Source organism: Nymphaea colorata, chromosome 2, assembly GCF_008831285.2.
Source record: "Nymphaea colorata isolate Beijing-Zhang1983 chromosome 2, ASM883128v2, whole genome shotgun sequence".
Lineage (NCBI taxonomy): Eukaryota > Viridiplantae > Streptophyta > Magnoliopsida > Nymphaeales > Nymphaeaceae > Nymphaea > Nymphaea colorata.
Genome location: NC_045139.1, coordinates 15,674,936 through 15,807,463, shown reverse-complemented (window position 1 = coordinate 15,807,463; position 132,528 = coordinate 15,674,936). Strand labels below are relative to the sequence as shown.

At 38.1% G+C, this 132,528-nt stretch overlaps 10 protein-coding genes and 1 long non-coding RNA gene across 49 annotated transcripts in view; 4 read left to right on the top strand and 7 right to left on the bottom strand.

Annotated features, from left to right (window-relative positions):
• Positions 1-18,541, bottom strand: part of LOC116248574 (uncharacterized) — a 67,402-nt gene extending 48,861 nt beyond the window's left edge. For 2 of the 28 annotated variants that reach the window (XR_007572568.1, XR_007572555.1), the window contains exons 1-14: positions 18,277-18,541; positions 17,875-18,130; positions 16,704-16,807; positions 16,391-16,497; positions 14,367-14,470; positions 14,054-14,160; positions 12,108-12,211; positions 11,795-11,901; positions 9,850-9,953; positions 9,537-9,643; positions 7,596-7,699; positions 5,021-5,127; positions 3,068-3,171; positions 2,755-2,861 (exon numbers count right to left, since the gene is read on the bottom strand). This is a non-coding gene — a long non-coding RNA (uncharacterized LOC116248574). Of the gene's footprint in view, positions 1-487; positions 595-811; positions 904-2,754; positions 2,862-3,067; positions 3,172-5,020; positions 5,128-7,595; positions 7,700-9,536; positions 9,698-9,849; positions 9,954-11,794; positions 11,956-12,107; positions 12,212-14,053; positions 14,215-14,366; positions 14,471-16,390; positions 16,498-16,703; positions 16,808-17,217; positions 17,260-17,874; positions 18,131-18,276 lie in introns of those variants that run through there. The other 26 variants (XR_007572564.1, XR_007572553.1, XR_007572556.1 and 23 more) reach the window with 25 other exon arrangements.
• A 12,977-nt stretch (positions 18,542-31,518) lies between these two features.
• Positions 31,519-34,012, top strand: LOC116248054 (CBL-interacting serine/threonine-protein kinase 12-like). Its single transcript, XM_031620630.2, has 2 exons — positions 31,519-31,926; positions 32,086-34,012. The coding sequence occupies exon 2, from the start codon at positions 32,127-32,129 to the stop codon at positions 33,537-33,539; it is 1,413 nt and encodes a 470-aa protein (XP_031476490.1). The 5' UTR covers positions 31,519-31,926; positions 32,086-32,126; the 3' UTR covers positions 33,540-34,012.
• An 8,959-nt stretch (positions 34,013-42,971) lies between these two features.
• Positions 42,972-46,648, bottom strand: LOC116247457 (phosphoglucan phosphatase LSF2, chloroplastic). Its single transcript, XM_031619638.1, has 4 exons — positions 46,264-46,648; positions 45,870-46,075; positions 44,509-44,679; positions 42,972-43,517 (listed from the first exon to the last, which is right to left on the bottom strand). Exons 1-4 carry the CDS (start codon positions 46,646-46,648, stop codon positions 43,314-43,316), a joined length of 966 nt encoding a protein of 321 aa, XP_031475498.1. The 3' UTR covers positions 42,972-43,313.
• A 7,496-nt stretch (positions 46,649-54,144) lies between these two features.
• LOC116248983 (adenine/guanine permease AZG1) lies at positions 54,145-57,119 on the bottom strand. The gene has a single exon (XM_031622056.2). The coding sequence runs from the start codon at positions 56,521-56,523 to the stop codon at positions 54,766-54,768; it is 1,758 nt and encodes a 585-aa protein (XP_031477916.1). The 5' UTR covers positions 56,524-57,119; the 3' UTR covers positions 54,145-54,765.
• A 2,480-nt stretch (positions 57,120-59,599) lies between these two features.
• On the top strand, positions 59,600-75,026 carry LOC116247761 (uncharacterized). 8 transcript variants are annotated; one of them, XR_004170905.2, is made up of 16 exons: positions 59,600-59,963; positions 61,271-61,435; positions 63,470-63,568; positions 63,653-63,787; positions 63,897-63,965; positions 65,057-65,153; positions 65,254-65,356; positions 65,901-66,111; positions 68,071-68,184; positions 70,421-70,552; positions 71,551-71,631; positions 72,291-72,407; positions 72,495-72,690; positions 72,991-73,042; positions 73,938-74,071; positions 74,236-75,017. XR_004170905.2 is itself a non-coding variant. In XM_031620065.2 (13 exons), the coding sequence occupies exons 1-13, from the start codon at positions 59,862-59,864 to the stop codon at positions 72,579-72,581; spliced, it is 1,512 nt and encodes a 503-aa protein (XP_031475925.1). In that variant the 5' UTR covers positions 59,600-59,861; the 3' UTR covers positions 72,582-75,026. The 8 variants fall into 8 exon arrangements, 1 of the variants encoding a protein (XP_031475925.1); XR_004170903.2 differs by having other exon boundaries at positions 72,495-72,635; positions 74,236-75,015; XR_004170904.2 differs by having other exon boundaries at positions 72,991-74,071; positions 74,236-75,023.
• Positions 75,027-75,956: 930 nt separating this feature from the next.
• Positions 75,957-84,275, bottom strand: LOC116247378 (uncharacterized). The gene is made up of 3 exons (XM_031619551.2): positions 81,703-84,275; positions 80,372-81,444; positions 75,957-76,189 (listed from the first exon to the last, which is right to left on the bottom strand). Exons 1-3 carry the CDS (start codon positions 83,440-83,442, stop codon positions 76,072-76,074), a joined length of 2,931 nt encoding a protein of 976 aa, XP_031475411.1. The 5' UTR covers positions 83,443-84,275; the 3' UTR covers positions 75,957-76,071.
• Positions 84,276-88,736: 4,461 nt separating this feature from the next.
• LOC116248732 (uncharacterized) lies at positions 88,737-95,308 on the top strand. Its single transcript, XM_031621691.2, has 6 exons — positions 88,737-89,169; positions 91,842-91,940; positions 92,683-92,870; positions 93,842-94,036; positions 94,724-94,783; positions 94,882-95,308. Exons 2-6 carry the CDS (start codon positions 91,847-91,849, stop codon positions 95,059-95,061), a joined length of 717 nt encoding a protein of 238 aa, XP_031477551.1. The 5' UTR covers positions 88,737-89,169; positions 91,842-91,846; the 3' UTR covers positions 95,062-95,308.
• Positions 95,309-96,346: 1,038 nt separating this feature from the next.
• On the bottom strand, positions 96,347-100,024 carry LOC116249035 (WEB family protein At2g38370-like). 2 transcript variants are annotated; one of them, XM_050076406.1, is made up of 2 exons: positions 99,444-100,024; positions 96,347-98,209 (listed from the first exon to the last, which is right to left on the bottom strand). In XM_050076406.1, the coding sequence occupies exons 1-2, from the start codon at positions 99,562-99,564 to the stop codon at positions 96,534-96,536; spliced, it is 1,797 nt and encodes a 598-aa protein (XP_049932363.1). In that variant the 5' UTR covers positions 99,565-100,024; the 3' UTR covers positions 96,347-96,533. The 2 variants fall into 2 exon arrangements, with proteins under 2 accessions (XP_049932363.1, XP_031477996.1); XM_031622136.2 differs by having other exon boundaries at positions 96,347-98,195; positions 99,444-100,018.
• A 6,401-nt stretch (positions 100,025-106,425) lies between these two features.
• On the top strand, positions 106,426-111,412 carry LOC116248947 (D-amino-acid transaminase, chloroplastic-like). 3 transcript variants are annotated; one of them, XR_007572608.1, is made up of 7 exons: positions 106,426-106,889; positions 107,052-107,134; positions 107,338-107,513; positions 109,189-109,862; positions 110,046-110,234; positions 110,930-111,105; positions 111,287-111,412. XR_007572608.1 is itself a non-coding variant. In XM_031621993.2 (5 exons), the coding sequence occupies exons 1-5, from the start codon at positions 106,574-106,576 to the stop codon at positions 110,141-110,143; spliced, it is 1,347 nt and encodes a 448-aa protein (XP_031477853.1). In that variant the 5' UTR covers positions 106,426-106,573; the 3' UTR covers positions 110,144-110,372. The 3 variants fall into 3 exon arrangements, 1 of the variants encoding a protein (XP_031477853.1); XR_007572609.1 differs by lacking the exon at positions 110,930-111,105 and having other exon boundaries at positions 111,287-111,410; XM_031621993.2 differs by lacking the exons at positions 110,930-111,105; positions 111,287-111,412 and having other exon boundaries at positions 110,046-110,372.
• On the bottom strand, positions 110,323-117,627 carry LOC116248946 (mini-chromosome maintenance complex-binding protein). Of its 2 annotated transcripts, XM_031621992.2 has the most exons (14): positions 117,350-117,626; positions 116,147-116,260; positions 115,957-116,064; positions 115,599-115,721; positions 115,384-115,428; positions 114,507-114,614; positions 114,247-114,405; positions 114,105-114,176; positions 113,784-113,894; positions 113,145-113,347; positions 112,409-112,544; positions 111,273-111,500; positions 110,708-110,775; positions 110,323-110,589 (listed from the first exon to the last, which is right to left on the bottom strand). In XM_031621992.2, exons 1-14 carry the CDS (start codon positions 117,611-117,613, stop codon positions 110,475-110,477), a joined length of 1,854 nt encoding a protein of 617 aa, XP_031477852.1. In that variant the 5' UTR covers positions 117,614-117,626; the 3' UTR covers positions 110,323-110,474. The 2 variants fall into 2 exon arrangements, with proteins under 2 accessions (XP_031477852.1, XP_049932248.1); XM_050076291.1 differs by lacking the exon at positions 116,147-116,260 and having other exon boundaries at positions 117,350-117,627.
• A 6,718-nt stretch (positions 117,628-124,345) lies between these two features.
• Positions 124,346-127,333, bottom strand: LOC116248154 (protein GRAVITROPIC IN THE LIGHT 1-like). Its single transcript, XM_031620781.2, has 2 exons — positions 126,346-127,333; positions 124,346-126,265 (listed from the first exon to the last, which is right to left on the bottom strand). The coding sequence occupies exon 2, from the start codon at positions 125,954-125,956 to the stop codon at positions 124,511-124,513; it is 1,446 nt and encodes a 481-aa protein (XP_031476641.1). The 5' UTR covers positions 125,957-126,265; positions 126,346-127,333; the 3' UTR covers positions 124,346-124,510.
• Between the last annotated feature and the right edge of the window lie 5,195 nt (positions 127,334-132,528).

Below are 132,528 nucleotides of genomic sequence, written 5' to 3'. Positions count from 1 at the left end.
AAATTACATTTAGTGATGCATAACATGCTTCAGTAAATGTCATCAGTGACGCTAACTCTCATGAATGGCACCACTAAAACAACGACGGAATTAAGGATGCACTCATTGCCATTAACTATCCAATTAGTCATGCATTAACAATGATAACCCAGCTGCTGTGGCACCAACTATCCATGAACGGCTCATGAAACAACAAAAAACGTAACATGCAAGAACAACCAACAATAACTACAAACGCTCAAGCAGCAAAAAATGAAAAAGTTAAGATGCAATCAATAACAGATATAACCACAAAAGCAGTTGAAAGATTTTCAGATTGAGAGCTAGAAGCATAACCTTTTAGTTACGAACCTTTTATTTGATATAGCCTTTAATTTGATCTAAAGACAAAAGAAAGTTGTAACTGCTACCATACCACTTTATGGTGTTCTGCAAACTGCTAATATCTATATAATTGTACTAAATAAAGCAAAATAAATCCTCTAACCTGAATATGGAGATCAACTAGCAGCCCTCAACAGGCAACTCTGGCTGTCATGGGCCAGTATAATCCACTAGCACACCATGATAAACAACTTGAGAGTTGGAAACCCACTGCATTACGAGAAAACTTTTTAGATGCAGTCACTCCTGTCCTCAATCTAATCACTGAAACAATGCAAATAACTCAGTCCCTCAAAGCAGGAAAATTCATTGATGACACAAAATTCAGAAAAAGATCTGGAGCACGAAAAAGAAACTATTTTAATATGACAAACAGCTGAGAACAGTAATGAAACAATAGGTTTGAAGCACCATACTCGCCATCAAATTTGAAGCAAGGTGCCTGCATTTGTCAGCATTTACTTAAGCAACGGCAATTGGTCTCTCCAAGCCTGCTAATAATGGTGCAGCAGCATCTAACTGCCAAAAGAACAATGGAAGCATCAGTTTTGAGGAAAGAAAAATCTACACATCGACGACAAAAAAAAATCAAGATCAGAGAGATTCCAACCCAACCAAGGCTTCCTTGTCAGCTATCAGAGATTTGAGACCAGATGGTAGCAGTGGACAACCTTTTTCTCATAGATGGAAATGATAATAAATAGGAATTGAGGCTACCCAATAACTCTCAACTCCCTTAATTGGGGTTAAGTCTCCAAGAGCATTAGCTTCTCATTAACTGTAGCCCTCCTGGGTATCACCTCACCCGACACATTTTATATGGTGAGTAATAGAGTTGGCATGCATAGGCATAAGACCTGACCCACCTATTAATTACTTCTACCCTAACTTCTAACTTTTCCCAAATTTCCTTGAGCAACCTACATCTATTAAGAAAGCCATGAAAATCTAATAAAAAACCATTGTTTACCACGAATCCATAAATGTCCAAAAGCTTCTATCAAGAATTATGTAATGAATTTGCTTCAACTTGTTTGAACATTCATCTTTTAAAAGTTTTCCCATGGAGTTCAATTAGAATCATGACGGCAATCAAAAATGTGTAAAATAAATAAATAAATATATATATATATATATATATATATATATAATTTTCAAAAATGTCATGCAAGTGTCCATCAAACCACACAATGATGCATAAAAATTTGTAAAAATTGACAACACTTTTTAAACTTCTATGAGAACTTGTGCAATCCATTTAAATAGCAATAAATTTGAAAAAGAAAAAAACCAAGTTTTGTCACATGAAAGTTCATAAAATGTTTATGTTAGAGAACATTTGAATCTTTGTAAAAAATTCCAACACGACTGTAATAAACCTTAGTAATCATGGTATTTTGGGCGTGAAGGGTCCGCAAATATGTTTGGGAAACTATGTACAAATTTTACAAGAAAATAGAGTACTTATTCAGAAAAAGAATGGAAATTGTCATTCCAGAAAATAATATATAATCATCGGTTTAAGTCATCATAGAAGTTTTCGAAAAAAAAAATCAAAGAGATTAAAAAAAGCTCACAAATATTGGTTTAGAAAAATCATGAAAATCTAAAAGAACATAAATTTTTCATGGGTATTTAAATGTGCACAAGACTTCGCCAAATCTATATAACAAACTTGTTACTTTTAAGTTTTCTAATAAATGTTAAAGATTAATTTTAGAAATGTCTATAAAATTGTATGAAGCATCAATAAAGTTACTAAAATTTTATAAAAAGTTTTAAAAAATGTTTACTTATGTTCAAAATACGTATCAAAATATTCAAAATTTTTGTAAATATTTATGACACTTGTCAAACAACTAAAAAACTTCACTACAAGAAAATTACATTTAGTGATGCATAACATGCTTCAGTAAATGTCATCAGTGACGCTAACTCTCATGAATGGCACCACTAAAACAACGACGGAATTAAGGATGCACTCATTGCCATTAACTATCACAATTAGTCATGCATTAACAATGATAACCCAGCTGCTGTGGCACCAACTATCCATGAACGGCTCATGAAACAACAAAAACGTAACATGCAAGAACAACCAACAATAACATACAAACGCTCAAGCAGCAAAAAATGAAAAAGTTAAGATGCAATCAATAACAGATATAACCACAAAAGCAGTTGAAAGCATTTTCAGATTGAGAGCTAGAAGCATAACCTTTTTAGTTACGAACCTTTTATTTGATATAGCCTTTAATTTGATCTAAAGACAAAAGAAAGTTGTAACTGCTACCATACCACTTTATGGTGTTCTGCAAACTGCTAATATCTATATAATTGTACTAAATAAAGCAAAATAAATCCTCTAACCTGAATATGGAGATCAACTAGCAGCCCTCAACAGGCAACTCTGGCTGTCATGGGCCAGTATAATCCACTAGCACACCATGATAAACAACTTGAGAGTTGGAAACCCACTGCATTACGAGAAAACTTTTTAGATGCAGTCACTCCTGTCCTCAATCTAATCACTGAAACAATGCAAATAACTCAGTCCCTCAAAGCAGGAAAATTCATTGATGACACAAAATTCAGAAAAAGATCTGGAGCACGAAAAAGAAACTATTTTAATATGACAAACAGCTGAGAACAGTAATGAAACAATAGGTTTGAAGCACCATACTCGCCATCAAATTTTGAAGCAAGGTGCCTGCATTTGTCAGCATTTACTTAAGCAACGGCAATTGGTCTCTCCAAGCCTGCTAATAATGGTGCAGCAGCATCTAACTGCCAAAAGAACAATGGAAGCATCAGTTTTGAGGAAAGAAAAATCTACACATCGACGACAAAAAAAAATCAAGATCAGAGAGATTCCAACCCAACCAAGGCTTCCTTGTCAGCTATCAGAGATTTGAGACCAGATGGTAGCAGTGGACAACCTTTTTCTCATAGATGGAAATGATAATAAATAGGAATTGAGGCTACCCAATAACTCTCAACTCCCTTAATTGGGGTTAAGTCTCCAAGAGCATTAGCTTCTCATTAACTGTAGCCCTCCTGGGTATCACCTCACCCGACACATTTTATATGGTGAGTAATAGAGTTGGCATGCATAGGCATAAGACCTGACCCACCTATTAATTACTTCTACCCTAACTTCTAACTTTTCCCAAATTTCCTTGAGCAACCTACATCTATTAAGAAAGCCATGAAAATCTAATAAAAAACCATTGTTTACCACGAATCCATAAATGTCCAAAAGCTTCTATCAAGAATTATGTAATGAATTTGCTTCAACTTGTTTGAACATTCATCTTTTAAAAGTTTTCCCATGGAGTTCAATTAGAATCATGACGGCAATCAAAAATGTGTAAAATAAATAAATAATATATATATATATATATATATATATATATAATTTTCAAAAATGTCATGCAAGTGTCCATCAAACCACACAATGATGCATGAAAATTTGTAAAAATTGACAACACTTTTTAAACTTCTATGAGAACTTGTGCAATCCATTTAAATAGCAATAAATTTGAAAAAGAAAAAAACCAAGTTTTGTCACATGAAAGTTCATAAAATGTTTATGTTAGAGAACATTTGAATCTTTGTAAAAAATTCCAACACGACTGTAATAAACCTTAGTAATCATGGTATTTTGGGCGTGAAGGGTCCGCAAATATGTTTGGGAAACTATGTACAAATTTTACAAGAAAATAGAGTACTTATTCAGAAAAAGAATGGAAATTGTCATTCCAGAAAATAATATATAATCATCGGTTTAAGTCATCATAGAAGTTTTCGAAAAAAAAAATCAAAGAGATTAAAAAAAGCTCACAAATATTGGTTTAGAAAAATCATGAAAATCTAAAAGAACATAAATTTTCATGGGTATTTAAATGTGCACAAGACTTCGCCAAATCTATATAACAAACTTGTTACTTTTAAGTTTTCTAATAAATGTTAAAGATTAATTTTAGAAATGTCTATAAAATTGTATGAAGCATCAATAAAGTTACTAAAATTTTATAAAAAGTTTTAAAAAATGTTTACTTATGTTCAAAATACGTATCAAAATATTCAAAATTTTTGTAAATATTTATGACACTTGTCAAACAACTAAAAAACTTCACTACAAGAAAATTACATTTAGTGATGCATAACATGCTTCAGTAAATGTCATCAGTGACGCTAACTCTCATGAATGGCACCACTAAAACAACGACGGAATTAAGGATGCACTCATTGCCATTAACTATCACAATTAGTCATGCATTAACAATGATAACCCAGCTGCTGTGGCACCAACTATCCATGAACGGCTCATGAAACAACAAAAACGTAACATGCAAGAACAACCAACAATAACATACAAACGCTCAAGCAGCAAAAAATGAAAAAGTTAAGATGCAATCAATAACAGATATAACCACAAAAGCAGTTGAAAGCATTTTCAGATTGAGAGCTAGAAGCATAACCTTTTTAGTTACGAACCTTTTATTTGATATAGCCTTTAATTTGATCTAAAGACAAAAGAAAGTTGTAACTGCTACCATACCACTTTATGGTGTTCTGCAAACTGCTAATATCTATATAATTGTACTAAATAAAGCAAAATAAATCCTCTAACCTGAATATGGAGATCAACTAGCAGCCCTCAACAGGCAACTCTGGCTGTCATGGGCCAGTATAATCCACTAGCACACCATGATAAACAACTTGAGAGTTGGAAACCCACTGCATTACGAGAAAACTTTTTAGATGCAGTCACTCCTGTCCTCAATCTAATCACTGAAACAATGCAAATAACTCAGTCCCTCAAAGCAGGAAAATTCATTGATGACACAAAATTCAGAAAAAGATCTGGAACACGAAAAAGAAACTATTTTAATATGACAAACAGCTGAGAACAGTAATGAAACAATAGGTTTGAAGCACCATACTCGCCATCAAATTTTGAAGCAAGGTGCCTGCATTTGTCAGCATTTACTTAAGCAACGGCAATTGGTCTCTCCAAGCCTGCTAATAATGGTGCAGCAGCATCTAACTGCCAAAAGAACAATGGAAGCATCAGTTTTGAGGAAAGAAAAATCTACACATCGACGACAAAAAAAAATCAAGATCAGAGAGATTCCAACCCAACCAAGGCTTCCTTGTCAGCTATCAGAGATTTGAGACCAGATGGTAGCAGTGGACAACCTTTTTCTCATAGATGGAAATGATAATAAATAGGAATTGAGGCTACCCAATAACTCTCAACTCCCTTAATTGGGGTTAAGTCTCCAAGAGCATTAGCTTCTCATTAACTGTAGCCCTCCTGGGTATCACCTCACCCGACACATTTTATATGGTGAGTAATAGAGTTGGCATGCATAGGCATAAGACCTGACCCACCTATTAATTACTTCTACCCTAACTTCTAACTTTTCCCAAATTTCCTTGAGCAACCTACATCTATTAAGAAAGCCATGAAAATCTAATAAAAAACCATTGTTTACCACGAATCCATAAATGTCCAAAAGCTTCTATCAAGAATTATGTAATGAATTTGCTTCAACTTGTTTGAACATTCATCTTTTAAAAGTTTTCCCATGGAGTTCAATTAGAATCATGACGGCAATCAAAAATGTGTAAAATAAATAAATATATATATATATATATATATATATATAATTTTCAAAAATGTCATGCAAGTGTCCATCAAACCACACAATGATGCATGAAAATTTGTAAAAATTGACAACACTTTTTAAACTTCTATGAGAACTTGTGCAATCCATTTAAATAGCAATAAATTTGAAAAAGAAAAAAACCAAGTTTTGTCACATGAAAGTTCATAAAATGTTTATGTTAGAGAACATTTGAATCTTTGTAAAAAATTCCAACACGACTGTAATAAACCTTAGTAATCATGGTATTTTGGGCGTGAAGGGTCCGCAAATATGTTTGGGAAACTATGTACAAATTTTACAAGAAAATAGAGTACTTATTCAGAAAAAGAATGGAAATTGTCATTCCAGAAAATAATATATAATCATCGGTTTAAGTCATCATAGAAGTTTTCGAAAAAAAAAATCAAAGAGATTAAAAAAAGCTCACAAATATTGGTTTAGAAAAATCATGAAAATCTAAAAGAACATAAATTTTTCATGGGTATTTAAATGTGCACAAGACTTCGCCAAATCTATATAACAAACTTGTTACTTTTAAGTTTTCTAATAAATGTTAAAGATTAATTTTAGAAATGTCTATAAAATTGTATGAAGCATCAATAAAGTTACTAAAATTTTATAAAAAGTTTTAAAAAATGTTTACTTATGTTCAAAATACGTATCAAAATATTCAAAATTTTTGTAAATATTTATGACACTTGTCAAACAACTAAAAAACTTCACTACAAGAAAATTACATTTAGTGATGCATAACATGCTTCAGTAAATGTCATCAGTGACGCTAACTCTCATGAATGGCACCACTAAAACAACGACGGAATTAAGGATGCACTCATTGCCATTAACTATCACAATTAGTCATGCATTAACAATGATAACCCAGCTGCTGTGGCACCAACTATCCATGAACGGCTCATGAAACAACAAAAACGTAACATGCAAGAACAACCAACAATAACATACAAACGCTCAAGCAGCAAAAAATGAAAAAGTTAAGATGCAATCAATAACAGATATAACCACAAAAGCAGTTGAAAGCATTTTCAGATTGAGAGCTAGAAGCATAACCTTTTTAGTTACGAACCTTTTATTTGATATAGCCTTTAATTTGATCTAAAGACAAAAGAAAGTTGTAACTGCTACCATACCACTTTATGGTGTTCTGCAAACTGCTAATATCTATATAATTGTACTAAATAAAGCAAAATAAATCCTCTAACCTGAATATGGAGATCAACTAGCAGCCCTCAACAGGCAACTCTGGCTGTCATGGACCAGTATAATCCACTAGCACACCATGATAAACAACTTGAGAGTTGGAAACCCACTGCATTACGAGAAAACTTTTTAGATGCAGTCACTCCTGTCCTCAATCTAATCACTGAAACAATGCAAATAACTCAGTCCCTCAAAGCAGGAAAATTCATTGATGACACAAAATTCAGAAAAAGATCTGGAACACGAAAAAGAAACTATTTTAATATGACAAACAGCTGAGAACAGTAATGAAACAATAGGTTTGAAGCACCATACTCGCCATCAAATTTTGAAGCAAGGTGCCTGCATTTGTCAGCATTTACTTAAGCAACGGCAATTGGTCTCTCCAAGCCTGCTAATAATGGTGCAGCAGCATCTAACTGCCAAAAGAACAATGGAAGCATCAGTTTTGAGGAAAGAAAAATCTACACATCGACGACAAAAAAAATCAAGATCAGAGAGATTCCAACCCAACCAAGGCTTCCTTGTCAGCTATCAGAGATTTGAGACCAGATGGTACCAGTGGACAACCTTTTTCTCATAGATGGAAATGATAATAAATAGGAATTGAGGCTACCCAATAACTCTCAACTCCCTTAATTGGGGTTAAGTCTCCAAGAGCATTAGCTTCTCATTAACTGTAGCCCTCCTGGGTATCACCTCACCCGACACATTTTATATGGTGAGTAATAGAGTTGGCATGCATAGGCATAAGACCTGACCCACCTATTAATTACTTCTACCCTAACTTCTAACTTTTCCCAAATTTCCTTGAGCAACCTACATCTATTAAGAAAGCCATGAAAATCTAATAAAAAACCATTGTTTACCACGAGTCCATAAATGTCCAAAAGCTTCTATCAAGAATTATGTAATGAATTTGCTTCAACTTGTTTGAACATTCATCTTTTAAAAGTTTTCCCATGGAGTTCAATTAGAATCATGACGGCAATCAAAAATGTGTAAAATAAATAAATATATATATATATATATATATAATTTTCAAAAATGTCATGCAAGTGTCCATCAAACCACACAATGATGCATGAAAATTTGTAAAAATTGACAACACTTTTTAAACTTCTATGAGAACTTGTGCAATCCATTTAAATAGCAATAAATTTGAAAAAGAAAAAAACCAAGTTTTGTCACATGAAAGTTCATAAAATGTTTATGTTAGAGAACATTTGAATCTTTGTAAAAAATTCCAACACGACTGTAATAAACCTTAGTAATCATGGTATTTTGGGCGTGAAGGGTCCGCAAATATGTTTGGGAAACTATGTACAAATTTTACAAGAAAATAGAGTACTTATTCAGAAAAAGAATGGAAATTGTCATTCCAGAAAATAATATATAATCATCGGTTTAAGTCATCATAGAAGTTTTCGAAAAAAAAAATCAAAGAGATTAAAAAAAGCTCACAAATATTGGTTTAGAAAAATCATGAAAATCTAAAAGAACATAAATTTTCATGGGTATTTAAATGTGCACAAGACTTCGCCAAATCTATATAACAAACTTGTTACTTTTAAGTTTTCTAATAAATGTTAAAGATTAATTTTAGAAATGTCTATAAAATTGTATGAAGCATCAATAAAGTTACTAAAATTTTATAAAAAGTTTTAAAAAATGTTTACTTATGTTCAAAATACGTATCAAAATATTCAAAATTTTTGTAAATATTTATGACACTTGTCAAACAACTAAAAAACTTCACTACAAGAAAATTACATTTAGTGATGCATAACATGCTTCAGTAAATGTCATCAGTGACGCTAACTCTCATGAATGGCACCACTAAAACAACGACGGAATTAAGGATGCACTCATTGCCATTAACTATCACAATTAGTCATGCATTAACAATGATAACCCAGCTGCTGTGGCACCAACTATCCATGAACGGCTCATGAAACAACAAAAACGTAACATGCAAGAACAACCAACAATAACATACAAACGCTCAAGCAGCAAAAAATGAAAAAGTTAAGATGCAATCAATAACAGATATAACCACAAAAGCAGTTGAAAGCATTTTCAGATTGAGAGCTAGAAGCATAACCTTTTTAGTTACGAACCTTTTATTTGATATAGCCTTTAATTTGATCTAAAGACAAAAGAAAGTTGTAACTGCTACCATACCACTTTATGGTGTTCTGCAAACTGCTAATATCTATATAATTGTACTAAATAAAGCAAAATAAATCCTCTAACCTGAATATGGAGATCAACTAGCAGCCCTCAACAGGCAACTCTGGCTGTCATGGACCAGTATAATCCACTAGCACACCATGATAAACAACTTGAGAGTTGGAAACCCACTGCATTACGAGAAAACTTTTTAGATGCAGTCACTCCTGTCCTCAATCTAATCACTGAAACAATGCAAATAACTCAGTCCCTCAAAGCAGGAAAATTCATTGATGACACAAAATTCAGAAAAAGATCTGGAACACGAAAAAGAAACTATTTTAATATGACAAACAGCTGAGAACAGTAATGAAACAATAGGTTTGAAGCACCATACTCGCCATCAAATTTTGAAGCAAGGTGCCTGCATTTGTCAGCATTTACTTAAGCAACGGCAATTGGTCTCTCCAAGCCTGCTAATAATGGTGCAGCAGCATCTAACTGCCAAAAGAACAATGGAAGCATCAGTTTTGAGGAAAGAAAAATCTACACATCGACGACAAAAAAAAATCAAGATCAGAGAGATTCCAACCCAACCAAGGCTTCCTTGTCAGCTATCAGAGATTTGAGACCAGATGGTACCAGTGGACAACCTTTTTCTCATAGATGGAAATGATAATAAATAGGAATTGAGGCTACCCAATAACTCTCAACTCCCTTAATTGGGGTTAAGTCTCCAAGAGCATTAGCTTCTCATTAACTGTAGCCCTCCTGGGTATCACCTCACCCGACACATTTTATATGGTGAGTAATAGAGTTGGCATGCATAGGCATAAGACCTGACCCACCTATTAATTACTTCTACCCTAACTTCTAACTTTTCCCAAATTTCCTTGAGCAACCTACATCTATTAAGAAAGCCATGAAAATCTAATAAAAAACCATTGTTTACCACGAGTCCATAAATGTCCAAAAGCTTCTATCAAGAATTATGTAATGAATTTGCTTCAACTTGTTTGAACATTCATCTTTTAAAAGTTTTCCCATGGAGTTCAATTAGAATCATGACGGCAATCAAAAATGTGTAAAATAAATAAATAAATATATATATATATATATATAATTTTCAAAAATGTCATGCAAGTGTCCATCAAACCACACAATGATGCATGAAAATTTGTAAAAATTGACAACACTTTTTAAACTTCTATGAGAACTTGTGCAAGCCATTTAAATAGCAATAAATTTGAAAAAAAAAAAACCAAGTTTTGTCACATGAAAGTTCATAAAATGTTTATGTTAGAGAACATTTGAATCTTTGTAAAAAATTCCAACACGACTGTAATAAACCTTAGTAATCATGGTATTTTGGGCGTGAAGGGTCCGCAAATATGTTTGGGAAACTATGTACAAATTTTACAAGAAAATAGAGTACTTATTCAGAAAAAGAATGGAAATTGTCATTCCAGAAAATAATATATAATCATCGGTTTAAGTCATCATAGAAGTTTTCGAAAAAAAAAATCAAAGAGATTAAAAAAAGCTCACAAATATTGGTTTAGAAAAATCATGAAAATCTAAAAGAACATAAATCTTTCATGGGTATTTAAATGTGCACAAGACTTCGCCAAATCTATATAACAAACTTGTTACTTTTAAGTTTTCTAATAAATGTTAAAGATTAATTTTAGAAATGTCTATAAAATTGTATGAAGCATCAATAAAGTTACTAAAATTTTATAAAAAGTTTTAAAAAATGTTTACTTATGTTCAAAATACCGTATCAAAATATTCAAAATTTTTGTAAATATTTATGACACTTGTCAAACAACTAAAAAACTTCACTACAAGAAAATTACATTTAGTGATGCATAACATGCTTCAGTAAATGTCATCAGTGACGCTAACTCTCATGAATGGCACCACTAAAACAACGACGGAATTAAGGATGCACTCATTGCCATTAACTATCACAATTAGTCATGCATTAACAATGATAACCCAGCTGCTGTGGCACCAACTATCCATGAACGGCTCATGAAACAACAAAAACGTAACATGCAAGAACAACCAACAATAACATACAAACGCTCAAGCAGCAAAAAATGAAAAAGTTAAGATGCAATCAATAACAGATATAACCACAAAAGCAGTTGAAAGCATTTTCAGATTGAGAGCTAGAAGCATAACCTTTTTAGTTACGAACCTTTTATTTGATATAGCCTTTAATTTGATCTAAAGACAAAAGAAAGTTGTAACTGCTACCATACCACTTTATGGTGTTCTGCAAACTGCTAATATCTATATAATTGTACTAAATAAAGCAAAATAAATCCTCTAACCTGAATATGGAGATCAACTAGCAGCCCTCAACAGGCAACTCTGGCTGTCATGGACCAGTATAATCCACTAGCACACCATGATAAACAACTTGAGAGTTGGAAACCCACTGCATTACGAGAAAACTTTTTAGATGCAGTCACTCCTGTCCTCAATCTAATCACTGAAACAATGCAAATAACTCAGTCCCTCAAAGCAGGAAAATTCATTGATGACACAAAATTCAGAAAAAGATCTGGAACACGAAAAAGAAACTATTTTAATATGACAAACAGCTGAGAACAGTAATGAAACAATAGGTTTGAAGCACCATACTCGCCATCAAATTTTGAAGCAAGGTGCCTGCATTTGTCAGCATTTACTTAAGCAACGGCAATTGGTCTCTCCAAGCCTGCTAATAATGGTGCAGCAGCATCTAACTGCCAAAAGAACAATGGAAGCATCAGTTTTGAGGAAAGAAAAATCTACACATCGACGACAAAAAAAAATCAAGATCAGAGAGATTCCAACCCAACCAAGGCTTCCTTGTCAGCTATCAGAGATTTGAGACCAGATGGTACCAGTGGACAACCTTTTTCTCATAGATGGAAATGATAATAAATAGGAATTGAGGCTACCCAATAACTCTCAACTCCCTTAATTGGGGTTAAGTCTCCAAGAGCATTAGCTTCTCATTAACTGTAGCCCTCCTGGGTATCACCTCACCCGACACATTTTATATGGTGAGTAATAGAGTTGGCATGCATAGGCATAAGACCTGACCCACCTATTAATTACTTCTACCCTAACTTCTAACTTTTCCCAAATTTCCTTGAGCAACCTACATCTATTAAGAAAGCCATGAAAATCTAATAAAAAACCATTGTTTACCACGATCCATAAATGTCCAAAAGCTTCTATCAAGAATTATGTAATGAATTTGCTTCAACTTGTTTGAACATTCATCTTTTAAAAGTTTTCCCATGGAGTTCAATTAGAATCATGACGGCAATCAAAAATGTGTAAAATAAATAAATAAATATATATATATATATATATATAATTTTCAAAAATGTCATGCAAGTGTCCATCAAACCACACAATGATGCATGAAAATTTGTAAAAATTGACAACACTTTTTAAACTTCTATGAGAACTTGTGCAAGCCATTTAAATAGCAATAAATTTGAAAAATAAAAAAACCAAGTTTTGTCACATGAAAGTTCATAAAATGTTTATGTTAGAGAACATTTGAATCTTTGTAAAAAATTCCAACACGACTGTAATAAACCTTAGTAATCATGGTATTTTGGGCGTGAAGGGTCCGCAAATATGTTTGGGAAACTATGTACAAATTTTACAAGAAAATAGAGTACTTATTCAGAAAAAGAATGGAAATTGTCATTCCAGAAAATAATATATAATCATCGTTTAAGTCATCATAGAAGTTTTCGAAAAAAAAAATCAAAGAGATTAAAAAAAGCTCACAAATATTGGTTTAGAAAAATCATGAAAATCTAAAAGAACATAAATCTTTCATGGGTATTTAAATGTGCACAAGACTTCGCCAAATCTATATAACAAACTTGTTACTTTTAAGTTTTCTAATAAATGTTAAAGATTAATTTTAGAAATGTCTATAAAATTGTATGAAGCATCAATAAAGTTACTAAAATTTTATAAAAAGTTTTAAAAAATGTTTACTTATGTTCAAAATACCGTATCAAAATATTCAAAATTTTTGTAAATATTTATGACACTTGTCAAACAACTAAAAAACTTCACTACAAGAAAATTACATTTAGTGATGCATAACATGCTTCAGTAAATGTCATCAGTGACGCTAACTCTCATGAATGGCACCACTAAAACAACGACGGAATTAAGGATGCACTCATTGCCATTAACTATCACAATTAGTCATGCATTAACAATGATAACCCAGCTGCTGTGGCACCAACTATCCATGAACGGCTCATGAAACAACAAAAACGTAACATGCAAGAACAACCAACAATAACATACAAACGCTCAAGCAGCAAAAAATGAAAAAGTTAAGATGCAATCAATAACAGATATAACCACAAAAGCAGTTGAAAGCATTTTCAGATTGAGAGCTAGAAGCATAACCTTTTTAGTTACGAACCTTTTATTTGATATAGCCTTTAATTTGATCTAAAGACAAAAGAAAGTTGTAACTGCTACCATACCACTTTATGGTGTTCTGCAAACTGCTAATATCTATATAATTGTACTAAATAAAGCAAAATAAATCCTCTAACCTGAATATGGAGATCAACTAGCAGCCCTCAACAGGCAACTCTGGCTGTCATGGACCAGTATAATCCACTAGCACACCATGATAAACAACTTGAGAGTTGGAAACCCACTGCATTACGAGAAAACTTTTTAGATGCAGTCACTCCTGTCCTCAATCTAATCACTGAAACAATGCAAATAACTCAGTCCCTCAAAGCAGGAAAATTCATTGATGACACAAAATTCAGAAAAAGATCTGGAACACGAAAAAGAAACTATTTTAATATGACAAACAGCTGAGAACAGTAATGAAACAATAGGTTTGAAGCACCATACTCGCCATCAAATTTTGAAGCAAGGTGCCTGCATTTGTCAGCATTTACTTAAGCAACGGCAATTGGTCTCTCCAAGCCTGCTAATAATGGTGCAGCAGCATCTAACTGCCAAAAGAACAATGGAAGCATCAGTTTTGAGGAAAGAAAAATCTACACATCGACGACAAAAAAAAATCAAGATCAGAGAGATTCCAACCCAACCAAGGCTTCCTTGTCAGCTATCAGAGATTTGAGACCAGATGGTACCAGTGGACAACCTTTTTCTCATAGATGGAAATGATAATAAATAGGAATTGAGGCTACCCAATAACTCTCAACTCCCTTAATTGGGGTTAAGTCTCCAAGAGCATTAGCTTCTCATTAACTGTAGCCCTCCTGGGTATCACCTCACCCCACACATTTTATATGGTGAGTAATAGAGTTGGCATGCATAGGCATAAGACCTGACCCACCTATTAATTACTTCTACCCTAACTTCTAACTTTTCCCAAATTTCCTTGAGCAACCTACATCTATTAAGAAAGCCATGAAAATCTAATAAAAAACCATTGTTTACCACGAATCCATAAATGTCCAAAAGCTTCTATCAAGAATTATGTAATGAATTTGCTTCAACTTGTTTGAACATTCATCTTTTAAAAGTTTTCCCATGGAGTTCAATTAGAATCATGACGGCAATCAAAAATGTGTAAAATAAATAAATATATATATATATATATATATATATATATATATATATATATTATATATATATATATATATATTATATATATATATTATATATATATATATATATATATATAATTTTCAAAAATGTCATGCAAGTGTCCATCAAACCACACAATGATGCATGAAAATTTGTAAAAATTGACAACACTTTTTAAACTTCTATGAGAACTTGTGCAAGCCATTTAAATAGCAATAAATTTGAAAAATAAAAAAACCAAGTTTTGTCACATGAAAGTTCATAAAATGTTTATGTTAGAGAACATTTGAATCTTTGTAAAAAATTCCAACACGACTGTAATAAACCTTAGTAATCATGGTATTTTGGGCGTGAAGGGTCCGCAAATATGTTTGGGAAACTATGTACAAATTTTACAAGAAAATAGAGTACTTATTCAGAAAAAGAATGGAAATTGTCATTCCAGAAAATAATATATAATCATCGGTTTAAGTCATCATAGAAGTTTTCGAAAAAAAAAATCAAAGAGATTAAAAAAAGCTCACAAATATTGGTTTAGAAAAATCATGAAAATCTAAAAGAACATAAATCTTTCATGGGTATTTAAATGTGCACAAGACTTCGCCAAATCTATATAACAAACTTGTTACTTTTAAGTTTTCTAATAAATGTTAAAGATTAATTTTAGAAATGTCTATAAAATTGTATGAAGCATCAATAAAGTTACTAAAATTTTATAAAAAGTTTTAAAAAATGTTTACTTATGTTCAAAATACCGTATCAAAATATTCAAAATTTTTGTAAATATTTTATGACACTTGTCAAACAACTAAAAAACTTCACTACAAGAAAATTACATTTAGTGATGCATAACATGCTTCAGTAAATGTCATCAGTGACGCTAACTCTCATGAATGGCACCACTAAAACAACGACGGAATTAAGGATGCACTCATTGCCATTAACTATCACAATTAGTCATGCATTAACAATGATAACCCAGCTGCTGTGGCACCAACTATCCATGAACGGCTCATGAAACAACAAAAACGTAACATGCAAGAACAACCCACAATAACATACAAACGCTCAAGCAGCAAAAAATGAAAAAGTTAAGATGCAATCAATAACAGATATAACCACAAAAGCAGTTGAAAGCATTTTCAGATTGAGAGCTAGAAGCATAACCTTTTTAGTTACGAACCTTTTATTTGATATAGCCTTTAATTTGATCTAAAGACAAAAGAAAGTTGTAACTGCTACCATACCACTTTATGGTGTTCTGCAAACTGCTAATATCTATATAATTGTACTAAATAAAGCAAAATAAATCCTCTAACCTGAATATGGAGATCAACTAGCAGCCCTCAACAGGCAACTCTGGCTGTCATGGACCAGTATAATCCACTAGCACACCATGATAAACAACTTGAGAGTTGGAAACCCACTGCATTACGAGAAAACTTTTTAGATGCAGTCACTCCTGTCCTCAATCTAATCACTGAAACAATGCAAATAACTCAGTCCCTCAAAGCAGGAAAATTCATTGATGACACAAAATTCAGAAAAAGATCTGGAACACGAAAAAGAAACTATTTTAATATGAAAAACAGCTGAGAACAGTAATGAAACAATAGGTTTGAAGCACCATACTCGCCATCAAATTTTGAAGCAAGGTGCCTGCATTGGTCAGCATTTACTTAAGCAACGGCAATTGGTCTCTCCAAGCCTGCTAATAATGGTGCAGCAGCATCTAACTGCCAAAAGAACAATGGAAGCATCAGTTTTGAGGAAAGAAAAATCTACACATCGACGACAAAAAAAAATCAAGATATACTTACAGTTATACACCAAACGGAAAGATACAGTAAGCAATAGAGAGAACAGGTACCAAAACAAACTGACAATGTAGTGTAGGACAACTTTCCTAGCATAGCAAAAACCATAAAATACTTTTGGAACCACAACAATCCAGGCAGTAAAAAAAATATGAACCAGATAGACAAAAACGAATTTCTCCAAGATGTGGTGGAATCAACAGAAAACCTTGACCATAAATTGTTAGGTAAAGAATTGATAGTCATTATGTGGAGAGCATGTAAAGTTCGTCTATTTATATTATGAAGATTCTATTAACTTACGAAAAGAGAAATAGTTAGGTTCTCACCATTCTATTTTCTAGCTCCATTAGCTCATCATGACAAAGAACCTGCCACTTCTGAAGTCAGTACTCATTGGATGGATTATATTAGCAAGCAGCTAGTTATAACAATTAAAGCAACTTGATGAGCTCATCTACATCCACCAAGTCCAGGTGTCTGTGGTTGCATCCATCCGTGCTATTTATAATTTGAACTAAAAAATAGTTGAGTAATTCTCTTAACTCCATTAGAGTGTAATTGTTGTTTGAGGCCAAAACTTGGTTTGGTGACATTCAAATATAAGGCCTATATAAATGCTCAAGTAAATATATGTGAGACATTTGTGTGTTTGCCTCGCGTCTAGGTTGATAAAGTAAGGCATCTGGTAACCTTGGGATTAGTAGTACATGATGTGGGCAAGTCCTGCTGCATTTTAATAACAAATTAATGGTTCATAGCTCCAAATATGTGTTATCCCCAAGCTCGATCATGCTCATTGACTATTAAAGCCCATGTTTCACTTGATAACAACTTAGCAAATCTACGATTGGAATTACAGTCGCCACAAAAACTTAGACTCACATAAGAGGCAACTTGACCATCATTGTGAAAATGGAATACCAAACCCTAGAAAATAGAAAGGCAAAAAAAAAAAAGAAGGAAATTTGAGAGCGATAAAGTACCAGAGAGTGGAGGTAAGAAACTGAAGATGTGCATAAGGCACCTGTCGTCCAGCAAGTTGATCGACGGCCGGGGTCTCAGCTTCGTCTTCCCGAAACCATCGAACCAAGGAGATAGGTCGATTGCAACAGAAGACGCGATCTCCTGAGGAAAAAGAGGCGTTGAGGGAGGCGACGTGTGCTCTGGGAAGGGCGATGATCATGTTCTTTCTCCTTCCTCTTTCTTCTCTGACAGCGGCCCTGGCTCTGGAGAAGTTCTCTGGGATGAAGAAAGACGTCAAGATCAGTATCGATTATAACTGATGGATTTGGCAAACACTGCTCAGGGTCACAGTTCCCCCCCGACCCATGGCCAATGCAAAGTGGGGAGAGAGAGATAGCAAGAGAGAAAGAAGAGGCATTTACCTTGGGGACACGACGGTGGTGGTGGAGGTCGCCGGCTGGAGAGAAAGCAGCGATGGTGTTGGAGAGCACCGGCCGGAGAGCGAGCGATCGCTGTGGTAGAGGGCTGGAAGCGCGCGAAAGCGGGAGAGGCGGTTGCTTTTTTTATGGACGACTTGCCTCAACGGTGACTAAAAGCAAAATACTCAAGAAGAGGAGATGGTTACTTTCCTCTTCCGTTCTCCAAGTTTCCTCCCCCGATTCCTCTACCGCTCGTTTGCAATTTGAATTTAATTTCATTTTGCAGACTTTGTCAAAACAGCATTGTCGTTAAATGTTAATGTCACCTTCACATCTCGAGCATTTCGGATTCTTGGATGACAGAACAAGAGCTCAACTTATTCATTCATAGTCATCCCTCAAATCAAATACATAATTATTTTTCTTCTAATTAATGATTTACCGATCCTTTTATCCTATACAACTAGAATTTAATAATATAGGTTTATTTATTTTTTCTTGTTATCTTATTAAATAATTAAAAAAATAAATTATATTAGTGGGTAAACCAAATGGAAAGCCACCAACAATATTTACAACGTTGATTTTGAAATTTGATGCTTTCCTTAGCGTGGCTGGCAGATAATGTAGCATAAATTGGATCCAATGATGGTGTTCAGTTTACCATCTGACTGCCAATGACAGCAACGATGGTGTTCAGTTTTTCTTTTTAAAAAAATGTTTTTTTATTTAACTGAAGGTGTAATATTTGCTGTTTTTATGATTATTTTAGTATGTTTTTGCTGATTGAAACGTTGAGTGCCTGGTCGTTGTAATTCAAAAAATACGTTTTAAGAACTAAAAATTTTCAATTTTTATAATGTAACTTTTTTTTCAATTAGCTGGAGTGTGGCCACGGCCTAGGTGGGTCGTTGTAATTCAAAAGTTAGGGGTGCGCTTGTTTGTTGTTCTTCTAAACTTTGAGTGGTCTTTTATATTTTTTTCAAAAATAAAGACAATTCCAATATTAGTATTCAAATAAACCAACTGTGCCACCAAGATGATTTTTTTTTTCAGGAGCGGGCCAAACGATCCAATGAACTTATCCAGGTAAGGTCAAACTAAACCCGAATCCAAAAAATACATTATCAACTAAAATTTTTCAATTTTTTAAATGTATTTTTTTTTTTTCAATTAACTGGGGTGAGGCCACAGCTTAGGCGGGCTCCTCCCCTCCCTTCACCCCTATCACCCTATGTGCCACTAGTTGGGAACAAGTTGTCAATCTATGGAGGTTCAAGATTATGTCCAATCATAATGTATTTTGCAATCAACCTAAGGTATCTTCTTGCAGTTCTATTGATCCATTGCAGCCATTGCTTAGAGAACAATCGGGTTATGCACTTGACTGACCACCTCTACACAAAAATTCAACAGCCAAGTTTTACTCATAGAGGTTGAGGGCATAAGGACCATTTGAGAGGCCATGCGCCACATCGGGAAGCCAAAACCTTCCACGCACACACCCACACCCTTCACCACGTAATGATTCAACTTTGGATGAAGCAATTAAATGGAGGAAGGTTACTCTAAAAGGTTTTGTTTTTTAAAAGGGGGCGTTTGATGGCCTTAAAATTTGATTATAGAATTAAGAATTCTATAAACAAAATTTCACCTCAAACTGGAATTGCACTGAAAATTTTAGTTCTAGTATCTCATAGTTTGGAATTCTGATTCTACAATTGGAAATGAAACATGTATTAAAATTTTAAAATTGATGAATTAAAGGCATCATGACACATGTCCTAAAGTAACAGAAAGAAAAATATAAAATTCTGGAATATTGAGCATATAATTACAAAATCAAAAAAAATTATTTGATAACACAATTTTCATTTCTTTGAAAATGAAAATTTTAATTTTAAAATTCTACATTTCCGTCCTCATCAAACACCCCCTAAAGAGGGCGTTTGTTAGGTTGTTTTTTTTTTTTTAAATAGACGGCATTTTTTTGCCGTTTGCTAGGTTGGTTTATTTCTCTCGTCTTTAATATATTTTTGAAAAAAAAAGTGTCTTTTTTTATACAATTTCTAAGTAGTTTTCTGAAATCTTTCGTGAACAGCAGCTTCTTCACCACATCCCCACATCTTTAGTTCGCAGCTTCTTCACCACATCCCCACATCTTTATTTGAACTATGGTAGCTTCCTTTTTTTTTTATGTTTGTGGAATCTTCTTTTACTGTGTTCACCATCCTCTTCAGATCTATCAAGCATTTTCCATAGCTTAATTGCCTCACTACCATAAGCAACCGCTTCTCATCCGTTTAGTCTTACAAAAAGAAAAAAGAAAAAAAATCAATGAGATTGTGCCTCGTTTATCATTCTAAAGACTATTAATAGTGAAAGAGATATCAACTTAGGCTTTCTAACGCTACATTTTGATCTTATATGATCTCAAAATTGTTGAACTTGGATTAATGGTCTTTTCTTAAAATTATTGAATATCGATTAGTTGTCTTATCTGATCTAAAAATTATTGAACTTCGATCAATGGTCTTATCTGATCTGAAAATTGTCGAACTTCGATCAATGGTCATATTTGATCTGAAAATTATTGAACTTTGATCAATGGTTTTATCTGAACTGAAATTTGCTAAATTTCGATCAGTGGTCATATCTGATCTAAAAATTTTTGAACTTTGATTATAGGTCTTATCTGATCCGAAAATTGTTGAACTTCGATCAATACTAATATCTCATTTGAAAAAATGTTTAACTTCTTTGATTTAAAAATTGTTCAACTTCGATTAGTGGTCTTATCTTATCTAAAAATTGTTGAACTTCGATGAGTGGTCTTATCTGATCTGAACATTGTTAAACTTCGATTAGTGATCTTACCTGATCTAAAAATTGCTGAACTTCGATCAATGGCCATACCCGATCAAAAAATTGTAGAACTTCTATTAGTAGTCTTACCTATTTGAAAATTGCTGAACTTTTATTAGTTGTCTTGTCTGATCTAAAAATTGCTGAACTTCAATAAGTGGTCTTATCTAATTGCTGAATATTTAAAATTGGGTCTACTTTGGTTATAGATCAATAGTCTTATTGTATCTATAAATTTTTGGATTTGGATTTGGTAGTGGGTTCCAATTAGTAGTTTTATGTGATCCAAAATTATTGGATTTAGATGTATTTGTAAATTTGGATCGATGGACTTATCTGATAAAAAAATGTGGATTTAGTACTACTTATGAGTCTTCATCAGTGATCTTATTGAATTCATAGATTGTTGGATTTAGACTTGCTTGTGGATCCAAACTAGGGCTCTTATCTAATCCAAAAACAATTGGATTTACATCAAGTTGAAGATCTCGATCAGTGATCTAATTTGATCCAAAAAATAACATCCTTTGCTTGCACCAAAGGTACAGTTCATATTCACGAACTATACTGATGTGGGTTGTGATCAATGTTCGAATCTGATCCAAAAATTGTTGGATTAGAACATATTTGTAAGTCTAGATCAGTGGTCTTATCTGATTTGAAAATTGTTGAACTTCGATGAGTGGTCTTATCCAGTCTGAAAATTATTAAACTTCGATCAGTGGTCATATTTGATCTCAAATTATTGAACTTCTTTTAATGGTTCTATTTGGTTTGAAAATTATTGAACTTCGATCAGTTGTTTTATCTGATTTGAAAATTGTTGAACTTAAAAATGTAGTCTTTTCTTATATGAAAATTGTTGAACTTCGATCAATGGCCTCGCCTGATCTGAAAATTGTTGAACTTTCATCAATGGTCATATCTCATTTGAAAATTTGTTGAATTTCAATTAGTGTCTAATCTGATTTCAAAATTGTTAACATGAATTAATGGTCTTATCTTTTCTTAAAATTATTGAACATCGATTACGTGTCTTATCTGATCTAAAAATTATTGAACTTCGATCAGTGGTCTTATCTGATATGAAAATTATTGAACTTCAATCAGTGATCTTATCTGATCTCAAAATAGTTGAACTTCGATTCGTGACCTTATCTGATCTGAAAATTATTGAACTTCAACCAATGGTCATATTGGGTTTGAAAATTGTTGAACTTCGATCAGTTGTATCTGCTGAACTTGGATTAATGGTCATATCTAATCATCACACAAATGCGCAGATGCCTTGGGTGACTCATTATTTCTGGTTGTATTTCTATATGTATATAGAATCGTCGAAAAGGAAAGAAATTTTGCTAGTTGCAACAGGAATTTTGATGTGTAGGTTATTGAGCTCATCACCGTGATCTACCCATGTGTCTTTCCAATTTTATTGTGTTCACGATTAGAAAGACTGCCGGTTGCCACTTTGCCGTGTAATTTGTAACTTGGCCAATGATTCTGGTGAAGTGGACAAGAGACTGTTTATAAACTCTTTTCAAGGAAAAAACAGTAAATTGTTTTTTTTTTCTTATTTTGAGAGTGAGATTTTTTTTTTTAATTGAATTAGTCTTAGTGAGAACTTGAGAATTGGAAGAAATCTATAAGGGCAACCACCTAATACCAGGTTTACCCTCAAAAATAGGTTTAGGGTGTGTTTGGATGATGTTAAAATAGGTTTTGGGCAGATCCTAGTTTTCACAAAGCCAAGTTTTTAAATGACGTATAAAAACCTGCCCTCGCCCCTCTCCACTCCAAAGGATTTTTCACTAAAAACCTGTTTTTGTTGTGTCATCCACACGCTCATTTAATTTTTCAAAATTACTAAACGATGGGCTTTCACACAACCAAGTTTCTATAAGACTCAGGCTTTGAAGGTATCATCTAAATGCTTCCATTAGTATCTTTGGTTCCTGGTTGAAGGATGGGTAGTGGATTTGGATATGTTAACACATAAGAAAATAAGTTCAGTAAAGCTTTACGTGAAAGATGAATAAAAAAGGGCAGCCGGTTAGGGTCGCCGTTTTTTTTTTTTTTTTACTTTTTGTTGTTATTATACAAATATTAGTTTAGTCATTTTTTTTCAACCAAAGTCTTATAGACCAATAAATTTGTAATCACTTATATAGTTGTTAATTTCTTGGAAGATTCAAATGATATAATTAAAAACAGCTAAGGGTAACTCCAATCAGTTTTTGTGAATCATGAAATTGGTCTGGTATATTATCTGGTAGTGGATTTTCTTAAAGTAACTAGTGAATTTGTTGAGGTGCAACCATCATTGTGCTCGCAATAAAAGACTAACACAAGCTTAGCTTGAGCTCAACTCAAGCTTGATTAAGATCAATCCATTTAAGATTGTCTAATCTAATTTATCTAATCAAAGCTCGATCTCTCAGATATAAAATTTAATTCAGAGTTGGGGTTGTGCTCAAGAAATGCTATCTATTAGGTTGTGTTTGATAGTCTCGGATCATAGTGGCAGAACTACATCAGAGCTACATGTGGACTTGTGTGGGCAGTTTCTCAAACTGTATCACAAATTTATTTCATTTACATACAGGTTATATATCTCAAATGTCCATGCAATCCCACAAAATTCTGTCATTTACATATGTGTTATCTCTAATTAATTATTTATTCCTATATTGGTGCTCCTCATCAATTTGCTTAGTACTAGTCAACTGCTTCATCATGTATAAAGAAGTGTCTATTAAATTATTGTTCCATAACAAAAAATTTCTAACTCTATCATCATTCCATACTAAGTGGACAGCTCATGCCAAACTTGGTGGTGAGCCAAGTTGACAACTGGAATTCAATTTGGTGCTGAGTTGAGCCAAGTTGGTGGTGTGTAGTTGGCTAGACCTAAGGGCGGAGCCCCAGGTTTGGGAGGTGGGGAGGGCGTTGGCAGGGGCCCTAGCCCACCCTCATTTTTTTTTTAATTTTACATGTAATTTTTAAAATTTTTATTTATTTTATTAAAATTTTGAAAAATTATATTTTGGTCACTATCAAATTTTTGAAACTATAATTTTTCTCTCATAAAAAATTTATGGCTCTACCATGGTTAGCGCTAAGGCAACACATCTTAAGTTCAATTCTAGTTTTATATATATATAGAGAGAGAGACCGCTCAAAACTTTTCTTTTCTTTCTCTCTCTTGCTTAAAGAATTAAGTAAGGGATTAGGATTAATTCGTAACTTAAGAAGGAAAGCTGCCATACTCATTCATCACATCTGGACAAAATGATGAAACATATTAGTGGCCACCGTTCCTACCCATCAAATTCAGATATGCTTCCGTACCAGCATCCACCAATCTTTAGCGCCCAATGATGATCACCGCAAGCACGTGGCTGACGGAGGCGGCCGCAGCTCACCCCACACGTTCCTTCCGAATTCCAGTTCTTCTCGCGTTCTTCGGATTCCGGAATATTCGGCGGAGCAACTTTATGCTCTTTCCTTGATATTTTTCGGGTCCATTAGTTTCCGTTCTGCCAAATTGCTTCTCGATACTAACAGCGAGACCAACTCGAAAACCATGAACCTGATCTCTTTTTGTAATTACCTGAAGGAAAAAGTTTCTCCAAACGAGATGAAATCCGATGTCGGGTCGATTTTGTCCGTCAGGCGGTGTCGTCTTCTCCGTCGAGGCCCACCGGATGGCCGTCGCGTTGCAGAAACCGGAACGCCCAACGGTTCCGGAAGTTTCAGCGGGCTCTTGCTCGCCGTTTCTGTGCAATAAAGAACAAAGCGCACACTGTCTTGCTCGCCATCTTTCGACACGAATTGAATGGCATCGATGGGATGTGGCGAATTCAATCATGTCCCCACCCCACCCAGATGCTTCATCTTCTCCTCTCTTTTTTCCCAAATAAGAAACCTGAAGTTTGGTAAATTTGTACTGGATTCATGAACGAGAACAGCTCAACATCTTGGACATCAATCTCACATGGTTTCTTTAATTTCCAGAGCATGAAAGATAAGGGAATCAATGCCTATTACGGTGGTAGTCATCTGTAGCTATCAGCCAACATTGGATACTTTTGAGGCTACGGCACTTTAGAGTCGGGTCACAAATGGCCACAACTTTAGAGATCGGATGCAATAGATAATGACAAGACCTTCAAGGCAGGTAAGACCAACCTTTCACCTGGTCTAAAACTTGCAAATTTTTTTACCTTTTCTGAGTTTGATACCAAGAACATAGGTTGCTACTTCTTTGCCAGCTGCTTTTGCCTTTACGGGCTATCAAGAGTGAGTGAGTCTGGATTTTGCCCATGGGAGATCAGAACTGTCTGTCATGTGTCAGTAAATATATTTTTTGAAAATTTCTCACAACCCATTTTTCAAAAGTTTTACAGTAACCAAACTCACATTTTTGAAAAGTTTAATGGGTAAGTCTTAATTTTTGAAAATATGAGAGAGGGGAAGGGGCCATATGTCAGTCCTTTCTTGGTTCTGTCCCTAGCTATCAACAACCTAGAGGAGGTAGGATAAGTAGGATGAATTGTTAGTTGGTCAAAATATGTTGGCTGATGTTTACACCCGACTCTTTAATATATATATATATATATATATATATATATAGTATTTTTAATCTAGTGCTTCTCCAACCCATTTTTCTATCTCAGTCACTAGTTCATGAAGTTTAATATGGATCATACATTGGATGATAGTTAGAGTCGGCATTTTGGTGCACCTCATGCATGGGAAAAGTGGATCAAATTTAAGATGGGCACCTTTTGCAATTTTGAGTGTTCAACTTTTAACAGCTCACAACTTATGGGGGAAATGAGAATGGTGGGTGGAGACAACGATCATTGTTTGATAACTTTGTCCATGAAATGAGGATAAATACTTACAAACACTAATTTTAAAAATCACAAAAATACTTGAAAAATAGTCAAAAAGTTGATCCACGGCACCCTAGTGAATTATTGGCAGATTTTTACAAGCAGTTTAACTTCTTCAACTTAGGATGTCCGTGAATAAGATGTCATATTTTTTAAGCAAGAGAAACTTGAGAACATTAAAAGAGTTCTAAAAGAGTTGAGGTTTGAAGAGACTTTCATATTACATTTAAAATAACACCCCAAAAAATAATGCTAAGACAACCTGTCTAGATTCATGGAATCCAAGTATTGTTTGTTTCACATGTCATGCTCTGTTTGGTAGCGATTCGACATGATTAATTGAGAATTGCACGGATCCAAGGTCTCCACAACTATGGGCTGACTCCTTTTCTCTCATTCTCCTTCTCTCCGTCGGACAAAAAATCCACAGTTTTTAGCTTTTACCTGTAAAACAATGGATGAGAGAAAGAGAGAAGAATTATTATTCCCATGTAATAATAACTCTTTTGTTATCCCCTTACTTTTTGCGTAAAATTTTCGCCAACAAACAAGAAGGGAGGTAAAAATACTCCCGCCGCTGTTCTTCTTACGCCATAAATGGTCCCTGCCACTAAAAAAATGGCTGCAACCAACTAAACATGAGTTTTCTATGCATGAATATATTATTAAATTGAAAAGATTACGGACGCGAGGGTGCTTTCATCTAGAATCATCAAACAGGGAACCTCCAAAAAATGCGAACCATTTGGGGTGGTTGGTCCATCCACGGAAAAGAAATCCCAAGATCGAAAGACCCAAGTCGGCTGCCGAGCTTAGTAGCCCAATCCAAATGTTTAAACCCAAAACCCGAATTCAAATGGTCGGCTTGATTTTTCTCAGCACAATTCCTTTCCAACATCTGGTTTTGAGAGTCGGGCCCGAGATCCACGATTCGATAAAAAAAGGTTTCGATCCCCGTTTTGTGGATTGTATGTCAAAATCAAGCAGAATCATACGACACAAACACGCAACAACTCTGTCTCCAAAGAAATTGTCTTCGACCTCGCTTTCTTTCAACATGTATAATCAATCCCCAAGAAGGCATAAAGCATCATCAAATAATGGATATCACGTCAATGTGTGTATCAAAAAGTCGAACCTCCTTACGACAAGAATATGACGGTGGAGAAGGTGGATGATATCACGTTTTTTCTTTTGTGGCCGCATTAAATAATTAAGCACGACATCCATATAATTGCTGCACTCACACTTAATTAACCTTTACTCCATCTTAGTTGAGTGCCTCCCTTCCTTCAATGATTTTAGAGATCCGTCTATTTTAATGAGAGACCGTTTGGTAACAATAACACATTGTTACTATTTTATACTCAATATCACAATGTTTCATAAATATACTTCAATTTCTTAGTCAGAATTATTGGACAATAACAATTGATTGTTTTTTTTCAAATGACAAAAGCCTAATATAAAACTTTAAATTTACATGTTAAATTTGGGCGGACTTAAGTCCAATTATATAGAGTAGTTCCACGGGACCGGAGACTGCCTCAAGGCCAACTAAAAATTTGTTTACTACATATTTAGTGTCATATGAAAAAGAAAAATTCTAGCTCTGCCCGAAAAACCACCCGTTAAGATTGGTTTTGAAGGAAGTAGAAAGATTCTGCTGAATCGTGTTGGAGTAGATCGAAAATATTTGGTAATCGGGCCAAATTAAATTTTTGTATGTTTTTTTATTAAAGAAGGTAAGGATGACAGTGAGCAGATATATAAACTTTATGTTTCTTTAATTTGTTCGATGGAGGACGTTTCATCTATTAAAAAAAAAAAGGATGAAGAGCATGCGCTTCCTTTTGGGTCAAATAGTTATCATGTGAGAGTGGAGCAGCCTCTTTTGTGTTACATCACAAAGATCGTGATATGTTGGGTTTCGAAAGTTATGGGGCAGCAACATCTTTTTCATATAAATATGACGTTAATAAGTTTAACACCTTTATTTTAGCTTGATTAAATTATGGTATCAAGCTTGTTTCTTGTTTCAAATTCAATCATCTGGTGCTCAATCAAACACTACACATTCTCCTTTTCGCATGCGAGAAATATAATCATATTAACAGACGCAAACATGTAGGGGCACAATTCTCCAACTCAGTAGCAGCCGATCTAGAAATTTGTGGCTAAGAGACACTTTAAGATTAAATTTCAAATTTTAATGGACAATTGTATGTAATAGAGAGAGAAAACTAATGAAGTTTCTATATGTGAAAAAAGTAAATTTTGTAGATTGGTGTGGGCAATTGCCCACACTAGCTACAGCATGGCTCGGCCACTGCCCCAGCTCTACTTAGAAGCGACTAAAGTCAAAACAATTCGAACTAGAAAAGGCATAAAAATAAGATTAAAATTAAGAAAAAAAGAATTGTGCGTAAAGGGTAATTGTATTTTTAATGACCAACCTACATGAAAGAATTACGTTAGTTCCATGTGTTGTGTTTGATGGGTGGCAAATTCTTTACTTTGCTGGAAGAATACTGCGCTTACATCTTCTAAACACAATAAAATTTCTTACTAGTCTAATAGACAACCTCACGATATGCTGCCATTTTTCACATAAAAAAGAAGCGATCAAACTCAAATTCATTAACTAAGATCCAATTTTCTTATGGTGGTGAAGTTATCTATGGTAAAAACTATCAACCGCGCTTTTAGGAGTGCGTGCAATATTTAATTATCTTTATCGTAGATCTTAGACATGATCTACACTGAAGCTCGTAATTAATTCATCAGATTAAAGATCTCAACTACCAAAGTTAAGATCTCATTTGAATTTAGAGGTTGCATATTTTGATCTTTCAGTCCGGCTATGAACTTCACGTTTGAACTTTGATCTCTCAAGTTCAGCTTTTCATATTGGCAACAAGTCTAATTAAAACCCATAAGGTGGAATATTTAATCTTGATCTCAAGAATGTATACCAAGAAGATGTCGTTATGTTTTTGAAGTTCATCTGCATTCCGGAAGGGAGGGGAAGATGAGTGGTGGGGTCCGTCGGTTCGCGGCGGATCACATGGTGGAGCACTTTTATAAGTGCGTTGCGACGCATTATCAGATCAACGGTTGGGAAGTTAACGTCTTATACCCGACTTTTATATTCCCGACGCATTCATGATCCTTGACATTGGGGCCCGTGAAGAGAAGGAGCATCGCACCATTCAAGGTATAATCTTTTTACCTTTGATGGGAAAGAATTTGGCCGATTGGCTGTAATTAATTGTCTGAGACGCAAAATCAGATTCAATCCGTAGAGCTGCAGATTCGTGTAAATATTAGGAAAATGCCTTGAAATGAAAAAAAAAAACTTTTTGGTAATAAAAAACTTGAAAAAGTGAAGAAGTTACTCTTCGGATAAATATGAAAATGCTATTAAATAAAAAAAAAAACCTGTTCAGGTAAGTGGCGAGAGAGCTAATCTTTGACAATAATTGTTTACAGGATCAAAAGCTGCATTGGTGTCAAATATGAGATCTTTTTTACTTGCACCCTCTGCATAGCTCTCCATGAATTGGAATTAATGCACCCAAAGTTCACCGGTTTGATCTATAAAATTTACAGAGCCGCTGCTCCAGCCTTACTCCAAAAGCAATCAGGACTAAAGCAAAAAGTGAATGCTCACCAACCACTGCCCAAATCTTATCTGGATGAACACTGTATTGGACAAGACTCATGGGCATGTCAAACTTGTTCTTAGATTTGTTTTCGTTTTAGAAGTGCGTGGAATTTGGATGGCGGAGAAGAAGGGCCGGCGTACTCATCTCTTGGTACTTTGAATTGTTCATCACCTCGTCTCTTTTGGTTGAAATCACCAACCAATATCAGCGAATCCAGATTCAAGGTACTCCGAATATGCTTCCCTGTCATCCGCATTAGTTTTGTCTACGAAAACTTTGAAGAACACTCCTACAGGTCGGCCGGAGGAACCACGAATGTTCTTTATAATGTTCTCTCATTAACCTTTATTTATCACTTCTTCATTTATAATGTATATATATATATATATATATATATATATAGGTACTAAACACTTAAATGCTAGATGAATGAGTAATAATTTTTTTTGAAAGATTTTTAAATTGACAGTTAAAAAAACAATCAAAGAAAAAAATATAAATTAATATTAAATGATGAAAATGTCTCTTTTTATAATGATATGAAGTGGATACCCATCAATATTGACAAAAAAAATAAAGCAAATTAGTAGCATCATATTAGTGAATACGATTTCTTATGGTGATTTCTAGCAGCATTACCGTGATTGGGACGTCCAGGTCCAAGTGTCCTCTCTACTTAAGGTAAGGAGACGTGCTTTCCTTCGCCTTCTGATTCGTCCTCATCGTGGACCAAAATCAAAGATACTCTTTGCCGTCGGCGAATCTGACCTCCGTTTGTCTAGAATCACCTAGCACTTAGATGATGTAGGTTTCTAAACGCCGGCCAATGCGAGGGTGACTTGTGCGTTAAGAGGAGAAGCTTCCTTAGGCTGCATGCCATTGGAGGAGGCTCTTTTCACACCGATTTAATAATTGAATGATTTTTTTTTTAAGCCTCAAGGTGCATGGTATAGCCAGTTGTTGGATGACATCTTTAATTTAATTTGATTACTAAAAGCATTATACCTTTGTGTCTTGAATGATAAGACACAGGAGGAGCTGCTTAAGATTCCAAAGGCAAGGGAATAAGAGGCTTTCAACCTCTTCTCTTTGGATTCCAAACAGTGGGTCGTAAGTAATTTTATTGCTCAACCAAAAAGTTTAAAATCTATTTGATTCAAATAGTAGCTACAAGAGATGACTAAAATTATATTTGATATCGTTGGCATGATTTGAGGACCGCAAATATTGCTTGCTTGAAATGAGATACGGCGGTCGATACGAAGAAGCTTGTTTCTCGGTAACCGTGGGCTCTCACAGTAGAACCTTTGGTTCAGACTCAAAGAGATTATTTAGAAATTCAAAAGCAAAAGGCAACCACTTGAGATTGAAGAAACCAACATCTCAAATAAAAATATGTTAAAAATCCTCATCAATTCAACGGCCATGGATGGTCGGACCTCGCCCACCACTCAAATAGACGTGCGTATGCAACATTGCACGTAAGAAAGAGATTGCAACTATATAAATTTCCTTTTCTTTTTTTTTATGTTGCAAAGTCTTAAGAGGAAGGAAGAAGGAAAATGAGCCTCGTGCGGTCCAAACTGTTGGTCGTACCAACCGGACAAGGAGAGGTCGTCGTGTACCTGGGAAAAGAATTTTCGCTGTGGAAGAACAGAGAAGGGACAAATTATTAGAGAGAGAGGAGGCCATACCCTCGCTCCGAACACGGTGTTCAAAGCTAGACCCACCTGGCACACCATGGACGGCTCTGGGCGCCTCCCCTTTATCCAGTTGGACTGGACTCAACGTGGGTAGACCCCAAAATCGAACGCACCTTCTCCCCACTCCTGTCTCTCTCTTCATCCTGCTCTGTATTTTCTCCCACTTTATAAGCCCAAAATTCTCGGTCACTTGCAGAAACGCTTCCTGCTCGCCTCTCTCTCACGGGAAGCAGCAACCACCATTTCCTTTCATTTGTTAACTGACGTCCCTACTCGTATCCTTCGTTTGCGTTCAGGTAGAAAGGAGTTCTCTCTATTTCATCGCGCTAAATTCGGAGAAGGGGAGGAAGAAACATTTGGCATATTCTGTATACTCTGTTTCCGTTCCCTCCCCCCTAAAATCAAGGCCGAGAACACCGCCTTTTCACAACGGAAACGCCGGAGCTTTTTCCCCATTTGGCAGAGTCGGAGAGGAGTCCATCTCAACGGTGGACTCTAGGAAACAGAAAACACAAGGTACTTGCCGTCTTCGTTTGTTTCGGTTTTTAGTTGTTACTTTCTCTCTCTCTCTCTCTCTCTCTCTCTCGTTTTGAGGTTCTTTGAAACGAAATTCGGTGGAAGGTCGTTCTTTTCTCCTACCATGTCAAATCTCTCATTCTCGGCACGTTGGTACAGGTAAAAAAGAAGAGGAAAGCGGCGATTGATTAGCAGCGTGAATGGAGGCACTGTCTGCTGCGGGGAACGAGGGGAGGAGGCCGGAGGCTGTGATTTTCGGGAAGTATGAGCTGGGGAGGCTGCTGGGACACGGCGCGTTCGCCAAGGTGTACCATGCGAGGGAGGTGAAGACGGGGCGGAGCGTGGCGATCAAGGTGATGAGCAAGCAGAGGATCGTGAACGGCGGCTTCGTCTCCCACATCAAGCGAGAGATCTCCATCATGCGGCGGCTGCGCCACCCCAACATCGTCCGCCTCTTCGAGGTGCTCGCCACCAAGACCAAGATCTACTTCGTCATGGAGTTCGTGAAGGGCGGGGCGCTCTTCGACAAGGTGGCCAAGGGCCGCCTCAAGGAGGACGTCGCCCGCCGCTACTTTCAGCAGCTTGTCTCCGCCGTCCGCTTCTGCCACTCGCGCGGCGTCTTCCACCGCGACCTCAAGCCCGAGAACCTGCTCGTCGACGACGCCGGAAACATGAAGGTCTCCGACTTCGGCCTCTCCGCCGTCTCGGAACAGGTCCGCCACGACGGTCTCTTCCACACCCTCTGCGGCACCCCGTCCTATGTCGCCCCGGAGGTCCTCGCCAAGAAGGGGTACGACCCCCGGAAGATCGACATTTGGTCCTGCGGGGTCATACTCTTCGTTCTGGTCGCGGGGTACCTCCCCTTCAACGACCACAACCTCATGGCCATGTACCGAAAGATCTACAGAGGGGAGTTCCGCTGTCCTCGGTGGGTGTCCCCTGAGCTCCGCTGGCTGCTCCACCGTCTTCTGGACACCAACACCGAAAGGAGGATCACCACCGACGAGATCCTACGGGATCCTTGGTTCAGAAAAGGCGGCTACCAGGAGGTCCAGCCCTACTCCGACGACGACAGCGACGATGACGGCAAATGCTGGTGGTGGTGCCGCGACGGAACTGACTCTGAATCTCCGTTGTCATCGCCGACGGCGTTCTCTTCCTCCTCTCCATTGCCTACCTCCTCTTCCGGCAGCTCCGTCGTAGACGAAAAGGAAAGGGAGGAGCTACCGACACTGAACGCATTCGACATCATATCCTTCTCGCGGGGAATCAATCTCTCGGGCCTATTCGAAGGATCGAAATGCCAATCAGAGAATAGGTTCATCTCCGGCGAACCTATGTCCACCATCGTCGACACGCTGGAAGAGGTAGCCAAAACGGTCAGATTCACGGTGAGAAAGAAGAACTTCAGGGTTGATCTCGAAGGGGAGAGCCATGGCCACATGGTCGTGGTGGCGGAAATGTTCAGGCTGACGGGCTCGCTGCTGTTGGTGGAGGTAAAGAAAAAGGTCGGCGACGTCCATGCGTACGAGGAATTCTGGGCGAGGAAGCTCTGTCCCGCTCTACGGGACTTGGTGTTCAAACCCCTCCCCGCCTTTCCGAATTCAGAGTAGGGTCAGATTCAGTTCCGTATGATATAGTGGCTTTTTAGAGTAGAGAAAAGGACCCTTGTGGGACTCAGGTGCTCCCACGCCTTGTGATCTCGTCAACACGTGCACCCTTTCTCCGGCCACCACAGCTCGACCACACTTTTAGTTTCCGGCGAGTTTCCGGCGGTCCGGCGGCCTCTATGCTGGGGTCCCATTAAAACAGAGGAAGTATAGGAAGGAAGAAAGTAAGTTTGACGAGTGAAGACAAAACTACTATCGTGTACAGCGAGAAACACGAATACCCATTTCAGATTACAGTCTTTCTAGATAACAAAAATTGGCAAAAGTTGAGGCAAGAGCCTTCTATTTTGTTTTGTGGGTCGGAGATCTGCTTGGGATCATGCTGCCAGAGGAAAAGGTGCCATTCTTTTCCCTCTGGATATTGAGTGATTTATAAATATAATAATCAGACCGGGAGATCGATTCCTTCTGTTTTTTGTGGTGGCACTGGCATGAGTTTCAGCTAAACCAATTAACTAATCACCTGGCAGCTTTTCTGCTCTGCTCAAAACATTGCTACAGATTGGTGAGATCACATCTGAGAAGAAGGTTCAGATACTGAACGAACAATTCATGAATCCTTAAAAGTGAGGAAATATTGGATTAATAATGCTTTAAAACTTAAGAGCGAATGGATTTGAGTGGTTAACAAATTGGTTGCTAATCTGTTCACGGAACTAATCTGTCGAAAAGTTTTGTGGCAGGAGCAGGAAGCTTTTGGAAAGAGCCTTCCCAGGCTTTCCTTCATTTGATTTTAACTGTTGCTTTTCTTCTTATTCCTTGTTGCGCAATTTTTATTGGAGAAGGTCAGAAAGCTCAGGCTGGTGGGCCGTTCCTGTCGTCGATGACGTCGGGCATTTCTGCTGCCGATGCAAAATACCGCAGGGAAGCTTCCGTATCGTCCATGGTTACCATCCAGAAGGGAGAACCACCAAGGAATTATTACTAGAGACAAAAGAAAATAAAGTCAGAATCCCTATCAACCAGTTATTGAAGAAAATAATGCGAAAGATGTCAAGTGGAAGGTTGTGTTTGGACGAACCAAGGATTTAAACTTGGTTTTATAAAAATGATTTTTGATATGAGTTTTGAAAAAACATCCTTTTCATGTTTGAATGGGCCGGCAAAAACTGGTTTTCAGATGGGGGGGAGGGGATATGAAAATATTGTTGTGAGAAAGAAAACAGAAAACCAATTTGTATGAACACTCTGTTTTCAAACCATATAAACATGCTAAGAAAGGCATTTTAGAGGCAAAACACGTTTTTAATACAATCACCTGTTTGACTAGCTATGCTTCCTTTATCGAACATAATTTTTTCGAACTCACTCTCCAAGTCGCCACTGTGATCTACTTGGGGTTATTAAACGAAAACACCACCGTCAGATGTTGTTCTAAAACTCCCCGCAGAACAGGGTCACCGGAAGCACTGCCGACATCTGCTCTTGTTGACCGAAAACTCCTAATTTCCCCACCTGAATATTGGTTTCTCATTTCACGAGCTTCTTTATTTTATATTATTCTACCGTAAACATAACAAGCTTCTTTGTTTTGTATCTCTATTATACCGTAAACCTAACCTTGTATACATTACAGTTTCACGAACATAGGAACAAAGAGTTCAAGATCCTGTAACAACCAACGATAGGAAAAGGCACAAAGACACTCAAGAATTTCAATTCAAATAAAAATTCTTTTGTGCCCAACATTCTGTCAGATCTGTTCCCGGAAGATCTTACCTTTTTTGATTTGATCAAATCTGAAGCAGCGAAGCACAAGGCTGAACATAGGTCGCTCTAATTAAGAGGCAAAGAACAATATTCAGAGTGCAACAGAACACAGAGAGATTGGCTTCCCATTTCCACACGGCAGTAAATGTGGACAAGTCCCGCATTTGAGAGAGAGAGAGAGAGAGAAAGGGAGGGGAAATGAAAGATACTTTTTGTTGGCATCCGTAAAATTGTATAGATGGCCGCTTTCAATGCAGGTACGTACTTGAGTTGAGAATTCAGCGACCTAATAAATTGAATGAAGCAGAAGCAACCAACAAAACTCTGAGGGCCATACTTAACCTGTAACCATTGATTAAGGTGTGAACCAGCCCCAGCCCCACCCAGTGTGTGATGTGAAGTACCGAGGCAAAAGGCACCCCATGTAATTTTGAGATCATGACAACATAATTTTAAATTTCTTTTTTAGAACTTTTGATGGACTGGTGTGGGTGGTGGCCCGCACCGACGGTATCTCAGCCAGGGCCTGTTACCATTGATATATGAAGGTGTGAACCAGTCCAGCCATCGTGCCAATACTTAGAAGACGAAAATAAGGCAAAAAAAACTTCATGTTGTATTTGATAATATCAGATCGTTTCTTAGGTCATGTTTGATTGCTCGAACAATAAATTCAAAATGCAAAAAAAAAAAAGAAAAAAAAAAAAAGAAAGAAGAGATTTCAGATATTTGGGCAGGCCAGAGATCTCCTCCCTGTAGATGCCGTATCTGGAAGATCAAGCATGCGCTTGATCTTCCAATAAGCAAAGTGAGTTTCATATGATTCGAGAGCCATGACAGACCAGTTCCTCCTTTTGAACCAAGGTTTCAATCTTTAACGCAAGTTAGGAAGAAAGATTTTGCTTTTCTCACGTCGTAGCCCTGTTGATTGAGAAAGGCTGAAATGATCCAGTAAAAGAGATGATGATGCATGGAGCAGGTTGCAGGTGAACCAAAGGTCAGATCAGGACCATCAAAACTGATAGATTCAATGACATGTAAACAAGTTGAAGTTGTTTGACCAAGTTTGAAAGGAAGCCTGGATCTAAAGCCCCTTGGCAGCCGAAATGAAACCTCACCGACTCGTTACGTGAATGTTTAACACATGCAAGTTTTGATGAAATAACAAAAACGCTAAACACATAGGCAGTTAAATGAAAGAAATCCAAAATTAAAGCATAGTTCTGTTATACCAACACAACAAGAACGTGTTTTTCATAAAAGATTCACAGTTTTTTCTTCCAAGTGTGTACATGAAAATCAACTATAATTGCCCACATGAAGACAAGAACTCGCCCTACAAGCTAACAGCTTTAATACAAAGTAGGTCCTGTGGGACTGATTCTGAATGAGATGGAGGGGGACGACAAGAGCTTTTCACCGTGTTGTTACCTTAACTTTGATCGTCACAGTAACCCCTTGGACTCAAACATGAAGGTGGGATCGTTGAGTGAAAGTTTCGCTTGGCATGGCATCGTTTTCTGTAGATGGGAAAGGGAAAACAGGAAAATTTTCCAACATTACAGGAATACATGTCTCCTTGCTTCTTTTTGACAGATAAAACGTAAATTTTATGCAGATAGTGCATCAGGAAGTAATTTCGATGTGAATGGACGCAGAGTTCCAGGAATTCTCTCAACTGCACTCTATTTTCATCTACACACTTTTTTCTATTTACGGCATCATAAGCAAAATAGCACAAATGTATTTTATTTAGCCACATGCCACAATATTAGTTTATAATATGTTACATCAGTTGTCTTCTTCTTAGAAGGATTTAGACAGGAACTATATATATATACAATTTTCTAATGTGACAAAAAGGATTATGCAGACACTGCAATTCTAGTACAGTAACAGTAACAAACTTATTGGTCGTTAGTCACCGCTTATACCCAGGAAATTAAGTTTCATGGAGTGATCGAACTTGATCTTGTATCAATTTTCTTTCCCAATTGGCAACAAATTTATGTCCATGCTTCTGAAAAAAGATTGAACAGGAAACACAACTACTCCTGATCTATAGAAATCCAGTTAGCATCAGCTGCAGAAAGTATATGGTAACCTTCCTCATGATATCTGTCGGTTATTAAGCATGCATTGAACTTTTTTTAACACTGATCTATTGGAATTTTCAGGACCTTTGAATGTTCATAAAAGATACAATGTTTTGCAACGGTTGGTCGTATGAACATGTCAGCGACATCTCATATGAGCGTTCATAAATCAAGGTGAGGTATCTTTGCATAAAAATGGAATGCTGTATTTGATGAAGATACAGTAATAGATTCTTTATGACAAGGATGATGAAATACTTTCAGTTTTTATCGCCAAGGGGATCCACCATACAGTAATAGAGTCTTCACATTCTGCAATCGAAGATGATATCACAACTTTGCTGACGTGCTTTTGAGTTCTATAAACGCCAACTGACATTTATATCTGAGGAGAATGTATTGATGTTTTTGCTGAGCATTTATATCTGAGGAGAATCACATGCGCGAACCAATCTTTTGTATGGATGTTTTTGCTGAGCATTTATATCTGAGGAGAATCACATGCGCGAACCAATCTTTCGTGACTAAATGCATGGTGACAGTGTTACACATTAAGAAGAAAAATTGGACCAATGTTTCTCCCAAATATTCGTGCGACCTATAGAGCCTAAAGAGCACGGTGACTACAAAATATTTTATACTAAAAATACAAAAAATTAAATTTCAAGTATTATTTCTTCATTGAGAAACAAAAACTTGGTCCCGGAGAAAAATTGTATTGGTGGGATGAGTTGATTATCGATAAAAAAAAGTCATGGTTAACTTATCCCTGCCTATCAAACACAAAACATTCTCACCATGGTAGATAGTTATATATCATAGATGGTTTGTTCTGAATTATATTGTATTTTTGAAAGAGAAGCTGCTATGAATGGACTATGTAATACTCTGCGACTTTCCTTTTTGAACTGTGTTGCTTTCCGTTTTTGCTGGTTTCCCTGGGTTTTTGAATCCGAGGACCCTACTCGGGACCCATTCGATGACCCTTCTTCAAACCGCCCTGATCCCTTCGACGATCCTTGCCTTCACTTTCCTCTTCCGCAGCATGTTCGGGATAGCTGATGGTTCGCGTTCTTTCAGAGGCGCTTTCACCTTGGTGTTCATACAGGACGCACCTTGTAGTTTCGGTCGGCCAAGAATTGTCATCAGACGGTGAAGATGATTCGGAACAGCAGAAGGATGATTCCCGGAAGCACGGGAGTGCTACCAACAACAGGCTTGTCATCCAAGAACCTGACGATGACTCGGACGAAGAGCGGAGGAGGACGAGCCGATAGGTTCGTCAGCGCATGAGTATAATGGGGGTCAGAAGGCGCCGCCGCAGGTCCTACTCTCTCTCTCTCTCTATATCTCGCGCGCGTGCATCATCAACTATTCTCAAATTCTTTATGTTCTTGTGTTTCTGATCGGCCTTCTCGCCCCTTCTCTCGCATCAGACAAAGGGCTTAGAAGATCGGTTGGTCGGCAGCCTCAAACCTTCTTTCCGCTTCTCTCGCATCAGACGAACTCCTTCGCAGCTTTCTTGCCTCCTCAGCAGCCATCGGAGGGTTTCATTTTCAGGTATTGTCCGTACTGTTCGTTTTCTTATTCAAGTTTAGCATTTTTTTTTTCTTGTTCCTTCTTCATCGTCTTCGATCTTGAATCGTTTTTTTCATCTCTTTGGAATGCGAATTTTCGTTGCGAATGCATCATTTTGTTCGATTCTCTCTCGTTACGATAGAGCTTTCTGTGCTTCGTTAAGTTCCATTCACAAAATTGTACGTAGAATTATTAACCTATCAAAAAGTTTTGAGTTTGCAATGATATTATTTTGCATGCTTTTACAAAATATATGATATTTTATATTCTTAAGAGATATTGAAACTTATATTGTGTTGTATAAATTTTTGCTTTCCTTTGATTTTTTCCTTTAATGATGGTTTGTGATGTTGTCTTTTTTCTTTCTAATTTTCATGTATTGTATGTCATAACTCCCACAATTTTTGTTGTATAATTTTATTTGTGACTTGTGACTGTTTTAATATAGTTATAGTTTATTATATATTATATATTCACAACTGTAAATAAGCATTTCTAAATACTTTTCATGGATTATAATTTTTTTGTTTTTTCTCCACTACTGGGTATTTAACTTTATACTTTTCTAACATGTTTTATTACATTCACAAAATTGTATGTTTATGACCGATAAAAACTTTTAGATTTTGAAAATTGACTGTTTTACATTGTCTTAGAAGCATTCAAATTATATTTTACACTGTTTTACATTGTCTTAGAGCATTCAAAATATATTGTACAATACTTTTCTTTTGTGATTTTTTATTTAAAATCATAGCTTGTGATCTTTTAATTTTTTCTAATGTAGCTTTTTTTTTTGCCTTTTTCATATTTCTATAGCATTTGTATATTTTTATGAAATTCATGACATTCCATTTGGCTATTTTTCTACTAATTTATTTTTATTTTTCACTTTTATTGAATATGTATTTGAGACTTGACTAAAATTATCAAACTACAAAATTTATAACATTTTGTATTTTTAGATGTATTGAAACTTACGTTATGTTGTACATTTTGTTTTGATATCTTTTTAAATTGAAATAATACGTTGATCATCTTTTAGTCTTACATGTAATTTTTTTTTCCTGTTTTTATGTTTACAACTTATTCACATATCTATATTCAAGGTATTCCTGCAGCCACCCACTGAGATGGAGGTGAATTCAGTGCTGAGTCTGCTGACCCTAGGGGAACCACTTGCCCCCTTTCCCCTATATGATGAGTTAAGAGGGGGGCAAATTGGGAGCTTGCTAAATACATCCAATAATGGTTCCTAGAATTTACACCTTAAGGACAAGGTGCCTTTCAAAGTGGGGAAAGTTGTTAGGTATGAGATCCATTTTATAGTGGGTTTATTTCGTTTACGAGTAAATGAATACAATTGGGCTGGGTGGATTAGTCCTAAGCCACGTAATAAACCACCTTTCTGAGTGTAGTGTATATCATCCGAGGGATTAAACCCTAATGATATAGTGAACATGCGACTTTACTTGGAGCTGTGCTTCCGTGTTTATTAGAGATAGAAAGAGAGATAGAGAGAGCCTGTCAGCCACCACTAAGACAATGCTTATTAAATATAGAAAAAACAATTTGATTGTTTATAATAAAATTACTGATGTTCTTGACATTTTTCTCAATCTCTTGGATCTATGAGCATTAGTTGTATGCATTTGCATCTTCTTTTGCTAGATTTAAGTAGTGCACCACATAATGAGTTCAAAATATGTGATTATACTTGGGATCACTTGCCAAACTCATGACAGCAAACTGAAGTATTGTTAGTAATAGTCTGCACTGCATTGTCTTCACCCACTTCTTTTATCACTTATATATACAACTTCTTCGAATACTCAACATCTTTATACTCCCTAAACTCATCGATACATTTAAAAAAAAAAAATGGATCGTTAAGTAGTGCACCATATGATGAGTTCCAAATATGTGATTAAACTTGGGATCACTTGCCAAACTCATGACTCCAAACTGAAGTATTATTAGTAATACTTTGTACTGCATTATCTTCACCCACTTCTTTTATCACTTATATATAACAACTCCTTCAAATACTCAACATCTTTATACTCCCTAAACTCATCGACACATTTTTAAAAAGTGGATCATTAAATGAATAAGCAATAAAATTTATTAGTGGCTGCCCTTATATATTAGCCCGCTCATCAGAAACAATAGAGACCCCTTATTTTTTTTATGCAATTTTTTTCTTTTCTAGTTAGTTTGCAATGTTTCCTTTCTCTTTTGCAAGAATTATTGTTTGCAACTTCTTTGAGCTGGCGGAGGGAATAAGACCAACCAAATTGCTGTTATTTAAACCTATAACCACTTCTTTCATAAGGACTTCATCTATTGTTTTGGTTGCTCCTGTTCCCAAGCCCGTCTTTCCTTTCTTTGAAGCATCCTCACTTTCTTAAGCAATATTAAGAGGAAAAAGGTACCTCATTTGATTTTGTTGAATGTTTCCTCATTTCAGTTGCCTCTTGTTCTTTTTTTCAATTCCTTCAACATGTCTTTGTGAACCTCTTTGCATCCTCTATTTTCATTGCCTTTGATTTTCAATGTGTGCTTTAACATGCGTCTAGGAACTAATAATCTGTCTACGACAATTGCGAACAAAAAATAAATTATGGCCACCACTCTTACCTTATCCTACCCTTGTCACATGTCTATATAGCGGCTGAGAAGGATTTGTTTCAGTTGTAAACGATATTTGCACTGCCACTAGAGATTGCTATATGAGTGTTTGCAATCATCCTTCCTTTATCAGCCATTGTATCTGAAAATTTAAGTTTTTCTGAAGTTTCATGAAATTTTTTCTGGTTTCTACAGAATTCTTGCATTTTTTTGCATGTTTACCGAAGACTACAAACTTGTTATCTAATTTAATAAATTTAAAAAGTTGTTTAACTTTTTGCCATGCTATAAATTTTTTATCAGTGTTAAAAAATCATGAAATTTTTTAATCACGATTGCTTTTGTTGGGTAATTTTAGCAGGCCCTTTCTAGCCAGGTGTGGGTGGTGGAGAAGCTACATAATGAAAAAAAAAACTAAAAAGTTCAAGTTGTATTTTTCCCAATCTTGGCAGCTGATAGACAGCATCTGACCTTTTGATTATTACTTATTAGGGATAAAAACCTAAGGTTACAGGATATATTTATATCCAGTTTTCTCTGCGCATCCGTGAGTTGGTTAAGTTCTTTTAATTTGGTCAGTCTATCGTCTGTCCTGCACATATGCATGGAACACACAGCCTGTCGACCACTAAAACTAAATAGAATCAATGACTGTAAACTATAGTTGAAGTTGTTTGATCGATTTGAAGAGAAACCTGGATTCAAACCAAATTAAGTGGAAATTAAACCCTTAGGCTGAACCTCACTGGCCCTTAAGATGTACATTTTTGAGAACCAAGATTTGATTAAATAACAATAACCTGCTGAAGTTTGATAAGAAATCCAAACCAAAGCATATTCTTGTTATGCCATCAAAACTACAATTTGCCCATATGACAGCCATAACCCACCCTGCAAACCAGCTCCTTTAGCTCTAAGTAGAAGTTGTACGGTACTGATTCTAAATGAGATGGAAGAAAATATCTAGAGCCTTGTGTCGTTAAATTACCTTAATTTTCATTGTCAATTAAGGTTTTGGACTTGAGAATCATATGATCCATGAAATATACTGTCTTAGTATGATGCAGACGACCATGAATTAATGACACATATCTCACGAGTCCATTGTGTGCTTCATACCAAGAAGTAACTTGTATTACCCAATGCATGAATATGGCCTTTGTATTGCGGTTGCTTTTTTAAAGCACTTCGATTCTACGAAGTAGGATAATTTGTTCTCTTGCATCATAGTGATGGTCTTCAGCTGAATGGTGGGTGAAAGTTGTACTTGCCACCGCATCATTTTCTGTTGATGGGAAAGAGAAAACAGGCAAAACTTTCCAACATCACTCCAGTCTTCAGGGATACATGCTCTGGTTGCTTCTTTTTAATGTAGATAACAATATATAAATTTATGCAGATAATGCATCAGAAAATAATTGCAAATGGATGCAGAATTCTAGACATACTCTTAAGTCCTAACTACACTCCAATTTTCATCAACGGAATTTTCTTATTCACAGCATCATATGCAAAATATCTCAAATGCATTTTCTTTAGGGATTATGTTATTCTCTAATATGTAGCATCTGCTGCCTTCCTCTCAGAAAGATTAAGGCAGGAACCATATACAATTTTCTAATGTGACAAATTGGATTGTGTGGAAACTGAGGTGCTAGTGCAGTAACAGATTTATTAAGATGCACTGCTTATACCTGGGGAATTAATTTTCACGGAGTGAACGAACTCGAACTTGAATCAATCTTCTTTCCCAATCGGCAATGTCAGTGAAAGCATATTCAGGGAGGTTCTCGAAAGGCTCTTTCCAAGGTCCATCCTTAGCCAGGTCATATGTAGCTCCACGAATTGCTTGCTTGCTTGGTCCACAAGGACGCTTTGAAACAAATGAATCGTATGCAGTTTCCAACTGTTCAGTGAGTAAAGGATGAAATGAAATCTCCGATGCTGTAAGCTTGTAACGAAATCTTCTAAATACTACATATGCCATCAATAAGGGGGGAAATAAATGCTTGTAACTAAAACCGATAACATGAAAATACTTATAGTCAGACTGATTGTCTGATATCTTAAGTGTAGCCATGTCTAAGACATGCATATCACATTCAACACAGCTGCACAATCATCTATCTTTGTGCAAATTCAAATAATTAACCCATAAATGTACCTGCAGACTCTGAGGAAATTTATTCCGGTACTTCTGAGAAAAGATTGCACAGAATGTGCAGCTGTAGTCCTAAGCTGTAAACATCCAGCTACCATCAACTACAGGAACTCAGGTACCTTCCCTCGTATTATTGGCTGTTTATTAGGCATTCATTGAACTTCCTGACATAATGGTTGTAATGACTACCTTACATGAATATGTCAGAAGCATCTCTTACACAAAGCTCACTTATCTCCTATAATTCTGGTCCTCCTATCCTCCACCCTTTTAGTTTGATATCTAGAATTTATCTGGTAAATCTAGATGAGTCTGCAAACCCCAGCTCCTGGGGGATTTTACAATTCAAAAAGAAATACGCACTCTAGAAACCTCACATGCTTTCCACAAGGAGAAATCTGTCAGTTAAACAAAAGAGAACAGATTGGCACATTGTTCCCAGACTCCAGCTATAAAAGTATCTATCACATGTTGTCTGCTCCAACTTACAATATTTCAGTATCCTAAATATAGATTCTTCTTCATTTTTTGCTTCCCCTTTGTTGGAAATTCAGTAATTTTGGATTTTAAAGTGTACATATACAAATAGAACTACTAATTTGTGTGGCATCTTTCTTGAGCATGCATCATATCCCCAGAAAAGGAAAATGGTGAACTTGAGAATCATGCAGTCACTGTTGATAGAGTGATTCCTAGTAATTAAATGGCAGCTAAAAATAACAAGGGTAGTGCTTACATCCATATCACAAAACCAAAACAAGTATGAGATGGCAACAGCAGGCGCTCTTCCCAACCCTGCTGTACAATGGACGTAAACTTTTCCTCTTCCTTGTGAAATGGCATGCTCCAAGGATGAAACTGCCCTTGGCAGTTGCCTTCTGAGTGAATCTGGATCAAAATCTCTTGCCTAAGCAATAAAAGAATAATGTGATAGGTTAACAAATCACAAATATACAAATCAAGAAAATAGAGTGCTGTAGAAAATGAAACTGCTAGATACAAATAGATTCTACATAACGAAGAGCTATTGGAAATATTGGTTACACTTTGGAAAGAGAAGATTGCCTTTCAGGTGTTTCAATTGAAACCAGCATCAAGCAAAGTAGTCGGTTCAACATCATTTCTTCCACTAGGACCAGAACCAATCAAGGCTCCCAAAAAGTTAATATACAAGCCGATCCCGCGAATACCTACAGCCAACCGGTGACCTAATAATGGCAACTCGTAAAGGTGATCCTTGTCATCATTTGTAAAATAAGAAATCCCTACAGTTTTCTGATGAATCAGTGTTATTACAATATTAACCAATCCTCCACTGTGGTTCAGCATTTTGCAAACGAGAATGGTAAGGATAAGGAGGTAAATGTAAAGTTTGATACATGTAAAGTTTGAGGCGTGTTCTTAGGCAGGTATATAATTCATTGGCTATAAATAACGTTATTCAGTAGTTGCTATATCACTCATGTATATTTTCTCCTTTCGGATAGAATTTGCTAGGCATATATTAGCTGTAAACAAGGGAGCTTTTCAAATTTTTCTAGTTACAAAAGAGAGCTTTTCATTTTTTTTTCCCTCGCATTAATATCATTGGTACTGGAGAAGATGAGATGTCCTTTGATTGCAGCAACTTCCTCTAATCTCCTTCTAGTGGATGGTTTAGAGAATCTTCACAAAAATTAAAAAAAACAAAGGTATCACGATCATGCAGATGATGATGCGGATGATTTGAAAGGCTACATCCGATCCCATCCTACAACCATTCTCTGTAGTAGATTTTAATAACTTGCTGAGTCTAATTTGTAATTCATTTAGCTCCTCTTAGAACATCAAGTGCTGGTACTGTGATGTTCATGTTCTTTCACAAGAATTATTCGGGAAAATGTGAAAGCTTCAGAAAGAAAATAACAAATTTGTAGAATGTTTACTTTCTGTTTTCAAGTGGCTGACACCGTATTCGCCTAATGCCTAGATGAGGGAATATGCAAATTTGAACAAACATGGTCCCGTACAGATTTTGCAGATGCTATAGATATCATATCATGGGGACTATAAGAAATTTTAAAAGAGAGAGAGAGAAGCTAATGATACACCGCTCACCGGCCTTCTTATATGGCAGACACCAAACTCTTGGCACCTAGAAATGATTGACTGCAGATCAATTCCCCAGTACTCTATGTCCTTGTCCTGCTGCAGATTAATCACGTAGCCCACATTCATCTCCTTATTCAGGTGATCAATGTCTTCAGGCTTCTGAGGCTGCGACCCGACGATCAAATTCTCAGTAATTTGGGTATAGTTCATCCCTAGCGAAAGAATCAGCAGTTGCTTAGCCAACATTAAAACTGAAACCGAATCAGGTCTGTGTGAGCAATCAAGCGTTCGTGTTGGAGGCAAAATAATCTGTCTATGACGCGAATCGTTCAGTTCTACCAACACGTCACAACGTTCTAATGGCGGCAACGTAGAAACAGAGAAGGAAAAGGATCACTACCCAGGTCGTGGTGATACTCATAAGGGCTTCTCATCATCCGCTTCATGGCCGCATTGTAATCGTCCATCTTGCGCAGAGGCGAACTGCTCGCGGCGTTCTGGGCGCTGGCGCTGATGCGACTCGAGTGCTGCTTGCAGAAGAATAGCGGTTTTAAGTTGGCAGGCCTCGGCCGGGCCGTCGAGACACCGACAACCATCGGCCTTCCAACAGCGGCGGCAGGAGGAGGAGCAGCATCGCCCGAGTGCCGGAGAAAGCAGCAGCGACTGAGGACGGCGCTCGCTTCCGTCATCTTTTCTCCTGCAGATCTCTTCCCAGCTTCTTCCTCCTCTGGTTTTCGCCCTCCGCCACCACCACCAGGTCTGTGCTTCCGTCTCTTCTTCCTCATTGGTTCTTATAGGGGGACCTCCACGGAAGCTGACATGGCGTGCACTTTTCCGGAAGCAGAAAGCGTCTAAGGACCACATGAAAAGGAGCATCTGGACGTGGAAACGTAGAATTGCAGAAAATTAAAAAAGAACCTCAAAGTGTGTGAGAAGGTACGTAATCCTAGTTGTGCGGCTTAGATTACAATTGCGACGGTTGGGGCCTCCTCATCTATACGGCCGGACGAGCACCAACGGTTGCATTTTGAAATCAAGAAAAAAAAATTTGTTTCTGTTGTTTCAGTAAATAATGAACTTCTACTGCCATTTTTTTCTCACCAAAGTCTCGAATTAAAGTCTACATGCTTACGTGAAAACTGTTGTTTTTCAAGAAATTGAGTGAAACAAACATCACACTCCCTTTGGAGACTATTATTCAACGTTTTTTTTTTATTGCTGGCTTTGACGAAAAGTCACGTCTCACTTGCCCCATTTCAATTTTTTTGTCAGTTTGACGCGTAAGTGCGATTCTCTTGAACAACAGCGGCGGGTGTTATGGGTACATGACACTTGATTGAAAAAGCATCCATATGTAAATCAACAAAAGACCAGATGTTGGGCGGGTTTGTTGGTCGATTGACCACACATGGCCAGATGTTTCCTGGCCATTGGGGAGAGCAGTAACGTGTACTTTCACGACAATAGAACTCATTAGTGTCGATACGCATTGATATCAAGTTTCTTATTAATATCATTATGGCTCGCCGTGAATGTAGGTGTTAAAGCCTTAAAGGTCCTGTTAGTTTCTCCTTTGTTTTTCTTTCTTCTACGTTAAGTTTGCACAGTTGCCATACCAGCCCCCGCAATTTTTTTCTCTTTATTTATATATGGGTGCCGTTCATTTTTTTGCTTTTGTTTGTTTATAGATATTGGTGTCCTTTAGCAGAACTACACACCAGTCGAGTTCGGGTTTGAGCCCTCGAGTCAAGCGTACAAAGGTCAACTCAAACTCGACTCGAAAGATTGAGTCTCAACTCTAGCATGGCTCGTTTAGGCAAATTTACCAACTTTTTGTATGACTTGATCTCTTTCCTTGTTTTTAAGTTTGGAAATTATTAACAAAAAAGATTAAATAAGCTTACACGAGTTTAATTGAGTCAAGTTTTTTAACTCTAAATTAACTCGTTTATTTAGAGTCAAATTTAATCAAGTTTGGAGTTGAATTTAATCAAGCAAATTCAATTCGAGCTCGAGTGAGCTGAACTTATTGTACTGCCCTATCCCCCTTAGGTATGAAAACATTTGAAAAAGTGTTTCTCAGTCCAAAATTTCTGACTCCACCACTCGTGGGAAGGTTTTTTTATGAGCACACTACTCATGGGTACATTATTTCATAAGATGTTTATTTACTTAAACACTTTTCAGTAGCATACATACTTAATATATAATTCCAATAGGCTCCACTACTGGTATGGGCAGGTAAGGTATTTGTATCTCTAGCGGAGTCAAGCTGGAGCTTGAGCTCGGCTCGAACTTGAGTTGAGCCACATATAACAAGCTCGAGCTCGACTGGCCTACACAACATCTCGACTCATTTAACTCGTTTAGCGACTCGTGTTGTTTAACTTGTCAACTCATTTAACTCTCTTCACAATATAACAATCAGTCGTTTTACTCTAAGCTTCAAAAAATTAAATAATTTGTGTTTGAATATATCACTAGTGTTACACAAAAAAAAGTCTTTCATATTCATTGATAGATAAGATGGATATCTGCCAATGCATTTTTATGAAATAGAAGCAATTGGACGTGCTGTGTTTCTGTTCCAAACACTTAAAATGTCCTTCAAAAAACGAATACCTAGAACAACGCTGCATATATCTTCGCCACCATCAAGTTTATCACCAACCAAAGCAAAGACCGTGTTGACATTAAGATAACTATTTAATGAACTACACTTTAGTGTTCAATACTTCAATATTAATTCTAGATGTTCTTAAGCTGTAGTATTTCCATTTAATCATAGTTATACGAGAAAGCATGGAAGAACCTGAAAAGCTAAAGACGGATGAAATTCTGCACACTAAGCTTATGCCAAAGAAGAAATGCTTTTTCAAATAGTTCACCAATGGCCAAGGAGACATTATAGATGCCTAAAGATATTAAAATTGCATGGAGAAACAAAGATGTAATGTAAAAGAATGGATACATGATATTAGTTGGACATTTTGAATAGAATATCTAATTAGAAGTCCACAAACGTTCCAGGAGAAATCAGAAAAACAATGTAGAAAATTGTCATCACAGCAAGGAACAATAGTATATGGATAGAATATCTAATTTATCATTTGTTCGAGCAACAAGCCATTGAGTCTTCAAATACTAAAATTGAAACAATGCCATCCATTTGCTCATTTCAATAGATAAAACATTTGCTGAATTCAACGTACTTGAACTTGTAAACCTTAATCTGGATCCAACGTCTCAACTATTTATATGCAATCATGTCGGGTTGTTGTCAGATCTCAAACACGGTTCGGATTCTGTCACATAAACCGCATATCCGGTCCAAGTTTCATTAGTGTTTTATGATATAACTTCATATGTACAAGTAAGGTGGAGCTCTTTATAAAAGAGAAAGCAGCTTTTTCTCCCTCCCACACGAAGCCGGCGCACCTTTTTACATATATTAATTTCACCTTTTGATACGCAAAAGCTGTTATCTTTTTCTTAGTGCATGCCACATGAAGCGCCGTTCATGTAAGCAGTTCTATTCCTGCTTTAACATTTTTCCAAAGTTAAGAAAAAGATTATTCCATTAAAACATCAAGTTCTTCCACACTTGTTAGGTATTTCCTTTTGTGGATCTTTCTTATGAAAACAAAATCTTGAATATTTCCTGCAGACGTGTGAGTGAATAAGATTCAAAATCAAGGGTGGAGGGAGGGGGGGCCTACCTACGCCGTGGCCCCATCTCAGTTAATTGAAAAAAAAAATTACATTAAAAAAACAAATGTATTTTTTTTTATTTGGGTTTAGTTTGGTTCTATCCGAATAAGTTCGTTGAACCGTTTGGCCCTCCTGAAAAAAATCATTGTTCCACCATGTTCATAATCATAGACATCTGTCTAAGCTAAATAAGTAGGATATGAAAAAAAAAGTCAACATCCACTCATATTTGTATTTAAGAAATGACGTCCCATTGGATTCAGATTCCAATTCAAATTCAGGTTTGAATAAATATCCAAATGCATAAGAAGCATCAATATGACTAGTCAAATTTCAATTTTCTTACATTTGAAAGACAGTTCTTAACAAATCACAAACATTACATATACAAATATTTAGTTGTCCTCTTCTATACTCTTCATATGCATCGAGCAGAGATGAGGTGGACGACGCATTATTGTGATGGGAAACCTTGATATAAAATGCCAAGAGCAAGTGGCCTTCCCGTCCCTTTCCCACCTTTTACTTCACATTATTTGGGAAAGAGACGTGCTGGCCTCAGCTTTCTCCTTTTGTTTCTTCATGCAGAAACTTGATGAAGCCCGCAAGGACCCAAAAGCTCCATGATTTTGCTTTCAACTGGCATCCGTTTTTTTCCCCCCTTTTGCTTGTGCTAAGCAATGTTATAAATCTGCCAATCTCAACATGAAGTGGTTGTGGTTGTGAATTGAAAAAAAAAAAAATATCATTTCTTAAATTTAATAATGTATAAAATTAATTAAAATAATTAATTTTTTTGAAATATATTTAAACATGAAGCCTAGTATTCTTGAACCTGATACATTTTTTGGGTGAATGGGAGTTTTATTTTATCCTGCCATTAAAAAAGTAGCTGAATCTCGCATCGAATCGGTCATCCCCCCTAAGATACAGGACCACTTTTCAATCAAATCAGCTTATGGTCAATTCCACATAAATTGAATAATTCTTGGCCCTAGGTGTTTTCCATGGAGTCTCAATAGAAGCTGTCCATTTCTCTTGTGCTTGTCCCTCAACTTGCCACTTGTAAGGTGAGAACTTCTACATTGGCTTGAAATGGGATACAAGTAGGAGAAAAGTATGCATCAAACTGTTCAAACTTTTAATATTTGTTCGATTGAGTGATAGAGAAGAAATAAACTTTCAGCATTTCCCACCGCTTTTCTAATGCAATGAACGGACCCAATTGTCAAATCTGATTCATGGCATCTCTAATCTCACCTGCCTCATTATTTTCTTCCTAAACAGAATGGTAATACGATAATTAACACTATTAAATATGATAATTAACAATAATTTATTTATAATAAATAAAATAATACTGAAAAGGCCTCTTCTTTGGAAGGGGGGGAAAGAGAGGTGAAGATGCCAAAACCCTGCATGATTTAATGGTGGCAAAGCAAAGTGAGATATGAGTGGTAAGAGACCAACAAACGAAGATAAATAGATAATTAAAACTTCAACATGTGAAAACTGTTTCCTTCTCCTTTCTTTTCTCCCAATCAAACGCTCCCCTTGAATCTTGATAAATAATTCTTAACGGTGCATGTTTAATGGTATTCGATCATTTATATGGTTCTCATACATAAGATATCTGTACTTTACAACGGTACTGTTTTTAATTACAATGTATTTTTGCCCCCAACTTATTCCCAAAAAGTTTGGTGCGTCCAACATTCATAATTCAAATAGTTCATGTCTCACGCCTTTTGATACTTTCTTTTGGTTTTTTGTTCTTTTTAAGCTGCTAAGGACCCCTTTGTTTACCATTCTTGATCCAACCTCCTTTATGCAAAAGTCACAGACTTTTCTTCGGATGATTGACTTCCCCAGATAAATGGAATATTCTTAATTTGTTATCCGCGTGACTTTTTCTCTTGAACAATTTGTCTCTGATAATAACATTATGTTTTCGAAAAAAGTCATATGTTGACTTCATGACTGCTGTATTTTTGTTCCAATAAACGTGGCATAGTTTTGTCAAAGAGTTGATTGTTAGATCTAATAATAACATTTATACTAATAGCATCATGTTTTATAAAATAAAAGCTTGGTATCTTTGAATTATGTATTCTAAAAACATGTGTTCTAAGAATATAATGTTATTTTCATCAAACACCCTCTCGTTTTGGATTCAGACTTATGTTTGCTAAGAGATCAGATCCAACATTTTCCAAAATCATTTGTGCTCTTAACTAGACCCACCACCTAACCAAACCTACATCTTCTCCGACCCATTTCAACTGAGATGGAGACAAAACTGAACGATTTGGACCCACATATATTGATATTAAGTAGGTAAGATATGACTCCATGGACTGTAATACACTGTCCAATAATATATTATCCATATTAACTAAGATGTCTAATCAGCAATTGAGGCCCAACTATGATTTAAGAAATTTTATAACAAGTTTTACCTTATATAATGATGATTAAAATTCATAATTTGTTATCAAAAATTTAAAAAATACTATTTTTCCCTTTACCTTCTCCCTTCTAGCTTGAACTTACTGCTTGTATCGTCTATCACCTCTTATTGGCTTCATCTTCACAGGCAATCCAGTGTACGCACCATTGCCAAATAACATTGCCTCCTTCCTTTCAAGTACTGTACAACAATCCGTGCCCTGATCTGTAGGGGCAATTAGTATTCAAATTGTAAGTTAAATTAGAAACTGTTTCATGGATGATCTGAACTTGAGTTTCATATTTCACCGGCATGATCTGATAAAGACCTACCAATTATATATGTAGATCAAATTTTATGCTAATTGGAATTGAAATGGGTTTCAACAATAAAATTCAAAATCTGATTTTGATTACTTAAATATAAGTAAAGTTGAATATGTGAAGACTAAATTCGGGTTTGAACCGATCACCATAAAATGGTAACAAAGATAACAATATGATAAGCATCAAATGTGCTTGGTTGCATTTACTACTATTATTTGGACATTTGGGAGGGGCAAAAAGGCTTAGTTAGAGAGCGTCAAATTTAGGTTTACATATTAAATTGTATTTAAAAGAGAGATTGTGCCTCTTTCTATTTATGTGCATTAATGTTTGTTAAGCATAGGTAGAGATGTTGGCAGAATGACCGAATCGAACAAGTGACCGATAGAAGATCAGTTCCAGGATCAATTCCTGTGGGCGTCAACCCTCTGTACAAGTCGACACTGCCTTAAACCCAAGAAGCAAATTGACCTTGGTTTCTAGTTCCTCACTTAAGACTTATTAATTGACCTTGGTTTCTAGTTCCTCACTTAAGACTTATTAAGAACTTCGCTTTACTTTGACCTAGTACATCTTAAGGTTTGGATTTGAGAACTGTGGATTTAAAATCTGACCCTCTCTCTTCCCGATCTTAAATCCAAATTTTTCTCCTAAAATAAATGTCTTAAGTTTGATTATTAAATCAAACCTATGATCCTTAACTTGATAAACCATAAATTATATCATTGACTTTATGCAACATAAAAGCATGTCCCATTATATCCACATCAACCCCAGGACTTCGAATCTGGAGTAATCAAACACGCGTTAATGACTGCAAACATAACATGCCCAAAAGATTGGCATGCAACTCTTTATATTAATACTACGTCTCCCTCCTTTAGTTGTTAAAAGAGATACAAAACAAAAGATGAACATCGCGTTTAAGGTTGTTTAAATTGTAAAAAATATGATATGTAGATCAAATTTTAAAATGATCTTAAATTACTAGCCATATTTTTTTTCACTCTTATAATTCCTTTTAATAGTAATGCAAAAACAAAAAATGAAAGCAATGGAGGATGGAGTGAGGTGGACGGCAGGAAGGAGAAAGGGAGAAAGAGAGAATTTAATTATCAAACCACCCACTGCGCTGCGCATTCCCTTCTCCCGACGTTTTGTACTTGAAAGAGACGTTTCGTGGAAGGGGAGGACTCCGATCCTCTCAACTGTCTTCCCCTTCCCCCATTATTTATTGTGATAAGTACCTCTCCGCCACCAGCAGCCAAAAACCAGACGGATCAGACATCTCCCTCCAATCTTTTTCTTTCTCTTTTTTTCCATAGTCATCCACCATTTTTCCATCTCTCCATCTTCCTCCTTCCAGCGTAAACAGTTTGTTCATGTATTGTTGAATGCTATTATGGACCGTGATGAAGACTCATATAATGGCAATCCAATTGTAAAGCCGCCTTGAAAATTTGTGTGATGGTAAGAATTGACAGAAGAAATAATGGATGAGAACATGTTACATGTATCCCTCGGTTGGAAAAATAGTTTTGATGTTGACCACTTAATAAATAGATTGTGTTGGTTAGGCGTAGTTGGCCAATCTTTTCATCAGATCGCCTGTTTTCCGGGCCTTACAACATTGATTGGCCCTTGTTTTCAACAAAACTTCTGTCAGTTAACAATCTCAAGCTTAGAAATAAACTTTTTTTTTTTTATTAATACTCAATATATCTCGGCTTTGCCGTCAATGAATGAGGACTTGAGGTCAGATCTTCTTTCAATGTGACTCAATTTTTTTAAGGTTTTGGCTATATACTAAAGATTTTGATCCCAAATCGAGTGTTTGCTTACTAACTATACAGGCCCTACATAAAAGGATTTTATGTCAGCCGATCACCCTAAATGCTTTTTAAGATAAAAAGTTACAGGCATGCATGGTCCACGGGTATTAACACCTTGCGTTCCATTTTCTCAGAATAACTTCTCGAATGACCGAAAACGACGGAGGCAGACTCGATCACAAAGAGTCGATAGACTCTATCTCCTACCCCATCACCTGCCACCCTTTCGAAGTGCGGACCCAAGGTCAGCCATGGACGTGGCTCCTTCTCCTGTCTTTCCCTCTTCCACTACTGGAATGGCCCCCCTCCACGCTTCGACAGCCCGACGCTCCAGTTTTTGTCTCTTTGCTTTCCATCCCCGATCTCCCGAATCGCACCGCTTTCTTAAAAAAAATGAAAGAAAGTAAAACTTGCAGATGAAATAAACCATCAAAAACTTCCTTTTACCGAATGCGTGACCGATCAATTTACATCGGAGTGCCTAAGAATACCTGATCATAGTAAATAATGGTGATTAACAAACTAATGAGTTCATAAATGATACCAAAGAAGTAACTAGTTGAAGGGGATGTTGGGGACTCAATCTACACGACGTTTCCGTTGATGTTGCCGGCGCCGGCCTCGGCCTCGGCGTTGCTGTTGTTCTTGTTCTGGTGCCGCGCTTTGACGCTGGCACTGAGGCTTAGCAAGGCGTCGTGGCTCCAGTCCCAGAGGTGCAGCACGATGTACGTGCCGATGCCGCCGATGAGGCCGTAGGCCACCGAGTAGGTGAGCGGCATGACGATCATGGTGATGAAGGCCGGGATGGCTTCCCTCATGTCGTCCCAATCGACCTCCACCACCGCTCTCATCATCAGGACGCCGACCAGAATCAGGGGAGGGCCTATCGCCCATGCCGGGATCGACGCCAGCAGCGGTGTGAAGAAGAAGGCCAGCATGAAGTAAGCCGCCGTGGTCAGCGCCGTCAGTCCCGTCCGCCCTCCTTCCTTGATCCCCGTCGACGACTCGATGAAGGTCGTCACCGGCGCCGTGCCCAGCAACGACCCCACGACGATGGATGACGCGTCGCTCATGAAAGCGAAGTACTGCCCGGGAAAGTCGCCGTTGGAGTCGGTGAACCCGGCGAACCTGGCCATGGAGTAGAGCGTGCCGGTGGTGTCGAGTATGTCGACGTAGAGGAAGGTGACGAGGGCCACCCAGAACTGGCCTTCGCCTACATGAGCGAAGCTCAGAGCGCCGGCGGTCCGCTCAATCTTGTGGACGTCGACCACCTTCTTGAAGTAGGCGTAGGCGGCGTCTCCGCTGGCGGTGTTGGGGAACGCCGTCACGCTCGTGCCCCGAAACCAGGAGACGGCTGTGACGAAGATGATGCCATAGATCATGGCGCCCTTGATGTTGCGGACGAGGCAGTAGGCGATGAGAACGAACCCAGCGACGCCCAGCCAGAAGGTGGGGCTCTCCATTCGGTGGCCTAGGCAGAGGATGTCGCCGGAGACGGTCCCACCGGGGATGAGCGAGACGGTGCCGTTGACGGTGAGGACGGGCGCGAGGGAGGCCCGGGAGCTGCGAGGACACGCGCCGAGCGTGAGGAGCGTGGAGGAGCTGTAGGCGACGAGGCCGACGCCCTGGCTGTTCTGGAGACCTATGAAGGCGAGGAAGAGGCCGATCCCGGCGGCGGAGGAGATGCGGACGGGCTTGGGCACCAGCTTGGCGAGCTTGGCACGGAAGCCGAAGGCGGAGATGAGGAGGAAGAGTAGGCCTTCCATGAAGACGGCTGCTAGGGCGCTCCCATAGGAGATGCTGCCGGAGCCGTGGAAGCCGACGACGGTGTAGGCGAAGTAGGCGTTGGTTCCCATGCCGGGAGCGAGCGCCAGGGGGAGGTTGGCGAGGGTGCCCATGATGAAGCAGCCGATGAGCGACGACGCGACGGTGGCGACGATGAGGTCCTTCCTCGTGCGATCCAGGCAGGCGGAGTAGCCCGGGTTGACGGGGGCGAACTTACAGGAGTCGTCGGGCTGGACGACGGAGAGGGCGGTGCCGTTGGGGGAGACGCCGGAGCAGGAGGAAACCGGAATAGTGGGGACACTGCAGAGGGGCAGGCAGTCTGCGACGGAGCAAGGTCCGCCGGAGTCGGTGAGGACGCTGGCGTTGACAGCGAGGATGTAGGCCATGGTAAGGAAGGTGGCGGTCCCCGCCCGGACCTCGGTGGTGAAGCTCGACCTACGCTCCTCGAGCTTGAAGTAGCGGCCGACTCTACTCTTGGCCACACCGTGGTTCAGCCTGCTCAACGCTCTCTTCCATCTGCCGCCGGGCGGCGATAGCTCCGGCAACGCCGTCGCCATCTCGGGGAAGGAAGGAAAGCAACCAAAGCTATCTCAGGAGACGAGCGTGGGTAGAGGACATAAGAGGACGAACCCTCTTATTCTGCTCTTCGTCTCGGAGAAGAGATTCAAAGATTCCTCCTTCCACGCCATTGTTGGCCGTCGCTTTCCTTCCTCTTCCTGTTCCTCGCTTCTGTCTTCCTCTCTTCATGCTCGGTTTTCCAGTCCAACTCGCACACAACCTCTCGTGCTAAATTTTTAGGTCAAAGTCAAAGCCGCAAAAGTCCACCAACTCGCTCGCATCCGAAGGGGAAAACTTGGAACCCTTTTCTGCGGAGAATTTGTTATTTTGGAAAGAGATAATTTGAGGTTTGGTGAAATAAAAATTTAGCGTCGCGTAAAATTCGTGCAGTTGAAGACTTTAGATTCGTGATTTTCAAATCCTTTTGTTTGATTCCATTGATTAAAAGTCTCCCATCTTCTTCCTATAATTTTATGAACGCGGGAGACAATTGAGATTTTAAATCTAGGTTTTGAAAATATAAAATTTGATAAAAAACCGTGATTCTACCGTGTGTTGGAGTTGCACTTGTTGTTTTTGCATAGACTGGAAGGCTAATCCTTCTCCTATGATGTGTTTGACTTGTTGTATTTTTTGGATTCTTTGTACTTGTTCTTTTGATTGATGAATTTGGGGGGCACTCCTATAAGTGTGTTTTCTGATCAAACTGTCCTTCTAATGTGAGTTCATAGTAACTTTTAAAATTTAAATTCCGAAACAATCAATTGTTTCTTTTTGAAGCATTTGATAGCTTCGGATTTGAGATTATGAGTACTTAACAACCATGAATTTAAGATCAGGCGATTCTCTTTCTTATCTTAAATCTAACATTTTTTTAATGCAAAGAAGTAAAACCAAGAATTTAAGTATGAACAAAATCCTTGGTTTGATGACTCATGACTATCAAATCTGTGGCTATCAAAAAAAGACTGATGAAATGTGACCGTTGACCAAGTGGAGATGCTACTGGGTGATGATAGGTCAATGCCGGCAGTCTACGTCCTCACGGTTGGGGCAGCTGGAATCTCGACTGCCAATGAATCGGATTCAAATAGAAAATCTGTTCAATTCATATTACATTTGGTATTTGAAAAAATAACTAAGTTGCAGCAAATAACAAATCTCAGCTCAAGTTTTAAAACAAAACTTGGGGTGAGTTTGGATGATGATACAATCAACAATCTTGGTTTTGTGAAAACCAAATTTTTGAAAACCTGGTTCAAAACCATTTTTTGTAGACTTGGTTCATGAAAACCAGGTTTTAACAAAACCCAGTTTTAATGTCATCCAAATATCTTGAAATGGTGTTTTGGAGCAAAATGAGGTTTTTTACAAAACCTGGTCTTAGATTGTCATCCAAACACCCGCTTAAACTTTTAAGATCATTCTTCAAAGAGCGCCCTCTTGTTAGAATAAGTTGGTTTTTTAATATAAAATGACAAGAACGTCTTCATAAATCTATACTCTTCTTTTAGTTTACAAAAGATATTTGTGCTTTTGTCATTTTATACCAAATTATAGTATTTTATAGAAATAATCCATTGGCAGCCCTTTCAAAGAATAAAAAAACCAAGGATTTGTAAGATGACACTTAGCAATAGAAAACTATTGCAGTGGTCTATGAATCTGACTGAGTAGAGTATGTTACAATATTTGGAACAAATTCATGAAACACTAGAGCCCAAATGTAGTTTGATTTGGGTATGAGGCCCTTCAATTGGGAAGCCAGCCGTGGCATGGTTTAGTTTATAGCGGTGGACAACCTGTCCCTGACAAAGACATGCATGCGTTGTGTAGTCAGATAGTCTTGCACACGTTATTGAACCATTGCAAAGTTGCAACCCCGTGTTCATATTTGATTTCGGTCCTCTTAGTTCCCTTCATACACTCAACAACTTCCTTGTCCTCTTGTATCCCGCTATTTGAATCGAATTGGTTTGCCACCCATTTGATTTGATTCAGCTGATTGTTGGTACAAACTGATCGCCAGATGTTTTTGCATTCATGCAAAGTGGGTTCGAGTCATGTATTTCAACCAATCCAAACCTACTCAAATCTAGTGCTTCAACTTGGATCAGATACATAATCAAATTCAGAATCATACCAAATTGTGCAACTGAATGAAGGAGGAGTTGCATGTAAAAGTTTTGGTTCCATCCACTTGGTCTCAGCTGATTCTGCTTGACCTCAATTCTCAAACCTTAACTTGATCTCGAACCAACTTCAGCTAGTTCAGAAAAGTAAGACTCAAGGCATATGAAAAACGAAAACAAGATTTTTTTTTTTTTGAAAACATAAAGGAGGCTCTCATTTAATTTAGTTTAGTAAAAACTTGGTTTTTATGAAAATCAAGTTTTTAATGAATTTTAAAAATCTTGTTTTTCACTTTGAATGACGCACCCAAACCTAGTTTTGATGGCTCTTAGCCTAATTTTTAAAGGCAAAACCACGTTTTGGTATCACTAAATACCCTAAAAAAAATTATAAAAAAAAAAAGCGAATCCTTTGTCAAGTATATGATTTATAAAAATTTTAACATGATTTATTTTCAAGAAGCTCAAATAAAAATAAAATAAATACATGGATGAATAAAAGGCAGTATCAGGATGCTTTTGAAGCAAAGGGCATACTCCTTACCTTGGGCATTGTCCTGGTTTGGTTCAATTCAAAATCAAATTTGGGCAGGCTTGTGACTTGTGTCCGGGTTCGGTTTGTCTCGGTAGACTTGATTTTAATAAAAAAAAAAATTTAAAATGTATAAATTTAATAAACATATGTTTATAATATATAACCATATATATATATATATATATATATTGTCGGACTGAATCCTCACCTCGGGCGTCGGGCCCGACCCGAGCCGTGCGTGTTCCCGTGGGTACCTGTCCCGACGCCACCCTTCCTTCCTTCCGTCTATGGACGCGTCGCGAAAAACTGTACACAGGAGCTGGAAGGCGGGGCCCAGGACTCATATGACGGGGTGCGTTCGCTTATAAATAAGCCACAAAATAGCCATATTTGGGACCCACACGCCATTCAGGATCGTCGACAGTGGGACCCAAACGGAAGAGGCCGCCCGGCTGACCTCTCTCCGACGAGCGGGGGCGCGAGAGGGAAAATTCTCGTCTCCCGGTTTTTCGCCCACAAACCCTTCCTCTTCTCGATTGAAGATCGATCGAACCGATTGAATTGTAGAGAGTAGAGAGAGAGGAAGAGCGAGGGACGTCGAGATCGGCTACTAGAAGTACTGGATCGCATTCAAGGCCGTTATCTGTTCGGACAGCGGAGATCGGATTCGATGCTGTCGCGTAGTCGCGTCGGTTCGATGGTCTCGTGCGTGGTCTCCGTCCACCCGCACGAGATCTCCCCACTTCTCCACTCCGCCGCCTGTTTCTTCTTCGTAAGTCCTTTCTTTCTCCCTTCTCCTAAGAAATCGATCGCACTTCGGTTGCTTGTCTTGTTAATGATGCTCCGTTATTTAGAGTCCTACGTTTAAGCTATATATTTGATTGAAGAATTGGATCATAGTTATATATCTAACATGCGGATGAATAGGCGACTGACAGTTTAAGGATGGGGTGAAACGAAAGCGACAAAGATGAAGTGTGCGTCTTAGGTTTCATTCGGTTCGCGAGGTGTTAACGGTTTCTCTGGTATTTCGTCTGATGGAGCCTCGTCATAAGATTGGATGTGAGTGTTTGGTGTATTGTCCTGGCAAGCGATGGCTGCCTCCCTCGTTCGTGACGTTTCTTGATGAATATAGTACAATGAAAACACAATACGTATCCAATTGGAGCTACCGTTCCTCCAAAAGCCTCAGAATGTCGAGAAATTTTATTGATTTGACATACGTTCATGATAAGATGGGGTACGGTTGTAAAATGGGATATGCTTGTTAGTGTGGTCCATCATAAGGTGAAATATGCGTGTAAAGTTAATTACCCAGTAAACGACAATTGTGTTCTTCCATGATTTGATGAATATCGTAGAAAAAGGCACGGTAGGTATAAAATTGCAGCTAGGTCTAGATCCAAAATCCTAGGCATGACTAAAGTTTTCGTTGGTGTGGCTTAGGCTCATGACGTGGTGAAATGCTCCCACATGATTTAGCCAGTGACGAGGAACAGAGGGTGAGTTTGTTTCCAACTGGAGAAATTCTACAATTTTATGCCTGTCATATATTCACAACTGACAATCCAAAGGTGATACACCGAAAAATTTGCAGTTTTCAGGAATCCACCATTTGTGAAAAGGACGAGGCATGTAAGCAGGACTATGAATATGTTAATAGCTCTTATAGGAAGTTCTGGCACTTCTCTTCAGGCTAGTCATTAATAACGGGTCGACCTAACCGGTATCTCTGGCATCAATGAAATGTTTTTCATGCACTTATCAAACTTATTAATTATTATGCAGATATTCCATAATAGGTTATGGGGATGTGCATAGATTTGATCAGAAGCATCTCGTCCTAAATGATATCTCAGGCTTCTCTTTCCGACTACTTAGCAAACTTGTTATTCTTATATTCTACGATGGATGAATATATAACTTTATCTTTTGTTTTATGCTGTTTGCCATGATATCAGATCTTTGGTGAACCAATAGCTAAAGTTTCCTAGAACTAACTTCAGAAGTTTAGTTGCTTTGTGATAATATATTGGATCACTCTAATCTTTCTATATTTCCTTCTTTTTTTTTTGCCAGGTGTTAAGTGCATACTTTGTTGTTCTTCCATTACGCGATGATGGCGCAATATCCTTGGGCTTGAATAATTTGCCTGAGCTATTTGTGGGATCTTTAGTGCTCACATTGGTTGCTGCTCCTATTTCAACTTTCATCTTTTCATTGCCAAATATTTCTAAAGCAAAGGTTAGAACATGTCATGCTGTGTCTTTGCATTTACATGATTTTAGTCGTTTTTAGATGTAGAACTGCTATTCCCAGGTTCTGCGTATCCATCATCCTTATCTGTTGACTTTGTGGCTACTCTTGTAATTTAACTTGCGTACTTGCATTCCATATTAATTTAACTTCAGCTATGAATGTGAATCTTGAGAATGATTCTATGGAAAAGACACCGTCATTTTCATGTCAGGGTTCCTCTTAAATATGATTGATGTCAAGAAGTGGGACAATTGAACCAGATGTCAGGAATGTTTTTTCCTCCGGAAATAAAATTGACACTGCAGATATATCAGCTCTTAGACGTTGTGTGCATGGCAATATTTAATGTTATATCTATGAGAAGAAATTTGCTCCCAAAGCTGCGATTGACTGCAAACAAGTAATGACATGTATTTGTAAAGCTACAAGCTACATGCTATGTCACATTAGTGTGGGATGCAGGATGTGGGTGTGGGATACAGCAATTTCCCAAAAAAAAAAGGGTATAGTTAATTAACTAGTTAATAGCCTTATTTATCTATATTTACATTTAAGTCATTATATATCAAGTGCACATTTAAAATGGTCAGTTTTGCCCCCATTATGTTTATCGTACCGGATGTGTTGTGTCAAAAAAGCACCACGACCAGCACCTGCACCGGTGTCGACATGGGTGTGACAGCTGTTTTGGCACATCCATGTGGCATACGCTATAGGTGATGTTAGAAAGATCCTATGGGTGCCTTGAAGCCAAACCTCCCAGCATGTCTGAATTACCAAAGCTTTTTGTAAAGAAACTAGTACCACATACTATGTCTGTGAAAAGCTTTAAGATGAAAATGTCATGCTAAGGTCAAGATTGTCATGATGTGTCACTCTCATTCTTCTTATTGAGTTTGTATCAGTGCTTTCAGTTGTTTCTTTTGGAAGCAGTCACCTTTTCTCTCAACAAATAAGAGTTAGTTATGATTCACAAAACTGTTCTTATGGAATCTACTTATGGTTAAGGACCGTAAACATAGTGAGCAGGTTCTTGGTACTCTAAAAGCTTCCATCCTACAAAAAGACCTAGCCCATGTTTGCAAGGAAAGGTTAAGTCACATGGGTGTGGGTACAGGGATAAAGTAGGTTATAGACAAAACTAGGACCACGTTGCATTTTAGCGTGTTTAAGAAATTTGTAAGTTTGCCAACATTTATTGGCAAGTTTTAAAATTTTAAGTTTTTTCTTTTTAATACAAGTAAATGGTGAGGGGGTTAAAGAAAGTTTACATAAGAATTCAAAAGGGAGAGAAGAAAGTATCCGACGTCATGCCTTTTTGTTAAGAATTAAAAAGTGAGGTGTGTTGGATCAGGCCCAACACAGACCCAATCCAAAATGTAGCACTTTGTGTCCAAGTATCGGTACATAAATTTTCCTGTATCAACACTGGTATGGGGACCTTATCCCAATAATCATGTTACTTAAGCCATCTGAGTTTCATGCTTCATGTTGTTTCTATGCTTATGACTTTGTGGTTAAGGCTTTCTAAGTGCCACCATTTGTAGAGCATTAACCTCTATAGAGGATGAAAACTTCATGATATAGCTATAAGCCTATAAGATCTGCTCGTATCTCTCCACAGGCCTTGATATTACTCTAGGAAAAGGCATTGATTGTCGTGTGACCTAAGAATATCTTCGTAAGTGCTTCTGAGTGGGCCATTTATTTGATGGTATCTTCTCAGTTAAGATGTAGCCTAACTGGTGCCACATATGCTTTTAATTTTGTGGTCTAGGTTCAATTGAGGTGAATATGAATCATACTGGTAAAGGTTCAATTTAGGTGCAAAAGAAACATACTATTATCAATACACAGTCACAATATTCTGAAAATTCATGAATCTTAACTCTTAGGTATTTGCTTCATTGAGATGACTCAGTTCTGAAATATGGTCTCATAGCTTTTCGTTGTTTCATTAACTTGTGCATTTCCATTCATCTTTGTACATTATTTGACAATTGCTTCATCAAATTTCAGGCGCTGCTTCTGATACACAGGTTCTTTAGCTTATCCCTCGTTCTTTTCTTTATATTATGGTATTCTACTTCTTCTGGACCTTCAATTTCATTTTCCAAGGTAATACTAGAGTTCATATAAGTGGTTTCATTTTAATGTGGAGAGAACAGTTGCATGGTTAACTTAACTGTCTAATCCATCCAGTCCACGACGTTGAATTCTTCTGCATTAGGAGAGGATGGAAAGATTGGTTCCAGTCAAATTGACAAGCCCAATCATGTTAGTTTGAATCACAGTGGGTGGTTTTACATTTCTGTCAGAGTTGGGTTGTTCTTATGGGTAGGATCTCATCTCTACCTACTCCCACCCGAGCATTATGGTTGATTATGTTTTGTGTTTTTTGACTTAAAAATAGTCATTGTTGAACATTCTGCTTTTTATCTCACAGGTTGCACTTCTTAACCTTGTGACTATCTCTTGCACATGGGCTCGAATAATTGATGTAATGGATAATGAGGTATACTGCTACACTTGTAGAATGTCATTAAGAATGCGTCTTTACACTTCGGTATGTGATTTGGAAGAATTGTCTTTGTCTTGAATAGAAAAGAAGTTTTACTTATATTGCAAGTAAAATGATGAATAGCCACCAAAATGAAGGAAATGCGGAAAGTATGATTGGTAAATACAGACTTGCATTGGCCTAATGAAAAATATTCCAGGACATCTATAGTTATCTTTGTTGAGATCATCAATTCGATGAGAAATTGTTTTGACAGTTCTCCTGTAAGTATGGTCAACGTTTGTCTGGATTTGTACTTTTCACCAGGCTTATGCAAACATTGACCTCCATATCTGACGCAGTATGGCTTATCGGGCTGGGTCCTGGATTTCGATCCGTTTTGGATTTTAGGATAGAGAGTAATTCTTTAATTTGGATGTTCTAGTGTTTTATTGGAATTTGGACCTTTTCATTTTGAGACCCGAGATCCAATTCGGATTTAGGGTTTAGCCCCTTTAAAAAAGGTTTTTATCTCTGTTTTTAGGATAATTGGTGATTAAGAGAAACCCTAATTATCTTTGCAATAATTACCTTTGCAATTTGCAAAGATAATTAGGGTTTCTCTTAATCGCCAATTGCCCTAAAAACAAAGATAAAAACCATTTTAAAATGGGCTAAATAAATCCAAATTGGATCTCGGGTCTCAAAATGAGAAGGTCCAAATTCCAATAAAACACTACAACATCCAAATAAAAGAAATACTATCCATCCTAAGGTCCAAAATGGATTGAATCCTGGACCCAGCCAGATGAGCCATACTGCATAAATATCCTATCCCAGGTACTCCTTACTTGCCAACTCTAAAAGGCACCCCTATCATTGAATGTCCCACCATTCCCGCTTAAGCTCCTATTGAATGGTAACAAGCATGTGCACCCACAACATTTGGACTTTGGTGATAGAGGGTGAAACATGGGCCACCATTGACTACCTTGTTCCATGTCATTTGCATTTAAGATGGTCTTAAAGTATTTAACATGAATTTTGTTATTTGTGACTCTGAGGTCATGAGAACTTATGGTTTCACTTATGTACTTTATATTCAGTCAGGTTCAAGACTGTTTGGGTTCATAGGTGCTGGTGCTACACTTGGTCAGCTACTTGGATCATTATTTGCTGTTGTAATGGCTCAGCTAGGTCCTTGTATGTGTATATTAGTATATTAAGTTACATATTTTTAAATTCTGTGATTTTGTGCATTCCTCCACTAACTTGTTCATTTTCACTTCATTTAATGGAACAGTTTTGCTTCTTGTTGCTGCTCTGCTGATGGAATTTGCTGCTTTGGCTTCAAAAGGAATTAACCAAAATGTGCAGGATGAACAAAGGAAGTTATCTTCAGTCAGGTTAGCTTAATTCTAATATATTTTGTTACCTAATGTTAGGAGAGGATTAGGTTGATTTGCTAAAAGGAACTTTTAGTGGTCACTGGTCAGCAATGTATTACATTGTTTTATGCGTCCTAGAGGATCTTGCATGCTTGTTGGAAATGTCACACCATCTTCTTGTCTTTATCCAGATACTAATGCAAATGAACATGAGAATGATGAGATTGTGTTGTGTTGGTTTAAATTTAACAATAATGATTGTATGTAGATGAAGAAACTCTAGGTATATTGTCAATCTTTTGAAATTTACTATTTTAATGGTCTTGCATTTTCTTTCTGCGGAAGAATGAAAATTTGTTCAATCTGGGTAGTCAGCAGTCTGATTGTTCCATATTGATGCTGTCATGGTTAAATGAAAGTCATTCTAGGTGAGCTCTTTGTTACTTGTATTAAATGGTAAATTTAATCAAATTTTGAATTTTCTATATGTATGCATGTCAATTTGTATCGATTGCAAATATTTTTTATTGTCATGTTCTTAATGCGATCTTCTTTTCCCTAGTGAGCCTATTGAGATTCATCATATGGAAGCGGATGGTCATTCAAGCCAGACTACTCTAGGATCTTCAGTAAAATCATGTGCTGCCACAATGAATCCCAGTTTCTTTGTCGTGCTAGATGGGCTGCGACTAATTTTTTCATCAACTTATTTACTACATATTTGCTGCTTTTTATGGCTAAGTGCAGTTGTATCATCTTGTTTCTATTTTCAGGTAATCTTTTTTTGTTTCTTTTGTAAACAAACACATTTAATAGCTTCTATACTATAACTAGTATTAGGGCAAAGTGGTAGGTGATGTGTAATTGAAGCCTGAGTTGATTAAGTTGTGTAAAAGAATGTCAGCAAGTATGTAATTTCAACTGTCAGTTAAAGTGCTTATTAATCAGTGAAGAGATGTTCAACATTGTGCTACTTGGTTGCTTGGAGAAAATTTGAATTCCTTATCTTTTTGTTCTCAGTGTTGAATGATGCTCATGTGGATTCACATTTAGAATGAAATGCACCTAGTTATGAGAATTCTCCGCTTCTATTGTTGCAGTTTCTCTAAAATGTGTTTAGTTCCATGTGCATGAAAAAAAACAAAAGAATCAAAAGCCAACAATGCTGTTTAATCCTAGGCAAGTGCATATGGACAGCTCTCCGAGTTATTATTCTACTTATTTCCATCTGCAGTTGAAGTCATTTATATTTTAATGTCACCTTTCATGCTCCCTTAAACACTTATTTTGCTCTTCTAGGTACCATTGGAATTACAAATGAGGCAACATGAATAATTTCAGACCATTACTTGACTTACCCACAACAGTAATGTGCTTAAGATTTATTCTTCCATAAAATTCGTCACTTAGTTTCTTTTATTACCATATTGAGCTTAGACATTGTTTGGCTTTTGACTGCTAACCAGCAAGATATGCACACCTTAATTTGAGTATTCATAACTATACCGATCTTCATAGATTAATTTTAAAGAGCTTGTCAAACTAATCGTGATTGAGTTTCCAAGGGCATGTCAACCTCCTAAATATGGGTTGAGTCCTTCCAGGATGCCTGAATTAGGGTTGCTGAGAATAAGATCAGAATTGGAAGTGATGAGAATCATCAAACAGTAACAGAAAGAGAGGACTTTCAAAGACTTTACAAGATGGGAATTGGGAGTCAAACGAGAAAGAAAAGGAGAAGAATAAGGGAAACAATTAATGGTTGTATTTGGATTCAGAAAAATGTGCATTGCGTACAAAATTACTGTAATGAGAATGAAAAGGCATGGAAAAGGCATCAGCTTTGTATCTACTATAGCACTTTGGAACAAGCGGATTGCTCTTCCAAAGGACAAACATTTCTAAAAGTTTGGTCCATTTCAGAATCACAGACTTGATCCTCAACGGAAGGGGCATAAATTGAACATAAGCTTCATGACAGACCCTCACAGGCATTGAGTGGAACCAGATCCTTATCCAGATTTAAATCCTTCCAGTTCTTGAAGATTAACTTAATCTAGGGAAGATTGTTCTGTTCATGCTCAATAGTAGGTATTCTTTGAAATTAAAAGTTGATTAAGATGGTGAATCTGTTGCTTTGTTAGAATTGTTTAGAAAAGATGGCATATCACTTCCTGGACTTGGCTTTAAACCTTCTCAGACAAAATGCATGACTTCTGTCTACCATTTTTATTCTTTATTGCTATGTCGTGCCATATGCAGGATTTAATATTTCAATTAAAGGGCTGACTTGGAGGCTAATATCTCGCTAGGACTTCTTTAAGGAATTTGAGACATGGTCCTTAATCATTTTATGTATCATGATTTGTTAATCATGTAATGTTTTGAATGCTTGTGTTGAAGCTTGTGCTTTACCTTCTTATGTTGGAAAGTCCATCCCTCATCCCCTTGACCACATTTGAAGATATTAAGGACATAATTAAATTCAAGCATTTGCCAAATCCCTCTTTTACTGTTTGTTTTCTTAGTTTGATTAGGTCACCTCACATGATTGACTGATGTAATAGAACAGATATCCATTTGATTATATAACCACTGTTTGTGTGCTGTTTCTAGATTCTTTCAGTTAATACTTTGTTATTTGGAGAATTATGTCTGTTTATGTACTTTAGTTCGTTACATGTATTTACTGTTTATTTTTTTGCTGATGTTCATTATGACATTATTCGCAGAAAGTAACAGTAGTAGCAATGACCGTCTCTAAGCCTCTTTATAGAAGAAGATTATTTGCTCAAATCAATAGCCTAAATGCTCTGTTTATCCTGGTCGGCCAACTTACTTTAACGGTAAATTTGTTGTTTACCTAGGAAATGAGTTGTCTTATTTCCTCTTGATTCTGTTTATTAGTTGAAACACTTATAGCTACCATTTTGGTTCTTTTTGCATTGTTTGCGCTCTGGATATGCTATCTATGCATCAACATGGGTCAAGCTTGTTAAATGCTGTCAACTTCTGTTTTCGAAAGGTCAACTGTGTTTATATTTCTAACAGCATGCTAGTTTGGGTTGATGAACATGATCAGTTTTGTAAAAGCATGCTGAGAAGTAAAATGTGGTTCACTTTTGTGTCTTAAGAATTTGTTTTTTAACAACTAGAAGCCAGTAAATACAAAATATATCACCAAATCAAGAGCAGAGGAAATTTTAATCTGCATGATTCTTTTGGTGTGAAATTATGCTTTGCTTATGGCATTTTCAGCTTCATGAATCTTGCCCATGCAAGCGTGAAACGTGGTGAAATAGGATGATATGGTGCTCTGTCTTTCTCTCTCTCTCTCTCTATCTTTCACTGTGTGTGTGTGTACACTTTTTTATTGCATTGTTGTGCACTATAATTCAATCTTATTCATCCTATTACTTTGTTGTAACTCTGTTCGCCTATGGGTAACATGGGTACCTTAATTTTGGTGGAGTACCCATACCAGTCGGGTGCGACACGGGTACAAGTACGGGTACAGTGTCGGGCACGGTTCAGGTACGAGTCAACAGGTACTGGGTACGGTCAACGTACCCAGGTCCGTATCTGTCCAAAACAGACTCAGTCAATGTTGAGCTAGTTCATTTTTGTCCAAAAGTTAGGGTGTTTTTTTTTTTTTATTTCCTTTCAAAAGCACAGAGCCTCGACAGAACTGGCTCTGTTTTGCTCTTCTCCACTGCTGTTTGTTGAGGAAGAATGACCTCCTGCGACCTCTGGTGACGTCCAACGACTTCGGGCGACCTTCCTGCATCAACTATTTTTATTTTTATTGTTGTTCTTAGTAGTATTTTTGTTTTTCTTCTTTTACTGGTTTGTCATTTTTAATCTTTTTCTTCTTCGAAAATCATATTGTCTGCTCTTTCTCTTTTACATTTATATGCAACTATGCTCCACAATGCGGAGCCGTTCAATATTTCTGTATTTGGTGCTTAAATCCTGCATTTTCTGTAATTGAGCCATTCCAGTTTAGTATTTAGCGTTTAGATTCTAGTTCCATAATATTAAACTGTGTTTTGGATGTGAAAATTCGATTGATGTTCATATTTGACTATCTAGGGGGCTGCTCGGTTGTCCATATGTTCAAAGTTTTTCATAGGTTTCTTAAATACACTGCTGCAAGAGCTGTTGATATATATTTTCTATGTTGTTTATTTGTTTATGTTGATGTATATTTTTTATTTTGATACATATTTTCTAAGTATTTCTTATTGCTTATATATATATATATATATATATATATATATATATATATATATATATATATATATATATATATATATATATATATATGTGTGTGTGTGTGTGTGTGTGTGTGTGTGTGTCCGTACCCCCGCACCCAAGTTTTTTTAAAATGGTCAGTACCTGTACCCGTACCTATGTGACATAAGTTCACCTGTGGTCTCTTTGCATGTGTTTGATTACTCATATAAAATTTTACTTATTATTGTTGGAAATTTATGTGTTATTTTTCATTTCCATTCTTTTGACACCATGTAGGGCTGATTACAACTGCCTATTCTGGACTGCAATTGTTTGTGCTTTTTAGGAGGTTCCACCGGCTAGCCATTGACTACCACTCTTGACTATGTGTCCTATTATATGTGACACTAGGTGTTGAATGTGAGATTCAGATTTAAACTAATAATTTTTTTTAATTTTTTCCAGATACAGTGGGGCAGATTTTTCTTTTTCAAAAAGTAACATCTTCTGATTAATCAAGTTTTTTGATATGATTGGTTTGAAACTTGAGTCAATGCATCTTCTCAGATAATGAATTCCATATATTTGTGGTCATTTAAGGCCATAAACATCGTAAGAAAAATTCTGAAGCTCCCCCTGTCTCTTTCTACTCATCATTTGCCACACATGCATGTGGACATAAATATATTACGGGATCTATAAATCTTGTTACTTGCCATGAAGGATGTGTGGGACGTGGTGGAATTTATCTGTAAAATTGTGAACGTTATTGCTTTTGCATATGATTTATTGTTCTAGATGACCTTCTCAATGACCAAGGCTCACTTGACAATGTGCTTCCTTTAGGGACGTATTCTTACCATTGCAGGAGTGGCATCTGCAATTTCTGCAACTCCTTTTGTTTCCTCTTTGAACATGATTGCTCTTGCAATTTGGCCAACATGGATTACCGTGGCTGTTTGTGAGACACTACGTAAGGTAATCTTTCTTGCTGTTGTCTTTCAGTTATATCAGTTATCTCTTCCAAGTGGCCTACACTTATTTATATGTGTATGTGTAGATTTAGACCCCTCTCTCCACTCCCCCCTTCTCCCTTCTCCCTTTTCTCTCTTAATGCATTAATAGCTCATACCAAACTTGGAAGAAATTTTACCACAAAAAATGCATGAGTACCCAAAGGCCTCAAGGAAAGTGTAACAAATATTAATTTATCGAAGGAGCAGTAAGGGGGTTATGTGCTCCATATGCATACAAACTATAAAAATAGAGGCCATTCATTGGCCAGTCAAACTAGGTGTTGGAGTAGCTTAATGGCTACTCCAAGTTAGTCATCTAAATGACCAAGGTGCATAGATTGTAGATGCCATAAGGTCATAGTTGAAAATCCGTCAGATGATTCATCAATTTCTGGAGCTGTAGCTCCTTCTTGGGTTGTTGAAAAATCTGAAGTTGAAAAAATAATGCAGAGAAATTCTGTAGTTCCTACATAATCATGATACAGAATCCATCATTTGATTCATTCCAACCTTCTTCATTTAACTATGTTTAAATAAGATATCAGTAAGATAAAAGCATCCTTTGACTTGGAAAGGATGAATATGTTTGTTTTTTGTCCCTCAAAACTTGAAGGGAGATCCTTCCTTGAGAAAAGCTTCGTACAAAAATTTGGTTAAACAATACAAATTATGAAAAAGTAAAAAATATATTATAGTTAAGAGTAGTCAAGTACATGCACGTGCACATGCATTTATGTACTTGTGTGCACATATACCTATTATCTGAGTCTTAGTAAGAATTATCTTCTAAATTCTGTTCTTTCAGTATGTTGACTTATTATAGGCTGGATACTTTTCACGTTTCAGTTGTGCATCATTATTTAATTATAGGACAATATGCGATAGTGTACTGTACCCAGTAATAATTTGCCTAATAGCTCTTAAACAGTTAGCTGAGTGTGATTTCCCATCTTGCTGCAGGTAGTGATGTATGTTGTAACAAGACCTGGCAGAGAGCTCCTTTTTACTGTTGTATCGCTGGATGAGAAGTATAAGGCCAAGGTCTACCTTTGTTGTGCATCTTCTCATTTATTTAGTTATCCTAGTCACATCCACCATTTAAAAAAGTAGAAATCAATGTATGTGTGTGTATGCCATTTTTAATTTATTGAAAGTAAAGTTTTCAACAGAAAATCTGCAGCATGTATGCATGTGTTTTGTTATGTCAGAGAGAGAGGGAGAATAAGAGGGCACCTTTTTCTCAAGACATGGAAGGGGGCAAAGAGTGTTACCTTTACTTAGTTCTTAATGACAAAATAATGAATATGTTCTATAAACTAAGTGACATGGGTACTTCAATAAGGTCTGCGTATCGTCATACCCGTACCCAAAGTGGGTACTTGGACATACTTGGGTGCTTTTTAAAACGAAACTGATCCAAATTACTTGATTTTACTTTATTTAATTTTTTCCTACTCAATTTTGATTCTGTTTTTAGTTTTCAGAGTTATTGTTCACTAACGTGTAATGTATTTATTTGTATCACTTGTTTATGTAAATTTTGTTTCCATTTTGATTTTTTGTGTTATTTTGCATATATATATATATATATATATATATACATACTGCCGTACCCCCATACCCACATTTTATAAAGTTGCCGTGTCATACCCACATCATTTCTGGAACATCCAAAGAGTTAATATGCTAATTTGATGCAGGTTTGTATAGATGTTATTGTTCAAAGGCTTGGAGATGCGACAGCAGCAGGAATCTACAAGCTGCTTTCTGGTGCCATTAGTGGCTCAAGCACTGCAGTTGCTTTTTATGCATTGCCAGTATGTAGAGTTCTTAATATTCTCTTCGATGTTTGTACTGATTGATGTTTAATTCACTTACACATCCTTTGGTATTTTGATTTTCAGATTTGCTTCTTGTGGATGGTCACTGCATTTTATTTAGGGCGTCGACAAGAACATCTCGCCAGACTTCAAGCAGTTCCCCCACAATAGGCTTGCAGTATCTGCAAACTAAATTAGTAAAAGAGAAATGTTAAAACTGATGTGGTGAGAGAGCTTAGTCCTGCTTCTTGGACAAGATTGCACTTAATGAATATTGAAGGTGGATACAGAAGTGTTGAAAGAAAAAGAGCACTTCATCATTTTCGTTAATCATCTGTAGATTGGATTTGACATTTAAGTATTTTAAAATAAATGATTTCCAATCATGAAACAAACAGGCATCATTTAACTTGTGGGTTCTTTTTCAAATGTGTGCTTTAGACATTGAGAAGCCATAAGTATGGCATAGGGCTGCTGCATTTATCCTCTCTTCATTTAATTTAGAGCTTATTTGCTTAAGGCATTTCAATGATTTATCTCTGGTCTTCATCTCTAACTTTTCAACCTCAATGATTGGCAGGCAGATTATGCAGCTTTCTTCAATGATGTCATCTTGAAGCAAGACCTTGAAGGTAACGGCTCAAGCCAATTTTGTGATTGGTCCTGGTTGACAGTTGCTCTAGCCTCTATGATGGATAGTGCATTCATTAAATGTTAGGCCATGTCAGTTTTGGGTGACTGGCTGAATCTATCCCTTCGAAAATGATTCATACCCGTTTCATGCAAGTCTGCATCTTTAACATATTTTTTGTATTGTTTTAGAAATAGGTTGAACACTGATTCCACTGAGATTGATCAATTATAAGTTTTATGAAGATTTATAGATAAACTTACAGAAGTACAAGCAGGGTATCTGGGTGATAAACAATCATTTGTGCATGCATTGATCTACTAGTTGCATGAGTTGAATGTGATTCCACAGGCACCTCTTACCATTTGCATACGTTGGCGGAATCTGAATGCTTATGGTGCTGTACTGAACTGAAAAGGCAAGGGTTGAATATTATGTATGTAAAGAAGTGGAATTTTGTGATTCTACTGTTCCTTTTAGAGGTAGCCAAAATTCCTTCTTATGGTGCATCTGGAAGGAAAAGGAAATGATATTCACATGGAAAGACGAATTTAAGGAAGTAATCATTTTAAGTTTCAAGCTGCTGGAGGTTTAACATTAGCTTAACATACTGGATTCTTGACTTGGAATCCCATCAGTAGCTATTCCCTATTTTAAATGAAAAAACAGATAGAAGAAACAGAGCAAAAATATGTTCCCTGCCAATCAGAATGGGCAAGTTTTCTCGTTTGTTGTTCTTTGGGACTTGAAAGGTGGATGACTAGCATGAGATATGTTCCGCATCGTTACTTTCCAAACTGTGTAATGCAGTTTATGTGCTTCATTCTTTATTGTTTTAAGTGGACATGCTGACGCTCTCAAGCTTCTTTAAAGTTCCTAATGGATCACATGAGCAGGGGGATTTGAAGGCCTTCGAGACCATCCACTTGGTTCTCTCTAGAATCAAACTTGTAACATGCATGAAGCAGCAGTCTAAGTCAGATTCTGGAGCTTACCACTATGTAAGGGAGTTAGTAAGGGCCTAATCATGGTAAGTTCCTTGTCTTTCAAAGAAGAAGATAAAATGATGCTTTCATTTATTGTTTTTTGAGCAATGAATTTGAGCTGTTTTGTCATACCAAGGTCATTGTATATCATCGTTTGGTGAGTATAATGAGGAGAAATTATTTGAACCTGATCTTCCTGAGTTCACAGTGTGATGGCAAGAGAGATCTGGTGTGAGCACCATGCTTCGCTTGCGGCATCCATGCTATGCTAAAAGTGCTGAACGCTATATCTTGCAATTCAGAGTATCATTCATGTGGGCTCCATTCGCTTGAATAACTGTCACATATAGCGGAAAGCTGTCCAAGATTTGCTCGGGTGGAGGAGCTTGAGGTCCTGGGGTGAAAGAAATTGTTAAGCCGGAAGTAGCAACGGGAGTTGGAACAGCAGCCATCCCCATGTCAGAAGTGGTGATTGTCGATACTCAGACCACTTTCTTATGGTTTTCTTTACCCTCTTTCTACCAGTGCACCATGGAATCAGAGACTTCTTTGATTTATTCTACTTCTGATGTTTGCATTCTCTTTCCATTGAGATATATTGGTCAGATTGGAAGTTTCCATATTTTCAGTATACCTCAATAGTTGATATTATGCACTCAGGAGACTATATTGTTGTAAGCAAATGGAGCTTGTGCTTGGTTTGATTAGAACATGTGAAGGGATCCATACATGCACGATACAGATGATGCACAACTCATATCGGATCTTCGTTCTCAAATGGCATTGGGTCTTCTTTTGATACTGGGATGCAATCACGGACCTGCCTAAAGAACAATATTGCTCCCAGTTGTCTTAAATGTAAATCCCGTCATTTTTTGGTTGTCAAACTCCTCTGTTGTATTCTCCGTTGAGTTGTTTGAAGTTCTCGTAAATCTTCCACATGATCTTCTTTACAAACAGCTTGACCCTGTGTATCGTGTTTGTTCTTTCAAATTAAAGGCACTATGAGATGGCATATACAAGAACTGCCCAATCCGTACAAGTCCTTTTGACTAAGCCGCATAAATACTTGCAGGAGCATCCAATTGGGGGCCGTAGAATCGTTGGGGGTGGAGCATGAACCTTAGCAGAGGAACCCCTCAGGTCTGAATTTTCAAAACATAAATTATGAGCTTTTAAACAATACGTTTCCTCGATACGAGAACAAATCTAAGTTTGATTCGTGCGGCGATAGCACCTCGGAAGAAGAAATGTGCACGTAGCCATGAAAAGCTTGGGGTAAAGTTTATCAAGTACCCTTACGATGTCAGGGTATTAGGTTGCTTTAACCAGTCTTGACTCAGATGAATTGACGCAGTTGTTTTACGCACAAATACATTCCCCAAGCAACAACAATATGATGGGTTCTTTCGCCGTTCAGAACCCCACATACGTTTTCAATCCTACCCTCACGACAATTCTTGCCAAAGTTAGCCATACGTATCACATCAACGTGGATAAATTCAAGGAGAACAGTCCACACCTATAGCCCTTGAAGATGCAAAATTACAATTTTCTTTCATGAATTATCAGATCGAGTACCAATGCGTAAATTGGCAAGAAATGCAAGGTGGTTCATCCATCCAAATAACTTACGGTCAACTCCAGAGACGGACATCTGTATCACCCAATCTAATTTTTTTGACACCGACTGCCCCATCATCAAAGTGTAAGAGAGACTTTGAACCACAATGTCTTCTGAAGCATGGTCCACCCTTCTTTAAAGCTGCGTTCCTTATCTAATTCCGCATGAACTAAAGGCCGTCAGGCATCTAGATTGTTCTCGCCCGTCTGATTAAGCATTCAAGTTCCAGGTTGATCACACCAAAATGCCTGTTCCGTAGTTTGAATGCATGTTCTCGAGCAAAATGTAGGAAGATGCACAAAAAATTTGATATCTATGCATATTCTAATTTCATTGAAATATGCTGAAAGATACAAAGCAAACAGTCTTCACCTCTCAAAGAGGCTGCTTGCCTTTGAGCATAGTTGTCACAGTCTTGTTTTATTTATACGACCAAAGAGACTGTACATCTGGAGTAGAAAAAAGGCTTCCGATGTGTGGCCTCATTGGCGGGCCGTTCGCAGCACCATTTCCAGTTTGATCCACAACCCAGTTGTTCCTGCACGTTAGCCAAAGAAGGGAATTTTAAGACTCTGAAATCAAAAGGTTTGCAGCAATGCACACATCCGTGAAAGCTTCCCCTATGATGAAATCGAAAAACAGGCCTCTGAAAAACATTAACTGCATAAAGCGTTTCCTTAACTTTCCAGGAAACAAAAAAAAAATGTGGGCCTCCTATGTAGTCAACGTATTATGGACATGGTACTTGCAAGATGAATAAGCACTATAAGGGCAAATATATATCAAACATATATCACGACTGGAGTTTACACTATGTATAAACGCTCAAAACAGCTTCACAAGATGGCAGCACTACAACCAAGGATCTCACACCAAAACATGAAACCAAGATGTCAAAAGTTCCTGCAAACATCTTCATGATTTCTGCCATGTACGTGCTAAATGACTATGCAAAGCCTTTACAAACTCCAGAATATATTGATATTATACTTGTATTGCTTCATATGGTTCACGTGATCTCTTTTTTGACTATCTTGACAAGATGGCCAATGGTGAACCTAGACAGCATAGGAAAACATTCACTAACAACCTTAAAACCTAAATCAAGCAATGTCTGCATCATTTTATGGTCTGAACACAACGACAATGTGCCACATTTTAATATCAAAAGCAAAGACCATTTAGAATTCTTCCATAGCAGAAGCATATATACAAGTTGCTCCTTCGACTAAAGGTAATGAATCGGCCAGTTAATCACCCATTTGATGACACTCAGCTTGATTGAAAGACTAAGTAAATAGGTATAATAAACTGCATTTACCAAGGTTACCGAATAAATTTGGAACTAGTGCAGCACCCATTCCCGAACCCACACAGGTGGAGGTGCAACGCTGGTGCAACAACCTCTTAATGGTCCATGTGAGTTTCTACTAGCATCAGCCATAAAACCACCAAAAGGGTCAAAGCTTATGCTAGTGGTCATATGGATAATATCATAATGATGGTCTAGATGTAAAAACTAGTCTTAGAAATATCTATTCGTTTCTTTGACAGATTTGATTGCTTCTACCTAATCTTTTGCAGCAACTCCTGGATTTCCGAATTGCCAGCTCCCCAAAATTGTCATGTAGTAATGGATACACTGTACTTTGTACGTGTGAGAGGGATACATTGTACTTTGTAGGCGTGAGAGATGAACCGAGTCCAAATAGGTGATGCATTCTGAAAGCTTAGCTTCCTGTGGTTCCTCCTTGATTTAATGAAGCTTAACCTTCAGGTGTAGCTTCTGCAGCTAAGGAAGCCTTTTTCTCTGGCCACACCACCCACCTGGGGGGTCCAACTAACACAAGCCCAACCACAGGTTTAGCACAAACCACAGGTTCAACTAATACAAGTTTTCCTTCCATAGGATTTGGAAAAGTGACCAGAGTACCAACATAGTGCAGACTGTCAAGCGCAAATTGCACAGTAGCCATGCAGCCAGTCAGGGCTCGACTTAATTCATTATTGTTACCTTCTATTGATTAGCAAAAGCAAATTTTGCTTAACTGCTCTTATTTTGTTGGCCAATATAATCAGAAATTGCTTTTATTTCATCATATAAATACCTCAATGTGGGTGGGTGTACACGACAGCTAGAGTTCAAAAGATAGAAAAGCCAATAAATCACCATCTTACAGATGGTTTGAAGCTGTGCAAGAAAAAATAAAATGCACTTCACTATGTGAGAGAGGAAGAGATTAGTCATGGCAGGAACAAGATATGACAAGAAGGTAATCCTATTATTATCAAAATGGGTAAACAAAAAATGCACATTTCATGGCGCTACTTGGCACCATCATATCAACAGGTAAGAATGCATAGAGAAGATTACATGGAGGATGTCCCTGTAATAAAAATAACAAATAAAAAAAATTCCCTTATTGGAACAAGGGTCGGGAACATGCTTTCAGAAAATCTGAAGGCAGTGAGCAGCATCTTGAGATTGTAAAAGGCATCATTCTAGAAGAGCATAAAATTTTCAAAGTGAGCTGATAAAATTGGCACTAGTGAAGATCCAAAACTTCAGAAGATGAAATCATAAGCCCATGTTACTGGGCCATGTGACTGTAGTGATGCATGTATACATTCCAACATCTGGATCATGACACCAGTTTGTGGAGTCAAACGTTAGTTTTTCATGATTGCTTAAATTTTTCTTAATAAAAATTCCAAATATGTTCCATACAGCAAGCCCATGTTCTTAAGTTCTAAAAGACCATTTCCAACTTGCAAGTAAAATTATACCACACATTGTGTTGACGATTAGGAATTTAGGACTAAGTAGAGTAGGTATTGGTATCTCCACACATCTTGTCCATCCTAAGATATAGAGGTTCTTGACATATAGACTTGGAGTTTGGAGTATATGAATGTGTGAGTGTACTTTTTCGTGATTGTAACCACAGACATGTGAGCTACAAACCCAAAAAAATCTCAAAATAAACAAAAATGTAATACATGGCCCATGAGGAATTCACGAACAATGGCCTGCATTTAGGTCTTCTCCTTTTTAATTATAAAATTGTTGTTTCTAAGAATTTTTTTTATAAATCTTTAGGTTTCTTATGTCACAGAGCTTCCAAGCCAGCATTCTAGACCAAAATGTTCTCTTTCTTGTTTAATTGTATCTGAATGAGAAACCATATTAAGGAGTCTTTACTACTTAAATCAAGTGGACAATAAAAAGAAGCCAACGTCATGCCAATCAGTGGTCACAGCCAGCTTGACAAAATTCACTCAACCTGGCTAGCCACATCTGCTGGAAGAGAAAGTAACATTAAACATTTTAAAAATATTGTCGCAAGTACTATTTTCATACCTTTGTGAGCGAGATATTTTTCTTGGAAAACTTTTCTAAAATTGTGTTTTTTTTGGGGACATCCTAGAAATTCATATGTGCATACTTACATACAGACCTAATATATATATATATATATATATATATATATATATATATATATATATATATAATGGGATATCAAATTAGCAGAACTATTACTAATTCTTTTACAAAAAAATTGGGAACGATCAAGAATAATTTAAAACATTGAAAGAGACCAAAACATGGAAAACATACACTTAAAATACATATAGAGAAAAGTTATTGTTTTAAAAAGGAGAAAGTAATTAATATTTGGAATGTGACAACATTTCCCAATAAACGTGTCTCTTCTTTTTTGTTGATAAATGATAATATCTTGATATTATCAAAATATTGCCAAAAACTTATGACTTTTAATCTTTAGAGGACATATGTGACCATTTTCAGATTTAGGATAGAATGGGCAGTAAGTATGGAAATTAGTGTTATGCTGAACAATTCACCTCAAATGAAAGAACAAAAAATATGACTTGAATAACCTTGTCTATGAGAAGACTAAGAAAGATCACACTTGTAGCAATGACACTTATTGTCCATCTGACCATGTTCAGATTTAGGATAGAATGGGCAGTAAGTATGGAAATTAGTGTTATGCTGAACAATTCACCTCAAATGAAAGAACAAAAAATATGTCTTGAATAACCTTGTCTATGAGAAGACTAACAAAGATCACACTTGTAGCAATGACACTTCTTGTCCATCTTCTGCTCCAAATTACTGACAATTTCTCTCCCCAATTTTGTGCCTGTGTGTGTGTGTGTGTGTGTGTGAGAGAGAGAGAGAGAGTACAAAACAGACACACACAGGGTACATGATGCCATCATTGCTGTCCCGAAGGACATACATGCGAGTATTACTTGAAGCCTTGAAGTAACCATGCGACAGCAATTTCCAAGGAAAAAATCCTAAGAATCTGCTCTCATATATAAAGCTCTTATTGTTCATATGGCATAACAATTTAGCAAATTCCATTTTAAATCCTTCTAAACCTTACCTGCAGATCAATAAGCCTTACTTTAAGAATTCAGACGCTTCTGAAAATTGAATCATGTTTGTTACTTAGTTCTATTAGAGGGCACCTAAAAAGAGTTTTCACTGTACGGTGCATTAATGGAAACATAAACTGGAGAGAGAGAGAGAGAGAGAGAGAGAGAGAGAGACCACAAATCTATACAGTCAACACCCATAAGGGTGAACCGCAAGACCAAGTGTGTAACAAAGATGACAAGCAGGAAATATAGGATCAGAAATATGATGGAATTCTTTACAGCTTTGTCAAAAGGTTTGAAAGCTCACCTGGACCAACCACCTGGAGATGGTTCAAAAGTTTGACTCCCAGCCTGTCTGGTTGCTGTGTCACAAGTGACTTCTTTATTAAGAAAGCTCTCTTGCTTGTGCTGAGAAAAATGCCCATCCCCTTCTGGCAGAGGCTGAAAAATGGATTTTTGCTGCCATGGATCCTCACCATTCAAACTAGGACCAACAGATTCAAATGCTCCAGTCCTTGGACCATAACTGGAGCAAAAGCTCGGTGGAGAATGTGAACAAGGAACTAACTGATCTTCAGCTGCAAATTGTGTCTGAGAGAATACAGATGAATGTGGTAGAGGGTGCAAAATGTCCTGGCTAGCTTGATTACTATTCAATGTTGGTAAGAGCCAGGCAGAAGGACTACCAATTAAACCTAGTCCATCCTGAACAATAGGTGGTGTATCCCACATGTGCCACGTACCTTGCTCATGTGTATTGCCATTACTATCAGATGACCTTGGGCTACATGAAAACTGGCCAGAACTGGAATTCACCTCATCAGCACATCCTTGAGGCAAAAGCTTAGAGACAGGTGATTCAATTGGGGAAGGCCTGACAACTTCAGCTGTAGTGGACACTTTCTTGAGTGTACGAGTTTTTTCTAGTGGTGTATCAGCTAAAAATCCTGCGCCGATATCTAGAGAGAAATTGTCAAGGGATTCTGAAACAGGACCCAGCAAAGACAAAGATACAGGATCTGTTATATAAGCAGTGTCATCAAATGATTCCCCCTTCACTATGTGATCATGCACTGGATCAACCAGGGTAAAAGAACCAGGTTCAAAAGTGTGTTTAGGCATTGAGCAACCACCCACAGAGCTACTTGCAATTGAAGGGATTGTTACTGGTGTTGAAAATCCAACTGAATGCTGATTGTGCAGTGAGTGAGTTGGTGAGGCCAGTTCTGGTAAATGGGAAGCTCCAAACTCTACCTGGATAGCTTGTGAATCAGGTTTTGTGTTAGGCGGCATAGATGTGGTCTTTGTCCTTGAAAAGAGATGCTGCCATGATTTCTTTGGGGCTGACAACTGTGCACCTGATTGTGGCTCCACATGCACCTGGAGAATCCATATTCCAGCAGCTTAATTTAAAGATCAGAGTTGACGCATCTGGCCTTGTAAGAATGAAATTCTTTCTTCCATATATGTTCTAAGGAACAACGACTACCGGAATAATTCTAATGTAAGGAAAAATAAGTTTCTCTACTCTGTAATGGAAGTTGCCTTTTGTTCATTTAGTTCTGTGAAAAAGCTTGACGGAGACTATATATATATAACAGAAAAAGAAAAACAATCAAATGCAGAATTACAACTTACTGTTGCTTGAGACGTGACACCGGAGCTTTTACTATCTCCATTTCCTGACGACGGCCTTCCAGTCTTGTATTCATTCAAATGCATCTCCGAGGTATTGGCACAAGCAGGAATCCGCTTGGGAGAAGTTTCAGAGTTGCCATCAATGACCTCAGCACGAAGTCTTGATGGAAGCATTCCATCCCAAACAGAGGTTGAAGTAGGTTTAGGCTGTTGAACAGGCAAGTCAGTAGAATGTGTGTGCACATGATCCCCACTACCAGGCTTGCTGATTTTTGTTGCAGGAGTTTGAGTTCCAGCCTGAACACCTCTTCCAAAGAATGGGGTAAGAGCACTCCCACCTAGCGCTTTAGAGGAAGATAAAAAGGACCCCCTCATACGGTCAAAGTATCTGGAGGCACCAACCTTGCTGGCATTATTAGAACCTTTTCCGCCATGCCCTGTATCTGAACCGTGAACCCTGAAGCTTTCAGGTGATTTCACTTCTATGGCTTGACTCGCAGACTGCTTTGACGAGTCCTTTCTTTCACCGTCAATCTTTCGATCAAACTCACGCTTCTTCTCATTTTCCCTGCTACTCCGTTTATCGACCTCCTCTCCTTCAGAGTTGCTTCTATCGGTACTGGAAAGCCTATCTCTATCTTTGGCTTTCTCATGCCGCTTCTTTTCGCTCTCCTTCTCCCTCTTACTGTCTCTATCCTTCTCCAGACCCGGCCCCTTCACATGCTCCTTTTCTGCATCCGTTTTCTCATCCCGCAATCTTCTTCTCTCTTCTACAAGTCTGGCCACTTCCTCCCTCTGCTTCCTTTCTTCCTCTTCTAGCATTTCTCTCTCTAACCTAGCCTGCCGCTTCTCCTCAGCCTTCCTGCGTGCTTTTTCTCCTTTGCTTTCCTGGAAACCTAACCCACCTTCACCTTTCCTTAAGTTAGCTCTGTTATCTGAGTCGGAAGATGGATCTTCTCCCGAAGAACCAACCCTAAACACCTTCCTCCACAGCCACCTGATACTCACTAGGGAAACACCCAACAATCTGCCACCAAAAACAGCAACGCCAGAATAAGATTTCTCCGCCAAACACCTGTCATCGCCACTAAGATATGTACTACCAAAGACGCCGCCGCTCTTTCCCCAGTAGTTTGATTTCCCCGGAAAAGTTCCTCCTGCCCAATTTACATTTTCCGACCAATCGCCGCAGAACCACCCGTTCCCGCTGCCACCCCACCCCTGTCGTTCCGTCCAGACCTTCCCGTTCCAAATTTTCCCACCCTTTCCAACTAGGTCGCCCATAATACCTGATGCGCCGATCCCCTCCATGGTTTTACAACCCAGAACTCCACCAGGTATCTCCAGAACCGGCCTCCTAGAAACATGGCCACAGTAAGAACACATGAACCTACCCCCACCGGGATTCTGCTCCCTGTAAGCAGTCAGGCAATTCCTACACCTACGAGTCGCCGTCTTCCGCAGCTTCTGCATCTCAATAGCTTCAAAACGCCTCTTTTCCCTCAGGCGAGCGCTTCTGCGAGCACGCCACGCCGACAACTGCGGCATCAAGATCTCGTACCAGAACAACGTAACCAACAGAACCAAAACGCAAGCCAATCGAGGGGACGTGACCTCGAACCTCAGAGCGGGCGGCAGCAGCTGAGAAAGAGCCCAAAGCCCGATCAGAGGGATGACCAACCACGGCAGCATGGTCGCAATGCGCCGGGACCACTTCTGCACAACGCACAGTATACACATTATCCTCTCCTAGAAACCCTAACGCCACCCAAACTCCAATCCCTAATCTCCAGGTTTCCTGAACCCGCTGCAAACTCCGACAGGAAAAGGAAAAAAAATGGAATGCTCCCACCTTCCTCCAAAACTTCGCGGGGAAGAAACTCGTGGCTGGACGATAATTTGATGATTTCGGCAAGAAAATGAAACTCAATGACGCCAAAAAAAGGGGGGAAAAAGGTAAGGTACCAATTCCAACCACGCCCCAGAATTCCTCCTCTTCAGCAACCTACGACGGAACCCAGATCGAGAAAGCGCAGCTCAAGTAACCATTCAATCAAACTCCTTGGACGCCAATCTGTTTGAACCATGTCCAGTGGATGGCGCCACGATAACGAATCAGAAAAGAGGAAATGAAGCCGAAACCCTAGCACCAGATGAAAGGACGGCCAAAAAAGAGAAGAAAGCCTCTCACCACATTTACCATTCCTCACCCCTCCCTCTTCATCGTCCACCTTTCCTTAATTTCTAAAATCCCCAATTCCCCTTTCTCCGTCCTGATTCTCTCTTTCTCTCCCCCTATCTCCTTCTTCTACTTCTCCGATGATGGGCAGAAACCCTAGCCTAGTAATTAATCACAAGTCGAACGAACGGGACGATGGCGATGAAAAGATGAAACCCGAGAAGACCATACAGGATAATAAATTCAACGAAGGCGTCGTGCGTAGAGAGGGAGAAGGAAGAAGACCACCCTTCTGTTCTTGTCATTCAATGTTATAATAAATGACTTTCCCCTTTAGCGAAGATGTGCTGCCTGTGGCGGTAGATTTCTCAGATAAGGAACCCCGTGTTCCCCTTCCTTTTCCCTCTCTCTCTCTCTCTCTCTACACACTTTATTTTTATTTTTCTTCAAAATTCGTTACCGTCCACCACCTGCTTAAACTAGGTAGTGTTTGGACGACAAGCTTAAAAATTTTGGTTTTAATTTTTTTTAAATTAATTGTTTATATGTTTAGATGAAAGGATCAAACACATTTTCTTTAATAATATAGGGAATGTCAACTTACTCGTTCCCAAATTTATTTTTTATTGTTTAAATGAAACAAAACTATTTTTTAGCTCCAAAAATTGGTTTCTTTGGTATCATCCAAACCCCTAATGAGTTTTGGCGTCAACATAATTTTAGATTACTTATTTTGATAATGTTAAAGAAAAACTCAATGAATAGGACATGCATTAAAAAGGTTATATAATCAGCATTAAATCACTGCAGAAAAAGTGACTTGTCTTTTATAATAAAAAAAAATGAATAAGTGGAATAGAGCCAATGAAAATTAAGATATTTGTTCCATTACATTATTTATTTAAGTTATGTGGATGTGATTTCCCTAAACTATAAACGATAAAGTGTAACAATATTTTAGTCTACATGATACATTATTGACGCATAATTTCCAAAAATGCAGGCAAGGGGAAAGGGAAGAATCTCAGCTCCTCCGGCATCCTCCTTCTATTTCTATCTAGTAACGAATGTTGTTGGACACTTGAATGCATGAAATTCGACCACATTAATACTCCGGCATGACTGTTCAATGCAATGCATTATTAGATGGTTGAATTAAACACACCATCTGATGTAATTGGGGATTGTGCTTGAGATTTCTTAATGCATTTCTGGATATATATATATATACTTGTATCGACTCATCTATTGTTTGATTGCTTCGATGATACTACCAAAAAAAAAAAATTGTTATTTTATATTTGATTTGTATCCAGTATTTTATCCACAAAAAAAAGTTATTGGTCTACATTGGTTGAATTGAACTAGCCTGCATTGACATTTCAAGGAATTGTAGCGCACTGAGACCCACCTCAAAATGATTTGATGTTTAAATCTTATAGTCGCTGTCAAGACCTAGTGCAGTCTTCTTATGAACCATAAAAGGTTCGAAAACAATTTTTATAAACCTTGGAGGTGATGGGTGCAGGGGGAGACAAGGCCTTTCTTTGCAGCGGTTGAATGAACTACTCACCTAAAAAAAAGAAAAAAAAAATAATGTGAATTGATTTTTTTTTTTTCAACATCTTTCACTTAAGGTATAAAGCTTGTCTTTTTACTGAGTCACATGATTAAGCCTGGTAGACCATCCCAAACTCAAATTCATAAAGATGGATTCCTTCACATTTTTTTACGGCTTTGATCAAGTTGAAACCAAACCTTTAGGGGTCGTTTGGCAGTTGAAACACTAATAGAGTGTTTCATGAATCTATCTCAAAGATTAGGGTAAATTCATGAAACATTAAGGACTAATGTTTCAAAAATTTGCCCCAATCTTTAACAGAATTTTAGGTAATATTTTGTGATCAGTTGTGATTTTTTATACAAATAAAACATTTAAATAAGTTTTGTTATCCTTCAGCAGAGTACAACCAAAGGCGTCATCGACACTACGCTAGGAAAAGAAGAGACAGCTTAGGCCGATAAATTACGAAAGACTTTGGAAAGATTTCAATAAATAATGATCAAATTCCATCAGATCCATGCGCAATTGAAGTAAACAAAGCAACAAAATTGCAAAATAACAAGTTTAACTTCTGTAAGATGACATATACTATAAGAAAATGATAAAGAAAAGAAAGATTGAGGTAAACCTGTAACCTTAGTAGATTCACCTTGGAATGGAAGTTCAAAGATTCTAGTTTTTTATGACAAGAAAGTTCCAATTGATATTTATATTCGCAAAGACCAAACATAAGCAAATACTTGCATTAAAACACGAAAAACATTTCTTCATTCCCCAACCTCACATGAATTGAGATGAGGTCATGTGTTTCATATACACCAGATTATATACATAGACTTATCATTGTACTGATAGTGATATGCCAAGAAAAAATTTACATTGGTGTTTTATATTGATAATTTGATCAATGCAGCAAAATCAGCTGATTCAAATCGAATCGATGTTGTTCAAGCGAAAAAATGCAAGTATAGATCAAACTTAAACTATCCTTGAGAACAAAATGAGGAAACAGTCTTATAACTAGCTGTATGTTGGCAAGCTTGTGGTTGGTAAAACCCTTGAGGACTCTCCTTTCAACTCAGGCGGAGCTAGGTGTGGGCTTTTGTTGGCAATTGTCCGCATGGACCTAAACAATTTAGTTTGTTAACATATAGTTCATCTACATAACTTGATTTACTATATATTAGTGTTACTTAAATCTAAATTGTCAAAGATATTATATATTAGTACCTCTCGTCCACAAATTTCTAGCTCCACCATGTTCAACATGAACTTGTGATATATTCTGCATGCAAATTGATATGCTTGTCATCCAGGAGGAAAAAGTTAACCACAACAACTGAATGATTAAGAAAATGCATGAGGGGCAATCCTCGTTACCTAAACAGTCCCAATCCCACGTGATTGCAGAATTTGCAGCAAAGTTATATGAGTTGTTTGTTGCTTTAAGGCTGGTCATTGTTCGTTGGCCTGAGTGTCTTGTTGTCGATGCGTTCTCAGTTCGATTCTCATGACTATTATTTTTCTAAACTGCAAATAGTGACATGCATGACAATCAAGTTGAAGAGTATACCATAAGACTACCCAAGCCTCAAAGCAAACCTGGACCTGATGAGGTGGCTTCGCCTCTCACGAATGGCCAGCTACCTAAGGTTCATAGACTATCTGTTCCTTTATGTGTGAAAAAATAAAGTAGATCTAAGGACTTAGATCATAAATGTATGGGATTACATGCAGATTCAGTCAAGCTCATTGCACCAACTTCGGTGTTTGATTCAATTCATGAGTTGCGCACAACTTCTTGAAGAACTACATGAGCCAAGATTGAGCTCAGCTCGCCTCAACGTGAACCACTAGCCAAGCTTGGCATAATCTGTCTGTTTTGCTCTAACTTGTTGCCTGGCCGCATACAGTCTGGCTTCATTAAATTTGTTGGATGAGAGATCTTTGTCGGCAACGGCCACAACGATTATTTTAAAGCTGCAACGACATGGTTATTGCTTTTTGCCATGGAGGGTTGCAAAGGTGTTCTTTCTTATTGCTTATCTGTATGCATTTAGCCCGATTTCTGATATCTGCAATATATATATATATATATATATATATATATATATATATATGTAGCATCTACTTTTCGAGTGAGTATGAACTGTCCTTAGACTCGAAGGCCTTCCTCAAGATTTTGGACTACGTCAGGACCTAGGCAGAGTCTTATATCCTTTAACTTAAGTGTCATAATCCTACCTTTTATTGTCCAAGAAAATAACAGTTATGAAAAAATCAAGCAGATGATGTACCTTTTATATGTCCGCCACCCAGTATGGCATGTCCCTTGGACAAATATAGTAGAAACTGCTGGCTTTGGGAAATAAAGCCTTTAGTAACTTGTGAGGCAGAGGCAGAGGCAGAAATTTTCTGCTGCTATAGTTATCATCTTTGTGTACACGTTCATTGTGATTTTTCAGATGATATGAGAATTTTGAGAAGAGCGTGCCTTGCCATAGAAAGGTAAACCATTTCCATTTCCATGAAAACGAAACCGAGTATTTTAGAATAGTGCGCGATCAACAAGTCTTTTCAGAAACAGGGCAAAAGGCTTTAAGAAAAGGGAAACAAGGAAAGATGAGTGCGAATCAAGTCATCCAGTAATGTGTTAGTGTCGTAAAAGTGGCAAGATAGAAATGTGCTTGATTAAGTAATTTTATGATTCTGTTGTTCAAGTTTTTTCATAAATCATAATATTGCTCGTGATCTCCATTGAAGTTCAGGTCAGAATGAATTTTATAGGAAGTTTATCGTCACGAAATCGAAAGACAAACTGATCCATTAAGTAGGTATTAATTATACGATTCTGTTGTTTAAGTTTTTTCAAAAATTGTAATATTGTTCGCGATCTCCATTGAAGTTCAGGTCGGAATTTTACGGAAAGTTTATCGTCGCAAAATCGAAAGGCAAACTGATCCATCAAATTCTGAAGAAAACTGGTCCAATCAACAATAGGAGATCTCCTCCAATCATTAACATTCCGATCCTCAGCGAATCAAAACCAGACAGCGACAAAAGTGTGGTCTTTTTTTTTTTAAAAAAAAAAAAATCAAATGGGGAACTTTGATGGTGAAATATTGGGGCATGGAAGACGAACCACAGAAGTAGCACGATCAAAGTGGGCTTGGCTTCTTATAAAATTAAAAGGAAACACTTTTGAACTAGCGATTGGCTCTCTAGCGTGCAAAATTGGGGTTCTTCAGATTTCTTCCCGGAGGAATTCCTCCCTTCTGCGGGTTGATGCCGTTATTAATCGTTCGTACATTTGATGGCAGGCGTGAAACGCCTTTGATGCCGTTGATTTAAGCCTCGCACGGCTGGTAAAAATTTGGTGGGACCCATCTGATGGATAGGTCAGCGTGTCTGTCAGGGGTTGGCGGAATCGAAGGCAATGCGGCAAAGGAAGAGAAAAAATGACGAGGGAAGAAAAAGGGTAGCGGGTGGAGTGGGGATGACTTGGAATCCCAGATTAGAAGCAAAGCAGGAAGTTTAAAAGATCACGAAATCCGCGAGAGAGAGACCGAGCGAGCGAGGGAGGGAAGGAGAGCGATAAAGGCGGGAGGCTAGTGAAGGCAAGGGTCTACGGGCTGATCTGGTCTGATCGACCTCCGACGACCTTGCCCAGATCGCCGGCCGACTCGGCAGAGAAGCCATCCAGTCAGACCTCAGAAAAGGAGAGGTATAATTCCTTTTCCCTCTGTTTCGTTGAAAAATTGGTCAAATCAAAGGCTCTCTCTCTCTCTCTCTCTCTCTCTCGGCTGGTATTGTGGGGATGAGGTTTCCCCCCTTTCTGTAGAACGAGAGAAACAAGGGGCTTTTTGTTTATGTTTTTTTTATTTCTTCTATTTTTAAAGTACTAATGATTGGTCGCCCTCGCGGTTGCTTAGTGTAGAGATAGGTCCTGAAAATTAATCGAAGAGATTTCTTGCGGAACCGACTGATAGGGAGCTTTTGATCGTTACAGAACTTCGTAAGCAGGAATTACACGGAGAATAGCCTTTGCATAGTTACTTGTTTTCTGAGCGTTGACTGAAGTAGAGTAAACTGTATGTTGAATTAAAAACTTACCTAGAAAATATCTTACCGATCAGTCAATGATCAAAAGTGAACCTTTTCTCTTCAACAACTACGAAAAGATTTTGCGACATGCTCATGATCCCTGTCATGGAGAACGAAGGAAGGAATTTGGACATCTCGATCAGATGGAAATCAGATGCACACATCACAGGTCGCCTCCAAACCCGTCTGCTGTGGCTATACCGCGTTTTTACCCTGTCTAGGCCTCCATTTTTTACCCTGTCTAGGCCTCCATTAACACATGTTTCGTCAAGGTGCCTTGGGTTCAATTTGAGGTCAAAAGTGGTGCTAGATTGTTGGTTTGGCTATTGGTGTTTGGTCAAACCGTGTTTTGACATATTGAGCGGTTCTTTTATGTAGTTGGATCTTTTTTAGATCAGGGGTTGATTTTCATTGCGCACATGTTACAATTGGTGTATAAAAAAGAGAACGAGAAAAGAGGAGGAGAAGGACGAGAATGAGGTCACATATGATATGGTATGGGGTTGCTTTGTTCTAGAATCCATTTGCCTTGTCACAGGGTCTAGAATCTGAGACTTTTAAATAATTCAATGTGGTGTTTCCTGGCAGAAAGGGAGTGAGCAAGTATATCAATGTTTGAATCATTTTAGAACACAGAGCCCCAGTTGGGTGTAGGAAGTGCTGATTGGATTATTTCTCAATTAGACAAGGACAATGAGCGAGGTGCACATAGGGCCTCTCTAATCCTTCTAGGCATCTCAAATTTGGCCACTGCTGCAGATTAAAAACATCATCCCTGCAGTTGGAAAAACCAACACGTGGATGCTAAGGCAATCAAAATTATTCAGCCACGTAGTCCTTGTCCCACCAAATACTAGAATGTATGCAGCCTAATATAGGGATGCAATTGGCTACTTTGAAACTCATCAGTATGAATGTCATTCTTAATGCAGAAAACATATCAATTTCTCTACCATTATTTTTCCTTTGGGTCAACTGAAAGACCAAGAGACCTTATCTAATGCTGGAAGGGATCCATTGAAGTGTATGAGGCTTGCTAAACTGTTATAGTAGATCTATTTTGTGTTTGACAATTCCATTCCATATGCATGCTTTGACAATTCCATTGCATATGCAAGCTCTATTGCTCCATTCAAGCCCTATGTAGGATCATGCAAGAGTTCCAATCATTTGCCTTGTCAATGTTTACCCAGATAGAGTTCCAGTTTAACGAAATGGAGCACCCAATTGAAGTATTCTAGTTGCTGTAAATCCTCCAATCAAGTGAATTTGTATAATTTTAAGAAGAATTTTGCCATCTAAAACCAATGGAATGAAGACTGCTCATGTTTATAATATAAGCAGCATTAGTTTACCAGCTCATTGCCATTTTCTGTGACCCTGCTGATTTCTCCTACTGGCCAGGAAGGTCTATCATGGGCGATCAAGGAAGTTGTGTTGGCTAGGGGCCCTTCCGTATATTGCCTTTCTCATGGGTACTGCTATATTGGTTTTAATAAAGACCATAACATGAACAAAACCCTTTGGATTTGTAAATGGCTTAATGATTTTTCTTCGAAAGCTGGCAGGGTTATCTGTCATATATGTCATTATCTTTCTCCACTGATTATGCTCGTTGAGCATAGGACTAAAACTCAATATAACATCTGATTCACCAATCAAGCTGAAAAATGGCTGGTTAACTGCAGATTCAGCGTCCAACACCTATTGAAGGGAAAAAATGGGAGAAGCATGATAAAAATGAACTCAATCACTTGAATGCCTCATGTTGAGGGCTCATCTATGGGTTGATGTTTTTTCATAAACAGTGGTTTAATTTACTAAAATTAGATCCATAAAGATGTCCAACATGTATATAAAAATACATACATTTGGAAGATGAGATAACATGGTGAATAACTTTTGTTCCAACTTCCAACGTCCCTAGTGAATTCCCTTACAATGCTCCGAAGTTTCAGTGGCGCAATGAGGTTGCTTCCTTAATTAGAGGATATGTCCATTTGATTTCTTGGCTTCACAAAATTTTATTTGAAATTTTCTGTTCTGATTCTTGATTTCAGAAAGTGATAACCAATAATTTCTTTTGGCATATTATAGATACATAATTTTAGTCAATGTCTCACTACCTAGAGTCACTGTATACACTATACAGTGCAACAAGCAATATATGCCATATGTTTCAGTTATTTGCCTAAGCATGACATAACTTTGAGTCTATCTCTTTACTTAATATGTTCTTTAAGAAAACATGGTTTTATTTTTTTTATTTACTTTTGCTGTTTTTGCCAACAGACCTAATGGGTGTGCGAGGACAACTTTTAGCTGTTCTAGTATTATTGACCAGCTGTTTGGATGGCAACGCTAGAAGTTTGGTAACTTTTGAAGACATTGGTAAGAAAGTTTGAGCTCCTTGTTGACTTTCTGTTGATTGTTTCTTCGGTAATTTATTTTGCAGTTCAAGCTATCAGTCCCAGCAATTTATTTAATGTGCACATGATTTTGACGTTAATTTTATAACTCTAGTAATGTTCACTTGGATTTGCTCCTTCATAGCTGTGGGAAATAAATACCCAAGAATATCAAATCAGGCATACAATTTTCCAATGTTAAAAGTCAGAACTTATTAATGAGGAAATGCAATTCTGGTAATCATGCTTGTAATGTTAAATGGAACCTATATTTTTAAATGTAGGCATCACATTCCAATTAATTTAGACAGTTCTAGGAGGGACTCCTCACTAAGGAGTTACTTAGAATGGTTTGTCAATGTTGTTGACAACCATATCTTCAGAGGGGCATGAATATGAGGACATAGTTAAAGATAAGCAATTGAAAAGTTGAGATTTGTATGTGCTGGTGCACATTTATGCACGTGTTTACAGGCATGTTCATGCTTATGTATGATTTCTGTGCTTCTGTTTTGACTGTGCTATATGCATATGAGTGCGTACCTCCTAGAAATCATATAACTAGGTGAAGCCATGTACTAGATGGTTTAATAATGTAATCCAGTGACTAGTTAATATAGTTATGGATGTTGTTGATGTTTCCTACAAAGCCAATAAGTGTTTTTGATGGTTGAAATTATAGACTTGCAATATTGTAACAGTCATCTTGTTTGTGTTGGTGCCAGTGCCACAGTTCAACTATCTGAACCTTGAGATCATAGCTTCTGAAGATGTTCAGAATGAAAAAGTGTGTACATTGTGTGAACAATTTGCATCTCAGGCAGTATATTATCTCGGTGATAACCAGACTCAGACGGAGATAGTCAGCAAGTTGCATGCAGCATGTACACAGTTGCATTCCTTCAGTCATCAGGTGTGCCCTTCCATCCAGCTTTTGTTGAATCCCTGTTATCTTGTAATCCTTCATCCGTGTAGTCTCTGAGGTTTGCTGCCATGCTCTTCTCTTTCCAAAACGGAGCTGTTCTGTTGTTGTTAAGCTTCTTTTGTTGTTGGGGAATCTTTTCCTCTTCGGGCGTTATTTGACCTGCATGTGACAAGTTTTCCAAACCTCTTGCTTGTACACCATGTTGGCTTGGAATGGGGAAAGAAACCAATCGATACACACACACACACATACAAACTAGGCTGGTTTAACCAGCCCTCTCTTGAATCATATTTTTTGGCTATTTATTTATTAAACTATCCAGAAAGATACAATTTCTAAATCTGGAAGCTTCAGAAGTGACATAAGAGTCATGCTCTTATAATTGTGATATAAGATTTTACAAAAGCTTTGTCTTATAATGTCCTATCTACGATTTCTACATTTCTAAGAACATGTGTTTTTTCTTGGTCTCAAGTTTCAAGACATGTTGCATATGGTAGTCAGTTTCCTGTATACTCAAAACTGAGTTGGTCAAAACCAGCCTAAACTTAAGGGTGTTCTCTCTCTCTCTCTGAAATACTGTCTATATCAACTGCACTGTGGTGGTTTTAACGTGTTCTTTCCAAGCTACCTGAGTCGATGGACATATTATGTCAAAAAGAGTGGGAATTAAAAAGAATCATGTTCCTTTTGATGTCTAGATCAGATTTTATGAGCTGAAAAGGCTAAGACAGTCGATGAATCTGATTTATGTTTCAGTTTTCGTTTGGAATCCTATACTTGGCCAATCTATGTCCGTCAATACAGTTGGATTTATGAAAAGCAATTTAAAAGTGGTGGAAAAGACCAAATATTCTGGACGACATGATAAAATAACGAGCAAATTTATTTTTTAAGACATGCACTCATATGTTTGTCTCAGTCTATGTTCATTGAATATGTATGCCACATTTTGGCAGTGTGTCGCACTGGTGGACTATTATGCACCTCTCTTTTTCATGGAAGTTGCTATGGTAAATCCTGAAGAGTTCTGTGCAAAAGTGAATCTGTGTGAGAGAGACTTTTTGGTTTCTCAACAGAAGCAAGATGGCTGCGAGATCTGCCACAAAGCTGTAGCTGAAATTCTTCTCAAGCTGAAAGACCCTGACACTCAGGTAGGGTTTTCTATCGCTTGTGGTCAAACTATGTTTCTGCTTGTACAAGTTGGTTGTTCTCATTAAGTGTCTGTGCGTGCATCTATCTTGTTTGTGGATGCTTGTATACGCTCTTCATATGCACCCATAAGGGCAGTATTAACCTGGTTTGGTGGGTTTTGATGCCTTTGGGTTGAACATGTTTATGGATTTGACACCCAAGGCATTATTTGCTGGAAAGCTGAAAGCCTGAAATAATGAAGGAGATAATTCTGTTGAATTTGGCCATAAAAGGAGGGAGAGCTAGGAGGTCAACCAGAATAGGCTGCAGGAAAGCTCTTCGACCAGAAAATTGCAATGATATCCAAAACTCTGGTTTCTTTCATCAAAGAGAGAAAAAGGGCATGAATGCAGGAAACATTTGCAGCCTGAAAATTACAATTATATAGAGAACTCTGTCTTCTTTTGTCAAGACAAAAAGGCTCGTGAGGAGGGGGTAGTTTGTCTTTGTGCTGTTATCCTACCTGATTTTGTTGTATCCCGTCTTTTTCCTTTTGGGTTTCTTTTGGTTGTTGTTGTTGAAGAAATTTTCCATTTTAAACGAATGAAAGAAGATGGATCTTCACCTCGTATTTAAAGCAGGCAAGAGTAATCTGTTCCTCCTATTCCGCTACTGTATTCAGTCTAACAGGTTTTCTTGTTTTATAGTTGGAAGTAATTGAAATACTTCTCAAGGGATGTGAGAAGGTGGAGGGCCACGTGAAAGAGGTAACGTACATGTACTCAAGTATTGTATATATGTGTGTGTGCTCTTGTTCCTAGAAGAACTATTTGATGAAGGAATATCTTTTTTTGGTCTCATGTAGTGCAAGAGGTTGGTTCTTGAATATGGTCCACTGTTGATGACAAATGCTGAGAAGTTTCTGGAGACCAGAGATGTATGTAGAACCATTCGTGCATGTAAGGCACCTGGATCTGTGTTTACCAATCTCCCCTCCATAATCAAGAGTGCGTTGACTGCTGGAGCTCTTAATGAAGTAATGTGAAGGGATAAAGCAGTGGTAAAAACTTGTATGTCGGTTGCAAGAACTGTCTTCCGTGGACGCTCCTTTAACGATTGCTGCATTGCCTTGTCTTAGTACTGTAAATTTTACTTAGAACTGGTATATTGGAACCATAGGATACACAGCGGCTTATTGTCCTCAAATGTTTATTTCTTAGACGTGTAAGTACATATTTTATGCTGTGGAACTGTGTCAAAAGAAAATAAAAAAGAACGAAGTTTGTGCTGAATGCTTCCATTAATAACTGACAGCAGATTTATCAAATTGCTGGAAAGGATCTGTTTCATTTCTGACTTATGGATGTATTTGGCTGATCTTTTTGTGCTTAATGGGGAATCTGAGATTAATGTTTGTTTTCTATTATAGGCCAAGCTACAAAATCTTAACCTTATGAGTTTATAATCTTTTCCTTTTTTTTTTTTCTAAACTTTAAACTGGACTCAAAGTCTATGCCCCTAAATTTAAATGTCGAACCCGATTTCACTCTTTACCGTTCTATCTGAAATCAGCAAAGAATGTTGATTGACTGATATAGAAGGCGAACAAGAGGCTTTTTTGGCTGATGAAAGTCTGATCTACTAGAAGTTCTCAATCTCCTGCAGGTCTCCTTCCTTAATAGATGATGTTGAACCGGAAATAAACCATTCCTCCTCTTATGAAAGGATGTTCTTCTACTTAAGTTTTCACCACCACTGGGTTTCAAGCACGCCCGAAAGGCTGAGCTTGCAATTCCATGTCTCTCCCGAATCACCATTCCTCCTCTCTGAAAGGATAATCTTCTATTCAAATTTCCACCATCTTTAAAACCTTAAACTAAAAGGTTGAGGTTTGCATGCAACCCCTAAATCTTTCCCTTTTGAGTCTCTTCATTTCAGACGTCTCAAACGCGGTTTTGTCCGGCTTTCATAAACATGTTTTGGCGATACAGGTGAGAGATGAGTGACATGTTTGAGCTCACTGATTACATTTGTAACAAAGTTACACGCTTTATCAGTCCATATAGCCTTTACAGTTTACAGTAAACAGAAAGTTTGATATCAAATCCCTGGTGTAAGCACGAAACATCTCGCATAGGTTTAAGTTGTGGTGGCAACGAGGGGAGACAAATTGTTACCGTCAAGTGCATTGATTAAGGTGCCTTCACGGATAGAAGGAAGAGGATATGTAAATCAACTTACTTTGCTAAGCAGGCATATAAGGCATATGCGGTGAATGTGTGACGCGAGCGCATGTTTGTGTGTGTGTGTGTGAGAGAGAGACAGAGTCATTATCACGAAACAACGTCACGTGTTTATATCTGGCATAAACAGCACAAACTCTTGGAAAGAAAATTCTAGGCAATTTCAAAGCACTAAGTCTAAGAAGATGAGGTCAATAACGAATGGAGAGAACAAAAGAAATTTGAGACGACAGCTAGGTCTTAGCAAGACATAGCAAAACCAGCAAGTTGCGGATCAAAACCTTTGCTTCTTTTTCTTTCCCTTCACTAAACGCAATGGGAAATGTGGCAGTCCTAACTTCTTCCTCTTGACAGAAAACTGCCTTCTGACAGTGTCGTCCTCACAGTTTTGAGGTGAAGCAATTTGATTTCTGCTTCTTAACATTTGAGCAAGAGACACCTTATGCCCACCAGGTTCAGCATCAATATCGAAGTGGCTATCTGACATCAGTTTCCTGCTCAAAATTTGGCCGATTGACAAGGTTGGCTTCAGTATTCTGTTTGATTCATCCCCAACCAAATTCACACCGTTAACATCAAGTATCACAGAGTTTTTGCTACGGTGACGCCTGTGGACAGGGGTCGAGTTCTTGAACTTCATGGAACCATGAATTGACCGACGGTGTTGGCTGTGCTCTGCCCTCCATCTTCTAAGGGACTCTTCAACAGCAAGCTTTGCATTGTTGGCATTCTCTACTTTGATGAGTGCCTTTCGAAGGGCTTCTCTGCAAACTTTCACGTCTTCAGATGCCCTCTGCAATTCCTTTAGCACCTCCAGTTTGGAAGCATTAGCTTCATCTATGCTAAGCATTGCAGTTTCAATTTTCTTGTTGGCATTGTGCTCTGCTGCTTTTGCCTTGTTGACTAAGGCTCCGTACTCCTCAAAAGAAAGCGATAAGCCAGAATGCTGTTGTGACTGGGGGGGACATGAATCAGGACTTTCACTCTTTTGAAGTGCGTCAATCTGCCCAAGCACAGCTAATTCAGAGGCTCGTGCAGCATCTTCCATCTTCTTTGCTGCATGCCATCTGATCTCCACTGTCTGAACACTGGCCTTTGTCTCCTCAATATCTAACATTATTCTTAAAGCGTCAAATTTAGCAGCTTCAGCCATTTGCTTATACAGGTCAGCCTCATTGCGAAGATCTTGCAATACTTTTGAGATATCACCTTTGTTAATGCAATCCTTAGTATCTGCATCTCTGAAAGACTGCAACTTCACTTGGGTATCACTAAGCTTTTTCTCCATAGATGCTATTGCGTTGTATTTTGAGCTTAAACGTTCTTTAGTTTGTTCAAGTGATAATTTCTCCGTAGTTAACTGTGCGTCAAGCATTTTTATTGATGCACGTACACTGGATAAACTTCCTGTTGCCTTACTCAAATTTACCTTCGCTTGCTTTAACTGCATCAGTATTTTTTCAGGTGTCAAATATGTTTTTGCACCTATATCAACTGAAGCTTGAACAGAGTCAAGGGTTCCACATATACTTCTTGAAGCATCCACTGCTCCACTAGCAGCATTCCCTTGGACTTTATCCACATGCGGTGATGTCTCTTGTAGTTGGTCTAAGCCATCAACCTGCATTCCGACCGTACAAGTTGACCTTGTAGCACCTACATGACGTCCCTCTTTCACCAGTGAAGCCTCCTCTCTCATGCAGACAGGGCCTGTTGGCGTCCTATTTGGGCTGGTTGTATTTGATGAAGGAATTGCAGAAACTTCTGAGGATCCTTTTTGAAGCTTTGCTTTTAGTTCCTCTATGATTCTCTTTGTCTTGTCCAGTTCTTTTAGCACCTCAAGAGTTTCCCTCTCTTTCAAGATCAAGTCCTTTTCCAACCGCGAAGTTTCTTCCTCCACTTTTGATATCTCAACATCAACAGAGCTGTATTGTTTCTGAAGACAGTATCCTATTAGAATCCCTCCAAGGAAAGAGAAAGCCGAAAAAGAAGAACATGAAAAAAGAAAACAGTTAACTGTCAAAATAAGGTAAGAGCGGGGAAGAAACAACTGGAATATCATGTAAAGTTACTAAAAACGTTACAAGTTCATGACTAAGTCAAGTCCATCAAGGTTTTATGAGCGCTAATATCATAAGTATAGGATATTGAACCAGCATTGATACCTCCTACATTGGTAGTGGTCAGAGTTGCTGAACGAAGGACAATTCTAGAAGAGGGTTAACGTGCTTAACGCAAAGGCAGGTCAACGAAGTGGATAAATTCTAGTTTACGCAAACATAAAAAACAATAAACAAATATACTCTTCAGCAATGAAATAGAAAAGATGACAGAATCAGTGCAATAAGTACAACATACGAGTAAGAGAAAACAGTCAACACAATTTAAAGATAGGTACATAACGGGGAAAATAAGACAACACTAAAAGTTGTATACGATCAACTATATAATGCATGTATCATCAATACGTTTGCTGACCAACTAATTTTTTGCAATCAACACATAATCTCTAAGCTTTTGAGCCCTGGGAAACAAGGTGATCAGAAAGATAAGATGGTGAGGCAACAGGAGGAACAGAACATCGGAGATAAAACACCAACAAGGTAAACTGGTTCAGAACGATAGGTATCTCTCGCTCTCTCTCAGTCATTTAGGCAGATTGATTGCCCCTTTCAGATAGGTAACCATAGTAATTGCCTCATTAATTTCAGAACGAGAACTTATTCTTTTCTTCAGAATAATTGAATGAAAAAAAGCGTCCAAATTTTTTCATATAGACGGAAATAGGAAGCATAATAAATATGCCATAGAAAATCTATGAGAAGGAGATTTCAAATGTGTTTCGATGACATTGCATTAGGTTTGTCAGATGGGGCAACCAAGAGAATGACAGCCATAGAGGCTGAAAAACATGGGTTGTTAAGATACCCGAGTTTCTGGGAAATGGTTTAGAGTAGTGTTGATTGTTGCCACATTTTAAAACTCTAAAAAACACGAAAGTAAAGGCGAAGAAGAAGAGGGGAAATCATGGGGACCGTAGAGCGTCGGGAGGACCTCGAAGCTCATATTTAATGGACTCTTTAACATCAGAAGCCAGTGTATAAGGCACCCTCCCTCACAACACGCACACAGACACACACACACACACACACACACACAGAGAGAGAGAGAGAGAGAGCATTACGGGAGGGGTGCTTGGGTATCTGTGGGGCTTCCACACGCCTTTTCCTCCGAACATGCACACTGCCTCCTTCACCGATTCGAACGGTGGAGCCGTGTCGATCTCCACCCGTGGACTCTCCCATGGGACACCTCCTCCTCCCGGCTCCACCCCAGAAGCACCGCTCGCTTGGTGGTGGTTGTTGTCACCACCGTCTCCCTTCTCGCCATCACTACCACTACCATCACCATGATGACCCTCCATTAGAAGACGCACCGCAACGCAAGCCAAGCCAAGCAAGAACTACAGTAGCCCTCGACTCGATTCCAACTCTGACTCAATCCGTGCCCCTAATGCCGCGTATTTATTGCAGCTCCCAACGGGAAAATTCGGTCCTACTCTCCGGAGCACGAGCAGGAAGGCCAGCGAGGGAGAGAGAGAGAGACGTTAGAAAGAGAAATAAAGAGAAAGGAGGGAACGCGTTCAACTGGCACAACAGACGATGGAAGGCGCAGAGGGGCATTCAGATGGGAGAAGAGAGAGAGAAAAGCGAAGAAGAGGGTAAAGGAGGGAACAGTAAATAGCCCAAGAAATGATGGCAGCACTGCTGCAGTACGTCTCCTACAGGGAGTTAGTGGCGAGTTCAGCAGAGCAGACGATTACCAAAGAAAACGTTGCTTTCCTTCACGTTTTACCCCTGTTGTTTTTTTTTTCTTTTCCTTTTCCGTTTCCGCCATTTTATCTCCGCCGCTTTCAAGTGTCAATCCCAGAATTAACTTGGAGTCTTTGCCCATTTAATCCGCATTCTGAAGAGATTTGAGGCCTGTCCACACATAGAAAGTGACAGAGAAGCTTAGAGCGTTATAATCTTCAAGCTTTCTTTTCTAATAAGAAACATTCAGATTTCTAAAATTTCTTTCATCATGGAAAGTAACTTTAGTATTTTTTATATCCTTACCCAAGCAAAAAGAAATAGTCTGTTTTCTTGTAGGTGGGACCCACAGTTCTTTAGCTTTTCCTGGTTAGGATGAGCAGGTGAAGGCAGTAAATAAGTTCTTCCTACTTTAACACTTGTTGCACCAAACACATAACAGCCAAAGAATGCCCAATGTATGCATTTTTCTTTGAAGAAGATACTGCTAAATTATGGTCACATGTTTGACGACTAATAAGCCAATCATGCGGCGTGAAGGATTAATTTAGATTGTGCACTTGACTAGGGTTTTCTTTTTTAATGTTTAAAATGGAGACCGAGAATTCCAGCGGTAGAATCGTATCTCTTGGAATGAATAATCTTATAGGAATCTGCATAATCCATCCTGCCAAGAAAATTTCTTAAATATCGAAGGTCCAGATTTCACATTACATTAAGCTTTACATGGCTTGAATAAGGTTTATTTAAGCATTCACGGAAGACATATTGTATCTTTTATGTCTGTTGAGGAGGCAGAACGCGTTTTTACTGCACATGATGAATTCGTGCTGCAACGGTTGAAAGGCCCTTCACATATCCGTTGCCAGGGTTGGTCTGCTGCTTCTAACCAATGGACCAACGGCACCCAAATAAAAAAAAGACCGTTGCAGACTTGCCCTTTTCCGCTGTCTCTCCCTCTGTCTCTCTGGTTTCTCTTTTACAGTTTTACTCTTTCTTTCACCCAAACAGACGACAAGACAATGATGTGCATGACTTTTTTTCTCATTTCCCCACTCTTGCCCTGTTTATCACCGTTTTGAATTGAAGTTCATTTTTTTTCCAGCTTTCATTGAACCAGAAAGTGTTGGCTCAGTAGACAGGACACTGGCGGTCAAACAGGCTGCCATGATTTTTGCAGAAGTGAAAATTGATCTGATGGTAGAAGATCCAAATTCTGAGGTGACGTGGTCCTGATTTCATTTGAGTGGTGTTCGAGTACCACGAATATGTTTAATCTCAAAATTCCTTGCTTTTGTACCCTCCTGACTTTAAACAGGAAAAAGTAGGAACCTTAAGCATGAACGTTAAGTTAGTCTTGGATAATAATTCAATAAATCACAGATTTTGGTGTGCATTTTCTTGTTGCAACCGCACAACACCATTGGACATTAGATTCATGGATTTAACGCCCTTAATATTCAAGCACTCCCTTAGCCTTTCTAAAATTTTATAGGTGCCACCTCTGTTACCAGAAAGTCTGATGCAGAAGTACAAATATCATGTTTGGACCCACCCTAATCCAAACATAAGAAGTGCCTTTCATTGGAATTAAGCATGCAAATGTGGGAATTCCATGGAATACAGTTCTTTCCTATTAATAGAAGAAGTAGTGAGCAGGTTTTTGTAGCACGCACAAAATTGAAGAAAAAGACCTCTAGTAAGAAAGCATGTGTCGGAGGGAAACTCTGAGCTTTATAATCAAAACTAGAAGAAAGTAGTCGAACTCTTCTCATAGTGGTATCTTCTCTATCTACACAGACTTTATCTACATTCCTCATTTGTTGTGCTCTCCCTCTTAAACATTGGTGGGTCGGCTTTATGTTTCATCTAGTTCACACGTTACTGTGAGTTCTTACAGTTAACAGGCTGACCGTCTGAAACGTGCACGGGTATCATACTGCAACCTGTCACATTGAGTTATTTTATACTCAGATAAATATTTGAGTCTAGGTGTATCACGTTGCCACGCTTACAAGTGAAGAATCTTCTTTTTCACTATTCACGTATGAACCTATTTTGATTAAGCAGTCGCAGTAAGCGATTTCGAAGCAGCCAAAGTAGCCGTTTACGCTTTTCTGCGGCTGCTTAACAAAGAGAATGAATTTATGGCGTTCCTTTAGAAGCAGAACGGTATAAGAAAGAGTCATACCTTTATGATCTATATTAAGCCAAAGCCAAGTCCAAACAGATTCAATTTACACAAGAAATAAGCACATGAAGAAGTAGAAAGCTCCCCTCTAACCCTTTCTCTGCACATATTCACAAATTTTGATTGACAGGCATGTGGATGGGAAATGAAACTCTCCAGAAGTAGAAACAAAATGGGTGTGCTTAGAAAGGCGTGTACTTTCTTTGGACCTTGTGAATAATAAAATGACGGGTTTGAACCTGCTGTACTTAACAACCACCACAAAATTTTAGAGGGATATGAAGAAAGTCAAGTAATGAAGTCAGAAGATATTGCCGGTTGCAGGAGAATGTTACAAGTCTAGAGAAAGCCGGGAGGCATGTTGCATTCGTTCCTCGCATTTTGTCTCCTACTAGGATTTTCACACAGATTCAGTTCAAACACATACAAATGATTAAACAGATCACCAAGAAAAGTTTAGAAATGCTTCATACTTTCCATACAAAGAATTGGTGTAAAATTTTCTGGAAAAGAGATTGGTTGTAGATGTGTTTAGGTAAAAATCGATTTGCTTTTCTAATGGATTGAGCACAAGACAAGTGGTAGAATTTGGGTTTTGGAGATTAAGCATATATCCTTTAGCAAAGCAAAAGATTGAATCCAGATTATGTTTAATGAGCGTCTGGGTAGAACTTGGGCATCTATGGTTCGACCAGGTGTAAAAGCAGGTTGGTTCAAGAACGTTATTTCTATAACCCTTAATACGCAGAACCTACTGATTTTCAAGACGAATCTAGATTTATAGGTAATTAAGATTCAATACAAGTCTACAAAGATTATGTACAAGTGCCCTTTAAAACTCAATGTTTCAGCTGGTTGCTTTGATTAAATAGCTGGGATAAACATGGTTAGCAGGACCCTTTGAATGGCCAAGACGGTCACTAATTTGACAAAGTATACAAATTTTTACATGACAAAGCGATTCAGTGGCTTAGCCTTATCAAATCAAGCCGTTGATGGCATTTATACAGTTGAAGGCAAAAGCGTTTCGGGGGACAGGCCCTGCGCCTTTATTATTTCACAAATGGATATGTACATCAGAATTCTGAAAGACTGAACCTCACAGTAAGATCTATTAAACGAATTTACTCAACCCTTCAGAAACAAAAAGAAGGATCAGACTATACTGTTAGCTTCTGTTAAACTGCACAAAAACATCTCCATTTCCTATTACATATTCCTTCACAAAAATTCTTATTTCCACCACTTTTGGGCCCTGTCTGCAACAAATTGTAAATTCTGTTGCATTCTTGCCAGATTCTTCTTCCTTTCAAAATTTCCTCACTCAGTCTTCATTCGTGGAGATGATGCATACCAGACTCCTGTGTTCCGTATGAAATCTGAGAATTCTGCCCAAAAATTTGAATTCCACCTTCATTTAGCCTGCCTCCTGCGCCTACCATTATAGAATTCAAAGAGCATTGTAGGATCACGGATGGCAGCTGATCTAAAACTGAGCGTATCAGAACTAAGTGGTGCTCGGATGGTGGAGAGGAACGTTTGAGGCATGTTCTCAGACACACTCCCTTCATTCAAAACACACCACTTACAGTTCAACATGTATAATGGAATTAATTTTCAAAAAAATTTGCTGCATCTCGAGACTTGATACTGAAAAAGATTGTGGAAAGGTTTCAAGGTACTCTGATCAGGTTATTTATATGTGCCTGCATCACATAAGGGGCATGTTAGGATGCCTTCTTATGCCATGTGCCCCTCCCCTTCACTTACTGTGCCCAGTGGGGGCGCATGACATGTGTGTTCGGGGGGCTAACATACCCTTTTTTGTGACACAGGCACAATTACCTTTGAGCAGTGGTGGAGCCAAGATTTTTTTTTTTATTTGGATTTTTTGAGAAACACAGGTTTCTGAAATCAAAGGGTGGTTAAGATATGATTTTTTGAAATAAAAAAGGTTCTTGAGCCTACTAGGTACTCATCTCTTTTTATCCTGCAGTCCTATGTATCATGCATACAACTTCATACTTTGTTTACGAGTCTTTAGTTTTAGGTTGGAAAAATTCCTTTCACAGGAACAGGGTTCTACGAACAGATAATACATCTATTATAAAAAAAAAACAAACTAAAACATGGTAAGCTTATGTCTCGATTTTAAAAACTTGTTATATTCTCCTTTCATAGAACACCATGTGTGACACCTTGTTATCCTATTAAAACCTCACCGTTTGTGTACTTTTTCCCCTAAACGGCCTCCTCGCCTAGCGGGTATTTGTTTTGTTCATGATCCTTTCTCTCCTTCGCTATCTGAATGTTGATCAAATTTAAAAACACATTTGTATTAAGCCAGGATTACGTGAACATTTTGCCCAAACCAATGCAGGATGGCAAGTTCATAGGAATTAAGGGTCTAGCCAGAAGAAATTTATCTTTATCTTTTTTTTTTTTTTTTTTTTTTAGGGACACAAGTTATGGCACCCTGTATAATTTTTAAGTCACCACATATAATTTTGAAATTTTCTAATGAAACTTTTGATGGGTTGGTCTAAGTTGGCGTACACAAGCCCCCAAGTATCTCTGCTACTGTCTCCGAGACACTTTACTTGAAACCTTTTCTATTACGGTTCAAACATTTTACTATTTTAATACGCTGCAACTACATGCCTTATGATAATACAATTAAGTTGCCATGAGGAGTATAGCTCAAACGGGTGAGTTTGGGGTGCGTTATGTGGTGCATCTAAGGTCCACTTATGGGGGGCAATGTTCTCGTACTGTAAGGGAAGTGGATTTTAGGTGCAAGTTGAAGCACATAGCGATCAGTCAGCACTAGAAGAGGAAAGGGGGGACTTTGGCTGTGAGATTAATTCTCCCACTCTCCCGGACAATAAGATTTGGTATCATTTGTTGTGCATGATTAATGTCATGTAGTTCGACAAAAATTTAAATGTTTGAGCATGTTAGCTTCTTAGTAATGTCATTTATACACTCTTTTCCTGTGGCATTGTGAGCATGTTACTCCAATAGCTGGATTTATGTGCACAAGTATGTGGACTGTAAAAATAACCTACAAAGTATGAGTGCAATAGCTGGGAAGTATGAGGACGATAAAAATAAGTCATCTCATCAATAAAATAGTTTATAGATTGGAACGTGCAAAATAATTTTGTGAAAAGCTAGAAGGTAGCTATTAGTTTGATTTCAAAAAAAAAAAAAAAAAAAGAGACAACTTGTGAGTCATTATATTATATTCTGTAAGCAGTCTGCAGTAGGTATAATGAACTATATCGACTTCCTCTTGGACCATTTATGAAACCTTGTTGCCTACTCTTCCTTGGCAGGACGGTTGAGTTTAACTCAATATGTTCGATCTTGAGCTCAGTTTGAGCGAAATCCAAGCTCAACTTATGCTTGACAAGCCATTCGCAGTCATATTGATTAATATATAACAACTCTGTATGTGTTTTACAAGTGTTTTTCCTTTTCTAGATTCAGTGCTCTTGACCTTAGGCAACTTATAAATCCATATTATTTTGGTGTTGTGTAGCAGTCCACTTTTGCTGAACTTAACTGGATAGGTCAGTAACGAATATGCTAATGACCTACAACGTAACTACCGACAAAAGAAAAGACTTAAAAAAAAAAGATTTGGTTGACCTTTTATTTAATTATCAAGGATGCGTTTATATTCTTAACTTTTTAGCTTCTAGATGACATTTATTATTAACAAACCTTAGAAGTCTTCCAACAGCTCTCCCCCATTCACACGCCCCTTGGCTGGCTCTAACAATGGGCCTGCAGTCATTTACAGTAAAAACAATTCCATCAAATGAGTTCTAGATAATTTCTCATACTTCTCAATTCAATCGTATTTATGTTCTTTTTATGATAAACTCTGATGCAAGATTTCTATGTCTAAGTAGCTAGTTAAACTGGTAGTATGTTGAAGGCACATGACCTCGCCAGTTCGATTTGATGAGCACCACAAGTAGAGCCTTATAGTAACATGCAGCTGTGAATTTATGAAGATCGTGTATTTGTGTGATAATTATGAGAAAAAAATTGTAAGGACATACCCGTTTCTGAAATTATGGTCTCCTCGACGGGAACTCTTGCTGATAAAGAAGGTCACATGAAAACGACGGCTCATTTGGACCAACAAGTAGAACGTTTTTTCCCGTTCTTCAAATGCCAAGAATTCGACGTCCTGTTGGTGGTGTTTTCTGAAACGTGAAACCTGTTTCTATAATTATGAGCGTCTGGTGGTCTTGTTCTTGGTCCAGAAACCAGAATCAAACACACTTTTGAGTGAAAATGAGCGCATGCGTTTCAGCTGCCAACGCAAGGCAGGTACTGGCTTCCACCTCGCCTACCGTCTTCACTGCGTGGGCGACGCAGGGGACAAGCCGCCGTAGAGGACATCCCCCTTCATTTCCTCTTCTGCAGTGCACAGTTTCCCGTTTGCTACGTGCCTATCCGGCGGACGCTGCCCATCTGCCCATTTTGAAGCGTTCGCTCCCCTCTGCTCATTCATCTGCTCGCGCCCTGCTTTTCCAGTGTGCTATCGAGACTGTTTGTTCATCTCCTCATCCAATGGAGGCTCGCGCCGGAGGTTCTTCGTCTGACTGTGGTCCGTTTCTCATCCTCCTCCTCATACTCTTCTGCCTTTGTCTTTTTATTCTTAGGCTCGGATTTTGCTTCGATGCCGTAATCAACTGGCCGCTTTGGCTTCCTATTTGCAAGGCACACGTTGACTGTGTTTTTTTTGTCCTTTTTGGGTCTTTTGCTGAAGATCAACTGAAATCCCTGAGTTCGAACCTGAATGGGAAGGGCAAGGATCGCGATCTTTGTATCCCTGTTTACTCAGCGCCTGAGGTAAAAAAAGAAAAAAAAATTGTCCTTTCCTTGATTTTCACAGTAGTTTGAGCCTTTTGGTGTGCTTTGGAGGATGATGTTGTTCCATAACGACCCAATTTTTGGACACTAATGATGATGGTACCAGTCGTACCTAGTAGGTAGCAGCGGCAATTGCATATTCTTGAGATGATGCTTAGCTTGTTGGACTGCTGTACATACAGGTGCTTCAAAAGCTTAAGTCCAAATGGGATTCAGTGGAGAAGCAACCGTATCGGGCAATGTATTCCAGTGTGTTTGGTGGAATAACTGTTGATCCAACAATGATGGTAATTCCGTTGGATGATCATATGGTTCATCGTGGGCATGGTGTGTTTGACACTGCTATGATCCTTGACGGGTATGAAATCCAACTAGACTTTTCCTTTTTTGCATTATGTGGTTTCTCACATTCTGATGAGACGGTTGCTAATCCTTTGTCCTTCTCTAGATAGGGGAAGTTATTATGTTAGATTCATAAACATAACATTTGCAGCCTATAGCTTCATGCTTTTGAGAACAGGAAAAGAGCAATATATGGTTGCGAACAGTGCGGAAAGATCAAGTTACAGAGTAAACTACCTAAAAGAATCCACTGTCAAAAATCATTTTGCCTTCTAGTTATTTAACGTTGATTCCTTGATATGTAGATTTGCGAACAGATCGATCCTGAAAATAAGTTAGATGCTCTAGTGCAGATGCTTATGGTACCTATCCACCTTATTCTACTTTGGAACAGCCTATTCAATGAGAGTACGCGAGTGTGAGGGATTTGCAGTTACTTTGTGGACAGTCATCCGATGCTTGTGTCTGCACCAGTGCACAGAAAGCCTTTCAAAGGTGGTTCCTCATGGGATAAGTCAAGTGGGAAAATAATCTTTTCGGTTCCCCGCCCCAGTATATAAAGAAACTGGAAAAAGTTGCCATACGTTCCACTTGAGGTTGAACAGATCAGCTCTTATTAATGTCCACACGTGTTGCTTTTCGAGTAGGTGATATCCACCTGGGTAAACTATTAGATGTTTTGGCATTTGTGATGTTTCGGCACCCTCTGGTTCTTTTTCTGGGGAAGCTTTCCTCTTGATAACCTTCTATTCATCGCATAAATGTTTTAGGTTTCCCTCTGTATTTTTTAATTAAAGTGCCCTGGGATGAGGGATCCTGTAAGCTTGTCAGAGAGAGACGTGGCAGGGCACAAGATTGTTTATGTGAATATTTTGGCAATTTCGACAAACGAATCTACCCTTCAACATGTCAAATGAAGTACTGGTTCTATTGATTTCATTGATGTAGCCGAATACTTTTACAATATGAAACCAACAACTCGATTATGCTACGGTAGCAATAAGGTAGGACATGTGCAGCTATGTTTCTGGCTGCATCCATTTATTGTTCAATTGTGCAGCTACTAGCTAGGCTTAGTAAAGAGTTCATTTGACGAAGCTTGATGTGAACCATAGTTTGAAATTGGTTATCTGATTTTCTATTATATGATGATGCGACATGACCATTCAGTTAATCAGCATGGTTCAGGTTATTTTTGTTGCTGTGTAACGCCATTTGTAGCCTTTTTTGTTGTTAACAGCTATATTTTATTGATTTTTCTTCCATAATAAGAAATCCTGGTTTGCAGATGAAGGAATAATATTTGTGTGAATTGCAGATTTTACTGGCTTAGAAGTCTTTCTTTTTATGGATTTCTGTGATGTTTGCACAAATGTTTCCTAACCAAACAGAAATGAGATGCTTTCTGATCTACCGACTGCACTGAATTGAAAAATTGTGGATAAATGAACCTTTTCTTTTCCTGGATGGTTGTGTATATTGTATCAAATCTGCTATTAGCTGACCAATATATCATGGCTGTAACTCATGCTATCTTTTCAATGAAAAACAGGTGAAGTATGATATAGACAAGTTTAGGCCTAGATACAAGAATCAAACCTTTTCTTTTCTCCCACCTTAAAGATTGTCTGTTTTCTCCTTCGTCATAAGCAGTTGGGCATGTATGTAATATAAAACTCTGGTATATGCAGATACATATATGAATTAGATGATCATCTAGATCGGTTGTTGGGTTCAGCATCAATGGCAAAAATTGCTCCTCCTTTTCCAAAGTCAACTTTAAAAAGTATTCTTATTCAAACAACTGCAGTGTCTCAGTGCAAGAGGGGTTCGCTGAGGTACTGGTTAAGTGCAGGCCCAGGAGACTTCTTGCTCTCCTCTGCTGGTTGTCCAACATCTGCATTCTATGCAGTTGTGGTTGAAGAGGACTATGTACCACTTGAACAAGGTGTAAAAGTGACAACATCAACTGTGCGTATGAAACCTCCTGAGTTTGCAACTATGAAGAGTGTAAACTATCTTCCTAATGTTCTAGCAGTATTGGAGGCAGAGGAGAAAGGAGCATATACTTCCATATGGGTGGACGATGATGGCTACGTAGCTGAAGGTCCGAATGTTAATGTGGCATTCATTAGTCCAAGCAAGGAGTTGTTGTTGCCTTCATTTGATAAAATCCTTGGAGGGTGCACTGCTAAGAGATTGATTACATTGGCTGCGGCACTAGTTGATCAGGGCCTTTTGAAAAGTGTGTGTGTGGAGAACATAACAGTTGATCAAGCCAAGGGTTCAGCTGAGATGATGCTTGTGGGAAGTGGGCTTCCTATTTTACCAATCACCATGTGGGATGAACAACCCATCGGAGATGGTACCTTTTATTTCCTTTCTCAATCGTTCATCTTTTGAGTCTTTATGCCCATGGTTATATGTGGCAATGTTCATTGATATTTGGAATCTTTTCATATTCGTCCTCAATTTGAAGAATATAAAGTTGAAAGAACTTAAATTTTCTTCATTTCCAGAATTTGATGCGTTTTCTATTTTTTCTTAGGAAAAGTTGGGGAACTGACACTGGCGCTCTCAGATCTGCTTTGGCAGGACATGGTTCTTGGGCCTGAAACTCACCGGATTCCTGTTCCATACGTGTAAAGCAACTCGCGCCTGCAATTCTTATAGTTTTCTTATGAAAACTTGGCAATGCGTCTTCTTTTATGAGAGCTTTGGTTCAGCACATTGGGAAGTATGTCCGTTCATCGTTTCATCTTTTTTGCGTTTAGACTTGAAACCAAACTAGAGTTTTCATTTCATAAACACAGAATCTTATCATGTCTTTCATTTCATAAGCATAGAATTTTATCAGACCAACTTTTTTGATGTATCATCTACCCGGTACCGCCATGACATGAATAGGCAAAGTTCGGAAACAGGGAGGGCTACAATAATGATATTTACAAGCCAGACTTCATATCTGTTTTTTAATCTACTGTAGCCTTTCTTTTCTTAGCCTTTCCATCTCCATTACCATCTGCCACTGTTCCAAAGTCAGACTCCGTTCCCCATAGCTTATTGACATCAAGCGAGCCATCGTCAACCACCTGCAATACCAATTGGTACTGTGAAATATGGAACAAAATAAAGAGGAACAAAGAAGATTTACCCTCCCAGAGAGGAACAATAACGATAGCAAGGAAATATAGTAACGATATGCCCAACCTGCTGAAATCATCAGGCCCCAACGTCCTTTCTGCTTGCCTGGCAGCCACCATATCGTCTTCAATTGTCTGGGAATAGCAACAGGAAAATATGCAAACCGTTTAGGTGCAATTTTACTTGTTTGGTATCTCATTGCTTGCTTGGAGAGCCACCGCATGTTTCTGAAACTTTGGGTGCAGAAAGCATAGAAACCTGTCTTGATTTATTTTTCTTTCGACTTAGATTCAAAAAAACTTTGTTGAGAATAAGGCTTTTTGTGGTGGATGTACGGGGGGAGGCATATCCGAGGTTGCCTTGAAAGATGAAACATGCGGTGGTCACGTTTGTTGGAGCTTTTCACAGAGATTGGAAGAGCAGATTATGTTTCTAATTAGATAGCCGAATGGCAGAATTCAAAGGTAATGCATCGCAAAATAAGGCAAGTTTGTATACAGTTTCAATGTTAATAGCACCAACTATGTTGACTCTGAAAGACTGAAGATCCAGACTCAAATATGCACAAGATCTAAAAATAGTATTATAGGAATCCACATTGATCAAGAATCATCATTTCAACATGGTGTACCTTCTGAATTGCAGGGTCAATTGCATGTGGCAACGATCTCATTGTGGTCAAGTACCATCTCCATGCTTGTAACTCTGTTGAAGTTACATTAGAACAAGAAGCAGCTTCCGTAGGATGAAAAGGAATCACCAAATCTGCTGGTGCGATGTTTGATTTTCCAGTAGAGATCACCAAGACTTGAACATCTGCTTCCATTTCTAGCTTATAATATTGAAAATCGTACTCTACCTGCAGATCATGGATGAGACATCAGATTCACCGTTCACGTACCATGTCATGTATATGTGCGCAGAGAAGGCGGTGAAAAAATTTGCTTGCTAACATTAGTGTATTCAGAAAATTGATGTGATTCTGAGAAAATCTTCAAAAGGTAGGTCCATGACAGAATCCCCATTGTTCACCACCATTCTAGAAGGGCAACAAACTTCAGAACAGACTACTGCTACGACAGATAGAGGCTGGTTTTATAATACGCATGCAGTTCGGGCACCTTTACATTTCCCGAATGTAAATGATAGAGAAGATGTTAGTTCATGCAGTGGTTTGAAGTTCGAACCATTCGGGAAGAAAATAATGGTGTGGATTGCACAAACAAAGCAAAGTGGACTGTGTTGTATTCACCCGTCTTGCCATTTTCATAGCCATGAGTATGCAGAAATGACAAAGGGGTTGCAGGGAATCATGTCACATAGGGACATAAACTTGATTCATGTGCTCTCAGCCAAGCGAACTAGAGTGGCACCACCATGGCACTTCTTGACCAGCTTGATGCTCGTTCCAAGTTGCCAGCATACCTTGGTTGTCTTATTGCTTGGTTGGAAAAGGGTACCTTATTGTTAAGTTGGAGAACCATGGAAGCGTCTGTTACTTTGGATGTCGGACGCACAGGAAGATTAATGCAAAAGTAGAGATTCAGAGCGTAAATACTCATCAAAATAATAGAAGGCAAGTAGTTACCAAATCAAAAAAGGGAAGGCAATAGAATTTGAATACCAGTACTGTAAATCAAAGTGGTTAGTTAAACCTTTCTAGCATTCTAGTTATCAATTTGACACATTTTCATGGACGCACATTTGTAAGCACGAAAGGAATCAAGATTGCGAGGACAAAATGTGAGAAAAGACATAGAAAACTACCTTCTGCAACTCAAGCAGATCTTTAAGCAACTTGGCATTGTTCACTCCCACTGCATTAAGAGGTCCAGGCAACAGTCCAGTTTCATCTATAGTCAAGTGTGTTCCTCGAGCTAGCTGTAGAGATCCAGTCATTAACCTGAGAAACGCCAACAATTAAATCAAACAAGGAAAAGGAAACATATATGTGAAGCTGTACTGTAAGAGAACATGCAAGTGACAAGACAGTAACAACTAACAGCTAAGTGATCATTTTGTTCTCTTGATATCATGCCCGCCACAATTTTAAACCCTGATAGACTTGGAGCTAAGTGATTGGACTGTTTCGACCATTAAAAAGCTTTGAACAATCCTTTCTACTTGAAAATGTTGCATAGTTGTCATGGTTCAGATCACGAAACTGTTGCTGTCTATATAGGTTCAGTTATTGCTCTGTCACATGGTTTCCACTTACTACAATGAAATTAAATGTAGGTTAGTGGTTAAGGCATGATTTGTATAACAATGGCGTGATGGATACAAGGAAGAGAGCTCGAACTGCATCTAAACAATCATTAACAACTTAGACTTTTTCATGAGCACGCTGGGGCCAAGGCAAACATAATTGCAGAAGGGAAAAACAAGAAAAGAAATTCAGATCATTCAAAATTAACAAAATGTGATGACTTCAAGAAGCAGATGAGACGGTAGAATTAAGAAAGTGCAAAAGCAAATGGTTCACGGAAATAGAGAGAGAGACCTATTTATGTTGTAATTTTTCTTAGGACCAAGAGAAGAAGTGTTGAGATATTCTACAGTGAGTTGCATGATCTGAGAAAAAGGCAGTAGATTCTGGATTGCACTTTGAAGGTTACTTCCAAAGATGTCTGCACTCTCTTTTGTAAAGCCAGTCAGATTAAGTGAAAGCTTCCCCACAGCAACCGATTCTACTCTAGCATGAACCTGTATATACATGCCGAATGGTTAAGGGAATGCCAAAAGGAAGAAGCAAAGTAAAAACAGATTAAGAAAACCAGTAAAACGACAGTTCAATCTTGGAAAATACAATATTTGACAGCATATCTATAACAAGTGTTTTCCGATGCAAATAGTTTCTAGCAAGCAGTTAAGAACTAAGACAATCCCTCAAAACTCAAGAACATTATCAGTAAGCTACATGAATCTGCAAAAATAAATGCATAGACATCAACGCAAAACAAGGAAGAAACCAAAAGATATTCTACAGTGAGACAAAGAAGCATACCAAAAATACAACCAAGTAAAAAAATAAATTTTCATTCATTTGTTTGTCATGGTAATAGGATGTTCAACTCGTCGAAGAATGTTAGATTACTAAAGGCCATTCCTGCCTATGAAAGCTTTTGCACTTCTGTCGTACCTGAGACATGAGATGCATTAGCAAAAAGTTTGCTGAAAGCCTATCACCACCAAGAATAGATGTAAAATATCCAAGCAGTGAGTCCCGCATGTTCCTTATAACATTTGAGGTCTGAAATAAATCCATTGGACAAAAAAGAGGCTTATCAATCCGCTAATAACAACCAACAGAACAAGCTTATTAATAAATGAAAAACAACAATAATCCTAATGGGATCGCTGGAAAATATGAATAGGAGGAATGGTGAAAATAATTCTACAACATGATCCTCACTCAGGTCATTTTCAACCTGATGAGAAAGAGATAGGTTTCAGTAAGTACATTCTCAATAGGGGCAGAAATGAAGTCTTGAACCATCAACTTCCTGGATATTATGCAGTGGATTCGGGGGACCTGAAAATTTGAAATTATCAGTTGTTTATGTTAGAAATGTATAATGGAGAGGGAGGGAGAGAGACATAACCTTGCTAGGTGGAAATTGAGTTGAAACACTTTCACATAGATCATCAGCAAAGTCATCATTGCCATTTGTGTAAGACACAAGTTCAGGATTGAAAGTAAAAATTCCAATGAATTCATACACATCGTTGAGCTTCAAATCACAGTTTGGCTCATCATACATCTGAAATTCAGAGTTAGTCATGAACAAGAGGATGTCTGACACATGCCATGAACATTTATGAACTTTAAGATTGGGTAGGACAGCAATGGCATGTTTGTTACCTTGACTAAGCAGGAAAATAAATTTGTCTCCAAATGGAGGTCCATTCTGCCATTAACAGCAGTATCTTTAACTTGCTGCTGTTGCTGACTGCAACTCCCATTCTCACACTGAAAAAAAGAATAGCTAAAAAAATTTAACAGTTTATATTCCTATAAAAATAGTAAATGGATAAGTAAATGTTTACTTGCAGAGAATCATAACCAATGTGAGCCACGATTATAAGTTATGTCACATGGGTGCGGGTGCGGATGCAGGTGTAGATGCAACAGTTTTTCAAACAAATTTAGGTACAGGTGCAGCGATGATGTATATATATATCATATATGTGTGTGCATATATTTATATAAATTATTTGGTACATAGCTATTTAACTGTTTTTATCTATATTTACATATAAACTTTTTGTATTACAGATAGTTTAGCTATGTGCATATTTAAAGTAGTCATTTTGGGCAGGTTAAGCCAACCGAACTGAATGTGCTGTGTCGGAGAAGCACCAGCATTGACATGGCTGTTGTGACAGTAGATTATAAGACTAGAAGTCATGATATACGGCTAATGCATAAGCAGAGGACAAACCAACAACATGAGCATTTTCTTCAAGACCAACTATTCTTGATCCTTTCCCTGAATGGAATGGAGAGATGCTGAATCCAGAGGAACCTATAAATTCCTAGTGGAAGTACTAGTGTTGCAGATACCAGAAATTTGACACCAAATGAAAAAAAAATTATGAAAATTTTTTTAAGCGGAAAAAGTTAGAAAAAGGTCTCCTCAAAATATTACAAGCAAGATAAATTTTAATCTCCTCCTTATTTTACAATTCACGGCTAGACATACAAAATATGCATCCTGCGATGAAATAGAAACACTTACCAACTTCTTTGCACGTGAAATTTCTGACGTTTCAGGATGAGATGGCTGCACACACAAATTTTATGACAATTAAAGGCGTCAGTCATCAAGCTCTAGATAAAAAAAGCTAAACTAGAGGACACTTCCAATGGACATAGCATGCAGGAGACACGAGAAGGGGAGATTCATAAAAAATAGGTTTAGCAGACCATCCATTTCCAAGGAAAGAAACGTACATCAAAATCACTGTTGGACTCCCTCTCGCGCTTCTCTCTTTGTATGGATGGGTCCCGTGTACAGCACATTGGCGAGTCAGTTCTCAAAGATGACTCACCGATCCACGTGTTCTGTCCTGGAATCTGCCAATAAAGCACAATAGATTTTTAAGAGAATAAACAAGTACAGGACACCGTAGACCACAAATCAGTAGTTTCAGTACTTTTGTCTTTAAAGTATAAATAAAAGCAGGTTTGAGATTAACTCACTTCAAAAATCAAAAATATCATAACTCAAAACTGTTGAATCAGTATGAGGATATCCACATAGACATAATTCAAATGTGAAGTAACAGAAGAATTTCCAGACAGCGCTTACAGGAACACAGTAAAGTAGGCGACGGTCCCATATTTGCATGTCTGATGCTGATGCCATTGAAAACGTAGAAACATCCATGAACTTGTTTGTCCTCCATGTTGAACCGTCCTGTGTAAGTCCATCATTTTGTTATGTAAAAACCATATGGCAGACTAATGACATCAAATTAAGAGCAGGATAGTTGAATAACCTTGAAGGCCCCTACATAGAACTCATTGTCAAACATGTCTTGTACCATTCCCCTAAATTTTACTAGAGAATTAGGCTGTACCAAATGCAGATTGGCAGTATCAAGTAGCGGAACCTGAAACAAAGTTTTTCCCATTAGATGCGCTTCGGGAACATACGATCATATTAAGATTTGATTATTGTAACACAAAACGTCTGGGCCGATTTGGCAAAGTAGATGGTATGCACAGGGAAACATTCAGCAAATTCGGTCGTATCAACTGCCTCATCAAAGCAACCAACGAACTAAATTTTACTTGCAGCGGAAACGAACTAAATTTGACGGACATGATACACTGAAAGACGATACTTAAGCCCTTTCAAAGGGCTTCGGAATTAAATCATTGTAAGCATAATGTAACGCATATTTCATCGTATAATTTTTGGACGAGTGCCCCCTCTACGGACGAGATTATGAAAATACAAGCAAAACCAGTCTAATGTGTACGGAAGTCGATAGAAAATGGACTGGTAACCCGAATAAGAATTTAAAAACTTATGTGACAAGCCAATGGATTGTGAAGGATCAAGACCACAGAGTTGAATAGCCAAATTTTTGGCTTATGTTACTTACTGTTGAGAATAATTATACATAAGAAAGTACTGAGTCTAACCAATAGAGAACCCTAGATAACTCGTGCAGATTAAACTAAGACTGGAGTCCTATCGGTTGGATTTCACTTGAACATCTCAGATCTCAAACGCTCAGCGTCTCACTTTCCTAGTATCGCAAACACCGACGGAGATAAAGCAAAAAAACGGCAACGACATAGGACTCTGACATTACCACCCACTGGAGAAGCAATTATCTGTCTGTTCAGGATAAACACATCATTCTATGTCCTGAAACTCCAGATCACCAAAGGTTTCATCCAGATAAAATCTCATGTTTGCATCATTCTATGTCCTGAAACTCCAGATCACCAAAGGTTTCATCCAGATAAAATCTCATGTTTGCAGAAAATCACAGAATGCAAGATTTAGGGCATCTTTGACAATGAACTTCGACTTAAAATCCAAATAACGGAGTCCCAACACAAGTTCCAGCATTCCCCTTCCATCAGGCGAGAGGAAACCACAAAGCCAGAAGCCTGCCCAAGACACCACGAACAAAAGGAACAGCAAACGATACACAATGGGACAACATGGTCGACCGAGAGCGAACCTTAGAGAGGCCATCCTGTTCGAAAAGGAATCGGCGGAAGATATCGGCGACACCCCAATCGGTGTTGCCGAGGGTCGTCGGATCCCGACCGCGAGCGACGGCATCTTCGAATGCCGACCGCACCACACCGAGGGGGTTGTTTGCGCAGTCGACAGCAAGAGCGCCCATGGCTTCAGAAGGCGAAGGAACGCAGAGGAAAAGAGGTAATCTAGAGAGAGAGAGAGAACGAAGTCGGCGTTCCCTCTTCGTCGCCCTCTTCTTCATTCTCTTTCCCGCCAATTTTCCTCTCCCGCCATCCTCTGATATTGACACGTGTCTCTCTCGATGCTCTTCCTTCGCTTTCCCGCCAGAACTGGACGGTTGATATTTAACGATGAGACGACGCAGAAGAACGCGTTTGGCTTTCCACTTTTACCGGATGCCGGATCTTGACCCATACCCGACCCGACCCGACCCGAGAAAGGGATCCGTTTTCACACTCATAAAATTAAAATCTGGTAAACAATCTGCCCAGTAGGTTAGTCTTCATTGTTTTTTAGTAAGCAATGCAAGTAGAAGCATAGCGGAGGAGCCGTCCACCGGAAAATTCTATAAACCCTAACTGATCATGGTAGATTTTAAAATCAAATAATTATTTGATTTGTTATGTATTTATACATTAGTATTTACATGATTACTAATAGTTTATTGAATTTATAGAATGATTCACAAACAAATTATTTGTTAATAAAAGCATCAAACTATACTAAAAAAATATTTTACCTTAACAATCAAGTTGGTTTCACAACAATTTCAGATCTCTAGTATACGTTCTTTCTACTTAGTCATGCTTGGGAAGAAAGTAAAGAAATATTGTAGTGAACTGAAGCAAGTCTGCAGTTGTGAGGAACGGGGAGACAGTCATGAGCAGTCGCTGATGAGTGGTCGTCCTCTGATTCAACCATGGAAAAGATAGAAAAAGGACATTATGAACAGTTATATATTGAGTTCATATATTTCATTCAATTATTGCTACAAGGAATGGATACAAGGTATGGAGTGGACAAGCCTACATCCCTACGGCCCCCACCCCCTAAAATTTTGAAAATATTGTTTGCCCCTGTAAAAATTTTGAAAATGCAGTTTGGTTTATCAAAATTTCTAACCCTGCTCCTTTATATATCGCAATTGAAATTTGCTAGCTGCCAAATATTGCTACATAACAAATATTGTTCTTGGTATTTATCGGCAAAGTTTTTTTTTTAAAAAAATATCAAAAACATCTCGGAGTTTTTTTAAAAAATGAAAATCAAGATGCTAGTTAAAAGTACATTAAATGAAAAACTAACAAGAATCGTGTTGCATTTAGGAGGTTATGTTAAACACCTAAAACAAAAGGAATAAAACAATGAAACAAAAGTTGAAAAAATGAAAAACATAAAATGAAATAAAAAATAAATGAAAAAATCGGGAAGACATATACAAATAGTGATCAATTCATTTATAAAGTTTTTTTAATATATTGCTTTAATTGTTCACGTTTTTATCGTTTTCTTTATTTTTTACATGAAATATGCCGACTGCGAACGACAGTAAATCTTAAATCCGTCACTAAAAAAACAGCTGCCATGAAAGGATTAGCGACAGTTTATATTACTGCATAGTAGTATGATGGTTTTAGCAACAATTTATATTTTTGTCAAGTTTGAATTTTTCTGCCATCCAACAACAACAACCAACAGTGACAGATTTCAATTCTCCACAATTTGTGTCGAGTAATCCCTTTTTGGAATATCTCACAATTTTTCAAAATAAGTGTTTAAAATACAGTATGTTATAAAAACGTTTGCTTAGGGGTTGTCGACTAGTAGGTGTAACATATTTTATATTTAACATTAATAATTGAAAACTAAATGGTAGACCTCCAATAATTAAAAGGGTAGGATGGCCCTTATGTATACACATGAGCAAGAAAAATTTCCCACCATAATGTTTTCAAAAAAACCCTTTTTCAAAAGCGAAACTGTTCGAAAAAAAGACACGACAACTTTATCAAGACATTTCTATAAAAATATATAAATTTTCAATGATGAGTTCACATGCCAATCTTTTGTTAATCGATGGAGAATAGTTTAGAGAACCTCCAACTTGCGATGGATGAAGTTATCTTGAAATTTTGGATTTAATTCTTTGGTTCGTTCAAGTTTTGGCAAGAACTTCAGTTTTTTGGAAAACTAAGACCTACCAACCATCGCACATGCCAGAAAACAAATGCTTCCATGGGAATACTTACTCAAACGACACTAAAATACAAAAATCTCTGTATATCCTTATTGAATTACAGATTGCGATGCTTCGCCTTCCTATGTCATTAACAATATACATAGTTTGAGTGTGAGTTTAAATTAAAATGGCATCGAGAATCTATACAAAGCCACCAGAAGTGTATTAGATGAACCGTTGATAGAAAAACAATGAGAAAAATATATGAACCAATCTTAAATGATAGAAATACTCATCACTTTTTTTCAATTATCCATCACAATAGATCAGTCGGTCATAATCTTTATGAGTCTGCTAAATGACTTTATTAGTATATATATATATATATATATATATATATATATATATATATATATATATAAAAAAGATGTACCATGCTTTTATGGGTCGGCCCGACCCGGTGCTTCAACTACTTCATTATTTATATTTATATGAATAAAGTAATAATAGAAAAGCGCTTGGAACAGCTTCAAGTTTGGGGTCCATTTAAAGGGAAGAATAATTACTTCCATCAAATATATTTTTATTCAAAACTGAAAGCTAAAAAAGTAGCCATATTTTGTAAGAACATGCTCATATTTTCAATTAAAACATGAAATCGTACCCATATTTTAATACCTTTTTTATTTGGCTGCTTAAAAGACTTTTTCGATGATTTAGCTGTGTTTTGTTGTTTGCTCACGTTAACCAGCTTTTGGCAAGACTTTATGTTTGTTTTTTTTATTGGGTAAGAATTTATGGCTAACGAGCACTGATTATATAATTTTAAATATTTAAGGGACATATGTACATAAGAAAAAAAAAAAACAATAATGTGAAGTTTTAATATAAAACATATACTTTTTTGTGTGCCTATGTGGGCAATTGCCCACACCATGCCTATATCTATCTCGGCCCCTACAATTAACTCAAAATTATTGTAAAAAAATGATACTTTAGTTTGAATTTTGAGTCGGTGACATCCCACCTACTTGACATTTACAAGGCATCCCTACCAATAAGCAGCCACACTCAATAAGACTATAAACTGTCGAAAAAGTCGACAAATTCTCGCCGGAAAACCTACCAACATCTACAGTTCGAAGGTATCGCGCATTCAAATTGATCTGAAAATTTCAAACTCTTCAATCTATTCGGAGGAGAAACCATTTGTTCAAATCTTCAAGCAAATCTTTGTCTTGAAGATAAAAAAAAAAAAAAAAAGCACCCGTAAAGTGCCTATGCACGTGGGAAAAGAGCAAGAGCCAAAAACGCAGGATAATTATGACTCAAAAGATTCTAAATACGTAAAATATTTAAAGGCTTTGAACGTACAGAAGATCCTGAAATCTAAAAAGTTTGCAGTGAAATGAGCTGAAAAAAAGGGCATCTGCAACAGTTTACAATGAACGGCAAGGAGAGAAGAAAGAGTACAGGCGCGCCACATTTGCGTAAAAGGCAATTGTGGTAGATGGAGACTAAAGCTGAGCGATCCCCAAAACCCTAATTTGGATGGCCTTCTCAATGAAAAGGCCAAAGTTTTTCACTTTTCACTACTGTCTATTTGTTACCCTGGCAGCCACAGAAACAACCATAGAAAGACTTAAAATCTTAAGAAGAGGTCGTGTGATTGTATTTAATATTTGATCCGATAAGATCTTTCCTAACTATGAGTTTAAGATCCTAATTGTGGAAGGAAGGTCTCATGAAATCTATGAGTTTGCAAATCTTGATGTCATTAGTTTTACTTTTTTGGAGAGCGAGATATCAACAATCCACCACTTGGAAAAGAGACCCGAAGGCCAACCTCGTTTCTCCTGCCTTCAGGGTTGTAGGTTGCAGGAATCGATTTAGAAACCAGTTTTTTCACAAGCCCTAGCCAGACCAGATATGTTATACCCCTTGAGGTAGATGTCATTCGTTTACTTTATTAAAGAAAAGATTCGATAACCTTCTTAGAAATATAAGATTTGAAATCATTGAAAATATTCAAAAATACTCAAGTCACCTTCCCTAATGCCTTGAAATTCTGGGATGCCGTGGTAGTAGTTCAAGATATGCCATCCATCTGTGTGTTCATTCATTAAACTTAACTGACCGACCATGGAAGAAGGCGAAAGCTTCTTGTAAGCACAGAGGGATCCTATGAGAGACTGCAGGCTGCAGAGCAGGCAACTGACGTCCCCCCCAATGGGAGACGCCAGGCAGAGGAGACGAGGTGCAGGCCTCATCTATAAGCTAACGAACAACTACAACTCCAACTGCACTCTGTTTATTATAATCAAGATTTATCATGATACATGTTACTCATGTATGATTTGAAAGGAACTACATGGTTCGGAAAACTCAACTTGTAATCTGATGACACTCAGAAAAAAATCAGGGTCTTCATAGAGTTTAAACACTTGACTTCAAAATGAAAATGTTGGCAACTTAGTTTCATGCAAGGGTTTCTACCCTGTTGAAGAGGTAATCATAAGAACAGCAGGTTAGACCAACAAAACCAGGTTTCCCAACTGCAGAACGGCTTTTTTTTTTTAAACTGAAGAATGGTTTTTCCTTTTGCTTTTCAAAAGAAAACGTTGAAAGAACACAGGAACGAAAGTGATCCAAGAAAACAGGAAACAGTTTTTGTTTCTTAGCAAATTTACTGTGCATATCAGATCTGCATGACCAGTTGAAGAAGACAACATGGAGAAGGTACTTGCACCTACTCTTATAAACAATCTTTCACTGGATTCCCAATTGGAGACTCCATGGTAATTCAAGACAACAAAATTTCCGAGAGAAGGTACGTGCTGCGGTACGTGCCTGACTTGAGCCATGTGGCAGGTGCAGCAACGGGAGGAGGGAATGCAGATGGACTTGATTTATCAAATGGCTGAGCGGAATCCAACTCTGATTGGTTGGCATTCGCTAAAAACAACTAACTATAGTTAATAATTGCAGTTGAATCCAATCAAGCATTTTCCATCTAAGTCTCACAGATAGAGACTGAATAATGTCGTCTGAAAATTTGATGGGATCATGGGACACTTGTGGAAACTTTTACATGGTCTAGCCAGGCTTAGATACATCATGGACAAAACTTTCAAAAGAAAGGTTACCGAACTCGTAAATCGCAGACTTAGAACCACGGCGTACCTGATTTTTAGAGTTTGGTTTCACAGTGAGGACTCATTGACTACAAGGTTTCAACCAAACAGGTAGCCGCGAGATTAGAAAAAGATTCACATGGAACACAAATATCAACAAGAATCGACTGCAAGTGAGACCAACCAAGCATTCAACTTAAGAAAAGAGAAGCCATAATTTTGCAGAAATTTTATACACGTCAAAACAAAATTGAAAATTTTGAGGATTCTGGGACATCATGTTGAAGAAGATGAGTAAACTACCAAGGAAGGAGCAGATTTTCAAGTGGAAGCAATGTCCAACGTAATGCCGAAACTGTAGGCCAGTTGTTTGATCTCTGCAGAATGGAAAAGGAAGATACAATCAATGCCGGGTTGTTTGAAATTTATGCAGCATGTGAGCGAAACTTCATTCAATGGAACAAGGAGTGTACAGTGTATCGGTGTCAGAACTGCAGAATACAGATCCTGGAACATTACTCCCCAAATAAAACAAGAAGTACAGACCACCACAACCACGAAGGAGTCAAAGGGAAAGACAGGCACCATGTGAACAAAAGACACCATTGCTTGCAGCAGAGTGACTTTCGGAACGTTCAGTGTGAACCAACAACCATAAAAGCACAGCGTCGTCACCTGTTATTGACGAAACTGAGAGGGTGCAGGCAGCTTTGTTAATTTCCATACTGAACTTGTAAATTCAAGAAGGCAACAGTCATATGTGAAATACCTGCTCCCCACAAAGACGAAAGCATGCCACACATTCCAACACGACAACAGAATGAAGGGGCTCACCCCGTTCACCCAATCCATACATCTTATTTTCTTGGAAGAAATGAATGATAGAGAGTGGGAGAGAGAGAGAAAAAAGGATGACTTTCAAGTACGTAAACCAAAATGGTCCATGTGTTTATGATTTTAATTGACGTGGTATTCATTCTGTAAGCAGAAACACAGATCGGATGACAGAAAGAGAACAAAATTTACATCCCCAACGCGCGATCTAGCTTAGTACATTGACATAAATCAAGTGCGTGAATCATTTCGCCAAACCAGTATACGGATACCAAATCAGGCCGGCAGAGAAAGAACAATGAAAAAAACACAGGTTGAAAAATGAATAGACAGCAGAGAAACACAAAGCAAGCACTCCGCAGAAAACGTCCCCGCTAAGGTTTTGGCAGGGAACCATATTTGATATTATATGATGATCCCGCAACAGTACATGACAAAGGAATGATCGGTGCCTTCCACTGGTCGGATGCTTCTTAAACATTATTAGCCCAAAGGAGAGAAATAAACAACAAAATCCCAACCCCCAGCAGTTTCTTTCGAACTTCCCCGAGGAGTAAACATCTTTGTGAATCAAAGATGAACCAACTATCAGCACAAGCAACTTGACGTCCTTTATATCATGGCTTTCTGCACATACCATCCATACAGCCACAGACCAGGAAAAGGAGAAGCTGATGAAGGAAGAAAGAACAATAGAGGGAGAGAAAAATTGAAAGGAGAAAGAAGAAGAAAAACTCTGGCAACCTTGTATGTTGATACCTTCTCCAATCGTTGAAGACTAGAAGACTATATTACAAAAAGGAGGAAAAAAGTAAGGAAGGCAGTAGGTAAGAACATATAATTGGCAAATTCGTGGTAATATGACATCCAAAAGACAAAATACCTTACATATATAAGCACCTCCTTTCATTTTTCAAGTTTCTAATACTATATTACAGAGAAACAAAGAAGAAGAAAGAAAGGAGAAAGTGAGAGATGAACAAGAAAACTCTCAGTCGGCACACTTCATTCCCGATAGATAGACCTTACACTGGATCACACTTGCCCCAATCTTAAAACCAGGCATCACAGTAAACCCAACTTTCCCAACGCCATTCTCGCGATCATCATCCGCAGGGACGACATTTTTCACCACACTCTCCATGTAGACCTCAGAGAACTCAGCCCCCTTTTTCACTTGAAATATCTCAACCTTGGGCTCAAAAGAGAAAGCCAGTCTATGCAGAAGCCACACTGACTTTGCCAACATCAAGAAAGCCAAGTAAAACGGAGTTCTCGGGTGTCCCCCATTAGCTATATAATTCCTCTGATCTAAATTGCCAAAGAAAGACATTTCCATCTTCGAGTGCACGACTTCCAGATACTTGTTTCTGCAAAACTTCCCGAATGCACAGTCCGGGTTCTCGCTGACCACGTCCAAAGCATCCATTGCCTTTATGGCGAGGAACTGATGAAAAAATCCATCTATTGAGACAGAGTATCCCTCAGATTTCACAGAGAAGCTCTCTTCCTGAAACCCTCCAAACATTCTCCTGCAAACATAAGACTCAAAAGCAAACTTCTTGTGGGCACGCTTGGCATAGACCACCCCTGGCTCGATGGCATTTGCGGCAGCATCAAGGTCCCAACCAGCTTCCTTCATCATGTTGATCAGAGGCTTCGAGAAGTCGTGGGCAGCCCTCGCGGCCGCTTCTGCTGCCTCTGCGAAGAGGCTTGGGTTCAACTCTACGGCGAAGAGGGTGCTGCTGGCTTCTTCTTCAACCTCTGCTCCGGCCTCTACTGGCAACAAACCCTTCCGCTTCAATCTCTTCTCGAGCTTCGCCGTCTTTCGGTTCAGCTCGTCGAACTCTCGCCTCAGTTGGAGTATCTCGGAATCTTTTGCCTGAATCTGAGCTTGAAACTTCTTCACCATGACCTCGTAGGTCTTGAGCAGGCTCTGCTGCTCCTGGATCTCAGCGACCAACCGCGAATCCTTCGGAAACGAAAGCGGGCTGCTGAGGGCGGCGCTCTCGCGGTAAGAGTGCTTCAGCTCGGACAGATTCTTGAGCTCCGCGATCACAAGTTTATCGGCCGCCTGGATCTTATCGGCGTCGTAAGGGGTGTGAGCGGCCTGAAGTTGTATGTAGGCAGATTTGAGCGACGAGATGTTGGCGAATAGCTTGGAGATGAGAGTTTCCAGGGCTTCATGTCTCCGAGCAGTGGCAGACGACGACAGGCCTTCGTCCAGAGGTTGCGGGTGAACCTTCTGATGGACGTTCTCGTCCGTTTCTTTGGAGCCGGCCGTAGTGGTGTCGCTGCCGTCCTCGAAGGCGTTACCATTGCCGTTGGCGTTCTCATCGGCAAAGACCCCTATGGACCTAAGCCTGCAAACCTTAGCGAATTTGTGAACAATATCGGAGATGTTTGATGGCTGCTTCGTCCCGTTGGCCGTCTCCATCTCCCTCCGTGTTCTCTCTCTCTCTCTTCGTTTATTTCTTTCGTTCCTCTTCACTCTGCACTGCGAACAGAGAAGGAGAAGAAGGAGAGCAGGCAACCTTCCTTTCTTAAACTATTGAAAGCCGTTGTTGTCTTCGTTCCTCTCTGCTGATGGTTCGTCCCCAATGCGCGCCGTTACTGGCCCATTACACGCGACAGATGCATAACGCATCGAAGAAACAGATACCAACGACGAGATAATAATGATTAATAACAAATCTCCGAGGAAAACGCACGCTCGATATCTTGACGAACCTCGACGGTTCCTTTTCTGGAGCAAAATCAAAAGCAACGATCAGGAGAAGCGACAGTTCTCAAGACGGAAAAGGTTTTGCAGAAGAGGGGTCGTACCGAAGGCGACGATCTCCTCCTATCCCCAATCTTGTCAAACCCTTTTGTCGAAGACGACGAGTCCAAGAACCTCTCAGGCATATATGGCAGATCCCCCTCCTCCCCAGATCGCCGGGAGAAGAAACAGAGAATGAAATGAGATACAAGACACTCCCACTCTTCAACTAAGGATGGAGCGGCGACGCCGCATTAGCAAAGAAAAAAAGCGCGGTGCCGAGCTATTTCTTCTACAACGCGCCGCTCTCTCTCTCTCTCTCTCAGCCCCCTCTCTCTCTCTCTTTAACAGCGGCCAAAAACCGCGTCTTCTCCTGATTTTCCCACCCTTCTCCTGTTTGGCTCTCCTTTTTCTGTTTTTCCTTTTCCTTCTTTCTTTTGTTTTTTTCTTCCTTGATTTGTGTTTCTGGCACTTTCTTTCGTTTATTTATCTTCCTTTCAGATGTTTTTTTCTCGTTCCGTTCTATATTTCCTGTCCTTTTTCCGCCGTTCTCCACGAGAACGGAGACTCAGACTCGCTCTTCTTACAGTAACAGAAAAAAAAAAAAGGGGGGGGGGAGGAGGAAATTACACGTATAGACGCGCGATTAATCTCGAGAGGTTAAAAGGAAATAGGCAGTGAGTGAACGACATAAATACATCCGCCGCTCGATAATCTGCTGACTCTGCTCCTTTCTTCCCCAGATCCTCTTTTCCTTTTTCTTGCTCCTGCTCTTCTTCTTCCCTATGGTGGCGTGTCTCTCTCTGCCCGTGCCCCCTCTGTTCTGTGCTCTGGTCTGCTCTGCCCCCTCTTCTTCCTCGGGCACCGTGGCGCTTTTTCCAACCTCAGTCAGGGTGGTCGCCCCCCACGAGACGTCTTCGAGTTGAGTAAACGAGAGAGTAAATCTCAAAAAGTTGGGCTTCTGAATGGAATCTTGGTAAGAAAAAAAGGAAGAAGAAACCATTCATTTGTTCAGTTTTGAGAAAAGAAAACTCCACAGCCAGTCACCATCTGTGATGAGCTCACCCTCCCTCTCCCTCCCCAAGAGGTGGTAGTTGAAAACAAGGGAATGGCGATTCCTAAACCAGGAGAACACCACTCTCAGTAAAGAGAGACAAAAAGATCACGAGTACCATTAATGGAGAATTGTTACCAACATCTGTGTTTATTGCTTCGTTCGCATGGTACCATGAAGCTGTCGCCGATCACATATTAATATTCATTGCGAAAACAATTTTAATAAATACTATTTAAAATTATTATCTGTGCAAAGTTATATGAAATATCATACATTGAGAAAAAAAGAAATGGAGGTAAAATCAAACCACATTAGTTCACTGACAACTCTGTCCCAAATCAACAATTGGGAAGAAGTCAGAAATTCTGTCCATACTCTCAAAATTAAATTGAAAACATAGTTACTACATGCTTTATAATTCAACACACATTATACATCTTAAATATAAATATAACCCGACAAATTGTGCTATGCTACCCATCATCCCTTGATAGGAGATCGAAAAACCCACATGAATAAGTATGGTGAGCGTCTAGCTCTCCATAACGTTAAAGAAAATTTATTATTCAAATTTAACCGTTTGGTCCCTCGCCTTTGTACGAGCCCGTGGGACCCACTGTCTCACTCTAGGGTTGCAAACGGGTCTGGATTTTGCTCCCGCAATTGGATACGAATCCCATTCGGGTCATTTCGTAACTGATGTGGATCTGGGAGAAGTCCAAGTTCTCATTCCGGTGCGGCTTCTTGGGCCCGGATCCAAAAACCCCATGAGCGATTCGGATCCTGTGGACTGGATTCCGTCCGTTGTGCACCTGAGTTAATCGCAGTTGACCCGTCCCCGTCAGAAAAAATGACGAAAATGCCCTCGATAAAAATATGTGAAAGATGGAATATTGGGGCCGAGGTTTGTAATTTCCAGTTTGCGTCGCCATATTCAACCGCCCTCCTTATTTGACTTTATAACTCAATAAAAAATCGTTGCTGTTATTTATTATTGTTGCTGTTATTTATTTGTCTTTTGCAGCCAGCCGGTCCCTTACCATCGGAAATGTGAATTTTTTTTTCTAACAATTATATTCACAATGAAAAATCCTTTTCAAAAGTAAACTTAGAATATAGCAGACTGAATCGACCGATTGAAGAAAACTCTATTGATTCGGATCATAACGATGAGTAAGAGGTTGATAATTTACTGTTGTTCGGAAAGATGGAAAGGTTCTCTCTACCTTGAGAACTTGTTTAACATTTTATTGGATTCATCTGCCTCTTTTTTGCATTTTTTCTGGGTACCCATTTCACCATTCTGCATTAAATGATGTTACATCTCAATTACCACATCTGCAGATAACCATCGATCATCGCGCCCTCTTCTTCCCTCCATCTCTGAGTTTCATTTTCAGTAAATCTGTTCACTTCATTCATTAATCCGCAGGCGTCACTCTCTTTCTAATTTTTAATTCCTCCACGAGCTTGGAAAGTAGAACTGATTACCTCCTCCTTCAGGAAAGGTGGCAAAGAGAACTTTATTGCAGAAAGCAGAAGCAGGAACCGATCAGGAGCCAATGTAAAAAAGAATCAATAAACAAACAATTAATTTCTGCAGCGACTTCTCGCTCTGTCTTCGATGGAAACCTTTTAAGCAAGCAGACAACAGGTGTACCAACTACGAACGCAGGTTAGAAACGCACCAGTTTTATGCAGTATATGTTCGAAGCGGAAGCAGATCTGCCACACCAATTGTTTATTACAGTCTTTGAACTTTATTTAGGGAAAGAAGTTTCAGTAAATACGCATGTTGGTTCGAACTTTGAGCACCTGAAGATGATGGCGGTGGCAGTACGTAGGGAGATGATGACCACCTGAAACGAAGAGCCATGAGCCCACGCATCGAGCTTTTACAATGAATATATAATTCATTTGTGAAGTGATTTTTGTTACCAAGATCAAGATTTTTTGCTTGGTTGCAGGGCACTACTAAAGCAGAAGTGGGGTTCTGATTCTGGAGAGTGGCAATGAATGGTCGTAAATCTTTCAGCAGATTAAGGAACTCCACTGGGCCTGGTGTTGCATATGATGAGGGAGACTTTATGTGCATCTTAAGCATGCAATTCAGTAGGTCCTGAGACTATGATCCATGGTTTGCTTAATCTGCAAATGTTCTTTTTTTCTTTCTCTGTCTAAACGAAACCGGTGCATAAAAGCTTTCTTTTAGTAAATATTACTGCAGTTTTGTTGTCATATTGATGATTTTTTGTTCATCGTTTCTTTGAATTGGATTTTTTGTTTATGCGAGAAGATGGCCTATCCATGAAATCATTAGTCGCAAAACGTCAAAAATTCATATTTAAGACAATTATATGAATGCTTAAACGATTTAGATATTGTGGGGCTGTTTGATGAAGCCAAAATTGTGGAATTCTAAAATTAAATTTACATTTTTCATGAAATGGAAATTTTGTTATCAAATAAAGAATTTTGATTTCTAAATTATAAGCATATTTTTCACTCAAAATTTTGGAATTGTGATTTTACCACCCCGGAGGGATGGAATTATGATTATAGAATTTTATAATTTTTTTGATCTCTCCTTAGGGCACATGTCATAATGGTTGTAATACATCAATTCTATAATTTTAATTCAAGTTTTATCAAGCACTTCGTTTTCAAATCTGAAATCAAACTTCCAAACTATCAAACACAAAGAGAAACTAGAGTTGAAATTTTCATTTCAATTCCAATTTGGGGCACGATTTTGTTTTACTGATATAAAAGAGTTTAGAAACCAACACAACTAATCATTTAACAAATCTCCTTGTAAAATCCTCTTGGATTTCCAATACTTTTCAGCAGATGATTAAACTTTCCCAACATTGAATGTTAATGGCCACAGGAAGAGAACAAAAGAAAAAGGATTTCTCTCTCAAAAAAAATAGTGAAAATTTAGTTTTTTTTTTTTCCTGATTGGGTAAGATTCACTTTGTATCAACTATAGAAAATACGCTTCACTGGACACAAACTTTTATTTATGATTGTCTAGCTTTTAAACAATCACCTGCAATAAATTCAAAAAAGTTGAAGAACTGAACTTAAATTGTTCATGCCTTTTGTTCATATACCAAGTTGGTGAATAGAGAGATCCAACAGAAGTTCTGTCAAAAAATCTACTCCAGATGTTGAAAATTTTTCACCTTCTTCAACTAGAAGGATCCATGTCCAACCTCTTGTCTAAATGAATGCAGATCATTACTAGCAACAACTAGCATATACCATTCAGAATAGAAACAAAAAACAGAATGTGCTTGTTCGGGAATTATTTGGAAGTTGAGGAAGAATCTGCACAAGTGGGAGTTTGGGAGTTTGTAAATGCAATATGTGGTAGGTATCTATCACTTGAAAAAATAGTTACTAAATTCATGTATATACAACGAGTAAGAGACAAAGAGTCATATTTTTTTTTAATCGAATAGACGGATTTTTCCTGTCAACTACCATTCTCCAATCAAATCTACCAGTTCTAGATAAAGACTTGAATTTCTGGATTTTATAAGCTATCATGAACAGAAAAACCTTACTTTCCAACAGTAAATTCCACAATGAAACCAGTAACTTTTGAGAAATTTAATCAATGTTTAAAATATTTAATGCATTTATCACTGTTTTCCTTAACATTTCGCCTGCATTCTCTATATATAAATGTGATTCTTAAATTATTTGGCTGAAAGTCATGAAATGTTGGTGTAATCAAGGCCATATTGTTTCTAACATAAAATACTTATCGTTGTCCTTATTTTAGAAACTTGTCCAATAAAAATTATAATATATATTGATTTTTTAAATATTATAACGTATATTCGTGCAGTGCGCTACAGCCTATCCTGATTCTCCACGCGTATGTATGCGTCACCATATGAGAGGCTAGGCCTGTCGTTTTTGTGGATTCGTGGGATCCAAAAAGCAGAAAAGAAGATCCACAAAACCAATGAGATCTGATCTGAAAGGAAGCTCCAGGATCCACAGCTTCCGGATTGCTGTGGGTTTCTAATCAAAGCTAAACCACACGGTCCACTGCCCGTCACCATCACAAGTGCAAACGGGTCGGGTAAGGTTTTAGTGATACGCATCGTTTAGCTACAGTTATCCTAATTTGGATTTGATGCAAATTTCACCCTTGATAACTTGTTTTTCATATTATTTTACTTAAATATATAATTATATATATATATACATTTATTATAATTAATTATATTTATATATTATTCTAATCAAATTCGACCAATTCAAGTTTTAGACTCTAGTTGTTTAGCATGTCTGAGTTTAGTCTCGTTAAGAGCTGAACTTACATTTGCTTCACTTAAATATTTATTTTTAGTATCAGCTTATTACTCATTTTCTGAATAAAAGTATATTTGAAATATTTAAACTAATTTTAGAAAACGTAAATTCTTATGTGTCATTTGTTGAATGTTGATACAATATGTGGCAGAGCATATTTCTTATAAGGGGCCGTTATATTATTTCAAGAATTTTTACTGGGACCAATTGAGAATTTCACTAAATGTTGTGTGGTAAATTTCAAATTTTCTAAGCTTAGGGGGGCCGGGGCCCCTCCAGGCTCCGCCACTGAATGCAATGAGTGTTGACCAACAGGGAATTGATATTGACAACACGGATACGAACCGATACGAGTCTGATCAGAACGAGACAGGAAGCTCGAGGCACCATTAAAATCGGATCTAATTCTGTCCGCATTCACTCTCTCTCTCTCTCTCTCTCTTTTTCAGCTCTCTCATGCCGGCGCCAGGCTGGCTACCGTCCGCGTTTCGCGCCAACCATGAAAACCGGCGGCTTCAGCAAAAGGAGAAGACCGGAGACGGCGATTGATGTCCGATATCCGGCCAAATTGACGGCCTCTTCTTTCTTTATTCGCCATCTGTTGCTCTTCTCTTCCAGTTTGTCAAATTTATATTTTTTTTTATCGTGTTGACGGCGAAATAGAGCGTGAACGAACTTTGTTTCTTTTTTTCTGATCACTGACATGGACTCTCTTTTTGTCTAAAAATAAAAAAAGTATTGTTTGTTTTTTAAATTAATGGTTGGGTAGGGACATACTGCAACCTTTCGTAGTTAACTTGAGTCACAGGTTTGAAATTTTTCAGAAACACCCTGAGTTGTTGTGAATTTCAAAATACTC

Excerpts from the sequence above, each read along its gene's own strand:
- LOC116248054 (XM_031620630.2), top strand. The coding sequence starts at position 32,127 with ATGGAGGCACTGTCTGCTGCGGGGAACGAGGGGAGGAGGCCGGAGGCT.
- LOC116247457 (XM_031619638.1), bottom strand. The coding sequence starts at position 46,648 with ATGAGGAAGAAGAGACGGAAGCACAGACCTGGTGGTGGTGGCGGAGGG. Across the intron at positions 46,076-46,263 it reads TGAGTATCACCACGACCTGG|GGATGAACTATACCCAAATT; the intron begins GTAGTGATCCTT and ends TTCTTTCGCTAG. Across the intron at positions 44,680-45,869 it reads TCTGCCATATAAGAAGGCCG|GCAAGAGATTTTGATCCAGA; the intron begins GTGAGCGGTGTA and ends TTTATTGCTTAG.
- LOC116248983 (XM_031622056.2), bottom strand. The coding sequence starts at position 56,523 with ATGGCGACGGCGTTGCCGGAGCTATCGCCGCCCGGCGGCAGATGGAAG.
- LOC116247761 (XM_031620065.2), top strand. The coding sequence starts at position 59,862 with ATGCTGTCGCGTAGTCGCGTCGGTTCGATGGTCTCGTGCGTGGTCTCC. Across the intron at positions 61,436-63,469 it reads CAAATATTTCTAAAGCAAAG|GCGCTGCTTCTGATACACAG; the intron begins GTTAGAACATGT and ends ATCAAATTTCAG. Across the intron at positions 72,408-72,494 it reads TTGCTTTTTATGCATTGCCA|ATTTGCTTCTTGTGGATGGT; the intron begins GTATGTAGAGTT and ends TTTGATTTTCAG.
- LOC116247378 (XM_031619551.2), bottom strand. The coding sequence starts at position 83,442 with ATGTGTATACTGTGCGTTGTGCAGAAGTGGTCCCGGCGCATTGCGACC. Across the intron at positions 81,445-81,702 it reads GTGTCACGTCTCAAGCAACA|GTGCATGTGGAGCCACAATC; the intron begins GTAAGTTGTAAT and ends TGGATTCTCCAG. Across the intron at positions 76,190-80,371 it reads TCTCCAGGTGGTTGGTCCAG|GAACAACTGGGTTGTGGATC; the intron begins GTGAGCTTTCAA and ends GCTAACGTGCAG.
- LOC116248732 (XM_031621691.2), top strand. The coding sequence starts at position 91,847 with ATGGGTGTGCGAGGACAACTTTTAGCTGTTCTAGTATTATTGACCAGC. Across the intron at positions 92,871-93,841 it reads TGCATTCCTTCAGTCATCAG|TGTGTCGCACTGGTGGACTA; the intron begins GTGTGCCCTTCC and ends ACATTTTGGCAG. Across the intron at positions 94,784-94,881 it reads TGGAGGGCCACGTGAAAGAG|TGCAAGAGGTTGGTTCTTGA; the intron begins GTAACGTACATG and ends GGTCTCATGTAG.
- LOC116249035 (XM_031622136.2), bottom strand. The coding sequence starts at position 99,683 with ATGGAGGGTCATCATGGTGATGGTAGTGGTAGTGATGGCGAGAAGGGA. Across the intron at positions 98,196-99,443 it reads GATACCCAAGCACCCCTCCC|AAACAATACAGCTCTGTTGA; the intron begins GTAATGCTCTCT and ends TACTGTCTTCAG.
- LOC116248947 (XM_031621993.2), top strand. The coding sequence starts at position 106,574 with ATGAGCGCATGCGTTTCAGCTGCCAACGCAAGGCAGGTACTGGCTTCC. Across the intron at positions 107,514-109,188 it reads ACTGCTATGATCCTTGACGG|ATACATATATGAATTAGATG; the intron begins GTATGAAATCCA and ends TGGTATATGCAG. Across the intron at positions 109,863-110,045 it reads TGAACAACCCATCGGAGATG|GAAAAGTTGGGGAACTGACA; the intron begins GTACCTTTTATT and ends ATTTTTTCTTAG.
- LOC116248946 (XM_031621992.2), bottom strand. The coding sequence starts at position 117,613 with ATGAAGAAGAGGGCGACGAAGAGGGAACGCCGACTTCGTTCTCTCTCT. Across the intron at positions 114,615-115,383 it reads TTTCACGTGCAAAGAAGTTG|TGTGAGAATGGGAGTTGCAG; the intron begins GTAAGTGTTTCT and ends TCTTTTTTTCAG. Across the intron at positions 113,895-114,104 it reads TTTCTGCCCCTATTGAGAAT|ACCTCAAATGTTATAAGGAA; the intron begins GTACTTACTGAA and ends GATTTATTTCAG.
- LOC116248154 (XM_031620781.2), bottom strand. The coding sequence starts at position 125,956 with ATGGAGACGGCCAACGGGACGAAGCAGCCATCAAACATCTCCGATATT.